General features: G+C 34.4%; 11 protein-coding genes, 2 non-coding genes and 2 pseudogenes across 20 annotated transcripts; 9 read left to right on the forward strand and 6 right to left on the reverse strand.

Moving 5' to 3' along the window:
- Nucleotides 1-5696: 5696 nt before the first annotated feature.
- LOC107638024 (uncharacterized) lies at nucleotides 5697-8543 on the forward strand. 7 transcript variants are annotated; one of them, XM_088483241.1, is made up of 5 exons: nucleotides 5697-6407; nucleotides 6487-6600; nucleotides 6682-6799; nucleotides 7747-7844; nucleotides 8306-8543. In XM_088483241.1, the coding sequence occupies exon 1, from the start codon at nucleotides 5936-5938 to the stop codon at nucleotides 6395-6397; it is 462 nt and encodes a 153-aa protein (XP_088339367.1). In that variant the 5' UTR covers nucleotides 5697-5935; the 3' UTR covers nucleotides 6398-6407; nucleotides 6487-6600; nucleotides 6682-6799; nucleotides 7747-7844; nucleotides 8306-8543. The 7 variants fall into 7 exon arrangements, with proteins under 7 accessions (XP_088339367.1, XP_088339369.1, XP_088339366.1 ...); XM_088483243.1 differs by lacking the exon at nucleotides 7747-7844 and having other exon boundaries at nucleotides 6487-6604; XM_088483240.1 differs by having other exon boundaries at nucleotides 7747-8543.
- Nucleotides 8544-16185: 7642 nt separating this feature from the next.
- On the forward strand, nucleotides 16186-19037 carry LOC110271584 (double-stranded RNA-binding protein 4-like). The gene is made up of 4 exons (XM_021122572.2): nucleotides 16186-16198; nucleotides 16469-16722; nucleotides 18264-18467; nucleotides 18759-19037. The coding sequence occupies exons 1-4, from the start codon at nucleotides 16186-16188 to the stop codon at nucleotides 19035-19037; spliced, it is 750 nt and encodes a 249-aa protein (XP_020978231.2).
- A 396-nt stretch (nucleotides 19038-19433) lies between these two features.
- LOC148569214 (double-stranded RNA-binding protein 4-like) lies at nucleotides 19434-25807 on the reverse strand. The gene is given in 5 exon segments (XM_088484939.1): nucleotides 19434-19474; nucleotides 19521-19988; nucleotides 20078-20288; nucleotides 21834-22087; nucleotides 25798-25807. Coding segments are annotated over 5 exon segments (984 nt in total).
- A 7494-nt stretch (nucleotides 25808-33301) lies between these two features.
- On the forward strand, nucleotides 33302-36220 carry LOC107637050 (ABC transporter G family member 9-like). Its single transcript, XM_016340503.3, has 4 exons — nucleotides 33302-33391; nucleotides 34045-34837; nucleotides 35045-35373; nucleotides 35546-36220. The coding sequence occupies exons 1-4, from the start codon at nucleotides 33302-33304 to the stop codon at nucleotides 36218-36220; spliced, it is 1887 nt and encodes a 628-aa protein (XP_016195989.2).
- Nucleotides 36221-41620: 5400 nt separating this feature from the next.
- On the forward strand, nucleotides 41621-41691 carry TRNAG-GCC (transfer RNA glycine (anticodon GCC)). The gene has a single exon. It is a non-coding gene; the product is annotated as a tRNA-Gly (tRNA).
- A 7-nt stretch (nucleotides 41692-41698) lies between these two features.
- On the forward strand, nucleotides 41699-41785 carry LOC148569215 (small nucleolar RNA snoR114). The gene has a single exon (XR_015882749.1). It is a non-coding gene; the product is annotated as a small nucleolar RNA snoR114 (small nucleolar RNA).
- Nucleotides 41786-47498: 5713 nt separating this feature from the next.
- Nucleotides 47499-48483, forward strand: LOC107638026 (BON1-associated protein 2-like). The gene has a single exon (XM_016341227.3). It carries the CDS (start codon nucleotides 47717-47719, stop codon nucleotides 48305-48307), a length of 591 nt encoding a protein of 196 aa, XP_016196713.1. The 5' UTR covers nucleotides 47499-47716; the 3' UTR covers nucleotides 48308-48483.
- Nucleotides 48484-49245: 762 nt separating this feature from the next.
- Nucleotides 49246-49914, reverse strand: LOC148569216 (secreted RxLR effector protein 161 pseudogene; annotated as a pseudogene).
- A 16341-nt stretch (nucleotides 49915-66255) lies between these two features.
- Nucleotides 66256-67393, forward strand: LOC107637051 (BON1-associated protein 2-like). Of its 2 annotated transcripts, none has more exons than XM_088485611.1 (2): nucleotides 66256-66719; nucleotides 66798-67393. In XM_088485611.1, exons 1-2 carry the CDS (start codon nucleotides 66282-66284, stop codon nucleotides 66918-66920), a joined length of 561 nt encoding a protein of 186 aa, XP_088341737.1. In that variant the 5' UTR covers nucleotides 66256-66281; the 3' UTR covers nucleotides 66921-67393. The 2 variants fall into 2 exon arrangements, with proteins under 2 accessions (XP_088341737.1, XP_088341738.1); XM_088485612.1 differs by having other exon boundaries at nucleotides 66256-66713.
- Nucleotides 67394-70083: 2690 nt separating this feature from the next.
- On the reverse strand, nucleotides 70084-70539 carry LOC107637052 (U-box domain-containing protein 8-like). The gene has a single exon (XM_016340505.3). The coding sequence runs from the start codon at nucleotides 70537-70539 to the stop codon at nucleotides 70084-70086; it is 456 nt and encodes a 151-aa protein (XP_016195991.3).
- Nucleotides 70540-88640: 18101 nt separating this feature from the next.
- On the reverse strand, nucleotides 88641-92841 carry LOC107637053 (putative ubiquitin-conjugating enzyme E2 24; annotated as a pseudogene).
- A 1138-nt stretch (nucleotides 92842-93979) lies between these two features.
- Nucleotides 93980-94886, forward strand: LOC107638029 (BON1-associated protein 2-like). Its single transcript, XM_016341230.3, has one exon. It carries the CDS (start codon nucleotides 94088-94090, stop codon nucleotides 94703-94705), a length of 618 nt encoding a protein of 205 aa, XP_016196716.1. The 5' UTR covers nucleotides 93980-94087; the 3' UTR covers nucleotides 94706-94886.
- Nucleotides 94887-98226: 3340 nt separating this feature from the next.
- On the forward strand, nucleotides 98227-101675 carry LOC148569217 (uncharacterized). Its single transcript, XM_088484941.1, has 3 exons — nucleotides 98227-98993; nucleotides 99329-99953; nucleotides 101139-101675. Exons 1-3 carry the CDS (start codon nucleotides 98227-98229, stop codon nucleotides 101673-101675), a joined length of 1929 nt encoding a protein of 642 aa, XP_088341067.1.
- Nucleotides 101676-105954: 4279 nt separating this feature from the next.
- On the reverse strand, nucleotides 105955-125599 carry LOC107637054 (cuscuta receptor 1-like). Its single transcript, XM_088484942.1, has 9 exons — nucleotides 125167-125599; nucleotides 124409-124570; nucleotides 124070-124231; nucleotides 115250-115402; nucleotides 115079-115165; nucleotides 114537-114683; nucleotides 114280-114426; nucleotides 112990-113906; nucleotides 105955-107400 (listed from the first exon to the last, which is right to left on the reverse strand). The coding sequence occupies exons 1-9, from the start codon at nucleotides 125555-125557 to the stop codon at nucleotides 106021-106023; spliced, it is 3546 nt and encodes a 1181-aa protein (XP_088341068.1). The 5' UTR covers nucleotides 125558-125599; the 3' UTR covers nucleotides 105955-106020.
- A 10395-nt stretch (nucleotides 125600-135994) lies between these two features.
- On the reverse strand, nucleotides 135995-139691 carry LOC107639825 (E3 ubiquitin-protein ligase At1g63170). Its single transcript, XM_016343439.3, has 5 exons — nucleotides 138875-139691; nucleotides 137844-137963; nucleotides 137597-137729; nucleotides 136920-137081; nucleotides 135995-136422 (listed from the first exon to the last, which is right to left on the reverse strand). The coding sequence occupies exons 1-5, from the start codon at nucleotides 139411-139413 to the stop codon at nucleotides 136252-136254; spliced, it is 1125 nt and encodes a 374-aa protein (XP_016198925.1). The 5' UTR covers nucleotides 139414-139691; the 3' UTR covers nucleotides 135995-136251.
- Nucleotides 139692-144179: the final 4488 nt, after the last annotated feature.

Raw genomic sequence — 144179 nt, forward strand, 5'->3', positions numbered from 1 at the left:
CCTCGTCTATCCCTCGTCCTTCCTCTTTCCCTTTCTTCGTCTTCTCCTCTGTCCTTTCCCCTTCTTCTTCTTTTCTTTTGTTCTTCTTTTCTCGTGTTCTCTTTTTTTTTTTTTTTTTTTATTTTATAATTTTGTTTGGTAAAAAATAATTTAGTAAAAAATTTTAAAATTTAGGTCAAAAGGATAATTTTAAAACTAAGTTAAATTTTAAGGACGGATTTATATGTAAAAAGAAATTGGTCTGGGAATAAAAAAAAATTTTATCCATATCTTATCTTAGAGACCAAAATCGTACTTAACATTTTTATAAATTATTTTCTGAAAGGTATAATTATCTTTTCCAAAAAAATTAAAGTAGTACTATCATTTAACTCTGTTGAATTGCTTTCTAGATTTTAAATTCTTTTACTTCCAATTTGACACCTCGCAAATTACTTCGCTCAGGTTCACTCGTTTACAAAATGACTCTGACAATATAAAACAATTTTGATATAATGTTTTTTCAATAATATGATAACATATTAAGAAGAGAAATAATATTAAAACGATAATATATATTTCTGCTCTTTATGAATTTTCTTAATAAAATAAATGTGAAAACGCTCGATTTAAGTCTAAATTAATTTATAAATTTTACTCAAGGAATAAAATCTAGATTTTATCCTCCATATAAGCATGGATTGTTAATAAACTAATATTTTAACAATCAAATGATAAGGTAATTTGCCAATGGGTTATAACTCAAATGATATAGTCTCTCCATATTCATCTAAGAGGTTACGGGTTCGAGTCTCCTATCTTTGGTAAAAAAAAAATGATAAGGTAATTTACAGAAATTGAATTCATGTGGTCCTTGCTTTCCTTTACTTGACAAATTTGCTTATGAGTTATTATATTGAGTTTCAACAAATAAAATTTCAGCATGCATTTCTTTATTTCATGTGATAACTTGTCAAAATTTGATACTTCATGGAATTTTTGTAATAATATTTTGATTAAATTTTATTTTCTTTTCATGAAACTCTCACTATTTATCAATATTTATATCAATTTGAATAAATAACTTTATAATTTATACAGCTTCTAATTGTTATAATTCAATTTAAATTCTTCAACTTAGTTGTAAGTTATTAATAAGTTTAGGTTAATTATCAACGTGAAAATGATATATTTTCTTTGTCAACTATTAGAAAGCGTTTGTTTTCTAAAGACTGAAATTGAGATTGAAGAATGAGATTTAATATTGTGTTTGATAACTAAAAATTTAAACTAAAATTTTAATTTTAAAATACAAAATTTCAATTTATTCAGATAATTTAGAAAATAGAGTTAAAAGAGACTAAAATTCTTGAAAATAATAATTGATACTTTTATAAAATTTATTTTTAAAAGTATTTTCATTTAACTTTTTAAATTTTTATTCTGCTACTTCTATTATCTATCCTCATTTTTCTAATCTCACCTCTATTCTATTTTTAATCCCTCATTTCACTATTTTACCTACTCTCACTAAATACGATATTAAAGTATAATTCAGTGTTATATATTTTATAATGTTCGGTATGTCGGGTACCGGACGGTTCGGATAGGTATCCTGGTTGGAGTTGGGGACCTCGTCTGGTCGTGGGCTGCCAGTCAGGTGTAGGCGGGATCTCGAGCACTTCGTGTGGACGAGAGGGGGGTGTCACCTACAAGGACACTCCGACGCTCTAGTCAGTAAGTGTGCAGGCGAAAAGGGGGCAGGGTGATGTGTGACATAACATGGGGGAAGGGTAAAACCTTCCCCTTATATACTGTGTCAGAGGTGGGCCCTGCAAGGACAGGCCCACTTTCTTCGAGGCGTCCTTCTCACAGCAGTAGATGAGCTGTCAGAGACGCATGTCCGGGTCGTCTGCGAGGCCCCCTGCCCGACCGTTTGGGTCGGGTGGTGCTCGGGTCGGGCCAACCCGTAGAGGGTCTGGGCCAGGCCGTAACAGTGCCCCCACGTGCCAGTAATAGTCGTGAGAGCTATCAATGGCGTGTTATTTCTCGTTCCATGCGTCGTCGTCAGGTCGGCCGCCCGTGGGGAGGACGTGCCCCCCTGCGCGCGTGTCTCTTGATTGCTGAGGCAACCGTTCGTCGCTTCGTTCTTCGCGCTGAGCATTAAATGCTCATAATGGGTTGCAAAATTTCGCGCGCAAAGACCATTTTGCCCCTGGCCCTTTCGCGCTTCGTTTAGCGATTTTTAAACAATTTCTTCTTTCTCTCTCTCCCATCCTTGTTACTCTCATTTTCTTCTCTCCCTGATATCCAAAACTTCGTTCGAGCGTTCCTGCACTTCTCCCTTCTCTCCTAAGTTCCTGCAACCAATTCAGGTAACTCTCGATCCCTGCTTTCTTGTGCTTTATTGTTGTATGTTTGTTGCTTGTATTTGTTCTGCATTTTTGCTGTTGTTGGTCTTTGATTTTCTTTGGAAGATGGTGTTCCAGTGCCAAATAGATGCGTTAGGGGAGGGGTACCATTTCAGGGTAGGCTTTTAGGTAGCTTGCATGATAGATATATGTAGCCATGCTTGATCTTTAACTGTTGAATAGGATGGACGTAGTTTCTGGGTTTTTCCCGGACTCCCGACCTTATAGACTAACGGAGTGGTACCCCCACTGTAGGTATGCCTCGCGTCGTTTCCTGGGCTTCTCCTTCCACCGCAAACTACGACCCCTACGCCTGGGTGACCTCCGATGTGAAAGACTCGCCAAATCAGATGGAGATGGAGGAGCTGACGGAGTTCCGTCAAGCCGAGTATCTCTGTGGCGGGACAGACGAGGAGGCCAATTATGACGTTTTCGTTCCTGCCCCCCACGAGCGGCTGTACGAGATCAATTTTCACTCCCCCCGGGTTGCCGACTGGTGTTGGTTTTACAAAGCCATGTTCACCCAGGTGGGCGTTCGCATACCATTTTCCGACTTCCAGATGTCGCTTCTTAATTGGATATCCATGTCGCCGTCACAGCTTCATCCGAACAGCTGGGCTTCTATCCGTTGTTTCGAGATGATTTGTGAATATCTCGAGCTGCCGGTGTCGGTGGATGTCTTTCTCTTTTTCTTCAATCTTACTAACCCTTTCAAAGAGGGAAAAGCGAGGAAAGGGTTCCTGTCTTTCCGATCTGCCCAAGGTCGGAGGATATTTGGCTTGTTCGAGGACTCCTATCATGGGTTCAAGGACAAGTATTTCAAGGTCCGTCCCGTCAAAGGTCGTCATCCCTTTTGGTTGTCGCTAGAGGGAGAACGTCTCATCCCGATGTACTGGAGCTTCGGGGCGGGGTCTAATACTTTCATCAAGGTGACCTACAAGGGGATGTCCCCTGAGAATAAGAGGATTGCCGACGTGCTATTCGCGATTTTCGGAAAAAATCACGTGAATCCCCACCTTCTTATAGGTGACCGGGAGGTCTCCTGAAGTTATATTTGTGAGCTGTTTTGCCTTTGTGCTTTTGTGTTGGTTGTCTTTTAATTTGTTTTTACCGGCTTCACGACTGACGCATTTGTTTCTTTGTGTGGACGAGAGGGGGGGTGTCACTTGCAAGGACACTCCGACGCTCTAGTCAGTAAGTGTGCAGGCGAAAAGGGGGCAGGGTGACCTTCCCCTTATATACTGTGTCAGAGGTGGGCCCTGCAAAGACAGACCCACTTTCTTCGAGGCGTCCTTCTCACAGCAGTAAATGAGCTGTCAGAGACGCGTGTCTGGATCGTCTGCGAGGCCTCCTGCCCGACCGTTTGGGTCGAGTAATGCTCGGATCGGGCCAACCCGTAGAGGGTTTGGGCCAGACCGTAACATATATTAATTAAATACAATATAAAAATTTAAATTAATTTTTATTTTTTAATTTTTATCTTTTAATTTTTGTCTTTTGATTTTGATCTCTCTTCTAAATACCTCCTAATATATCTATAAATAGCGTAGAGATCAACTCGTGTGCAGGAATATGAAATTCTTCTAGTTTTCGGTTTCTTCAAAAAGTTGTTTGGAGATCACGTTTTTATAATTAAACACCTTTTTAATGAATAAAAAGTGTAGATAAATAAGTATTGTGATTTTTTTTTCCGTGCCAGGTATATCTGATGAGTTTAATAATATGATCTTCATATATTACGGAGTTTAAAAAGTATCTTGTTAATTTTTGAATCTACACAATTATTTTACGATGGAAACAGTCGACTTTACATAAAATTGCTTCTAGATTATTAATACGTATTACTATATGTATTATTATATGGTTTAAAAAAACGATTTATTTTATACAAATGATTTTTTTTAAAAAATCGGTTCGAGTAGATCAAATAACTATTTTTAAAATAATTTCAATTTTTTCTGCATGTTATTTCTAAATTCTTAATAGATGAAATTGGTACGTTCTTCTTATTTTTATTGACCAATTTTTCTTTAAATTTATCTTAAACTTTTATTTATTTAATTTTTGTCAAATATATGTATACAAATTGTTTGAAAAAGTAACAAAATTTACGTTTTTTTTTATAAGAATGGCATAAATGATACCATCAGTCTTTTTTTTTTTCTTTATCTTTTTGATGAACTTTTTGTTTCCCATAACTTACATTTTTAGTTGCTAAATTTTTTTTAACACAGAATTTAAATTAAGCTGTAAACAAAATTTTAAATTAAGCTGTAAAAATATACTCAATTACAAATTTACCGTTAAATTAAATTTCATGGTAATCAATCAATTAACTTATATTTTACTAATAAATTATTTTCATGCAAATTATTGTTGATTTTTCAATATTATTCTATAAATAAATTATTTTTTAAAGATAATAAGCCCATAATTTGCTTGTCTAAGAATTATGATTTCACTATCATATACGCTTTTGTGAGTCACCAAAAAAATATACGCTTTTGTGTTTTTACTAACCAACTAGAATTTATTTTTAATGAAACTAGAATTTATTTTCAATGAAACAAAAGTATCTAATCAAAATAGTAATTTGGTCACCTTAAATAATTGAACATAATATTATTAATTTTGTCTACAACAAAAAATTTTTTAATAAAATTTTTCAAAATAAAATCGACCCATGTAAGACCCAAGACTTTTGAAAAGTCCTATTTTAAACTAATCTCAAATTATATATATTTATTTATAGTTTTAATTTTAAAAATTATTTTTATTGAAAAATAATTAAAGGCAATTAATTGGATTTAAAATAAAAATTAAGGTTTTTATCCAAACTCTATACTTATGGATTATTTTCCTATTTATGATTTAAAGTTCTAAGAAATTCGAAAATAATGAGATTTGACTATTTAAATTAGAATTTTGTCTAATTTTATAATTATTGAATTATTTTTTTTATGTTTAAATTATAAAGTTGGAAGTTATGAAATAATAAGAATTTTATATGATTTAATTTTAGATAATTTATATTTATATCATTTAATACCTTAAGTTTAAAGATAAAGAAATTTAATTATATTACCATGTATTTTCAATTAGAATAATTCATTGAGAATCAATTAGTATTTTTATACCACAAATATTTTAAAGTAACTTTAGAGATTAAATTAGTTTTTTTTTTTAAATTAGTACTCTATGCTCTAATTTTATTAAAATTATTTTATTCAAATTAAACCCAAAATCCCCAATTTTATACACAAACCCTAATTCTATTAACACACTTTTTCCCCTATTCCTAAATGAAACCTTAGCCGCTACTTTTCTTTTTCCTTCAGCAAACCTACACAAAATACAACACCACACAACTCCTTCAGAAAAGAAAATGAAACAAAAAGGGAAGGAGGAGAGGGATCCACGGAGAGAAAAGAGAAGAGGGGAAGGAGGAGTATCGCCGCCGCGCCATCACGCCTCGCCGTCGAGCTCATCCCGCCGCCGCCCAGCTGCGCCCAGCTCACCGCTAGTCACTGCTGTTGTCGCCAACAATGGAGGAGAGAGAAAGAGGCGAATGCGAGGAGAGAGGGAAGGAGCTCGTGAAGGAGCTGTCGCCGTCGAAGCTGGGTTTGTCGTCGTCTTCGCGGGTTCTGGTCGTCATCGTCGTCTCTGCCGTGAAGCCCGTCGCCGCCGTCCTTCTCGCCATGAAGCCAGCGCCGCCATCGTCATCATCATGGATTGCTGCTGCACGTGACGCCGCCGTCGCCGCCTCGGAGTCCATCGCCGTCAAGCAGAACGACGGGCAGAGAGAGGATCCCCAGGTGAGAGAGAGAGAAACCAGGGAAGGCCGCGACCTGTCTAGCCGCCGTGCCCAGTCGCCGCTCGCGTTGCCGGCGCCGTCTCTGTCTGAACCGTCGCCAGATCCGCCGCTGCTGAAGCTTCTGGCCGCGCCTCTGTGTCGCCGGAGCTCCACGCCGCCGCCACTGCCACCAAAAACCACCACTGAGGCCTAAGTCTGTTTGGGTAAGCGATACGTTCTGAAATCTTTAAATTAATATTTCTGTTTTAAATTGTTTGAGGATCTGAGGTCTTGGTGTCATAGGATCGAGTTACGGGTCTTGATTGCTGAGTTCTATGGCTGCTTCATACAGCATCAAGGTGTTGCGTCGTCATCGGGGCTGCTGTTGCTCCGTTTTCTCGATCATTCGTAAGCCCAGTAAGTCGTTCCTTGTTCCAAACTCTTTTAGCTGATGTTCTGTTATAGATTATTGAGTTTTACGCGACATTAATGTTTTAGGATTGAGCTAAGGCTGTGTTTAGAGGCTGTGGTTGCTGCTGGAACGGTCGGTATTGATGCTGTTGTTGTGGGATAAGAATAGAAATGCAGTTTGTCGCGTAGTTGAATCACGAATGAGGTAGGAATTTTTCTTAAAATCTAATTTATATTACAGAGTTGTGATAAATAGATATTAATGTGAGAAAACATATGCCTGTGATTATAATTATCTTCTAAATGTGGTTGTTTGCTGGACTGAATGACTGATTGCTTGACTGCTTGAGTAGTTTGTGATTGCTGAAAAGAAATTAGTTTGAAAGGTTATTTAGTTGATTATTATGAAAAATGGCTTTTCTTGGTTTTGAAGCTATTTTTGATGATGTAAAGGAATTGGCTTTGGAAATGGTTTAATTTTGAGTTAGTGAATTTATAAATGATTTAGTATTTGAGCTAGTTTGATTTTAAAAAGAGATTTATTATGGGCACTGATTCACTTTGAAAATTATTTGATATTGGAACTAGCCGAATCTTGGAAAATGATTGAGGTTTTGGAAAGGTTTGAGAAATGTTTGGATGGGACCCGAAAAGGGTGGCAGAATCCGAGTTTTAGAGGAGATGTTGCCGAAATTTTATAAAATTAGAAGTTTCATTTGAAGTAGTTATTTTAAAAGGTTTAATTTTAAGCATTATATGATTTAAGAATACTTCATTTATCAAAGAAAAAGTTATGTTTTGGATTGAGAATTGTTAGTGAACGAAACAGAAAGAAGGATGATGATGATTGATTTGAAATATGATTTTTGAATGAATTTGGAAATGGATATGGATTGACGAATGATGATGATATTGAGAATGGCTTAGATATTGATGAATGATGAATGAATTATTTATATGGCTTATGAATTTGAAATATCTGAGATACGAGGTTCCCTGGATTAAGTGCCGTGGCTTGCCACCACGTGTACCAGGTTGAAAACTCGATACTCTGTTGACCCTACGACGTAAGTGTGACCGGGCACTATATAAATTCCCGGGTATGTTACCCCTCATTGAGCAATATTGATTATTTGAGAAAAAGCTATGCAGACTCTTGGGGATGCACGTCGGGGGACAGTCTAAGGACAATTCAGACTTGTCGGGTTGGCTGGATAACCGACAGATGAGCCTCATCAGCCATAGGACAGGCATGCATCATATGCATTTGTATGCTTTGCTTGGGTTTGAACTTGTTTTGCTTTGCCTAATTGCTAAACTGTTCTCAACTGCTACTTGAACTATTTGCTGTAACTGCTACCTACTTGTGCTTTCCTTGTCTGTCTTGCCTGTGTTTGTCCTGGCGTGCTACATTTGAGAATGAACCTTGGTGCTGAATTAATGACTGTGTTGTTTGATTGTGTGGTTGGTTTCTGATTGAGATTTGCTTATGAGAAAGGAAAGACTTTGAATTTCTGAAAATGTTAAACACTGCTTCTTTGAAAAGGTTTTAAACGATTAGCTATTGGATTTTAGAAGTATTCATAAGACAATGATAATCACAGAATCTGAAAACAGTTTTCTTATTGAATATCTTCTTATGACAACTTTGAAACTTCGTGGTGAGACCGTGTGGTTAGGTTCTCACCCCCCTACATTTTTACCTTTTCAGGAACCGGATGAAGAAGCGTTAAGAAGAGTTATATTGCGTTTGGTTGATATGTTGTTGTATTAATTAGATTATTTTCTTCCCTCGTCTTTGTTATTACAAGTTTGTAAGAGGGATAGGAATTGTATGTTTTATATGTATATTATATTATGAGTTATTATGTAAGGAGTCTTGTATATGAATCTATGCCTGCTTGTTTTTTTTCTTAAGATAAAGTGTTTATTTCCGGTTTTCAAGGAAATCAGCGATACAGTGTCGAGTCACAGGCTCCTATTTTAGTATTTAGTATGTAAAGTAGTCGTAATACTCTTGCTATCAGAGTAGCGCAGCCGGAAGCGTGACTTCTGATAGTGAGGGTTTACAACCCAAAAATAGAAAGAAAAAAAACAACTAATGAAAATATTTATTTTGGCATTACCATCAAGAATAGGATAGCCACATAAAAAATCCCACAAAATAAAAAGGACCTAACTCATACAATTAAACTACCATCATATCATTACAATAAACTATAACACCACTAACTAGAGAGACATGTAACAAATATGAAAGAGATCATGCCAAAATTTTAACTATGTTCATGCTATCAACCAGTCCACATTATATATATATATATATATATATATATATATATATATATATATATATATATATATATATCCTAATTACATTTTTGTCTTCCATCACATGAAATTGCGATGAATTATCTTGGCATTTATGATATCTTCCTTAGACTTGTAAAGAATCTCTATTTTTGTTTTTTTTGTCTTCATGTTAGGCAGAAACTTATCTACAGTCGACTTCACATAAAGTTGTTTTTGGATGGATGACATGTGTTATTATTTGGTTTAAAAAAAATCGATTTATTTTATACAAATGATTTAATTAAAAAACTAATTGATATAGTTATGAAGTTAGATTTTTCACCGTATTTTATTTTAAAAACAAATTGACTAATTTAAATTGAGAAATTGTAGTTAATTGTTTACTATATAATTTTTTTAACCAAAATTATAATTAAAAATCATTAAAAAAACAAAATTATCTAGTATATTAGACCAACTCAATGTTAATAAGGTTTATTTTTTATTATAAAATATAAAAAAATTTAATTCTAAAAAAAATCATGTTATTTTTTAGGATTTCATTTTTTTTATTGTGTTTTCATATAATTTTGCACAAAATTCACCTATCACATTGACTAAACTTATTTTATTTACATAAAGTTTGTTTATGGACTCAGCAAACTTGTTTACGTTTTAATACGATTTGAATTGTATTAGTATATTTTTATTTTTTTAATCAATTTGATTTTATTCAAATAATTAGAATTTTAAAAATAATATGAGTACATTTATTTAAATTTAAAAAATTTTAAAATAATAAGAGTATGTTTATTTAAAATATTAAGATTTAAAATTTTAAATAAACCTACTTATATTAATTTTAAATTTTATTTAAAATAATACAAATATGTTTATTTAAACTAAAAAATAAAATAATAAGAGTACATTTATTTAAAAATTTTTAATTTAAAAAGAATATAAGTGTATTTATTTGCTAGCTAAAAATCAACGACCGTTATTTTCTTTAAATCGAATAAATATAATTAATCATATGAGTACAATAATATGAATATATACAATTTTATAATTTAAAATTCTAATTATTTAAATAAAATTAAATTGATTAAAAAATAAAAATATACTAATACAATTCAAATCGTATTAAAACGTAAACAAGTTTGCTGAGTCCATAAACAAACTTTACGTAAATAAATAAGTTTAGTCAACGTGATAGATAAATTTTGTACAAGCTTTATGAAAATACAATAAAAAAATTAAATCCTACAAAATAACATGATTTTTTTTAGAATTAATTTTTTTATATTTTATAATAGAAAAAAAAAATTGATTACCATTGAGCTGGTCTAATATACTAGATAATTTTATTTTTTTAATGATTTTTAATTATAATTTTAGTTTAAAAAAATTATACAGTAAATAATTAATTATAATTTTTCAATTTAAATTAGTCAATTTGTTTTTAAAATAAAATACGGTGAAAAAATCTAACATCATAGCTATATCAATTGGTTTTTTAATTAAATTATTTGTATAAAATAAATCGATTTTTTTAAACCACATAGTAACACGTGTTATCCATCCAAAAATAACTTCATGTGAAGTCGACCGCAGGTGAGTTTCTACCATAATACTAAATAAATACTACAGCTATTCTTGGTGCAAATTTGATCACTTATTTTTTTTATTTATCTGAAAAGTTTTATTTTATTAATTAATATCAAATAATTTCATTCTTGCCTATTTTTTTTTAGAGTATACATGTGCTAAAGCAAAAGAAAGTTTTAACATTGGGCATAATGGACATTTTCAATACCTGGTCACTTCTCAAAGACTGAACTGGTCATAAGTGCACCAATAAATCAACATGACTTTGTTTTCACATTAGACTTCAAATATTTATCATTAAGTCTCAATGATTTAAAACCATGGAAGACTGAACTTCCAGAAAAGTACAGAGTCATGCTAGAAACGCCTCTAAAAAATGAGCCATAATATGTGAAATCTTATCATTTCCCAAGACACACATTCTTTCTCTCTGCTTGTTGTGTGATTCGAGCTTCAGATGGAGCTTCCGACCTAGATTCAACACCCCAAACACATGGCGGCTTTTTCATCTTCGCCTCAACCATCACCACAACCACCCACCTCTGAAAGAGCCTAGCAGAGAAAACGTCACAAATGTCCAACACAAGAACAATATGGAAGCATTCACAATACAATATGGCAGCAATTATGAACAAGAAAATATAGCAAGTAAAGCAATAACAAGAACACACCGAGATTTTAACGTGAAAAACCCCCTCAATGTAAGAGGTAAAAACCACGGGTCGTCCAGACTAATGAAATAGTTCCGCTATAATCAAATGAGATACAAGAGAGTCTCAATCAAAGCACAAAAACGTGCATATAGCCAGCCAAAACATCAAAGCACCAAAGCTCATAAATGAAAAGCAAGAAGATGAAAAGTACCCAAAAAACAGAGCTTCTGTCGAAGCCAATTTCTCCCTCTGCAGACTTCTAATTAAAATCTCCACCGTTCAGAATGAAGAAAAAGATGTGAAAAATCTACCGTCCATATTTCACGTTGATCCAACGATGAAAAAATGAGAAACTGCCGTTCAAAGGTTGCTGCTCTGTGTAAAAATGGGAAACCTATTTTCTCTCTTGCGAAGCCAATTTCTCTCACTACAAACCTCCAATCAACATCTCCACCAACCAGAATGAAAAAACAAGATGAAAGGAATCTCACAAAAGAGAGAGAAAACCCAACAAATCTCCCTCTTCTCGACTAGGTGGAGGCCCTCGCCATTCCGGCGATCAAACATGTTTCAAACTTATCTCTTGACAATGGTTTTGTCATCATATCAGTACCATTGTCATCAGTGTGAACTTTCTCAAGTTCCAACAACTTGGAATCTAACACATCCCGTATCCAGTGATACCTAACATCAATATGTTTAGATCTTGCATGAAAAGTATAATTCTTGGCAAGAGAATAGCACTTTGACTATCACACAACAACACATAACGGTCTTGTTTGAAACCAAGTGCTGCAAGAAACTTCTTCATCCACAACAACTCTTTACATGCTTCAGTTGCTGCAATAAACTCTGTCTCTGTGGTAGAAAGTGCAACACACTTCTGTAACCTTGACTGCCATGAAATAGCCTCCCTGCAAACTTGACCAAATAACCTGAAGTAAACTTTCGAGAATCAATATCTCCTGCCATCTCTGCATTTGTAGAACCAACTAGCAAAGGTTTCTCACCACCAAAACTCAAACTCAGGTTAGTTTTACCTTTGAGATATCTCATAATCCATTTAACAGCATTCTGATGTTCTTTACCTGGATTAGAGAAAAAATAACTCACAGTACCAACCGCATGAGCAATGTCTGGTCTAGAAAATACCATAACATACATCAAGCTTCCAACAGTTGAGGCATAAGGAATTTCATCCATTGTTTGTTTCTCCTCATCAGTGGTTGGACACTGCTTGGTGCTCAACTTAAAATGAGGAGCAAAAGAACTAGCAACACATTTGGCATCATTCATGCCAAACCTTTGAAGCACCTTCTTTATGTACTTCTCCTGTGACAAATAAAGCTTCTTGGAATCTCTATAACGAGTAATAGTCATGCCCAAAATCTGTTTGGCAGGACCCAAGTCCTTCATAGCAAAGAACTTGCTCAATTATTTCTTCAACTCATTAATCCTCAAAGCATTCTTGCCCACAATCAAAATATCATCCACATAAAGCAAAAGAATGATAAAATTATCATCAGACAATTTTTGCATAAATACACAATGATTTAAAGTTGTCTTATGGTAACCATGCTTCTCCATAGCAGATTCAAACTTCTTGTACCACTGTCTTGGAGCTTGCTTCAACCCATAAAGACTCTTCTTAAGCTTGCACACAAAATCTTCCTTTCCATACTGTGACAATAAGCACCTAACTTTTTCAACCAATGTTCTGTTCATCCTTTCAGCCAATCCATTCAACTGAGGAGTCTTCGGAGGAGTCTTCTGATGTCTTATACCATGCTCTTTACAATAAACATCAAATGGACCTGAATACTCACCACCATTGTTAGTACGAATGCATTTCAACTTCTTCCCAGTTTCTCTTTCAACAGAAGCTTGAAATTTCTTGAACACATTCAAAACATGATCTTTGGTCTTCAAAGTGTAAACCCATAATTTTATAGAATAATCATCAATAAAGGTTACAAAATAGATAGACCCTCCAAGTGTTCTTGTCTTTATTGGCCCACATACATCAGAATGTACCAAGTCAAGTATCTCCAGCTTCCTTGAAGGTGGATGGCTTTTGAAAGAAACCCTGTTTTATTTTCCAGCAAAGCAATGGTTGCACTTTTGCAAAGTAACCTTAGAACCAGATAAAAGATTCCTCTTGGATAACATATTGATGCCTTTCTCACTCATATGACATAATCTCTTATGCCATAAATAAGTTTTATCAACAAACTCAGTAGCATTAACAACATCTTTCACAATCTTTGTTTGAGTTAAATAAAGAGTAGAGTGTCGTATACCACTAGCAACAACTATGGAACCCTTGGTGAGCTTCCAACTTTTTTTTTTGGTTTCCCACGGTATCCCCCAACCCGACAGGTCAAGGACTAATCCGTCGCGGTACTGAGCTCCATTTAAGGGTTTGCCGCTGGCCAATGGGTTGCTGCATGCACAAGGCGGGATTCGAACCCCCGACACTTGCTTAAGCGGACTAGTGAGCTAACCACTAGACCAACCCAACTGGTGAGCTTCCAACTATCACGAGAGAATGAGCTATCCAAGTCTTCATTACACAACTTACCAATAGAAAGTAAGTTCAACTGAATATCTGGAACAGGCTTCACACGCTTCAAAGTCAACTTGGTACCGTTGGAGGTTTCTAAGCAAACCCATCCAACACCAGCACATTTTGTAATACCTTGATGAGCCATTTTCACATCACCAAAGTCACCAAGAGTATAAGATGTAAACAAATCCTTCCTAGATGTAACATGAATAGAAGCACCGCTATCAATCACCCAACTAGTGCTATTATCAACAAGGTTAACATATTCAAACTCCTCAACAACAATAAAATCATCATGAGTTACATTAACATTGTCTTCGTTGCTACCATCATCTTTATTTTTGCTCTTGTCTTTACTTGCCTTGGCTTTCTCCTTCTTTAGCTGCCAACAAAATTTCTTTACATGTCCCGTTTGACCACAATGATGACACTCAATATTCTTATACTTTTCTCAAGACTTGCTTTTGCTTTGATCTCTACTTTTAGGACCTCGACTTTTGTTTCTCCCCTAGACTCAGAAACAAGAACATCTGAATGTGTAGTCGATGTACCTTGTGACTTTCTTCTCATTTCTTCATTCAAATTACTGCTCTTGGCAAGTTCCATAGAGATTACACCATCAGGAGTAGAATTGGACAATGACATTCTGAGAATTCCCCACGAGTCTGGTAAGGAGCCAAGAAGTAACAATCTTTGAACCTCTTCATCAAACTTGATACCTATGGACGATAACTGATTCATTATTCTTTGGAAGTTATTCAAGTGATCTGTCATTGATGTCCCATCTGTATATTTCAAAGCCAACAACTACTTGATCAAAAACATCTTGTTATTCCCAGTTTTCTGAGCATACAACTGTTCAAGTTTAATCCAAAGGGTCCGAGCATGTGTGTCTCCAATAATATGGTTCAACACATTATCGTCAACCCACTGCCTAATATATCCACAAACTTGTCTATGCAACAAAGTCCAATCATCATCAGATTTATTATTAGGCTTCTCTGTACCAAAAACTGGTTGATGAAAATTCTTGACATAAAGCAAATCTTCCATCTTTGACTTCCACAAATCATAATTAGGACCATTAAGAGTGATCATTCTACTAGTATTAGTATTAGCTTCCATTGTTCACAGAATCACAAGTCCAGAAAAATACCAACAAGCTCTGATACTAGTATGAAAGAGTCTAGTAGCAGAAATGACACAAATGTCCAATACAAGAACAATATGGAAGCACTCACAATACAATATGGCAGCAACTATGAACAAGCAAATATAGCAAGTAAAGCAATAAAAAGAACACACCGAGATTTTAACGTGGAAAACCCCCTCAATGTGAGAGGTAAAAACCACGGGACGTCTAGACCAATGAAATAGCTCCACTATGATCAAATAAGGTACAAGAGAGTCTCAAACAAAGCACAAAAATGTGCATATAGCCAGCCAAAACATCAAAGCACCAAAGCTCATAAATGAAAAGCAAGATGAAAAGTACCCAAACAGAGCTGCTGTCGAAGCCAATTTCTCCCTCAGCAGACCTCTTAATAAAATCTCCACCGTTCAGAATAATAAAAAGATGTGAAAAATTTACATTTCAAATTTTACGTTGATCCAACGGGGAATAAATGAGAAACTACCGTTCAAAGGTTGCTGCTCTGTGTAAAAATAGGAAACCTATTTTCTCTCTTGCGAAGCCAATTTCTCTCATTACAAACTTCCAATCAACATCTCCACCAACCAGAATGAAGAACAAGATGAAAGAAACATGCAGTTCAAATTTCAAGCCGATCCAACGGTGAACAAATGAGAAACTGCCATTTAAAATTTATTGCTTCGCATAAAAATGGGAATTCTATTTTTTCCTCTTCTCTCTCACTTTGGTGGCTACACTCTCTCTCAAAAGACCTCAAAAATCTGATTAGGATTGAAAAACTAGGGTGCAAGAATACACCCCCAAAAAGTTGGGCTTGGACCTCACAAAGGAGAGAGAAAATCCAACAATCTCTTCCTCTCTCGTTCAACATGTGTCTCCATCTTCCTCTCCTCTTCCTCGTAAGTCCTCGTTATACCCTATTTCTCATAATTTTTCGTGGTTTCTGACATCTAAGACTAAAGAGTTATAAGCTTATAATTTTTCTCTTTGAAAAGTTTAAAAATCCTTTTCTTAAGAAAAAAAATTACCAATTATGTTTCACCTAGTGGGCTTTTGAGAAATTTGTGATTTTTAGTTGTAATTTTAAATAAACTTAAATATTTTTTTATGAAAAATGAACAAATTATTTCCATATCCGGGTGCTATGACATCTGTCTTAGGATCATATGGTGTGTGTTTTGAGGTTGGAAGAATATGAATATTACATGTGAATTTGATGTACGAAAGATAGATTCCCAACTAGCTCATTTTGCAGTTTCTATTATATTAATTTCCGTTAAAATTTTTCTTTGAATTTGTGTTTTTTAAGATTTATGAAAATGGGCAATGAAGGTATGTACTTTGTAACTTTTAACATTTCTACCCTTGAAACTGGTAGATAAGATATTACTTACATACCATGGTTATGAAATTTGTGAGTGGTGGTATTTTATTTGACCATTTGGTTCAAGTTAACTGAATTAGATTTAGATTGGAGTGTCAGATCATGAATTGTTCTTGGCAACATCCACTAACTTAAAAATTTAAAATATTCAATAGTCTCTTGTAATGCTTACTATAGTTGCACCAATTTTTGTTGTTGACTTTTGTTTGATTCTCTAGAGCATTTAATGTACAAAAATCGCTTACAAGAGTTTGCTCAGAGATCAAATATACCCTTTCCTGGGTATCTAACGACTAATGAAGGGAGTCAACATGCACCAAAATTTAGGACAACTATGTGGCTGGATGGGACAAGCTATACCTCTCAAATGACTTTCTTTCAGAAAAAGGCTGCTAAACAAGATGCTGCAAGAATAGCATTGGAGAGCCTGAAGGAAAAGATTAAAGATGATAGATGCCCTCTTGTTGTCGAGGTTTGATGTAACAATCTTTAATCTTTAATATCAATTTTGTGAATTATTAACTAATTTCAAACCAAAATAGTTCACTTAATAATGTTATGTTGTTACTTAACTTCCTTTTTTTTTACCATATTTTCTCTTAAGTATTTGTTAGTGTTACTTGATTCAACTTAAATTTTGTGTATTATGAATTTTGAAGGATTGTATTTTCTTATAATATTTGGAATTGAAGCTTATTGGTTCAACTTATTGCTTTTTATTCATTAGTATTACTTTCTTGCACAATGCACATTACTTTCTTTAATATTTAGTTTTCGGAACTTAGTGGTTCAACTTATTGCAGTGATTGATGAATTGTTTTACTTTCTTTTCTTGAATATTACATGTTTGATAGATTGCTTTGTATTATAAATCCATTAAATTTTGGTTTATTATTACTTCCTTGTACGTTACATATTTGATGAATTGCATTGTATTATGAAATATGAATTATTATGTTTTTCTTTAGTATTTAGTATTTGAGCTTATTGGTTCAACTTATTATAGTGATTGATTATTTGTTTTGCATTATTTCCTTTCATATTACATATTTGATGAATTGCTTCGTATTATGAATTCATAATGCTTTTCTTTAGCATTATTTCCTTGCATGTTACGTGTTTGATGAATTACTTTATATTATGAATTATTGTGTTTTCCTTTAATATTTGGTATTGGGGCTTATTGGTTCAACTCATTATAATTTTTGTACAGTTATTATTAGAAGGAAAAGAATGAGTTCTATTAAAGTTGAGTATAAAAAAGCTAGATTAAGAAGATAATACTAAAGAAAGGACAACAGAAAAGTAGTATGTCTAATGGCTTTCAAATTGATGAAAGGAATATGAAAAACTTTTGGAAAAAGGAAAGTACTAGCTAATATGACTAATAGAGACTCAAAAGAAAAAGTATTTTATTTATATTGGTGAAAACTCAAGAAAAAATTGCAAGAGAAGGAAGTTTGTTGTAAGTACTTCATACCTACACGTAAGTTCAACAATATTGTATTTAAAATTTTTTTCTCAAACTCAGAATAGCAATTTTTTTCTGTTGTTACTATTATTTGTTGTTTTTTCATTTATGACTTTTGACTCTATATTGCAATTAAGTATTTAAAATATTTTTTTATATTCCAGCATAGTTAATTTTGGTAAAAATATACCCGTGATATTTCAAGGGCAAAAATACTAGTCATATACAAATTTAGAGACGGTATCATATTTTATATTCTTTTCATGTTTTCCATCACTTTAGACATAGTCGAGTAGTAATATCAGTTATGCTATTTGCTTTCCATTTGTGTGGCTTGGTTGAAAAATTAACATTGTACAAGTATTGATTTTTTTATTTTTGACTTAGTGATATATGATATCACAAATAACTATTACCTAGAGAAAAATAAGATGCTAGGGGAATAACATCATTAATAGTTCTCCCTTTATCATAAATGCTCATTAAATATATAGTATGTTTCTTTGTGAATCCTTTATACAATATTTTGATTTTCGTTCCAGGACATTTTGATTTCCAAGTCTATCATGAATGAATGTGCCACAAAGCTAAATGTAGAAGGGCCTACTTATAATACTGTTCTGCTAGAAGGGTTGCTTCCTCGTTTTATGTTTTTTGTGATCTTCAATGGTACAAAGTACGCTAGTGTTATCAGAAAAAATAAACAAGAGGCCGAGCCGTTAGCAGCACGTGCTGCTATTCTTTCAGTTCTTGGTATCATTTTCTTTGTGTCTTGAACATATTTTTAATGTTCTTATTTTGGATTTGCAATGACAAATTAAAGTAAATGATTTTGTGAAGCAAGTGATTCTAGCTTAACAACACTTTATGAGATAATAAGATCAAAATCTAGTTTTTATGGAGTAGCGAAACCAAATGAATCCCAATTTACCGATGGAAGCATTGTCTTACCCATAGGAACTACATGATATGATTTTTATTTGCAACACCATAATGTTCTACCGGTAGCAACTATAGAATATGCTTCTAACTTGTAGGATCATAAAGATAAAGAGGTTCCTATGGCCACTAATAACGGTGAGAAAAGAATTGATGTTGTTTTTGCATCGTCCAATACGCTTTCATCATCTCAAGAGCTTCAGATTCCTACACATGTACCATGTGCTGAGGGCCCTTTTCCTCCAAAAAATTTCTCTCTTCAGCCAGGAGGTTCAGAATTGGGTCAGCTGGCTACTGGTGATACTTCCAGTTCCAGTTCAAAGAGGCAAAAGAACAAGAAGAAGTCAAATAACAGGGCTCGGTTGGAATCCATGTAAGTATCTTTGTATCTCATTTTTACCTTTTGCTTCATTTGCTAGATTTTTCTTCATTCAGTTTATACTTCTCCATGTGCATGTAGCTGCAACTTTTATTTATCTTTATGACGTGATTTTGCCTATTTCTAATTTTCGCTGTTAACATTCTATAGTAACAGTGTCTAGTTAGATCTTAATGCTTTATCAAATATAACACTGAATCTGAGTATAATCAAACTCAGTAAACACGTATTTACTGAGTTTGATTATACGTGTTTACTGAATTTGATTATACTCAGGTTCAGTGTTATATTTGAAAAAGAATTAAGATCTAACTAGACACTGTTACTATAGAATGTTAACAGTGATAATTAGAAATAGGCAAAATCACGTCATAAAGATAAATAAAAGTTGCAGCTACATGCACATGGAGAAGTATAAACTGGTTGAAGAAAAATCTAGCAAATGAAGCAAAATGTAAAAATGAGATACAAAGATACTTACATGGATTCCAATCGAGCCCTGTTATTTGACTTCTTCTTGTTCTTTCGCCTCTTTGAACCGGAACTGGAAGTATCACCGGTAGCCAGCTAACCCAATTTTGAACCCCTGGTTGAAGAGAAAAACTTTTTGGAGGAAAAGGGCCCTCAGCACATGGTACATGTGTAGGCATCTGAAGCTCTTGAGATGATGAAAGCGTATTGGACAATGTAGGAACAAAATCAATTCTTTTCTCACCGTTATTAGTGGTCATAGGAATCTCTTTATTTTTATGATCCTGCAAGTTAGAAGCATATTCTGTAGTTGCTACCGGTAGAACATTATGGTGTTGCAAATAAAAATCATATCCTGTAGTTCCTATGGGTAAGACAATGCTTCCATCGGTAAATTGGGATTCATTTGGTTTCGCTACTCCATAAAAACTAGATTTTGATCTTATTATCTCACAAAGTGTTGTTAAGCTAGAATCACCTGCTTCACAAAATCATTTACTTTAATTAGTCTTTGCAAATCCAAAATAAGAACATTAAAATATGTCCAAGACACAAAGAAAATGATACCAAGAACTGAAAGAATAGCAGCACGTGCTGCTAACTGCTCGACCTCTTATTTGTTTTATCCGATAACACTAGTGTACTTTGTACCATTGAAGATCACAAAAGACATAAAGCGAGGAAGCAACCCTTCTAGATGAACAGTATTGTAAGTAGGCCCTTCTACATTTAGCTTTGTGGCATATTCATTCATGATAGACTTAGAAATCAAAATGTCCTAGAACGAAAATCAAAATATTGTATAAGGGATTCGCAAAAAACATATTATATATTTAATGAGCATTTATGATAAAGAGAGAACTATTAATGATGTTATTACCCTAGCATCTTATTTTCCTCTATGTAATAGTTATTTATGATATCATATATCACTAAGTCAAAAATAAAAAAATCAATACTTGTATAATGTTATTTTTCAACCAAGTCACATAAATGGAAAGCAAATAGCATAACTAAATTTACTATTCAACTATGTCTAAAGTGATGGAAAACATGAAAAGAATATAAAATATGATACCGTCTCTAAATTTGTATATGACTAGTATTTTTGTCCTTCAAATATCACGGGTATATTTTCACCAAAATTAACTATGATGGAATATAAAAAAATATTTTAAATACTTAATTGCAATATAGAGTCAAAAGTCATAAATGAAAAAACAACAAATAATAGTAACAACAGAAAAAAAATTGCTATTCTGAGTTTGAGAAAAAAAATTTTAAATACAATATTGTTGAACTTATGTGTAGGTATGAAGTACTTGCAACAAACTTCCTTCTCTTGCAATTTTTTCTTGAGTTTTCACCAATATAAATAAAATACTTTTTCTTTTGAGTCTCTATTAGTCATATTAGCTAGTACTTTTCTTTTTCCAAAAGTTTTTCATATTCCTTTCATCAATTTGAAAGCCATTAGACATACTACTTTTCTGTTGTCCTTTCTTTAGTATTATCTTCTTAATCTAGCTTTTTTATACTCAACTTTAATAGAACTCATTCTTTTCCTTCTAATAATAACTGTACAAAAATTATAATGAGTTGAACCAATAAGCTCCAATACCAAATATTAAAGGAAAATACAATAATTTATAATACAAAGTAATTCATCAAACACGTAACATGCGAGGAAATAATGCTAAAGAAAAGCATTATGAATTCATAATACGAAGCAATTCATCAAACATGTAACATGCAAGAAAATAATGCAAAACAAATAATCAATCACTATAATAAGTTGAACCAATAAGCTCCAATACCAAATACTAAAGGAAAACATAATAATTCATATTTCATAATACAATGCAATTCATCAAATATGTAATGTACAAGGAAGTAATAGTAAACCAAAATATAATGGATTTATAATACAAAGCAATCCATCAAACATGTAATATTCAAGAAAAGAAAGTAAAGCAATTCATCAATCCCTGCAATAAGTTGAACCACTAAGTTCCGAAAATCAAATATTAAAGAAAGTAATGTTCATTGTGCAAGAAAGTAATACTAACGAATAAAAAGCAATAAGTTGAACCAATAAGCTTCAATTCCAAATATTATAAGAAAACACAATCCTTCAAAATTCATAACACAGGAAATTTAAGTTGAATTAAGTAACACTAACAAATACTCAAGAGAAAACATGGTAAAAAAAAAAAGAAGTTAAGTAACAACATAACATTATTAAGTGAACTATTTTTTTGGCTTGAAATTAGTTAATAGTTCACAAAATTGATATTAAAGATTAAAGATTGTTACATCAAACTTCGACAACAAGAGGGCATCTATCATCTTTAATCTTTTCCTTCAGGCTCTCCAATGCTATTCTTGCAGCATCTTGTTCAGCAGCCTTTTTCTGAGAGAAAGTCATTTGAGAGGTATAGCTTGTCCCATCCAGCCACACAGTTATCCTAAATTTTGGTGCATGTTGACTCCCTTCATTAGTCGTTAGATACCCAGGAAAAGGTATATTTGATCTCTGAGCAAACTCTTGTAAGCGATTTTTGTACATTAAATGCTCTAGAGAACCAAACAAAAGTCAATCAACAAAAATTGGTGCAACCAAAGTAAGCATTACAAGAGACTTTTGAACCTTTTAAATTTTTAAGTTGGAGGATGTTGTCCATGTTTAAGACAATAAAGCCAACAAAACTTAACCATTAGAAGTTAAATGTTGAAGACACCATTGAAAAAAAAAGCCAAATCCCAGCTTATACAACAGCTGCATTGGGGTCACCAGAAGAGAGCACTTACAAGTAAATCTATAATTTTGATTGAATGACCCACAAGTTTGAAGCTTAGACAAATCTTTTAGGGGAAACCAATCATAATAAAGCTCACGAATTGGACAGCATTTTGCTAACACAGATATTACCGAGAATAATTCATGATCTGACACTCCAATCTAAATCTAATTCAGTTAACTTGAACCAAATGGTCAAATAAAATACCACCGCTCACAAATTTCATAACCATGGTATGTAAGTAATATCTTATTTACTAGTTTCAAGGACAGAAATGTTAAAAGCTACAAAGTACAAACCTTCATTGCCCATTTTCATAAATCTCAAACAACACAAATTCAAAGAAAAATTTCAACAGAAATTAATATAGTAGAAACTGCAAAATGGGCTAGTTGGGAATCCATCTTTTGTACATCAAATTCACATGTAATATTCATATTCTCTCAACCTCAAAGCACACACCATATGATCCTAAGACAGATGTCATAGCACCCAGATATAAAAACAACTTGTTCATTTTTCATAAAAAAATATATAAGTTTATTTAAAATTACAACTAAAAAAAATCACAAATTCCTCAAAAGCTCACTAGGTGAAATATAATTGGTAATTTTTTTTCTTAAGAAAATGATTCTTAAACTTTTCAAAGAGAAAAATTATAAGCTTATAACTCTTTAGTCTTGGATGTCAGAAATCACAAAAAATTATGAGAAATGGGGAATAACGAGGGACTTACAAGGAAGAGGAGAGGAAGAAGTTATTGGGTTTTTTCTCTCTTTTGTGAGGCCCAAGCCCAACTTTTTGGGGGTGTATTCTTGCACCCTAGTTTTTCAACCCTAATCAGATTTTTTGAGAGAGAGAGTGTAGCCACCAAAGTGAGAGAGAAGAGGAAAAAATAGAATTCCCATTTTTATGCGAAGCAGTAAATTTCAAATGGCAGTTTCTCATTTGTTCACCGTTGGATCGACTTAAAATTTGAACTGCATATTCCTTTCATCTTGTTCTTTATTCTGGTCGATGGAGATGTTGATTGAAGGTTTGTAATGAGAGAAATTGGCTTCACAAGAGAGAAAATAGGTTTCCCATTTTTACACAGAGCAGCAACCTTTGAACGGCAGTTTCTCATTTATTCACCGTTGGATCGACGTGAAATTTGAACTGTAGATTTTTCACATATTTTTCTTCATTCTGAACAGTGGAGATTTTATTTGGAGGTCTGTTGTGGAAAAATTGGCTTCGACAGCAGCTTTGTTTTTTGGGTACTTTTCATCTTCTTGCTTTTCATTTATGTGCTTTGGTTCTTTGATGTTTTGGCTGGCTATATGCACATTTTTGTGCTTTGTTTGAGACTCTCTTGTGCCTCATTTGATTATAGTGGAGCTATTTCATTGGTCTGGACGACCCGTGATTTTTACCTCTCACATTGAGGGGGTTTTCCACGTTAAAATCTCTGTGTGTTCTTTTTATTGCTTTACTTGCTATATTTTCTTGTTCATAGTTGCTGCCATATTATATTGTGAATGCTTCCATATTTTTATTGTATTGGACATTTGTGTCGTTTCTACTGCTAGGCTCTTTCATACTGGTATCAGAGCTTGTTGGTATTTTTCTGGGCTTGTGATTCTGTGAACAATGGAAGCTAATACTAATACTAGTAGGATGATCACTCTTAATGGTCCTAATTATGATTTGTGAAAGTCAAAGATGGAAGATTTGCTTTATGTCAAGAATTTTTATCAACCAGCTTTTGGTACAGAGAAGCCTAATGATAAATCTGATGATGATTGGACTTTGTTGTATAGACAAGTTTGTGGATATATTAGGCAGTGGGTTCATGATAATTTGTTGAACCATATTATTAGAGACACACATGCTCGGACCATTTGGATTAAACTTGAACAGTTGAATACTCAAAAAACTGGGAATAACAAGATGTTTTTGATCAAGTTGTTGTTGGCTTTAAAATATACAGATGGGACATCAATGACAGATCAATTGAATAACTTCCAAGGAATAATGAATCAGTTATCTTTCATGGGTATCAAGTTTGATGAAGAGGTTCAAGGATTATTACTTCTTGGCTCCTTACCAGACTCGTGGGAAATTCTCAGAATGTCATTGTCCAATTCTTCTCCTGATGGTGTAATCTCTATGGATCTTGCCAAGAGCAGTATTTTCAATGAAGAAATGAGAAGAAAGTCACAAGGTACATCAATTACACATTCAGATGTTCTTGTTTCTGAGTCTAGAGGGAGAAACAAAAGTCAAGGTCCTAAAAGTAGAGATCAAAGCAGAAGCAAGTCTCGAGAAAAGTATAAGAATATTGAGTGTCATCATTGTGGTCAAGTGGGACATGTGAAGAAATTTTGTTGGCAGCTAAAGAAGGAGAAAGCCAAGGCAAGTAAAGACAAGAGCAAAAATAAAGATGATGGTAGCAACGAAGACAAGGTTAATGTAACTCATGATGATTTTCTTGTTGTTGAGGAGTTTGAATATGTTAACCTTGTTGATAATAGCACTAGTTGGGTGATTGATAGCGGTGCTTCTATTCATGTTACATCTAGGAGGGATTTGTTTACATCTTATACTCCTGGTAATTTTGGTGATGTGAAAATGGCTCATCAAGGTGTTGCAAATGTGCTGCTGTTGGACGAGTTTGCTTAGAAACTTCCAACGGTACCAAGTTGACTTTGAAGCGTGTGAAGCATGTTCCAGATATTCGGTTGAACTTATTTTCTGTTGGTAAGTTGTGTGATGAAGACTTGGATAGCTCATTCTCTCGTAATAGTTGGAAGCTCACCAAGAGTTCCATGGTTGTTGCTAGAGGTACACGATACTCTACTCTTTTATTAACTCAAGCAAAGATTGTGAAAGATGTTGTTAATGCTGCTGATTTTGTTGATGAAACTGATTTATGGCATAAGAGATTATGTCATATGAGTGAGAAAGGCATGAATATGTTATCCAAGAGGAATCTTTTATCTGGTTGTAAGGTTGCTTTGCAAAAGTGCAACCATTGCTTTGCTGGGAAACAAAACAGGGTTTCTTTCAAAAGCCATCCACCTTCAAGGAAGCCAGAGATACTTGACTTGGTATATTCTGATGTATGTGGGCCAATGAAGATAAGAACACTTGGAGGGTCTATCTATTTTGTAACATTTATTGATGATTATTCTAGAAAATTATGGGTTTACACTTTGAAGACCAAAGATTAAGTTTTGAATGTGTTCAAGAAATTTCAAGCTTCTGTTGAAAGAGAAACTGGGAAGAAGTTGAAATGCATTCGTACTGATAATGATGGTGAGTATTCAGGTCCATTTGATGTTTATTGTAAAGAGCATGGTATAAGACATCAGAAGACTCCTCCGAAGACTCCACAGTTGAATGGGTTGGCTAAAAGGATGAACAGAACATTAGTTGAAAGAGTTAGGTGCTTATGTCACAATCTGAATTGGCAAAATCCTTTTGGGGTGAAGCTTTGAGCACTGTTGTTCATGTCTTGAACCGGACACCATGTGTTCCTTTGCAATTTGAAGTGCCAAAGAAGGTATGGTCTGGTAAAGATGTTTCTTATGATCATTTAAGAGTCTTTGGATGTAAAGCTTTTGTTCATATTCCCAAAGATAAGAGATCTAAGCTTGATATAAAGACTAGGCAGTGTATTTTTATTGACTATGGTATGGATGAGTTTGGTTACAGGTTTTATGATCCTGTTAGCAAGAAGATGATTCGGAGTAGAGATGTTGATAATGTGAAAAAGCCAATGGTTCAGTCTAGTGATGATTTTTCTGACTTGGATATTACTCCCTTTATACCTATGGTGGAAGATGGTAGAGTTGAGGCTCAAAATAATGAGCATGATACAAGTGCAGGTGAAGATGGAACAGTTGATCCGATACTTGAGGAAGTTGGTGATGATGATCAAGATGAAGAACCAGCTTTGAAAATTCCTGCAAATGCACTCAGAAGGTCTACAAGAGAGAGGAAGCCTTCGTCAAGGTATTCTCCACATGAGTTTGTTTTGTTGACTGATGGGGGAGAACCTGAATGCTTTGGAGAGACTGTTGACGATGAAAGCAAAGCTCAATGGCTTGAAGCTATGCAAGAAGAAATGAAGTCCTTGCTTGAGAATGATACCTATGAGTTGGTGAAGCTACTGAAGGGTATGCGAGTTTTGAAGAACAAATGGGTATTCAGAATCAAGAATGAAGAACACAATTCTAAGCCTCGGTATAAGGCTAGATTGGTTGTTAGAGGCTTTAGCCAGAGAAAAGGTGTTGATTATGAGGAGATTTTCTCTCCTGTTGCGAGGATGTCATCCATTCGTGCTGTACTTAGATTAGCAGCTTCTCTTGATTTGGAGATTGAGCAAATGGATGTGAAGACAGCTTTTCTTTATGGTGACTTAGACAATGAGATCTACATGGAGCAATCAGAGGGCTTTGTTGTTAAAGGAAAGGAAGATTTTGTGTGCAAGCTTAAGAAGAGTCTTTATGGGTTGAAGCAAACTCCAAGACAGTGGTACAAGAAGTTTGAATCTGCTATGGGGAAGCATGGTTACCGTAAGACAACTTTAGATTATTGTGTATTTGTGCAAAAATTTTATAATGATGATTTTATCATTCTTTTGCTTTATGTGGATGATATTTTAATTGTGGGCAAGAATACTTTGAGGATTAATGAGTTGAAGAAACAGTTGAACAAGTTCTTTGCTATGAAGGACTTGGGTCCTGCCAAACAGATTTTGGGCATGACTATTACTCGTTATAGAGATTCCAAGAAGCTTTATTTGTCACAGGAGAAGTACATAAAGAAGGTGCTTCAAAGGTTTGGCATGAATGATGCCAAATGTGTTGCTAGTTCTTTTGCTCCTTATTTTAAGTTGAGCACCAAGCAGTGTCCAACCACTGATGAGGAGAAACAAGCAATGGATGAAATTCCTTATGCCTCAGCTGTTGGAAGCTTGATGTCTGCTATGGTATTTTCTAGACCAGACATTGCTCATGCGGTTGGTACTGTGAGTCGTTTTCTCTCTAATCCAAGTAAAGAACATTGGAATGATGTTAAATGAATTATGAGATATCTCAAAGGTACAACTAACTTGAGTTTGAGTTTTGGTGGTGAGAAACCTTTGCTAGTTGGCTTTACTAATGCAGACATGGCAGGAGATATTGATTCTCGAAAGTCTACTTCAGGTTATTTAGTCAAGTTTGCAGGGGGAGCTATTTCATGGCAGTCAATGTTACAGAAGTGTGTTGCACTTTCTACCACAGAGGCAGAGTTTATTGCAGCAACTGAAGCATGTAAAGAGTTGTTGTGGATGAAGAAGTTTCTTGTAGCACTTGGTTTCAAACAAGACCGTTATGTGTTGTTGTGTGATAGTCAAAGTGCTATTCATCTTGCCAAGAATTCTACTTTTCATGCAAGATCTAAACATATTGATGTTAGGTATCACTGGATACGGGATGTGTTAGATTCCAAGTTGTTGGAAATTGAGAAAGTTCACACTGATGACAATGGTACTGATATGATGACAAAACCATTGTCAAGAGATAAGTTTGAAACATGTTTGATCGCCGGAATGGCGAGGGCCTCCACCTAGTCGAGAAGGGGGAGATTTGTTGGGTTTTCTCTCTCTTTTGTGAGGCTCAAGCCCAACTTTTTAGGGGTGTATTCTTACATCCTATTTTTTCAACTCAAATCAGATTTTGTGAGGTATTTTGAGAGAGAGAGTGTGTAGCCACTAAAGTGAGAGAGAAGAGGAAAAAACAGAATTCCCGTTTTTATGCGAAACAGTAAATTTCAAATGGCAGTTTCTCATTTGTTCACCGTTGGATCGGCTTGAAATTTGAACTTCATATTTTTTTTTTATCTTTTTCTTCATTCTGATCGGTGAAGATGTTGATTGGAGGTTTGTAGTGAGAGAAATTGGCTTCGCAAGAGAGAAAATAGATTTCCCATTTTTACACAGAGCAATAATTTTTGAATGGCAGTTTCTCATTTTTTTTACCGTTGGATCGACGTGAAATTTAGAATGTAGATTATTCACATCTTTTCCTTCATTTTGAACGGTACAGATTTTAATTGAAGGTCTTCAGAGGAAGAAATTGGCTTCGACAGCAACTCTATTTTTTGGGTACTTTTCATTTATGAGCTTTAGTGCTTTGATATTTTGGCTGGCTATATGCACATTTTTGTGTTTTGATTGAGACTCTCTTGTACCTCATTTGATTATAGTAGAGTTATTTCATTGGTTTGGATGACCCGTGGTTTTTACCTCTTATATTGAGGGGTTTTTTCATGTTAAAATCTCGGTGTATTCTTGTTATTGCTTTACTTGCTATATTTGCTTGTTCATAGTTAATGTCATATTGTATTGTTAGTGCTTCCATATTATTCTTGTGTTGAACATTTGTATCGTTTCCGCTGCTAGGCTCCTTCAGAGGTGGGTGGTTGTGGTGGTGGTTGAGGCGAAGATGAAGAAGCCGCCATGTATTTGGGGAGTTGAATCTGGGTCAGAAGCTCCATCTGAAATTCGAATCACACAGCAAGCAGAGAGAAAGAATGTGTGTCTTGGGAAATGATAGGATTTCACATATTATGGCTCATTTTTTTGGAGGCGTTTCAGGCATGACTCTGTACGTTTCAGGAAGTTCAGTCTTCCATGGTTTTAAATCATTGAGACTTAATGATAAATATTTGAAGTCTAATGTGAAAACAAAGTCATGTGGATTTATTGGTGCACTTATGACCAGTTCAGTCTTTGAGAAGTGACTAGGCATTGAAAATGTCCATTATGCCCAATGTTAAAACTTTCTTTTGCTTTAGCACATGTATACTCTAAAAAAAAATAGGCAAGAATGAAATTATTTAATATTAATTAATAAAATAAAACTTTTCAGATAAATAAAAAAAATAAGTGATCAAATTTGCACCAAGAATAGCTGTAGTATTTATTTAGTATTATGGTAGAAACTCACCTGCGGTCGACTTCACATGAAGTTATTTTTGGATGGATAACACGTGTTACTATGTGGTTTAAAAAAATCGATTTATTTTATACAAATAATTTAATTAAAAAACCAATTGATATAGCTATGATGTTAGATTTTTTCACCGTATTTTATTTTAAAAATAAATTGACTAATTTAAATTGAGAAATTATAATTAATTATTTACTGTATAATTTTTTTAAACTAAAATTATAATTAAAAATTATTAAAAAATAAAATTATCTAGTATATTGAACCAACTCAATGTTAATCAGTTTTTTTTTCTATTATAAAATATAAAAAAATTAATTCTAAAAAAAATCATGTTATTTTGTAGGATTTAATTTTTTTATTGTATTTTCATAAAGTTTGTACAAAATTTACCTATCACGTTGACTAAACTTATTTATTTACGTAAAGTTTGTTTATGGACTCAGCAAACTTGTTTACGTTTTAATACGATTTGAATTGTATTAGTATATTTTTATTTTTTAATCAATTTAATTTTATTTAAATAATTAAAATTTTAAATTATAAAATTTGTATTAGTTTATAATTTAAAATTTAAATAAATATAATTTAAATTAATAATTTATAAAATTGTATGTATTCATATTATTGTACTCATATGATTAATTATATTTATTCGATTTAAAGAAAATAACGGTCGTTGATTTTTAGCTAGCAAATAAATACACTTATATTATTTTTAAATTAAAAATTTTTAAATAAATGTACTCTTATTATTTTATTTTTTAGTTTAAATAAACATATTTGTATTATTTTAAATAAAATTTAAAATTAATATAAGTAGGTTTATTTAAAATTTTAAATCTTAATATTTTAAATAAACATACTTTTATTATTTTAAAATTTTTTAAATTTAAATAAATGTACTCATATTATTTTTAAAATTCTAATTATTTGAATAAAATTAAATTGACTAACAAATAAAAATATACTAATACAATTCAAATCATATTAAAACATAAACAAGTTTGCTGAGTCAATAAACAAACTTTACGTAAATAAATAAGTTTAATCAATGTGATAGGTGAATTTTGCACAAACTTATATGAAAACACAATAAAAAAATTAAATCCTAAGAAATAAAATGATTTTTTTAGAATTAATTTTTTATATAATAGAAAATAAATCTTAATAACATTGAGTTGGTCCAATATACTAGATAATTTTATTTTTTTAATGATTTTTAATTATAATTATAATTTTGATTAAAAAAATTATATAGTAAACAATTAACTACAATTTCTCAATTTAAATTAGTCAATTTATTTTTAAAATAAAATACGGTAAAAAATCTAACTTCGTAGCTATATCAGTTAGTTTTTTAATTAAATCATTTGTATAAAATAAACCAATTTTTTTTAAACCAAATAATAACACATGTCATCCATTCAAAAACAACTTCATGTGAAGTCGATTGTAGATAAGTTTCTGCCTAATATAAAGACAGAAAAAACAAAAATAGAGATTCTTTACAAGTCTAAGAAAGATATCATAAATGCTAAAATAATTCATCGGGACTTCATGTGATAAAAGACAAAAATGTAATTATGATATAATGTGGACTGGTTGATAGCATGAGCATAGTTGAAATTTTGGCATGATCTTTTTCATATTTGTTGCATGTCTCTTTAGTTGGTAGTGTTATAGTTTATTGTAATGATATGATAATAATTTAATTGTATGAGTTAGATCATTTTTATTTGGTAAAATTTTTTCTGTGACTATCCTATTCTTGATGGCAATGCCAAAATAAATATTTTCATTAATTATTTTTTTTCTATTTTTGGGTCGATTTTATTTTAAAAATTTTTATTAAAAAAATTTTGTTGTAGACAAAATTAATAATATTATGTTCAATTATTTAAGGATACCAAATTAATATTTTAATTAGATACTTTTGTTTGATTAAAAATAAATTCTAGTTTCATTAAAAATAAATTCTAGTTAGTTAGTAAAAACACAAAAGTGTACATAATAGTGAAATCATAATTCTTAGACAAGTAAATTATGGTCTTATTATCTTAAAAAAATAATTTATTTATAGAATAATATTGAAAAATCAACAATAATTTGCATGAAAATAGTTTATTAGTAAAACATAAGTTAATTGATTGATTACTATGAAATTTAATTTAACGATAAATTTGTAATTGAACATATTTTTACAGCTTAATTTAAAATTCTGTTTACAGCTTAATTTAAATTGTGTTAGAAAAAAATTTAGCAATTGAAAATGTAAGTCATGGGAAACAAAAAGTTCATCAAGAAGATAGAAACCGAGAAAAAAAAAAAGACAGATGGTATCATTTATGTCATTCCTAAAAAAAAGAAATGTGAACTTTATTTCTTTTTTAGAATACTAAGTTTTACTCTTTTAAACAATTTGTATACATATATTTGACGAAAATTAAATAAATAAAAGTTTAAGATAAATTTAAAGAAAAATTGGTCAATAAAAATGAAGAAGGAGAACGTACCAAATTCTTCTGTTAGGAATTTAGGAATAACACGCAGAAAGAATTGAAATTATTTTAAAGATAGTTATTTGATCTACTCGAATCGATTTTTTTTAAAAATTCATTTGTATAAAATAGATCGTTTTTTTTAAACCATATAATAACACATACACGTGTCAATTATCCAGAAACAATTTCATGCGAAGTCAACTGTAGGTAAGTTTCCACCTTATTTTATAAAAGAACGATGTGGCTCTTGAGTAGTATTGAATTAACTATGTTTTTTAACCCATGCATAAGAGCACTATGTAAGTCAAATTAATATTAGAATAAAATAATAAATAAATTTCTGAAAATTTATATTTTAGATAGATTACTTTTTAAAAAAAAATATTAATAAAATTTTATACAATAATAAATGTGAATAAATTAGTTTAAATTAAGATTTTATATTCTAATTATAGAGATTAATTTAAAAATAATGTATCTATATCTATTATTTTAAAAAATTTGACTAATATTCTTTTAAAAATTAATCTGTTTAAAGTATAAATATTTAAAAGTTTTTTATTATTATTATTTTTTAAAAAGTTTATATTTTTTATTAACATAGTTTATTAACTATGTTCATTCTTCTTTTTATATTTTCACGCTTTACTAAGGAAAAATAATAAAATTTAAAAATCAGTAATTAATTTTGAAATGAGAATTAAAGTAGTGTAATGCATGAAAATGATAGCATAATGGGACCATTTACCATGTTATAGTCACAAAAAATCTGTCACCCATATATATATTAAAATATTGTTAAAAGTGTAATAATTTGAGCAGTTGATCAATTTATTGAAAGCATATGTAAAATAACATGAATTTAATACTATATACAATCTGACAAGTTAAAATTAATCTGTTGTGAATTTAAATTCTATTTAAGATTTTACTGTTGACCAATAAATTGTTACATGTATAAGACAAAATTTATCCGACATTCATTTAAATAAATTAATGAGCTAACCACTAAACTAACTTAACTTAGTTTATGAAATATTTTTTATTATTTTAAAGTACATTACTACGCTAAATTATAATATTATTAATTATTACTTATTCAAATATTAATAAATAAAAATAAAATATTTAAATAATTTTAAAATATATATTAAATATGATTTAAAAATTGATAATACTAAAAAGATAAAAAAATTTAAATTTATTTTATTTAATATTTATTAATTTAAATAATAATTAATAAATATTAAATAAAATAAATATGTGCTGCTTTTGGCTAGTATTAGTATTACAGGTAATTTGCTTGTTATGGCATCTGGGTCCGTTTATAATTTATTACTTTAATTACTTTATAATTTGTTTAGCACAAATAGGTACATTGTATCATTCCAGACACAGCTAATTAATACACACAAAACCCATTCTTCATTTTATCTCTTGGTTCTTTTTTTTTTTAATCACAGTGCATGATTCTTATATGTGGGGAAATTCAATGTTAAGTCAATGACTCTGAGGGTTGCTAAGAGCATGGATCTCCAGTTAGATATAGAGACTGAAGCTACTCACCATGCAAATCTCCCTGTACTTCTCAAGGTATTGTGATTAAGTCAAATTAAACATAATATTTTATTAATTAATCCTGTTTTTTTAATCCCTGAAACCAACTTTCTTTCCACCCTGCTTTTATTTTTCTCTGTTTCTCTTCTGGAAAATCATCAGTTTTCTCTTTCATGCATGTTCTATGTCTCCACAAATTCCTACCAAATATCATCATCACCATCTCCTTTTTATGGTGAAATGATGAAATTTTTTAGTTTGCAGTTTTTCTCTTTTCCTTTGGTTGTTCAGCAATTTTTAATTATGTAAAATAAGTGAATGTTGTAGTATATAAAATTTTTTCTGCTTCTGTTATTTATGTAGAATATTCTGATAAAATGGAACAAAATAAGTGAATGTTATTAAAATAAGTGAATACTGTATGCTTTCTTTTATATATTCTTTTCTCTTTTTGGTGTGTTTAATTTTGATGATTTATCTAGTAGCCTAACAACTTGTAAACTATACAAATCAAAGAGTTACACTTTACAAGATGGTTAAGGAATATGCATTATATCTGCTTAATTTCCTGATTGTGTGAATTATGCATATCTATACTCATCAAAGGACAAGAAAACGAGAGAGTAGTGATGGAAACTATGGACGGATTAAATGGAGTGATGCTGAATTTTGTTTTATTGTTATTGTAGTTCTATGATGTTGTTTATAAAACTAAGCCAGAGAAAGAGAGATTCATAGAGAACACAAAGGTGGAAGGAAAAACAATACTGAAAGGTGTTTCAGGCATTGTTCAACCAGGTGAAATTCTAGCCATGTTAGGCCCATCCGGGAGCGGCAAAACAACTCTCCTAACAGCATTAGGAGGCAGACTTGGAGGAAAACTCTCCGGAAACATAACTTACAATGGCAAAACTTTCTCGAATGCAATGAAGCGTCTTACCGGCTTTGTTACTCAAGATGATGTTCTGTATCCTCATCTCACTGTCACTGAGACTCTAATCTTCACCGCGCTTCTTAGATTGCCAAGTAGTAGGTTCACCAAAGAAGAAAAAATAATGCAAGCAAAAATTGTGATAGATCAACTAGGCTTAACTGAGTGCAAAGATAGCATGATTGGAGGGCCATGTTTGAGAGGGGTTTCTGGGGGGGAGAGGAAAAGGGTTAGTATTGGGCAAGAAATGTTAATAAATCCAAGCTTGTTGCTTTTGGATGAACCAACCTCTGGCTTAGATTCGACGACGGCGCAAAAAATTGTATCAACTTTGTCTGAGCTAGCAAGTGATGGAGAGAAAACTATTGTGATGACAATACACCAACCTTCTAGTAGGATATACTACTTGTTTCACAAGGTCTTACTCTTATCAGAAGGGAACCTTATGTATTTTGGAATGGGTTCAGAAGCTGTTAAATACTTCTCAAGCATTGACTATGCTCCTTCTATGGACATGAATCCTTCTGACTTCCTACTTGATCTTGCAAACGGTATGCTACATGATCTTTTGTTAATTTTGATTATTTCTATAAACAGCATTTTAAACTTGACTAGTATGTTTTGCCACAAATTATGATCATCATAGTCAACAAGTATATTTTGGGGTTAAAAAGAACTTTCTGGATTTCACTTTTTATCTTTTGTTAACCCATTGATAAGCTTGAGACTTTCATTATAAGAGGAGCAAATATTTGCAGGTATTTACACCGGTCAACCGAATGAGGACCATACCTTAAACAAGAAGAAACTGATTTCTTCCTACAAGGAACACTTTAGTGACACAATAGAACCAATGTTTCATGAAAAGTGTGACTTTGATAAAAATGAAGGTAGATTTGAAGATGAAAAAAGCTTTGGGAGTTGGCCTACCAGCTGGTGGCAGCAATTCTTTCTGCTGCTAAGAAGAGATGTCAAAGAGAGAAGACATCAATCATTCTCTTGCATTCTAATTTTTGAAGTTATTGCGGCTGCCATTATTACGGGGCTAGTTTGGTACAAGTCTGATATTTCCCACTTGCAGGATCAGGTAATAATACTAATAATTTTATCAGTGTTTTAAAATTTTTCAAGCTACACACCAATTTGTAGTAATGATAATTTGATTAGCACTCCAAATTGCAAGATGATGTGTTGCTTAATTAGACTTGCAATTGGAAAATGTTAGAAATATAATTCAACTCTTCTAAATAAACTTGCAGCTTGGACTTTTATACAACATGATTAACTTCTGGTTCGCCTTCCCTCTCTACCGAGCAATATTCACCTTTCCCCAAGAAAGACCAATGTTGGAGAAAGAAAGATCCTCTGCTATGTACAGACTCTCCTCATACTTAATGGCAAAGTCGGTGGCGGATCTTCCAATTGAGCTTGTCCTTCCAACTGCATACCTCATCATAACCTATTGGATGACAGGTCTGAAAGTGAATGCAGTTAACTTCTTGTGCACGCTATCTACCGTCTTACTCCACGTGTTAGTCGCACAAGGGGTCGGCCTTGCCATCGGCGCCATTGTGATGGATATGAAATCTGTGACCACATTGGCTGCAATAATCATGCTAATTTTCATGCTTTCAGCTGGATACTTTGTTCAACATTTACCAAAATTTATAGCATGGTTGAAGTATATTTCCCCAAGTTACTACACATACCTGCTATTGATAGGATCTCAGTATAAATCTAGTGAGACATACCCATGCTCTAACAATAATGGTGAGTGTTCAGTTGCAGAATTTCCTATGATAAGGACACAAATGGTGCTTGATATGAAAGAGCAAGCCATGGCTGCATTGGCTCTAGTTATAATGCTTATAGGTTATAGAATTGTGGCTTATATTGCGCTATTGAGGATTGGAGTGACAAAGAGCAAGGCTTAACTAGTGATTTTCTATCTAATTACATTTTTTATTTTAATTTCTTATAAAATTTTACATATATTTCTTTTCAAATTTAAAGATTATGCTAGCTGGCATTATATTAGTCACATATTCTCTTCTAAAAATGATTAGAATCAGAGTTTTGATTTTTTTTACTTTTTCTTATTTTGATATAATTTAATATTATTTAATTACATAATTATATTTGTAACCTTTTTCATCCCGTTCATGGATATAGAGGCACAAAAGAAGAAAGGTATAATATAACTTCTATACTAAACATTCAAATGGATAACAAACACTTCTAAGTAATAAAGAAATGGCGCTGGATTTGATGGTCCTAGAACGTTTGGACTATTAAATGGTCTCATAACAAAACATATTTTTTAAATTTTTTAATAACTACTAAATAGTTCTTATTTAATTATAAAATTTATTTTTTATTTTATAAATTATTATTTTATCATTCATCTATCATGTTTATTAATAATAAAAAACTAAAACAGCCAATGAGTAATAGCTCAAATGGCATAGTCTCCTCATACTCAATTAAGAGGTTGCGGGTTCGAGTCTCTTATCTTTGGTAAAAATAAAATAAAAAATAAAAAATAAAAAATTAAAACAATAATAAATTAGATCACGGCATGTGGGGTTTCTTTATTCAAAGCAACTTGAGAAATACATAGATACAAGGGAATAAACCGTATTTCACAAGAATTTTTTTCATTATAAATAAAAAAACATTATTTTTCCAATAAAAATAAGACTTATTCATGTGTACTCTTGTGTACTCCTATAATGGTTGCCATTGTCTATTCTAAAGATTAATAATTTGAGTTAGCTATTTTTTTAGAATTTGAAGTGAAGTTTGCTTGTTCTACATAAAAAAATTTGTATTTGAAAAATTAAAGTTGAAAAATTGGGTTTTGAAAAATAATAATTTTTTTATTTTATTTCAGAAAAAAATCCATTACTAAAAGATAAAAAAAATATTTTTTCATTATACAATCAATTGCATGAATAAAGAATCAAAACAAAGAATTACAAAATTAAAGACTAATCTTGATTTTGTAATCAAAACAATGGATTGTTTTCTAAACACTACCGTAAAAAAATCGATTGGATCTCTTTTGCCAACCGTAATTATCAATTAATGATGAACAAATATTGGATATTAAAGAGATGGATAAATAATAAACAAAAACAATGAAAAAATTGATAAACAATGAAAAAATTGATAAACGATTCTAATGGTAGGATTGAGTAATTGTTGATAGATTATTCACCAATTTATAATCTTAATATTAAAGAAAAGATAAGATTAGAGTATCTAAATCAAAATAAAAACTTAAAAATTGAAGATAGAATTTTAAAGATAAGATAGATAAATAATAAATAATAATTTATAATCACGAGCAGAAAAAATTAGAGAGGCTTAACATATAACGCATTGCACAATTTAATCGATTGAGTAACACAACCAATCGATTGAATTGTGAAGATCTATGTTGCTTTGAAGACTTAAATCGATTGGGTAATATGACCAATCTATTGAATAAGAAAAATTCCACATGCCTTGCAAAATTCAATCAATTGTGTATCAATTCCAATTGATTGAATCGATTGATTTGTGCAATTGAATTTCTAACAAACACGATTTTTCCAATCCAATAGGTATGTAACGGATCAATGATAAAATTATAATCGATTAAAATTGCAAAATATTTATTACGATTAATAAAAGATCTAATTTGTTATTGTTTTAATTTTTTATTATTAATAAACAGATAGATGAATAATAAAATAATAATTTATAAAATAAAAAATAATTTTTATGATTAAATAAAATATATGGGGTTAATTTGTAATTAAAATTAAAAATGGACTATTTAACAGTTATTGAAAAACTTAAAAAACATGTTGGACTGCGTGTTTGGATTTACGTTGGGCAAACTGGAGTTTGAATAGAAGTGATTTTGTAAAATTAATTTTGGGTAGAAGTGAGTTTGTGTTAACATGATTTATGTTTGGTAATTTTTACTAAAATTGATTTTAATAAAATAAATATTGTTTGGATAATATTAGTTAAAATTACTTCTAGATAAATAATTAATTAATTACTAAAAAAATATAATATTAAATTATAATATTATTTTTTTAAGTATATTTAATCTTTTTTTATATTTTTAGTATTTTTTATATAGTATTTTTTTATAGTACTCTATTTTAGTATATTATAATTTTTTTATTATAATAAAAATTAATATTTATTTATGAAATTAAAAATAACATAAAAATTGACAACTTTTTAAATATTTTTTATAGTAAAAATTAATATTTATTTATTAAATTAAAAAATATTTAAAATAACATATTTTAGTACTCTTTCTAAGTACTCTTAATAATTTTATTTTTATTATTATTTTAGGTTCTAATTTTTTACAAGTTATATTTTTATTATTATTTATAATTAATTTTTTATTTAATTTATCATTTCTAATTGGAACAATAATACATATTATAAAAAATTAAAATAGTAAACACTAAACAGTGCACAAAAATTATAATAATTGTTTTAATATTCTCAGTATTTATTTAAAAAAAATTATGGAAAAACCAATAATAACTAGCAACAAACCTAAACGTACGTTGAGTAAAGTCACCAAAAAAAACGTACGTTGAATAAACGCAGAAGCTATAATTTCTTACTTCTAGTGAACGAGCTTTTGGGATGCAGAATCACGTTGGCGTTCAGAAGAAAAGTTGCCAAACATCAAAGAACAGCGTTCAAAGCATTGAAACTACTTTTATCCTCTCCAATTTCACAAACACACCCTTAATGGTCCAAACGGTTCTGGGACCATCGAATCCGGTGTCCAAATAATTGGATTCTCTTCAAATATATACTTCCTCTCATAGTTATCAGAACCGAACCGGTAATTAACCCGGTCATACGACTGGGTCACTGAGTCATTGGTTCAACCGATAGGTCACTAATTTATCCGGTTGACCCGGTCATAATTAAATAAAAATATAAAATTATAAAAATAAAATTAAAATTAAAAGTTAAATACATGTTTTCAAAAAATATATTAATGACAATCAAATATCAATTCTTAGATATAATTTATGGTATAAAAACAGATAATAAATTAGTCACTAGTACAAAATACTTTCTCAATTTAAATGAACAAGAGAAAATAAAAGAGAACACAATCAATATCAATATGTTTGTATATTATGTGTTATTACTTGTTTTAGTATCTATGTCAATTGTTGGGAATAAGGAGTATGACCACAATCCAATCAATCATGTGTCAAATAATTTGTTATTGTTATTATATTAAAATGTTAATATAATAAGATCCTTGATTAAATTTAGAGATTTATCATTGTGATAGTGATCAAAATATTGAGAGATAAATATTTTATAATTTAATCTAAATTATTCTTGGTCATAGGATTATTAAAAAGGACATTAATAATTCGGAAAGATCAATATATATATAATGGTTTTCATTTGATGAAGATTAATAGATCTCATTTATTAAATTATATATATAGATGGTGCATATAGAGATATGACCATTGAACTGACTCACTTTGAGAATTTCTAATGGTTATAATTACCGTATATTTGTCAATAGGATATTCTCAAGATGAACATAGTAATAGAGTTTCCTTTGACCTGCGACTGTCATAGTAATTAACAATGTATTTATTATACTTTGATTCCAGACATCTAATACCCTAAGGTGCTAGTTGAATGGATATTGGGTATAATTTAAATACTTGTAGAATTAATGATTAGTCAATAAGGAATCCGTCAACTCTCAGTAAAGAGTTTGAGCTCTATGATTATAATGACTGAGATGAATAAAACCTTGGCCAAGGAGATTGAATGAATAAAGAAATGAGTTTCTTAGGTCATTCACAGTTCATTATAATAATGGTAACAAGTTAGAGTTTGACAATTAAACTATACTCTAAGAGTTAACCAAGAGTTGGAAAGATGAAAGGAATTATACTTTGTTCTTCTAAAGTTCTTAGTAAAAATATATTACTTCATACTATCGGGTCGTTGAGGAGTGTTGCTAGACGCCAACCTTGATTAGTAAATCTAGTATGACTAATTTACTACTCGCTTAGTATTGAACCTATGGGGTCACACACTAACGAGTGTTCTAATCTTTACTATAGAATTATTTAATTATTATTTTGATTTGATCAAATAAATAATTATATTAATTCAAATGGAATATTATTATATTCTTTGCTAGCACCAAGAATATAATAATAGTATGATAATTGAGAATATTAAATGAGATTTGAGAATAATTAGTTATTCTATTTCTAAATTTGGATGAGATCCTAACTGATTCTGTTTTTAAATTGAGTTATGATATGATTCATAAATTTAAAAGTTTCAGATTTAGAATTTCAAGATATAATTTAAATTTGAATTGAGATTCAAATTTAAAATCAATAACAAATCTCATACTATATATATGTACACCAAGAGTAGAGGAAAAATAAGAATGAAACGAGAATAAAGTATTTTATTCCTTTACCTCTACACACATAAACGTATGTGAGCCTGATTCTTGGAGAAGAATTTTATGGCGTGCAAAGAGTTGTAAGAGGTTTCTCAATTTAGATCAGATGTCCATTAGTCAAGGAGTTGACAGCAAAGGTTGGTCTCGATGTGGATACGCATAGCGCCTTCGTACCATCGAAGGAGAAAAAGATTTTTACTAGCGTACTTAGGTATTTGGATCTGATCTACTATACATTTATTATTGGAATAAAGTTTAAGCACAAAATAGATCTTTAAGGATTACTTTCTTTTCTTTCGCTGCGTGTTATAAAGACATGGTAATCCTTCATCAATCTATATTTAAAAGAATAAAAATAAATAAATAAAAATTCATTCAAAGTTTATTATATATTTAATTTTTGTCACATAAATTAGTAAGAATCAAGGTGGCACAGTGGTAAGAGGAGGCGCTATATCCTTACCCATCCAAGTTTGAATCTTTCTCGCTGCATTTTTGGAGTTGTGAACAGAATGCTCCTACGATGGTTCAGCAGCATGCAGGTGCACCATGGACCCGCGCGGATTTAATGCAGTCTGAGTGCGAACCGGCCAATTTTCAACGAATTTAACCACTGTTGACCAATTCAAATACAAATCCAGTCCAATACGCTAACCGAACCAATCAGATTATCGATTCACCGATTTTTCGATCGAACCGACCGGTCCGGTTCTATTATGATAACTATGCTTCCTCTATCTGAAATGATTGACAAATGAAATGAAGCCGTTTTAACTAAAATTATCCTTTTTCATTTTTATTAAGGTTAGCCATCAAATATATATGTGAATAGAAGAAACATGTGGCACCAGTGGTCTAGTGGTAGAATAGTACCCTGCCACGGTACAGACCCGGGTTCGATTCCCGGCTGGTGCATTCACAAGAGCAGTGATGATAACGCTGCACACTTGTGGTTGTTGGTCAATCACGCTTCATCTACTACTCGGTGAAATCAGGTGCATCTGAGCTCTTTTTTCCAATAAAAAATGTTTATTCTTTTATGTGAAAAGTATTATATATGATACTGAAATATGAAATGCTAATGAATCCCCAATGTATAATGGTGTATCTCTTCTTCGGTAAGCAGCTTATGTAATTGGGATGACGGCACCATGATATATATGAGTGAGTGTATTAATTAATTAAGCTAAGGAAATTCATGGACACATGATACATATGGTGAGGTGAGGTACGTTGGTAATTTCATCGTAGACACCATCAACATAACATTCGTGGTCATCGTTATATTAGTGACTCTATCTAATATTTTCCACACCAAACTAAAATAAAAACTATAAGAAGCTAGCGATGACCTTCACCTTCCAACACAAAATCCACTAACTGAATTTGGGCCAATAAATTTGGTTGGTTGGCAGAAAACAACAGGGATAAGCAGACAAGATCGAATGTCAACCGATCGATTAACTAATCGCAAAATATTCACATGCAAAGTAACGAGACGAAGTTTTGTACGTACTAATAATTATTTCTCTCATTTCTCATTAAAAAAAATAAAAAATAAAAAGCAGCTTCTAGTTATGCAACAATGTTGCGATAACTGAAACAAAGGTGTAACTAACATATCAATTGAGTAATTAATTTATTGATCTGCTTAAAAAATAAGTGTTGGAGATACCAATTTAATTTTCTAACAATTCTTTGGACAGAAATAAATTTTTAAATAGAATTTTAATCCACGCTAATTTCTTATCATTTATGTTTATTATTATTGATGTTATGTAAGATATGCTTAAAAAGTTTTGTTCATGAAATTACTTTAAAAAACAAAAACACTTATAATTTTTTTTTTGGTTTTTACATTATCTTTTTGTTGGTTAATAAATTATTACATACATAAGGCGAGATTTAAATTCCCAACACTTATTTAAGTGGATTAACCACTAGACCAACCCAATTTGATTAAGAGACTTATAATTTTTAACGAGTAATTTTAAGATTTTAGAGCTTACTTACCCCTTCCTACAATAAATATATTTTTCTACTGGTTTAATTTATTGACGAACTCCGCCTATGTTACACTTGCGGTACATAGCCAGTCCCAAGTCCGGATAAAGAAGGAGGGTTGTGTTAGGTTTTCGGCAACCAACATAAAAATATAGTCGAACCCCCATGACATGAATCAAAGACATTATTGCGCTAAAGCTAGGTCGTTGCCCGGAAGCAACGCGCCGTATGACTCGAGTACGGTGTCAAAGCAAGAGCCGCTGCATCGGTGCCCGGATGTAGTGTTAAATGAGCAAGGGTTCTTGCGTTTTCGTGAACGGACGAGGGTAAATAAGCTAGTTCACAAAGTAAAAGGTAAAGGTCGAAGTGACAGAAGGTTGAGATTTGGGACATGGAACATAGGCACTCTAACAGGAAAGTCCATGGAGGTGGTGGACACCATGACAAGGAGGAAGATTAACATTATGTGCCTACAAGAAACTAAATGGGTTGGTGCAAAGGCTAGGGAGTTGGATACTTCTGGTTTCAAACTGTGGTATACAGGAAAGGTGAAGAATAGGAATGGGGTTGGAATAATTGTGGATAAGCAGTGAAAGAAGGACGTAGTGGATGTCAAGAGGGTGGGAGATCGGATCATCTCTATCAAACTTGTGGTGGAGGGAGGTGCTTTCCATGTGATTAGCGCCTATGCACCGCAAGTGGGTTCGGACGAACAACACAAGATAAGGTTTTGGGAGGATCTAGAGAGTTTGGTTCAAGGCATACCTTTGGGAGATAAGATTTTCTTATGAGGAGATTTAAATGGCCATGTTGGGAGAGAAGTGACTGGATATGGGAGTATTCACGGAGGCCATGGTTTCGGGGTGATCAATGCCGAAGGTAAAACTATTTTGGACTTTTCCTCAACCTTTGATCTTCTCATCGCAAATACATGTTTTAAAAAGAGAGACGAACATCTTATAACCTATAAGAGTGGCATGACAAGCTCTCAAATCGACTTCTTTTTGTTGAGGAGAGTCGACCGAAAATTTTGCATTAACTGTAAAATTATCCCGGGAGAGAGTTTGACAACACAACATAGGGTGCTCGTCATAGATTTTCGCGTTGAGCAAAAGTTGAGGAAAAGATATCATACGAAGAACCCAAGGACGAGGTGGTGGCGGATGAAAGGTGAGGAACAAAGAATCTTCCTAAGATGGGTAGAAAAAGAGGCAAAGTGTGATGGGAATGGAAGCGCGGAAGAGATGTGGAGGGAGATGGCAGAAGTTATTAGAAGAACAGCAAAAGAAAGTTTTGGTGAATCTAAAGGAATAGGACCAAGAGACAAGGAGTCCTGGTGGTAGAATGCGAGTATACAAGAAAAGATAAAGATAAAAAGGGAATGCTTTAAAGAGTGGTCTTTATGCCGCAATGTAGATAATTGGGAAAAATATAAGGCGGCTAAGAAAGAGACAAAAGTGGCTATAAGTGAAGCAAGAACAAGAGCATATGAGGGTCTTTACCAGTCTTTGGGCACGAAAGAAGGAGAAAAAGGCATATATAGAATCGCAAAGAGCCGGGAAAGAAGAACGAGAGATTTGGATCAGGTTAAGTGCATAAAGGATAAGGATGGAGAGGTATTGGCTCAAGAGGAGAAGATTAATGAAAGGTGGAAGAGCTACTTCTATGAGTTATTTAATGAGGGACAGAAGACTCTTCCAAGCCTTGATCGATTATGCACAAGGGAAGAAAAGATGGTGTGAAGACTCAATATGGTGTGACAGAGGAATTTTCTATTGGTATAGGATTACACCAGGGATCATCCTTAAGTCCATACCTTTTCACATTAGTCTTGGAAGTACTCACAGAGCACATCCAAGAGCCTGTGCCATGGTGCATGCTTTTTGCCGATGATATCGTCCTTATGGGAGAGTCAAGGGAAGACTTAAATAAGAAGTTGGAGTTATGGAGAGAAGCTCTAGAAGTGTATGGTCTGCGCATAAGCCATAGCAAGACGGAATATATGGAATGTAAGTTCAGTCTGAGAAGGGAAAACCCCAATATAGAGGTGAAGATTGGAGAAAACATCCTACGAAAAATTAAAAGTTTTAAGTATCTTGGTGCATCATACAGGATAATGGAGAGATTGAACAGGATGTAAATCATAGGATCCAAGCAGGTTGGTCAAAATGGCGGAGTGCATCTGATTTTATATGTGACAAAAAAGTGCCTTTAAAACTTAAAGGTAAATTCTATCGCACCGCTATAAGATTGGCTATGCTGTATGGTACAGAGTGTTGGCGGCTAAAGGGGAGCACGAACATAAGTTGAGTGTGGCAGAGATGAAGATGTTGAGATGGATGAGTGGTCATACGCGATTGGATAAAATAAGGAATGAAGATATAAGGGAGAGAGTTGGAGTAGCACCCATTGTGGAAAAGATGGTTGAATCGCGTCTCAGGTGGTTTGGACATGTGAGAAGAAGACCGATAGAACATCCAGTCAGGAGGGTGGATGAGATGGAAGATGGACAAAGGGCGAAAGGCAGAGGAAGACCTAAGAAGACCATCCATGAGGTGGTCAAACGAGATATACATGTAAACAGTCTCTCTGTAGACATGATACATAACAGAGCACAATGGCGTTGTTTGATTCATGTAACCAATCCCATTTAGTAGGACAAGATTTTGTTGTTGTTTAATTTATTGACGATTTAATTTACTTAAGGAATAAGAAGAGATTAGTTATTATAAAATAAATAAAGAACAATAATACATACTTAGTAAATATTATTTTATTTATCAGTACTTAATTAGTAATAATTTATATTTATAAAAATTTTATATATAAAAATATATAATTTATATTTATATTTTTTAAAATTTATATACATAAATTAATAAAATTTATTTATTAAAATAATTTAATATTTATATTAATTAAATAATAATAAAAAATACTAAAAATTACTGACTTATAAGAATTTTTCATAAATAAAATGGAGGGAACCGTTACTCACCTGAGAAATTCCTACTTCATCTGCTCAATGTAAAGTTGTAATGAGAAAATGGCAGGGGACCACGTAGGGTCCCGTTTCGTGGAAGCATCCTAATAAAATTCATCTTCTTGAATTTTCTGAACCCTCAACTCTATCTAACGTGCTTAAACCATGTGGAAATTGACACATCCAAGTCAACCACATTTCTACCAAACACGCACATATTCTAAATTGGCTGTATTTAAAATATAAAGAACTAATTTATTCTCCATTTTCGGTAAAAATTGGTTTTTTTTATTATGTTGATTTTTAGAGGAAATAATAAATAGATCCTTCAATTTTTATTTTAAAGACAAATAAATTCTCGAATTATAAAAATATAAAAATATTTTTAATTTTTTAAAATGCGAGACATTTAAATTTTTTAAAAGATCAATTTGTTCTTATATTTTTTGAATGAAAAAATTTAAATATCTCATATTTTAAAATATCAAAAATATTTTTATATTCTCAATTAATCAGTAATTTATGTGTTTTCGAATTAAAAAATTAAAAATTTATACCAAAATTTTAATAGATTTTTACCGTTCAAAATTTGTAACTGAATTTTTATACTAAATAAAATATTTTAATTTAATTAGATACTGAGTAAGTGTTGCCTTTTAAAAAAATACTATAGTTCAAGAATATTTTATAATTAATCTCACATTAACTACAAAAACAAATATTTCAATAATATTTCATATTTGCTAACAAAAAAACAGTTAGTAATGACTTAATTGAAAATTTTTATTTAATATAAAATTTTGATTAAAGTATATATATAAAACAATTAAAACTAAAAAAATATTATGATATAAAAAAATAAATAGATAAAAATTTAAAGATTAAAAGGATTAATTTACACTTTTTTATTACAAATTAATTTACCTAATGTTCTAAAACAAAATTTAAAAATCAATTTATCAATTCTTTAAAACTATTTTAAGATATTATTTAAAAAAAATTACGACAAAAGCCACTGTCAAACAAATTTTGGAGGGAGTCATTCAGATAAAAACGCTTGAAATATTTTTTTAATATATTTTTTAATAATTAAAATTCAATCTATATAATCGATCAAAATTGTGTTATTTTTATTAAAATTAGACCAGACAAATCAGTTTAACCAAAAAATTAGTAAATTAAATTTTGAATCGATCTAAATTAATATTTTTTTATAGAAAATAATTATAATATTTTTATTATAAAAAATGAATAAAATATTTTTATTACATATATTCATTTTGAAAACTCTAAATTCTAATCCTATCACGATATAGAAAAAAGAGAAGAGTTAGGATTTAGAGTTTTCAATAAATATATATATATATATATATATATATATATAAATAATAGAAGTATTTTAAATTATTTTCTATAATAGAAGTATTGTAGTTATTTTTAAAAAATATATTAATTTAAATTAATTTAAAATTTGATTTACCAATTTTTAGTCAAATTAATTTATTTAATCTAATTTTAACAAAAATATCAATTTATCTAATCTAATTTTAATAATCGATTATACGTATCAATTTCAGTTGTTAAAAACTATCTTTAACAAAAAATATTTTAGATGTTTGTACGTGAATGGTCCCAATTTAGGAAGCTCAAAAGGAAGCAACGCCTTTGTTTCTTTCTACCTTCTCTCTCTCTTACGTTTTCCACATGAACTCTTCCTATATTTATGAACAACATCCACCCGCTTTTCCTTCCCACACACACTTCTTCCACATCTTCTAAATACTCTCCTTTCTTCTACTAACTTCATTGATACAACTCTTTTACTATTCAATTCTTCTAGCTAGTTCTGGTTTTGTTGGTCACAAAATTTTTAAATTTTAATTCTTAATTATATAAGATAACATAACATACATAAATAAGTTCCAGATTTTATTTTCTTGTATTTATCACAACATGGATGCAAGGTGCCCAGTAAGAACACTGGAACTCACAGTCCAATCAGTAGAAGGACTCCAATTGGACCGCAAGCCCGCCACCACCAAAAATAATCTCTTCGTGGTGGTTAGGGCAGAGTCCATAAACAGCTACACCACATGCATGGCGAAAGAAGATGCTACAAACAACAACCTTACGTGGAATCACAAATTGGATGTCGATGTTCCGTTGCATGCAAGTTCCATAACGTTGGAGGTGAAGTCCAAGACTTTGAAGGGTGTCAAAGACGTTGGAATTGCAAGGGTTGCGGTTTCGGAATTCATGGGTGGTTTTGGTAGTGTTCCACAACATTGCTTGCAGTTTTTGAGCTATAGGTTGAGGGATTGGGAAGGAAGGCGCAATGGTGTGCTTAATTTCTCCGTTAGGGTGGTGAATTCACCGGAATATGTGACGGCGGCAGCAGGGAAAGCAGTGAGTCCTTGTGGGTTTAAATTGAGAGGGACTACTATGGGGGCAACAACTTCTTCTTCTTCTTGTGGTGGTGGTGTTGTTGTTGGAGTTCCTATTGGGTGGAACAGCTATGGTAGCAGCACCTATAATAATGTTTGAAATTTTGCAAACTTAGCTTCTTTTTTTCCTTTTCGGATTCGCATAATTGTTGGTGCCAAACAATTTGGATATATGTATAATTTAACGAGGAGTTCATCAATTGGCCATCAATAGCTTTTTTAATGGTGTGAGATTACATCGAATGGTGAGAGATCACTCACTTCTCTTTTGATGATTAAGTGCTGGCTACAAAATGTTAGATTTCTTTATAAAACCAGTAATTTACGTATCTCCTGCCATTGCCAATAAATTCTTTGATTTAATTTGGAACTTCCAATTCTTGAATCACAGAGAGCCAGATGGAATCAAGGTGTATTTTTTTTTTTTTGTTCTTATGAGCAGAATTGGGAACCCAAATTTTATAAAGTTTATAATGAATAGTCGTGTTCTTTCCATCAAAGAACAGACCAACTATCAATATAATAATGAATAATTACAATACCGCCCAAACTAATTTTTATATTAACAAATTGGACCACAATTAGAATAAAAATTCTAACATTCTCCCACTTGGTCCAACATTTGTTACGTATAGTTTGTAATTACATACTATGCTTAAACAATTAAGATAAATTATACGAATCATAGCGGTAGTTTTTCATTAATCGAGTATTACCTTCTATGTATTACAATGTAATATCTCCTAACTGAATAAACTCTTCATGTGGTATTTCTATAGAAATAAGCCCAATGCTTATTCTAGGTCCTTCACTAAATTTTATTTGTCATTCTCAATCATGTATGCGCATATATACTGACCAAATGAGAAACAAACAATAACAAGAATTTCATATCCAAATATGTCATATAATATAACATAAGTCATATAAGTGACGTTACAAAACATAAACCCATACTAGTAACATGATCCTTAAACAATCCTAGTGGCATGCCTTTTGTCAAAGGATCAGCTATCATCTGTTTAGTACTAATATGCTCTATTGTACCTCATTAGACCTAACTCGGTCTTTAATGGCTAAGTACTTAATATCGATGTGCTTACTTCGACTACTACTTCTATTATTTTTAGCCATAAATATAGCAGCTGAATTGTCACAATATATTCTTAATGGCCTAGAGATATAATCCATAATCTTAAGCCCAGAGATGAAATTCTTTAACCAAACACCTTGTGATGTAGCCTCAAAACAAGCAATAAACTCGGCTTCCATGGTAGAAGTGGCTACAAGTGATTGTTTTGCACTCTTCCAAGATACTGCTCCATCAGCAAGCATAAAGATGTATCCTGACGTTGACTTTCTAGAATCAACACATCCCGCCAAGTCTAAATCTGAGTATCCAACAATTTTTAAACTGTCGGTTTGTCTATATGTAAGCATGAAGTCCTTGGTCCCTTGAAGGTACCTTAAGACCTTTGTAGCTCTCCAATGGATAATTCTTGGATTGCTTTGATATCTTCCTAACATGCTAACAGCAAAAGCAATGTCAGGTCTTGTACATACCTGAGCATACATTAGGCTTCCAACGGCTGAAGCATAAGGAGTATTTTGCATCTGTTTCTTTTCAAGTTCATTTTTGGGACATTGATCTAAGCAGAATTTATCACCTTTCACAATAGGTGCAACACTTGGTGAACAATTTTGCATTTTAAACCTCTCAAGAAATTTATTAATATAGGCTTCTTGAGATAAACCTAAAATTCTTTATGTTTATCTCTATAAATCTTTATGCCAATGACATAAGATGCATCACCCATATCTTTCATATCAAAATATCTAGAGAGAAATTGTTTCACTTCATGTAACAACCCTAAATCATTTGTTGCAAGCAAAATATCATCTACATATAAGATGAGAAATATGATCTTGCTCCCACTAACCTTGTGATATATACATTGATCAGAAATATTTTCAATGAACTCAAATGAAGAAATCACATTGTGAAACTTCAAATACCACTGTCGGGAAGCCTGCTTAAGACCATACATTGCTCTCTTAAGCTTGCAAACTAACTCCTTACCAGCACTTGAGATGAACCATTCGGGTTGTCTCATATAGACCTCTTCTTCCAGATCTCCATTAAGGAATGCCGTTTTCACATCCATTTGATGCAATTCCATGTCAAAGTGTGCTACCAATGCCATAATGATACGGAAAGAGTCTTTCTTTGAAACAGGAGAAAAGGTTTTTCTGTAGTCAACTCCTTCCCTTTGAGTGAATCCTTTGGCAACAAGTCGAGCCTTGTAGCGCTCAATATTGCCTGATGAATCCTTCTTGATTTTAAAGACCCATTTACAGCCAATGGCCTTTTTCCCATCAGGCAATTCTACAAGATCCCAAACTTGGTTATCTGCCATAGAATTCATTTCATCCTTCATAGCATCTAGCCATAAATTGGAATTACGACTTTTCATTGCTTGTGAAAATGTCGTTGGGTCATTTTCATCACAAACATCATAGTCAGACTCAACAAGATATACTACATAGTTACTAGAAATTGCAGGCTTTCTAATTCTTGTTGATCTTCTTAATGTTGCATCATCAACCTCTTGTAAAGGTAGTGGCATAACAGGTTCTCCCTCTTCTTGAAGTTGCTCTTGAGCAATATGTTCTTGAACAACATTTTCATTATAAAGAGTTTGATCCTCCACCATATGATCTACTTGAACATTATCTTCATGATGTGGAACATTAGTAATAGGTTGTTCTATATTGAGCCTATCTATATGGGCATTGTATTGAACAATCACTCTTGTACATAGAGAGGTTTGACAAATATTATCATTCTCAACAACTTTAGGAGGATGATTTCTCCCACTTTTCACATCATGCTCTAAAAATCTTGCATTTCTAGATTCAACTATTTTACTTGAATGGGAGGGACAATAAAATCTGTAACCCTTAGACTTTTCTGCATAGCCGATAAAATAGGCACTTATCGTCCTTGGGTCTAACTTCCTTTCTTGTGGATTATAAACCCGAACTTCAGCAGGATAACCCCAAATGCATATATGATTCAAACTAGGTTTTCAACCTTTTCATAGCTCAAATGGCGTTTTAGAAACTGCCTTTGTTGGAACTCTATTTAATATATACGCAGCTGTCTTAAGGACTTCACTCCACAAGGATAAAGTAAGATTGGAGTTGCTAAGCATACTCCTCACCATATCCAGCAAAGTCCTATTTCTTCTTTCAGCTACACCATTTTGATCTGGTGTGCCAGGCATGTGGTGTATTGTGCCACAATACCATGCTCTTAAAGATACTTTGCAAATGGACCAGGTGCTTTCCCACTTCCAGTATATCTCCCATAGAATTCTCCACCTCTATCTGATCTCACGATCTTAATTTTCTTTCCGCATTGTTTCTCTACTTCAGCTTTATAAACTTTAAAAGCGTCCAATGCCTCATATTTATGATGAAGCATATAGAGATACATATATCGTGAATAATCATCAATAAAGGAGATGAAGTATTTCTGACCACTTAAGGACATATCAGGACAACATATGTCAATGTGAATTATTTCTAATATGTCAGAACTCCTCTTAGCACCTTTTTGAGACTTTTTGGTTTGCTTTCCCTTAATGCAATCCACACAAGTATCAAAATCAATAAAGTCTAGAGTTTCAAGAATTCCATCACTTACTAATTTCTTTATTCTCTCAATGGAGATGTGTCCCAACCTTCGGTGTCATAACATGGAGGATTTTTCAGTCATACTATTACCATGCATAACCATAAGATTAGATGGAACATTATTAGTTAAATGGACTTTAAATAAATCACCAATTAAAGTACCACGTCCAATAATATTAGAATTTTTAATAATGTCAACAAAATTATCATAAAAATTTATACATAATCATTGTTTTACAAGTTTAGATAAAGACATCAAATTTTTAGAAAAATCTGAAATATAAAAGGTTCTTTCTAAATCTAAAATACAACCAGTACTTAATACAAGCCTAAATATTCCAACAGCTTCCACACGTGAACGCATCCGATTGCCCATATAGATGCTTAGTTCACTTCCTATCGATTTCCTTTTTCTTATGAAACCCTGCATGGTATTTGAAATATGAATTTCAGCACCAGAATCAATCCACCAAGTGTCATGACATATTTCAACAAAATTAGATTCAAAACACACTGAAGGAATAAGATCACAAAGGTTAGTACCTTTCTTTTCAAGCCAAACTTTAAATTTTGGCACTCCTTCTTCATGTGTCCTTTCTTTTTACAAAAGAAACACCATGCACTTTCTTTCTTCATAGGATGGGATACAATACCCTTTACTTTCTTCTTATGAGCTTGCTTTTTATTATCCTCATTTGTCACTAATAGTGCACTTTCACCAAATTCCTGAATTAGCCTTCCTTCCTCTTGCACACACATCACCAGTAATTTGTTAATGGACCATTTTTCCTTATGTGTGTTATAAGAAATCTTAAATGGTCCGTATTGGGAAGGAAGAGAATTCAGAATAAGATGCACCATAAATGAGTCAGAGATCTCAACCTCTAAAGCTTTCAGTTGTGCTACAATGTCTCTCAACCTCATGATGTGTTCACGCACACCTCTTACGCCGGTAAGCCTCATAGATGACAATTGTGCCATTAGGATGCTTGCAAGTGCCTTACTAGAAGACTCAAACTGTTCATCAACAGCCTTCATATAATCCTTGACATTTCTACAATCAGGAATTGAACCTCGGATACTAGCTGAAATATGAGACTTAATGAACATCATACTTAAACGGTTGGATTTCTCCCACCGTTCGTATAATGCTACCTCAGCTTGAGAACTAGCATCAGTAGGTGTCGGAGGCTCTTCCCTACGAAGAGCATAGTCAAGGTCTGCACACCCCAAGTGAAAGAGAATCTTATCTTTCCATTCCTTATAGTTGTCACCACTTAACAAATGAACTTCAGATACAGTTTCAGATATCATTACTGCTGCAAATAATAAATCATGCTAACATTATTCAACTTTAAATAGGCACATCAAAATCCATCCATAACATATGATAATACGTGCCAATGTAAGTCATATCAAAATAAATATGAATCATAGTGTCATTAAAATCTACCTGTGGGCAAAGATTTTAACACACATAATATTCACTATACTAACTAAAGTATTGAAATTAGAAAATAAAATACTGCTTCTTAATACCTGTAGGCTAATTAAGAAGTAAGAAATATTTTCTATTTCAATCTAATTATATGTGAATAACATAATAAATTCCTGTGGGCAAGTTTATTATATAATTCACAACAATTACAAATATATCATATTAATATTTATGTGATCTCTTTAAATATAATTATTATCAAGGATGCTGTGGCTACTCCTCAATAAATCATATATTAATCACAATATGATATGCAGCGGAAGAATTTATATTGCATGCAAATATAATCATCAAATAAATAAATTGAGTAACATGAATAAAATTAAAGTGGAGATGATCTAGTGGATAAATATTTTAGCAATATTTAGAAGATCCAAGTTCAAACCTCACTCCAACCAAAATTCTTCTCTCTTCCACCATCTTCCTTTTCTTCTTCTCTCTTTCTTTCCTTTTTTTTTTTATGAGAATCATGAAAAATTATACTATTATAAAGAACAACTACCACACAAATTTAGAACATTCCTTCTGGGAATATTATTTATTATTCCCTCTTCTTATGGTACGTCAACTTTAATTTCAATAGTTTTTCTTACTTATTTGAAAATTCATACTATACATTCTTCTTTTGAAAATAATTTATCAAAATAATGCACAGTAATTAAATTTTGAAATGGCAAGGCAGAGACAATTTTTCTCTGATACCACATGTTAGATTTTTTTATAAAACCAGTAATTTACGTACCTCCAGCCATTGCCAATAAATTCTTTGATTTAATTTGGAACTTCCAATTCTTGAATCACAGAGAGCCAGATGGAATTAATGTGTATTTTTTTTTCTTATGATCAGAATTGGGGACCCAAATTTTATAAAGTTTATGATGAACAGTCGTGTTCTTTCCATCAAAGAACAGACCAACTATCAATATAATAATAAATAATTACAATACCACCCAAACTAATTTCTATATTAACAAATTAGACCACAATTAGAATAAAAATTCTAACACAAAACACAAAAGTTGATGACCTCCTAGACTTTTTCTAATTTAATTTTGATGCATGTAAATAGTTTTACATAACTAACTTGAGTGGAACTAATGGTGACCTCACTAATTCGCTTAAGTAAGAGTTTCACGATAAATTAGTTTTTGACATACTGAGTTGGAATATATATATATATTAAAAAATTATTTTTTTTTTCAAATGATAAATTTTGTGGTATTGTTTTTCTATGTTTTAATCAATGAAGTTTTAATATCAAAATATTTTATTCTCGTGAAATAAAAATGTATGTGGATATCTTATTTGTATTTTGTAGTGATATATATGAAATATTCAAAAATTGAGGAACAGAATGAGTTCTCCAAGAGTTCAGCTCAAATTGACTTGGTGGATAATATAAGAGAATTGAGATCTAATTTGTGACTATTAGTTTTTGATTTATGGGAAGAGAATACCATAAAAAAATATAGGGTTAAGTACTTTTTTCATTTTTAAGATTGTGGGTCAAAATCAAAATCGTTTTTGATTTTTTTTTTCTTATTAAAATCATCTTTAACGTTTAAAAACGCTTTAAAATCATCTTTTTTTTTTAATTTTTAGACTAAAATACTCTTCATCATCATCTCTCCTCTTCACCCTCTTCACTCCATTGTTCCTCAACCTCCCTTCTTCATTCTCTTCACCTAAATCTTCAACAACAACAATACCAATTTTTTTTTAATTTAAAAAAAAAACAAACAAAATAACACAGAATCAACAATAACAATATATTCAGATTCAAAAATTCATCAATAACAACACCACCACATTCAAATTCAAAAATCCATCAACAACAACACCACCACATTCAAATTCAAGGAAAAAAATTTCAAAAATCCAATCTTTCAAACTCAAAGAGAGAGAACGCAGATTTTAGGAACAAATCGAGGGCTTTCTGCTTCTCCCCTCTCTCCCAATACATGAGCCCCGCGTCCACCATGGCAAGTGCAGACCCATGCGCCGCCGCCTTCTCGAACGACTCCGTACCTTTTTTATATTCTGCTTCACCCGTGGGTTTCCGTGCTTGAACTTCTTCCCCATCGGAGCAGCATCATCGCCTCCCTCAGCGGCCGCAACACTTCCCACCACGATCGGCACACCACCGACGCCACCTTAAGCAAAATTAACAAAAATTTCATATCAAACAACAATTCAATAATCATCAACTATGATTTCAGATCCAAAATTGACAACAGAAATTATAGAATTGTAAATTAGTAAATGAAGTAGCAACACAAATTCAGCAACACTATAACCATATGTAACAACTAAAAACTTCATGCCAAAATTAAAAACTAAACCAAAAATTTTTCAAATAATTAATAACACAAATTTAGTCACGGAAGAGAGGAAGAGATAGCTACATGAATAGATCTGGAAAGAGATGAGCTTCAGGAAACAGAATAGAGAAACATAGAAGCAGAATAGATTTGGAAGGAGGTGCGACGCGGCAAGGAGGCAGAACGGAGGTGCAACACTGCAGGAGGCAGAACGGAGGCGCAACACTACAGGAGGCAGAATGGAGGCGGGGCGCTGTGAGAGAGGAAGAACGCAGGTCTGCGCTGTGCGAGAAAGAGCGCAACGGAGAAGAAGTCGGCACCGAAAGAGAATGGAATTGAGTCGGTACCGAAGGAGAACGTCAGCAACGACGTCCTTTCTCGCCGGCGGCGCCTTCTTCTTCCTCTTCTCTTCTTTTTCCTCTTCGTTCTCCACCCTCCCCTTTGTTCTTTTCTTTGTGGCTTGCTCTCCCTCCTCTCTGTTTGTGTTGTTGAAGGAAAAAGAACAAATAAGGGTAAATGATGGATGAAGGGTATTTTTGTCCAAAAATTAGAGAAAGGACAATTTTTTAACGTTTTATAAGGTTGAGGATGATTTTAATAATAAAAAAAAAGTCGGTGACAATTTTAATTTTGACTCAAGACCTTAGAGACAGAAAAAGTACTTAACTCAAAAATATATTATATTTATATTATTAGATAAAGAAATGCTATTGTTAAAAATAGAATGATGTAATTAAAAAAACATTGATTATCATTACTATTGATGTAATTTGTTCTTTCCTATAATAAAAATATTATATTATAAATATTGCTGCTATTATTATTATTATTAAAGATGTAATTTGTTCTTTCCTTTTGGGCTTCATTATTATTACTATTGATGCCACACAATTTGGCTTTATATATCATTTATGAAGGAAGAAAGAAGAGAATCTTAAAGAAATCAGAATGAATAATGCTCTCAATTGAGTGTATTCTACTTATTGTAGAGAAAAATAGATACAAAGTGTTGGAAAACTCAACAAAGGTTTAAAATAAGAATTTGTCTAACAACGAAAGCACCAAAAATAATTTTTTCACAACCTGTGTGATTAAATAGGCAATATCAAAGATATTTCAAGCAACAAATATAATGGCAGAAATTAAATAACCAGACACCAGAATTTTAACATGGAAAAACCCCCAAAAGAGGGACAAAAAAACCCACGGGATCTAGTCCAGAAAAATCTCCCACTATCAGAATAATGGGTACACAAACAGTATTCCTAGTAACACTATGGCATCTCAACAATCAACAAAATACATCATCAAAACTGATGGAATCAACATAAACCCTCCACAAAGTGGGTATCTCAAATCAGGCAAAAGATAAGGCAATAAAACTATCAAGTTATATCCTAATGTTCATCTCTACACTAGGAATAACATACTAAAATTTCATAAAAAATTAAGTGAATTTACCAGATCAATTAGATCAAGATAGCTTATCATTTTCTCCCAAATTTTCTCATCTACCTCGACGCCGTTTTTCTTTTCATTCAAAAATGAAGCTTCGTGCTTCCTCTCTCTTTCTCTCTCTGTTCCTCGTGGCTTAAAGCCTTTCTTTCCTTTTTTTTTGTTTTTAAAAAACTGTGGGCCCCACTTAGTTGGGGACCCACCAACAAATCTCTCCTTCACCAACTCAAGTGGGGATAGGCTGCTCCACCAAGCTCGCATTCTCTTTACAGGAATCAAACTTCATTGCAAGTAAACTCTTAGTCATCATATCTGAACAATTATCATCAGTATGGATCTTTTCAAGTGCATATGACTTCATCTCAAGCGCTTGACGTATCCAATAATATCTCACCTCTATGTGCTTCGATCTGGAATGAAACGTCGGATTCTTGTTGAGATGGATAGCACTCTGACTGTCACAAAATAACACAAACTTCTCTTGATTGATGCCTAACTCTTGTAGAAATTTCTTCATCCACAAGAGTTTCTTAGAAGCTTCAACAACAACAATGTATTTTGTCTCTGTAGTAGACAAAGCAACACATTTCTGAAGTCGAGATTGCCACGACACAGCTCCCCCTGCAAAAGTCATCATATAACCAAAAATAGACTTCCTTGAATCAAGATCCCAGCCATATCTGCATCTGTGTAACCATCCAACACAGGTTGGCCACTCCCAAAGCATAAACAAACTCTGAAAGTACCATTAAGGTATCTGAGAATCTACTTCACTGCTTGCCAGTGTTCCTTGCCAGGATTAGAGAGAAACCGACTAACAACTCCAACAGCATGAGCAATATCTGGCCTGGTGTAAACCATAGCATACATCAAACTGCCAACTGCAGATGCATATGAAATCTTCTTCATTTCTTCTTTCTCTTTCTCATTCGTAGGACATTACTGCGAACTCAGCTTGAAATGACTAGCAAGTGGAGTACTAACAAGTTTGGAATTACTCATGCTAAACCTCTCTAAAACCTTCTCAATATACTTCTGCTGTGACAACCACAGTTTCCCATTCTTCTTGTCACGAGTGATACTCATGCCAAGGATTTTCTTTGCAGGACCCAAATCCTTCATAGCAAAGGATCTGTTCAAGTCTTTCTTAAGACTTTCAATCTTCTTAGTGTCATGACCAACAATCAACATGTCATCAACATAAAGCAAGAGAATTATAAAATCACAATCAGAGAATTTCTTAACATATACACAATGATCAGAAGAAGTCTTACTATACCCATAACCTTCCATGAAGGAATCAAACTTTGTGTACCACTGTCTTGGCGCTTGCTTCAGCCCATATAAGCTCTTCTTCAACATGCATACAAGATGCTCATTTCCTTTAATCTCGAAACCCTCTGGTTGCTCCATATAAATTTCTTTATCTATATCACCGTGAAGGAATGCAGTCTTCACATCAAGCTGCTCAACCTCTAAATTCAAGCTAGCCGCCAACCCAAGCACAACTCGAATAGAGGACATCTTCACAACTTGAGAGAAAATCTCCTCAAAATCAATACTTTTCTTTTGCTCAAAGCCTTTCACAACCAATCGAGTTTTGTACCTTGGTTGTGAGACATTTTCATCCGCTTTTAATTTGAACACCCATTTATTCTTGAATGTTCTCTTACTATTCGGTAACTTCACCAATTCAAAAGTATGATTCTCATGCAAGGATTTCATTTCTTCTTGCATGGCTTTCAACCAATCTTCCTTATGCTCATCAGACATAGCTTCCTGGTAGCTCTCTGGCTCCCCAGTCTCAATGTTCATCACATACTCATGAGGAGAATATTTCTGAAAAGGATGAAGCTCTCTTGTAGATCTTCTCAATTCAGGCTCAACTGGTGGTTCAGGTGAAACTTCAACATCTGGTGGAACTTCTGCATCTGGCACCTCAGGTTGAGGTGTAGGTTCATCATGCAAATCATCACCAACATTATCAACTTGTACATCTCCCCCATCAACAGGAGGTTTAGTGGAAGGACCAGGTTCATCATTAGCAGAACGTTTAACAGTTATTGGCTTATCTGTCTTCTTAAAATCTTCGATAGTTTGGTCTTCAAGAAAAATCACATCTCGGCTTCTAATTATCTTCTTGCTCACCGAATCCCATAATCTATAACCAAAGTTTTCGTGACCATAACCCATGAAGATACACTACTTTGACTTTCCATCAAGTTTAGACCTTTCATCTCTTGGAATGTGAACAAAAGCCCTGCAGCTGAACACTCGCAAGTGACTATAGGAGACATCTTTCCCTCTCCAAAATTTCTCTGAAACATCACCATTTAGTGGAACTTAAGGAGAAAGGTTGATCAGATCTACTGCAGTCCTCATCGCTTCACCCCTAAAGGATTTATGCAACTTTGCATGAGAGAGCATACACCTGACTCTATCATTGATAGTGCGATTCATTCTCTCTGCAACTCCATTATGTTGAGGAGTCTTAGGAACCGTCTTCTCAAGCTTGATCCCATGTCCTTTACAATACTCTTCAAACGGACCCCTGTATTCACCACCATTATCTGCTCGAACACATTTCAATTTCCTTCCTGTTTCTCTTTCAACACTTGCATGAAAGTGTTTGAAGATACCGAGCACCTGGTCTTTAGATTTCAAAACAAAGGCCCACACTTTTCGAGAATAATCATTAATAAAAGTAACAAAATATGATGCACCACCTAGTGTCTTAGCATCCATAGTGCAAACATCAGTGTGAACTAAATCTAGAACATGTGATCTCCTATGAGGTCCAAAATTATGAAATGATACTCTAGCATGCTTTCCAACAAAACAATAAGTACAAGTATTTAAAGTTGTACCTTTTACTGGAAGTGAGTGCTTCTTGGCCAAGACGCTTAGTCCTTTCTTGCTCAAGTGACCAAGACGTATATGCGACAAATCAGAAGATGAATAATCAGCTACATTCATCTCTTCTTTGCACAACTTTGCTTGCAACCGGTAGAGAGTAGTGAGACTATTGTCTTCCTTGGAAACAATGAGAGCCCCTTTGGTAATTTTGTATTTTCCACTACCAAAGTAAGTACAATACCCCTCTTGATCCAATGCCTTCACTGAAATGAGATTGAACCGCATATCTGGCGCATGTCTAACATTCTTCAACTGCAACTTGCATCCCATGTTGGTTTCAAGCCACATATCACCCATACCAATGATATCACACACTCTTTTATCTCCCAATTTGATCTTGCCAAAATTTCCAGCAGTATAGAAAGTGAAAAATTCACATTTCAGAGTGACATGACATGAGGCACCAGAATCCATAATCCAAGTGGAATCATCACAGACAAGATTCACATAATTTTCATCATATGTGATAAGAACATCTTCATAAACAATAGCAGCAGTTTCTTTATCACTATCTTTACCTTTGTCTTCGTTTCTTCCCCTTGATTGTTCTCTTTTCAAGAAGCTACAATACCTCTTAATATGCTCCGGCTTGCCACAATGGTGACAAATGAACTCCTTTCTTAGCTTGTACTTTCCTCTTGACTTGCTTCGACTCTCTGACTTGTCAAAACTGTGAGATTTTCTACTTTGACTTCTCCCTGTGACTCTGAAACAAGTGCTTTTGACTGAGAGGAGGCATTAGTCAAACCTCGCTCTTTTCTTCTGGCTTCTTCATTCAACATGCTCTCTTTAACCATTGCTAACGTCAACTTCCCATTCGGAGCTGAGTTAGTCAGTGTCACAACCAGAACTTCCCAACTATCAGGCAAAGAGCTCAACAACAACAAGGCTTACAACTCATCATTCAAAGTAATTTCATTATTTTTCAGTTGGTTCACCGTCTCTTGAAAAATGCTCAAGTGCTCCAGCATTGATTTACCTTCAATATACTTCATATTGACAAGCTTTCTGATCAAGAATGCTTTGTTTTGCACATTCTTCCTCTCATATAACTCCTTCAATTTGTTTTACATCTTCTCGGCATTTGTTTCGGTGTCAACATATGGATACACGCTAAGATCAAGCCATTGTCTAATCAAAGCAACTGCCTTCTGATTCAGCTTCTTTCATTCAGCATCGGATTTAGTACCTTTGAATTTATCCCCCTCCACAGGATCATAAAAGTCCTTGCTATACAGCATATCCTCCATGAGGGTCTTCCAAATCGAGTAATTTTGGGAATTCAATTTGACCATATTCAGTCCATGAATATTTTCCTCCATTTAATCAGCACAGAGATAAACAACCAGAGCTCTAGATACCACTTTGTTGAGAAAACTCAACAAAGGTTTAAAACAAGAACCTGTCTAACAGCGGAAGCACCAAAAAAATTTTTCCACAACCTGTGCGATTAAATAGGCAATACCAAAAATACTGCAAACAGCAAATATAATGGCAAAAATTAAATAACTAGACACCAGAATTTTAACGTGAGAAAATCTCCAAAATAGAGACAAAAAAACCCATGGGACCTAGTCCAGAAGATCTTCCACTATCAGAATAATGGGTACACAAACAGTCTTCCTAGTAACACTAGAGCATCTCAACAATCAACAAAATACATCATCAAAACTGATGAAATCAACATAAACCCTCCACAAAGTGGGTATCTCAAATCAAACAAAAATAAAGCAATATAACTAGCAAGTTATATCCTAATGTTCATCTCTATACTAGAAATAACATACTAAAATTTCAAAATGGAACGAATTTACCAGATCAATCGAATCAAGATAACTTGTCCTTTTCTCCCAAATTTTCTCTTCTCCCTCAACGCCGTTATTCTTTCATTCAAAAATGAAGTTTGGTGCTTCCTCTCTCTCTTCTCCGTGGCTTAAAGCCTTTCTTTCTTTTTTTTTTTTTTTGTTTTTAAAAAACTGTGGACCCACTAACACAAAGTTATTTATAGATAGCTAAACTGATAACTAATAACTAACTAACTTTTTCTCGAATTTTAACTAGCACTAACAACCAAAATCAGACTTAACTAAGCTTTAGCTCATCACTATAATCTTTGTTTGTTTAATTTTATTATTATCCTTAATAACACCCCTCAAACTTAAATGGGGTTGTGATACCAAGCTAAGTTTGTTAGAAAAACCATCAAAGAATGAAAAAGATCTTGGTAAAGATGTCTGTAATTTGATCATAGGATATTAGTCACAAAAACTTTGCCTTGAAGCACTTGTCTCTCACAAAGTAGATATCCAATTCGAAATGTTTGGATTGTGCAGTATATGAAAAATAGGATTGGCTGTCAGAAGACAAACACTCCTATTATTATCACAATAAATTGTAGAAGCTTGGCTTTAAAGGTACACTTAACTCTCAAAGAAGATTTTTATCCAAATAATCTCTATCTGATAGATGAATGCTTATTGCGATTTCGTGCTATTAAATTGGTGCCAAAGAAAATGCAGTATTCAGTAATAGATTTTCTATCATCGAAGTTTACTCCCCAATCTGCATGAAAGGAAACATAAATTAAAAAGTGCAAAGTTTAAATAGCAATCAATGTTAAATTGTGCATAAATTCACAAACTTTAGTTACAGTAAATATAAGGTCTGATCTAGTTAGAGTAAGATACTGCAATGCCCCTATTGTGGATCTATAGAGTCTAAGATTGTCAAAAGTTTCTGAATCATTAGCATGTAATTTCAAATTAACAACTATAGGTTTAGGTACTGATTTAGAGTTTTGCATATTAGTTTTATGGAGGAGTTCAGATGTATATTTCTAGTGTGAAAGCATGACGTTACCATCAAAGAGATTTCCAAAAAGAAATTAAACTGGCTAAGATCTTTAAATGAAAATATAGTATATAATTACTAAATTAATTTTTTTTTGTCCACGATATTTTCTAACTCGATAAGTCAAGGACTAATTCGTTACGGATTAGAACTCTATTTAAAGTCTGCCGTTGGTTAATAGATTGCTGTATGTACAAGATAGAATTCAAATTCCGAACTATTTATTATCATCGTCATTAGAATCATCACCAGTTATTAGAATGTCATCCACATATGCAACTAAATAAATCATTGAATTATTATTAGTGCATCTAATAAATAAAGAAGGGTCTAACTTAGATTTATAGAAGGCAAACTATTTGAGAGTGTTGCTCAGCGTAGTAAAGTAAAAAATAACCTTATTCAAGTAACACATACAAAATAGAATTTGAAGCTACAAAGCTTTCAGGCTATTCTATATATATAAACATTCTCTTTAAGCATTCCATTGAGGAATGCATTGTGAAAATTAAATCGTCATAGCTTTCATCCTTTAGAGAGAGCAATACTAAAGATGAGCCAAATTGTTCGAGGCTTGACAATTAAACTGAATGCCTAATCAAAATCAATCCCCCCACGTTGGTGAAAACCATTGCCAAGTATTATTTTTGAAGAGAAATTTATTATTAGTTCAAATCTCATAGGCTTAAGTTATCCATCCATTCTTTTCTGTCTTTTTAAGAAAATAATTCACGGCGGTTTGATTAATGGTGCAATGTTTAATTTTATAACTATATGACACAAATAAACAAAAGTGGAGTTTACTTATTTTCCTCTTATCTTTTAGGCAATGAATGAATCTTAGCAGTTACAGAAAAACGAAACAAATGTGAAAAACTTAATTTACTATTGATGAGAATGATTATATTGTGTTAATTATATTTGGCTAAGAGAAGTCTATTTATAACAGTGTGGTAACTAAGACTCAAGTCATCAAGATTTACAACTAACTGCGCTCTATAACAGTAAAACTAACTCTTACTAACTTCAGTAAGTGTAAAATAGCTTTATGAACTAACTAACTATATTAATTCAAACCAACTACTTTCTTAATAGATAAATTAGACATAAATTTATTAAGCACCATAAAATTTTGAGAAAAGAATAAATAGAGATCCTTGACTTTTTAAATCGCAGATATTTAAGTTTTCGAGAATTTAAAAATACATTTAAGTTCTTGCTCTTTTCAAAATCTGGACATATCGATCCCTCATGTTCATTTGGGTCAGTCAGATTTAACGAAAAAATCAAACGTGACTCCAGTTGTACTACTTGATTGATATGAATAAGAGAGTTTTTAAAATTGGACAAATTAGACTTACAAATCGATATATTTAAATTTTAAAAATATCAAGGACTTAAATGTATTTTTAAATACTCAAGAACTTAAATATCTATGCACCAAAAAATCAGTATCGATTTATCATTTTTTATAATATTTTTCTTGAAAAATATCAAGTATTAAAAGGGAAAAAAAAGAATATGATAAATTATGTCATGGGATGGGAGAGAAACGAATGGCCAAGCAAAAGAGAGAAACGATAATTCTCCTATGTCCAGCCACCAAATAAACATTTGTTATTCGAAAATACTTTTTGTATATTAAAATTAATTATCAGAACTAATTATATGTATTATTTAATTTAATTTTAATAGATATTTTATATTTTAATATATATTTTATATTTATAATTAATTTTAGTATATATTTATAGTTGTTATTTATTTATTTTTTTTTTTTCAGTATATCTGACGTTAGTGCCTTATTAGTTGGATTCGTGACTTAATGCCATAATCATCTAAATGTTCACTGCATATTGACGCAGTCAATAATGAATTAATGACAAGAAATTTTTGTTTTGTTTTGTTGTTTTTTTTCTGGTTCGAAGTCAATGTCAACATTAATAATTAATAATTTGTATGAAATTAGATATGGAAATTCGTTTCTCAACTCCGGCGTTATCTCATTTTATGTAGAGCAGTGTTACTGATGAGTGATGACAGCGGAACATAAGCACTTGAGGGCGGAGGCCTTAGAGTTTGGGTAAAAATTTAAAAATAATAAGGTAAATGGTGAATTGGTATATAAAAATTGAGAAAGTATGGAGAGCCAATAGAATAGTTGTAAAATGTGTACAATAGAAGTTTAGAGTATTATTAGAGATATAACTATTAGTGTTATCTTTTTCCATCAGCTTAAGCTTTTGGGATGAATGATTTCATGATATGATTTCATTTTTTAACTCATATTGGACCATTGTACACATTGTATAAATATTTCATTGGCTCCCTAGCAGGTTCATAAAAATTATCTTTCTATAGCTAAACAATTGATAAAACTAATTATGAATTTACAAGTAAAAAATATTTAGGAGATAATATGAAATTAATCTAAAATAATTTAAAGTTATTTTACATTCACTTCTTTTATTCTATATTTTTTAATTATTACTAAAATAGTCATATAATATTAAAATTAATAAATAATATATCATAATAAATATTAATATAAATAAAATAAAATAAAATAACTTTAAATTATTTTTTTTAGTATTACCGATCTAGTATATATCATATGACAAAAGGAACCACTTAATCATAATCATGATTAGATATGTGATTATGACAATAATAGCCATGAAGTAATTAAATTTAGCTAAATGAAATAATCATATTTTTTTTTAACTTATCCTATCTTTAATTTTCAATATATATATATATATATATATATTATTTACACACTAAAATTAACTACTAAAATTAGTCACTATATATTTAAATATAAATATATGTATATTTAACTTATTTTTAATATATATTTTATTTAATAATTGATTGTAGTATATTTTAATTTTTTTATTGTATACCTAACATATATAGTTGATTTTAATTTTGTATTTTTTTTATAAATTTTTTAATTAATAAATTTTAACGTGTGATATGTTAGCTAAATTCATATTATTTATGTATTATTTTTTGGGAACTACTCAAATGAAGATGTCAAAAATATCTTTTTATGAAGATATTTTGTATAAAAATGTGATTTATTTATTTAGTCACATTTTTAAATAAAAACAACACTTTTATAATATATCAAAATTTAACTCTATAATTTATCATCTAAAAATTAAAAAAAAAATTATATAAAAACAATTATAAAGTCTTCGTTGACTATATACCTTATTTTTTATAGTAACTGAGGAGGCCTTATATATAAGTAGAAAGATAGAGTATGATGGACTATAAGGAATTTCAATCCGGGCACGTCTCTTTACTCCTTTTCTACCTTTAATTTGATGCAAACTTTCCAATCCATAAAATCTCCCTCACAATCCAAACATCATTTTAATTATTATTCTCTGCATATGGAATCAAGAACAAGCTCTCTCATCCCCATTGAATTAACCATCTTGAACGCAGAGAATCTGAGCGTGAAAGGGAAACCATTACGAAGAAACAACAACAACGACGCTGCTTACGTAGTTGTTCACGCACAGTGTTCTTCCACAAAACACTACCCTTCATGGAACGAGAAGTTCTCAATGGAGGTTGAACCCGCCACCTGCAGGTTCATTAGCATTGAGGTTCGGCGCAAGAAATGGTTGGGTTACAGTTCTGGAAGCGTGGCAATGGCTCACGTTCCGGTGTCTGAGTTATTTGGAGCACAGTTTTTGAGTTATAGGCTTTGGGATAAGAAGGGTGACAGAAACGGGATCATTGATTTCTCGGTGAGGGTGAGACCATCTCAATCTGCTTCTTCTTCTTCTTCATCATCTTCATCTTATTCATGCTCTTCGATGATGACGATGCAGTTGGAAGCAGCAAAGAGAACGGAACAAGTGCCAATGCGTGAAAATGAAGAGCCTGTAACTGGGGTTCCACTTTTCTGGAGTAATCATCGCTACCCTACAAATATTAGATTGAACAACATATAATCATATAATGTAATTTAATTTAGTTTTTCATGTAACTGGTACTAGGGGTGGGCATGGTTTGGATTTTTAAAAATCCAAACTGGATCCACTCCAGAACCAGTTTTATGGTTTAGGAAATCAAACCAGAACTGGATTGAAGAGCAAAATCGGTTCTAAACCGGTTTGAAAAAACAAAAACCGATTCTAAACCGGTTTTAAAATTTAAATCCGGTTTTATTTATAAACCGGTTTTAAATCCGATTTTACTTGCAAAACCGGTGTTAAATCCGGTTTTTTTAAATCCAAATCTAAAATCCGGTTTTTTTTATAAAATCCAGTTTTAAAACCAGATTTTTGGTAACCAAAAATCCAGTTTTAAAACCAGTTTTATATCTAGTTTTGCTCATGAATCTCAGCCATCCCCTTTTTTTTAACCTATTAATTTTAGAGTGCAATAGCTTCCATCTTCTGTTACACATTCAGAAAGGGGTTTAAAGAAAATGGAAGCTAGCAAGTTAAGTCTTCATTTGCTATCCTATATTTAAGTCTTCATTTGCTATCATATTCCACACCTCAGCTTAAAAGTTCAGAATTGCATTTAATAAAAATATATCTAAAAGCTAATCCTAAAACTATAAAGTACCTAATAAAATAATGTTGAAAGGCATACATAAAATGTAAAATTTACACCACTATAACGATTATATCAACATGCTACAAGGTTTCATTACCAGATACAACAACAGATAAGGTTAAAATAGAAAACTTAATGGGGTTCAATTAACCTATCATGATAGGAAGCCCTGCAAGCACATGCTCTATGAACAATGAATAATTCAAGTGGCAAATACAAATATCTCAAATGTCAACAAGCAGAATAATGAAATACATACTACTAAAGAGCAAACTGAATTGATAAGTTAACAATTTGTTTACATGTTAAATCTCATATTAATGTTTGATATTCTGTGTACACATGATAATGCAATCAAGGAAATATTGAATAAAGATAAAGCATTTAATATAACAGATTGGATTCAACTAGAGGAAGCTATATTTGGACTTTCAAATGTTCTAGTTTTTCATAACTCTCCCCAATCCCCATCCCCAAATTAAAACAAATACTAGTACTATGCATGCCACCTCCATCTATCTCTATAACAATACTAGCTATTACTGCATGAACTAAATAATTTAGTTAAGTGTTGCGAGTAAAAATATTGGTCAAGCCCAATTAGGATAGTTTCAATGACTATAAATACAGATAGTTTCAAAATTAGACCTTTTAGTGTGGCAGCTGCTAAACAATTAGGAGCAGAACAAGACAGCAGCAGAACAAGATAGCAGCAGAACAAGACAGCAGCAGTGTTTCATATCAACAAAATTAAGGTGGGGACTAGTGAAAGCAAGCACTCCTAAGTCCTAAGATCTTGAGTTGTTTCCATTGCCTATATTATAGTTGCTACTTGCTAGAGCGAGATATTCAAGGCAGTAAATAATGATAAGAAAAAGAAGGCCAAGGCAGAACACAGTTAATGATTTTTCAGAACAAAATTCTATTTACAACAAAAATCAGAACAACAAAGCCGGAAACATGTATAAGATAAGTTAGTTTTCTTCAACTAAATAATGATTTTTCATATGATTGCTAATTGAACCACAGTTAATACACTTCTTACTAAAGTTCTTGAATCAATGTCACCATTTGAAGTGTTCTTACTATCCCTCTTATGCAGCATTGTTCAAATTCATCATTCATCCCTGCAACTTCAACTACTATCTAATTCTAATTCCTATAAGAGATTAGGAGATTGGTTGTTGGTTATATATATATATATATATATAACTAAGTAGCACAATACATATAGAACACTTACGTATTGGCTTAAATCAGCAAGTAGATTTTTTATGAAATCAAGTTTTAGGGGGGTTCAATTTGAAAATTCATACACCGTATATAAACAACTAGCGCTACATATATACTATATATATTATGGTACATGCATGAACCAAAAAAATAATAAATGAGCATGGCAATCAGTTCATCAAGGATTCAACAAAACAGAACAAATCAGTATAGTCATGAAGGAACAAAACAGAACAAATCAACAAAATAGAAAAAACCCAAATAAAACTCAGAACTCAGAACCAAGGGCAAGGAGGAGGCTTACCTCAATTGATGAGCATGAGCTCCGGCGAGCCACCAACGAAAGAAGAAGAGAACCGAAAAAGAGAGAAGACAGAGTCGCGAATGGGAGGTTGAGGCAGAGAGACAGAGTCTCGAATCAAAGTGAAGACTATAGACTCGAAGAGGTAGAGGCCGACGAACCACCGGCGAGCTCCGACGAGAGGCAGAGAGGAAGAAATGTTGACGGTGGCGAAGAGTGGATTTGGTTTTTTTGAATGGATTTGTCGAAGAGGAGAAGACTCAATTAGGGTTTTTTTAGATCCGGATCTTAATTTGGATCTGGATTTGGATCCGGATTTAAAACCATTTAAATGGATTGGATCAAAAACCAAATTATAAAATAAATGTAATTTGGTTTGGATTTTTTTTGGTTTAAAACTGGTTTTTTTAAAATGGTTTGGTTTGGATTTGGTTTAAAATCCAAAATATGGATTTTTTTGCCCACCCCTAACTGGTACTATATTAGATATTTTGAAGTTAAACCAACTTGGTAAAGTTTGTCGTAATCTGTTTGCTAGTCTACCCAAACAAATATTAAAAGTTTAAATATCATATTATATGTACATTCACTTATTATCCGCGATAAATTAGTTATTGATCAATTTGTTTTTCGTTAGTTTAGCTTTCGCATCTAGTTCTAGAGGTAAATACTAAATATATTAAAAAAATTTTGACACTGACAAAATGATATCTGATATTTATTATTAATAAAATGATCTTTAAAAAATTTTAAAATTTAACAAAAACGAACACCCAAACATAAAAACATGGCGTCACATTATACGAAAAGCACTAATCTGGCACTTGAAAGAGCTTCAATGATGGTGGTAGAAAACTCCGATGGTGTTTCTAGCGAAGAGAGGAGTTTGCAGCTGCAACAATGACATTTCTACATCTCGTCCATTCTTCAGAACCCAACTAAGAATCTAAGCGCATCCATAGAATCTCTCCATCTGCTCTCTCCCTTCCTTCCACTTTGCAAAAACTCCAACAACCTCAACAACTAGCAGAGAGCATAAACGGTCGTTGCAGCTTCCTTACAAGGGCGCGACAATCTGAGAATGGATTTTTAACAGCGGTCCCGGAGACGATGACAACAAGACGAGTAACGACTCTCTTAGCAACGAGTCCAATCTTGTTGTGATCGTCGAGGCTAAGATTGAGAAGCAAAGAAAGAGTACGAAGGGAATCGTGGTCGTGGGACTCAACCCAGGAGAGTAACACGGCAAGACAATTTTTGAGTCGGTGATGGCCACGAAAGAGTGAGTCGTGCTTGACGAGTCTAGTGAGTTGGTGGAGTAAATCAAGCTTGTGGAAAGAAGAGGATGCGAAGGAGGTAAGGGAAGAGATTAGGGTTTCGGGTTGGGGGTGAGGAGGTAATGGATTGAGAATTGGAGATAGAGTGAGAGGGGTAAAGTTGGTTATCATCGCAGCTGCAAGCTCTCTCCTCATCGGAAATGCCAGTGGAGTTCTTTGCCACTATCACTGAAACTCTTCCGATTGTCAGATCAGCGTTTTTTGTTCGATGTGACATCATGTTTTCACGTTTAGGTATTTTTGTCAAATTTTAAAATTTTTTGGGAATCATTTTATCAATAACAAAAGTCAGGTATCATTTTGTCAACAGTAGAATCTTTTGGGTACTAATTTTATATTTGCCTCCTAATTCTATAATGTTAACAATTTTACTAGATAACCAATTAAGGTACCAGCTAACTATAACTAACTATAACATGGACCACAACAAAAAATCTAATAACACAAAAAAAATCACAACCTTACCTCTAACTCTATTTTCATTTTTCACTATTACGCATAGTAAATTTGAAAAATAACAACAGTACACATTTTAAAAATTCATTTTAAAACTTTTAAAATTCATTTTAAAACTTCTAAAATCATTTTAAGATTTTCTAATAAAAAGAAACTTACGAAATGTAACAAAAGAATCCAAAGTCTAAAAAAAAAAATAAGATATCCATTTTTTTTAATTTCTAATAAAAAGAACATTCGAAAACTAAAAAAAACATCTAAAATTATTAAAAAATCATTCAAAACTTAAAAAAGAAGAAACTTCCAAAACACAAAGAAAAAAACATATGAAACTTAAGGAAAAAAAAATCTAAAACTAAAAAAAAGAATCATCCAAAATGACAAAGAAGATCCAAAATTTAAGAAAGAAAGATTTAAAATTAGAAAAAGGAATCATTCAAAAAGAAGAGCTCCATAACGACGACGACATAGGAGGAGCTCTACGGGGAGGGACCGATCGTGCGCGCACAAGGATACGTTGCACGGAGAGCTGTACGTCACAGCAATGAGAAATCAACATAAGAAGAAAGACGCACTTTGCGGCGATCTCAAACAGTGGGGACTCTCGCCAAGAAGAGCTCGACGTCAAAGATCTAAACGCCCCACTCTCGGCAATGAGAATTCGAAGCAGGTCGGCTCGGCATAACACACACAAAAAATTTGGTGGAGAACGCAACATTAGTACGACGAGCGATTGTTCTCGACAAACCGACAACATGAGAGAGCGTTACATGCTCACAAAATTATATGTGTTCACGTTCACAAAGGAGGATCCTAATTTTATAGAACTAATCCTAATTATTCATAATCTTATTTTTCAAAAATTCAAAATTCTATATTTTAAAAAATTGTTTAAATTAGTTAATGGTATAATTGACTCCTTATGCTTTCTTAATGTCATCTAATTACCGCCAATAAATAATAGCTTAAATGACATAGTTTCTATATACTCAATTAAGAAGTTGCGGATTCGAGTCTTATATCTTTTGGTAAAAAAAAGAAAAAAATGTCGTCTAATTACCTTTATCCAGCCTATCCTTATTTTATTTAGCTTTATATGATAGAGTTAGGATAGTAGATACACGGTCAAAGTCGTCCTTTTTTTTTTCTTTTCTTTCTTATGAAATTAAACAAAACTTTGTCTTAATTAGAATGAAAAATATAATCATTTATATATCTCTTTTTATCAATTTCAATTTTTAGAAGAAATAGTATTATGATATGATTCAAAATTTTTATAACAAAAAAAATTTAAAATTCAATCTTTGTTAGACCTAAAAAAATTTAGCATAAGACAAAAGTATGTAATAATTGCTGTTACAGTATCTAAAAATGTTTACAACCTATTAAAAAGGGTTAAAAATTAATATTTTAAAATATAAAAATAAATAATGATTAAATATTTAAAATTTATTATAAAAATAAATTAAACAAAAGTTAAATATCAAATTATAAACATCATAAAATTTATTTAAGATAAATTAAAAAGAAAAAAATTTATGTAAAAATTTAAATAAATATAAAAAAATTCTTATTAAAAAAAAACTATTAAAAATATAATTTATTCATATATTTTTTTATTAATTTAAGTTTTCGAAAGAAATTAAATTTAGTGAAAGCTATTATATATTGCCACAGCAACTAAGCTAGCCACCTCACATATATAGCCTGTTTGGATTAATTATCACTGCAGTGGTAAGAAGCTTCCTTATTATATACAATTGGCTTCGTACGTCGTACCTACTATTTAAATGATTTATGCATATAAAGGATATAATAATTCTTTTTGTTTATATTATTAATGCATCACTATCAAACTCGTGGACTAAGATCTATAATAATCTATAAAAAAGGATTTAGGCGATTTAATTATTTGGTTTCCCTTCCATGAAAAAATAATATTGCAATGCAAGGCTGACATTTCCAATTCATCGTTGATAGGATGAATGATAAAGAAAAGATATATACATATATATAACCAAAATTGAGCAATATACTTGCTAATGAAAGCTTTATTTTGTCAAATAAAAAAAGGAGGATATATGTAACATTCTTTTTGTAAAGCATGTCTATCTCCTCCTTGAATTAATATATACACTTTTTGACACTTGAACTTTTGATTCAGCCAACGTTTTTTTTCATGTAATTATTTTGGGTTCTTCCAATGGTGGGACAGACAAGAACATCTAACAAATTGAAGTGTGCTCAATTTTTCCACAAGGACAGCACACACAAGATACATGACGTGAATCTTTATCCGTCAGCTATGTGATGAGCACAAACACCAAAGTGTTCTTAATTAATTCATGTGGTGTGTGGAATAATAATAAATCCATGCAATCATGAATCACAATCCCTACCTAGCTAATACAAACACCTGCCCTAGCTTTCATGGAAGTTTCCACCTTTTGAAATAATTTGGAAAAAAAATAGAATTCGAAAAGTTGTTAAAATTTACTTGTTAAAATAATCGGATAATATTGACTAATTCCAGGGTAATAATATATAAAGCACGGAGATTTTTTTTATTTGTTATATTAAAGGATAAATATTGTTTTGGTCCCTTACATTGAGGGAGAATCGAAATTGTCTCCAACGTAATTTTTTATTTAGAATCGTCCTTAACATTTTATTTCGTATTAAAATTATCCTTTTAACCTTTTTCGAGCAAAAATATCGTCCACCACTACCAGCACTTTTACCTCCACCACCACCAACACATTTACCTCCACCACCAAGAATAACAACATCAATGAAATCAACACAAATTCACAATCAAATCAACACACAATAACAATAAAATCAGAAAACAACAAATCAAAATTAGAATTAAAAGTAAAAACAGAAACAGTCACAAAAGCAGAAGCAGAAACTCAAGTAGAAGCAGAAAGCAGAGGCCAAAGCAAAGAGCAGAAGCTGAAGCAAGACGCGAAGCAAGAAGCAGAAGCCGAAGCAAGCAGACAAATCAAAATTAGAATTAAAAGTAAAAACAGAAGCAGTCACAAAAGCAGAAACAGAAACTCAAATAGAAGCAGAAAGCAGAGGCCAAAGCAAAGAGCAGAAGCCGAAGCAAGACGCGAAGCAAGAAGCAGAAGCCGAAGCAAGCAGCAGCAGAAGCAGAAGCAGAAACGGGGAGGAACAGCGGCGAGGCGACAAGGAGAAGCAGCGAGAACGCGGCGGTGCAAAAGCAGAAGCTCTCTCCCTACCTCGCGTCGATGACGGCGACAGCAGCTCCAATCTTTGCCGGCGCTGTCCCCCCATTCCCCTTCCCCCCTTGCCCCTCTCCCTTTCCCCTTTTCTTCCCCCTCCCTCGAGTCCTTTCCCCTTTTCCCTTATCCCCGACCCCCTCGCGTTGTTTTCTTTTCTTTTTTTAATTTTATAATTTTTTTATTAATAGGGGTAATTTAGTTATAAAATAAAAAAATTTATTAAAAAGACGATTCTAAATAAAAAATTACATCAGGGATGATTTCGATTATGACTCTCAACGTTAGGGACCAAAACAATACTTATCCTTATATTAACGTGTTGAATATATTTCAAATACGACACTCATTAGTACTCGTCTGACATGTGTCTTCTATGTCTAGCTATGTTTTAATAAAACAAAAAATTCTTCTCTGGATATGGTTGAACGCACCTAAATACCATCACTTATCAGTATGTATGTCTAACCTTATTCTTAATATGTATTTTTGAAATGAGTTAAGAAATAGTATATATTATTAATTATTAAAACAAAAAATATTTTAAATATTTTATATAATTAGAAAAAAGGACACTAAAAATTATTAAAAATTAATTTATATTTTAATATTAATAAAATACTAAAATATCATTATAATTTATCTAAAAAATATTTTATATAATATGTCTCCGTATCTTATAAAAATTTTAAATTTGTATATTCGCATATCCTGTATCATGTTGTATTTCCGTATCTATATCAGTGTCCGTGCATCATAGGTAATAATTAAGTGGAATGCTTTCTTTGTTTCAAAATATACATGTTACAAAAATAAATTTGATGTAAAATAAATGTCAAATATTTTTTTGACTAAATAAATGTCAAATTTTAATATTATTTTCAAGGATTTAGAAATCGAATTACAAACGGTTTAAAGATTCAATTGAATTACTGAATTAGATGTAATAACATATATATTTGTGTATACAATATATATTTTTTAAAATTTACTTTTTATTTTATTATTTTAAATCAACTAACTACTAATAAAAAATCAAACGATTTTTTTACCCATTTATTGATTACCAAATTTTATCTTAAACCAAATCAATTTAATAACTGAATTTCAATTACCCAATCAAATCGGCTGATTTGGTCTAGCTCTCAAAACCATTTTTAATTGATTTTGTTCTCTAGTGTGTAGGGTTGCATTGGTCGTATTACTGCGCTCTTGAGACTGGGTTTGGCTATGTATTGTTGTTTTCGGATCGGAGAGCTTTCAGACACTGTCCCAAAAAAAAAAATAAATAAATAAAACTAATTCCAAATCAATATCATATTGAAAGAGTTTTAGACATTCTAATAATATCAATGTTCTAGTACGTAGTTTTAACTGTTGATATCAATTTTAAAATTTATTATAATTAAATCAACAGTTAAAATTAATAAAACATTAACATTCTTGGAATAACCGAAAATTTTTCTATCATATTATTTTTTTCTTATGATCATGTTATTGTTGCCTCTGCAAGCTTCAATGTAGTAGGAAGCTTCATTTTTCTTTTAGCTTTTGACAATAATAATAAACTTTTCAATAATACCATCCGCCTGTGGTTGTTTGAAGTGCCCACGTATTTATATTAGCTAATGGATTTTGATTTATGAAACCTAACCCTGATGTGATCATTAATTTGAGATTTCATATATTGACAAGTCTTATTACAATTCGATGCAGCTGCTATCACAATCCATTGATCACATAAATTCAATTAGACTATCACATAATGGTAGAAACATGGGACGAAAGAAAATATAGTAAACAGAAAAAACGTCTATCATATTTTGTTTTTTATTTAAAGATTTTTTTAGTGTAGAACTTTGTGGAAAAATATAGAAAAACAATAAAACTCTATTGTCTAATTTTACTTTTCTCGTTTTTTTTTTCTTCACAAATTCTAAAAGCAGAAAAATTTTTGAAAATATAAACAAATGCAAACCAAAAAGAAAAAATCTAGGCCTGATTGGTTTCTGTTCCTTTTATTTTTATTATTTTCCATTGTCAACTTTTTTATTTTTACTATTTCCGGTTTTTATTTCCAAAAATTAAAAAAAAATTGAAATAAGTGAAAGAAGTCCTTATAGTTTTTCGGTTTGCTCTACACTAAAATCATATAAAAAAAAAAAAAAAAGCCTTTTAGGCTGAAAAAATGAATTTCAAAATTGAATAAGACATTTGTTTTTGTTGGCTTGAAGCAGACCTGGTCTTTAGGCGTTATACATGTGTTGACCCAAACCCATATTCACCTTTTCTTTTTGGTGACATATTCACGTTCGTTTCATTGGATTTACCCAGAAAAATCAATGTAAATTAATAAATATGTTATATTAAATATAAATAAAATAATTAAATTATTTATTTAAAAAAATTCTTGCTTCATTTTTTTTTTGTTTTCCATGATATGCCCCAACCCTGCGGATGAGTGAGCTGATCACTCGACCAACCAAGTTGATTTTCTTGTTTCATTTTTATTTGTGCTATTAAACCAATTGGGTCCAAGACAAAAAAACAATTGGGTCCAAGACCATGAAAGAAACCAATTGAGTCCAATCCATCGCAGTCCAAAAACAACCGTGCACCACCTATATATTAAATCTACAATCTACGACCAAAAACTATCTATAATTTTATTTTGTATTTTAATAATATTATTGTACTGGATGCTTCGGGTACGGGTTGAGAGATGGATCGGAAACTTGCGGGTCGACGTGGATGCCGGATTATTTGACTGGAGCAATGGGGGTAGTATCTGCAAAGACACTCCGACACTCAAGTCAGAACAGATTTAAGAGGTAGAAGGTGTGTGGAATGAATGAATACTTGGGGGGACCTGAGTCCTTTATTTATAGGTGATGGTGAATATCTTATCTTATCTTGTTTGGCTAAGATAAGGAAGATATTTGAATTCGAAAGTTGGTTAGGAGTTCTTATCGGGCCGGTTTCGGGCCTTTTGAGTGGCGGAGCGGGTTTGAACCCGGGCAACCGGGTTCAGGGTCCATTCCGGGTGTAGGATCCGTGAGCTGGATCCGTAACAGTTGCCCTCGCAGCGAGAGGACGAGCGAGGTCGGTCTCTGTCGCTGAGAAGTGTGGTTTTGGTCGCTTGGTCATTTTATCGGAGCGTTCGGTAGATATCGTTTTTCGTGCGGGTCGGTGCCCCAGTAATAGGTTTCATGTTTTGGCTCGGTTCGTCTTCTGTGCCATTCGTTTGGTGCGAACCTTCCGTTTCCTGCACCTGTTTAATTCTTCAAGGCGTGCTTTTTGGTCCCCCAAAGGAGCATTTATTGCAAGGGGAAACTTTCCGTTTTTACCCTTTTGCGTTCTGTTTATTCCTTGGGGGTACTTTTGTGTTTTTCCTTTGGGTTTAAAAACCGTTTTGGTTTCTATTTCTCTTTCCCTCGTTGCATTTCCTTGTTCTAAACTGCGAGAGTATTTTCCCTTTATCCTAGTGCTGTTATGTTTTTCTCTGGTTGCATTTCTGCTCTTCTGTTTCGTCATTCTTCAGACTTTTGCTTTGCATTATCAGGTTGGCTTCCTTTTGTCTTTGTTTATTTTTCCGTTATTCTATTCTTGTCTGCCTGTGCATTTCCGTGTTTTTAGTGTGGATTGGGGTTGTGCTTTTGTGTATGGTGTTTCTTTTCCTTTGGGTGGTGGGTTTCATAGGGGGATGAGCATCACTGTGTAGTTGGTAGTGGGTAGTGGTATCTGTTTTAGTTTTTCCCTGCCATTTTCTGCCGTGTGGTTTGGGCTGACGGTAGTGCTCATCGCTGTTTTAGGTATGGCACGTCGGAGGACCGAGGGTGTGAGGGCTAACTTCTCTAGGCGCGAGTAGCGAGTTTCTGTGTCTTGTAGGACTTTGCTTATGAAATAGATGGGTTTTTGTTCTTTATTCTCGTTTTCGCGGATGAGTGCTGCTGCGAGTGCTTCTTCCGTTATGGAAAGGTATAGGTAAAAGGTCTCCCCTATTTCGGGTTTGGCAAGAACCGGTGGTTCTGCTAGGACCTTTTTGAAATGTTGGAATGCTTTTTTGCATTTTGCTTCCCATTTGAAGGGGGCTCCTTTCTTCATTAGCTTGAAGAAAGGGATTGCTTTCTGTGCCGATGCCCCGAGGAAACGGGATAGCGCGGTGAGCTGGCCGGTGAGCTTTTGGATGTCGTTAAGGCTTTTTGGGCTTGTCATTTCGAGGACGGCGCGGCATTTCTCTGGGTTAGCCTCCACCCCGCGTTGTGTGATCATAAAGCCAAGGAATTTTTCTGCCTCCATTTCGAAGGCGCATTTTGCCGGGTTAAGGCGCATTTGGTATTTTCGTAGGGTGTTCATTATGAGTTTGAGGTCACTGATGAGTTGTTCGCCAGATTCGATCTTGGCGAGCATGTCGTCTATGTAGACTTCTAACTTGGTCCCAGATAGGTTCTGGAATATCTTGTTGACGAGCCTTTGCTAGGTGGCTCCAGCGTTCTTCAGGCCGAAGGGCATGACTGTGTAGCAGTACGTTCTGTTGGGGGTGATGAATGCCTTTTTTTCCTCGTCAGGTCGGTGCATAGGTATCTGATTATAGCCGGAGTATGCGTCCATGAAGCTAAGGTATCGGTGGCCGGATGCGGCGTCTACCAATCCGTCGATGTTTGGTAGGGGGAAGGCGTCCTTTGGCGTCCTTTGGACAGGCTTTGTTTAGGTCCGTGTAGTCGACGCTCATTCGCCACTTCTCGTTAGACTTCTTTACAAGCACGACATTTGCCAACCACGTCGTGTAGGGTAGTTCCCTGATGAAGTTTGCTTCGAGTAGGGCTTTGACTTGATTTTTTACCTCGGCTGCTCGGTCTAGGGATATTTTTCGTCTTCTCTGTGCCACGGGTTTGGCTTTGGGATCTATGGCTAGCCGGTGGAACATTAGGTCGGGGTCTATTCCTGGCATGTCGGCCGGTGTGAATGCGAACAGGTCTCTGTTTTGTTTTAGGAGTTGGGAGAGATCCTCTTTAAGGTCGTATGGGAGGTTCCTGTTGATAAATGTGTACTCGTCTTTAGTTTGCCCTACTTGCAGTTTTTCCATGTCGCCTTCTGGTTCTGGCCTAGGCTGGCCGTCTTGTCGGGCATCCAAGTCGGCTAAGAATATGCCGGCCGCATCGCGAGATTTCTTCCGTAGAGCTAGGCTGGTGTTGTCGCATTCTACTGCGATTTCCCGGTCTCCGTGGATGGTACCGATGGAGCCATCTTCCGTTGTGAACTTCATGAAGAGGTATTTGGTAAAGATGACGGCAGAGAAGTCGTTGATTGTTTTTCTTCCGAGGATGACGTTGTAGGCGGTGGAGTCTTTGAGGACCACAAATTCGGATATGATTGTCTTCCTTTGGTTTCCCGTCCCTATGGTGAGGGGGAGGGTGATGGAACCGTCCGGTTTGAGGAAGTTGTCTCCGATTCCCGTGACGCCGTTGCGGTGTGTTTGGAGATTGTCGTTGCAGAGCCCGAGCTTGTCGAAGGCTCCTCTGAAGAGGATGTTGGAGTCTGCTCCGGTGTCCACCAGTATCCTTCGTACTAGTCTTGTACCGATTCTTGCCGAGATGACGAAAGGGGCGTCTTCGGCCGAGGTGTCGTGCTGGCAGTCCTCGAGTAGGAATGTTACCGTGTTGTCGGCAATGGTGATTGGTGTTTGGTTTCAGACTGCCAGGACTTTGAGGTCCTTTTTTAGTGTTGGTTTTGATTTGCCCAACACGTCTTTGCCTGTGATGATGTTTACTATTATAGTTGGGTCGGCCTCTGGGCTTTCCCTAGGGGGTTGTCTTTGTGTTCTTGGGTTGCGTCCTTCTCTTTCCGGCGACCTGTCTTTTTCTACGCGTTTTGGTTCTCTGATGATTTTGGCGAACTCGGGAAGCTTGCCGTCTCTTATGGCTTGTTCGATGGCGTCTTTTAGGTCAAAACAGTCTTGTGTCCTGTGTCCGTAACCTCGGTGATAGTCGCAGTATAGGGTTTTGTTGCCACCGGTTCTTTCTTTGAGTTGTCGGGCTTTTGGGATGATACCTCGATCTGCTATTTGGTGGTATATCTCGGTAATTGGGGCCGTCAGGGGTGTGTAGTTAGAGAATTTGCCGACTCTGGGTGGTCAGTTTATGTTTGTTGGCTTGGGATGGTCCTTCTGACTTTCTCTAGGTGGGGGGTTATGCCGAGGCACCGGGTTGCCGTGTTGGGTGTTGTTGTGCTGCCGTTTGTTGGCAGCTACGACCTAGCTAACTTCCTCGTCATTTATGTAATCCCTGGTGACGTTCTGGATCTCGTGCATGGTCTATACTGGTTTGGTAGTAAGGTTCTTACGGAAGTCTTCGTTCATGAGCCAGTTGGTTAGGTAGAGGCTTGCGATGGAATCTGTGAGTCCGTCTACCATTAGGCATTCATCGTTGAAGCAGTCGAGGTATTTTCTCATGGACTCGTCTTGTTTCTGTGTGACCCCTAATAGGCTGATACTATCAGCCTGATAGGGTGTTTAGCTTTAGTGATTCTGCTTGTAAATTGGGCCATGAACTTCCGGGAAATGTCATGAAAACCGGTTATGGATCCGTTGGGGAGGGCGTTGAACCATTTGATTGCTAGCCCGACTAGGGTTACTGGAAAAGCTCTGCATCGGACTGCGTCGGCGGCGCCTTCTAGGTTCATCCTGGCCTCGAAGGCCGTTAGGTGTTCCTGGGGATCTTTGGTTCTGTCGTACTTCATGTCCGTGGGTTTATCAAAACCTTTAGGGAGTTTTGCTTTTAAGATTCTTCCGGTGAAAGGAGTAGCTCCCATTATTGTGTGGTCGTTTCTTGTGCGCTTGGTTTCTCGGTGTCGTCGGTCTTCATCTGATTCATGTTGATGACCTAGATCTCAGAAAACGCTGCGGTTGTACCTTTTACTGTGTCGCCGTTCTGGCAATTTTTCGTGCCTGGGGTCGCGCGAGATGCTTTGATTGTTTCTCCCGTCGTGTTGCTGGTTTGGCGACCTGCCGCGGTGAGATCTTGATCTGGAGGTTGCGTGACTTCCATTTTTGGCGTTGTATTTTTCCTTGGTGGCAACTCTACCCTCGAGTTCCTGAACTCGGAGGCAGAGGTCTTGGATTATTTGGGCTGCTTTGTCCCCCGTATTTTCGGGGTGCCGTGGTTTCGCGATGACGGGTCCGTTTTCTTTGTTTTGCGCTGGGGTAGCATGGTGGATGGTGTTTGCTATCCTTCCGTGGGGGTGTGACCTCCTGGTGTTCGGGGGTTGGATTTCTTGTTCGGGAGTTATCTTGGTGGCTTAAGGAAGGTTCTTCCAGTTCGTCCCCCATTCCGACTCAATCGGCGCAAGTTCCCCACAGATGGCGCTAATGTACTGGATGCTTCCGGTACGGGTTGAGAGATAGATTGGGAACTTGCGGGTCGAGGTGGATGCCGGATTATTTAACTGGAGCAATAGGGGGTGGTACCTACAAAGACACTCCGACGCTCAAGTTAGAACGGATCTAAGAGGTAGAAGGTGTGTGGAATGAATGAATACATGGGGAGACCTGAGTCCTTTATTTATAGGTGATGGTGAATATCTTATCTTATCTTGTTTGACTAAGATAAGGGAGATATTTGAATTCGAAAGTTGGTTAGGAGTTCTTATCGGGCCGGTTTCGGGCCCTTTGAGTGGCGGAGCAGGTTTGAACCCGGGCAATCGGGTTCGGGTCCATTCCGAGTGTAGGATCCGTGAGCTAGATCCGTAACAATTATTTATCTACTAAATACTCTTAATGTTAGTATAATATTTAAGGTGAATTCTACTCTACCCTTCCTATAATAACATGTATATTACCCTCTGTGACATGTTATCCTTTAATTGGTTGCTATGTTAACTATGGTTAAATTATTGATAATTAAATTATAGCCCAAAGTGGGTAATTATATAATTTACTAAAATATTAAAAATTTATTCTTTGATTCTTCAGCAAATCATGCTCCCACACAATGAACCCTAATCTTCTGTATTTCCTCCCCCGTTCCGGCACTGTCGCCGCCATCCGAGCATAACCGCCTCATTGGGTGCCCTATTCTCTCCGTCTGTCGTGCCATCTCCGTGCTCGAAAGCATCGCCGCCGTCGTCGTCACAAGCAGCGCCGCCTTCCTCGCGGTATCCTTCCCTCTCATGAAATTGCGTTGCAGAATCCCTTATCCACTCTGCAATAACCACCAAGTGTGATAAACATGAATCAAATGGCTTCTTTAACTTGTTCATCGTCTTCATCCTTCTCAACAAAGCTTCATCTTCATTCCTCAACACCTCTAAAAAGAATAAGAAGAAGAAGCAACCACGATTTTCTAAGAATGGTGACTCGTTCCTGTCTCGATGATAGTTTCGCACTTCTCCGAGCAGCTCAATACACTGTATGCCTATGAAACTTGAATTCCCAATTCTGCAGCTTTCAAAGTTTGCAACTTTGTAATTTACTATGTGTGATCAATGTATGATTTTTCATGCATGCTAATTCAGAATTCACTAGCTTTGTTATCATAATTCCTAGTTTCATGTTTTACTTAGCAATGTTTGTCAAAAATTCTTTCTCTTTTTGTTGGGTTGCTTTCTGTGAATTAGTTGATACAGTATTGCATTCTTGTTGTTGATGCCTAGTGTTGTAATGTATGCAGCTTTTTGTTTTCCATATTTTAGGGTTACTAGGCTTATGTTGGGATTAAAACTCCTTTTTTATTTTAATGGCACCCCAATAATCACATCCTTGTAAGTATGCATATATAGATTTAGTTTGTTAAAAATAATGAACCGTTTATAATGTATTTGGAAATTCATGCAGGAATTTATCTTCAAGAGGACTCACTGGACACATAGTAATTTATATCTCCAAGCTTACTGAGTTAGAGTCCTTGTGAGTGACTCGAATGCAAATTCGTTGAATTTTTGTATGTTTTTTCCTATCCTCCACTTGGATTGTAGTGATTTGAGTTTGTTGTGTCAAGGATTTATCAAATAACAGCTTAATTGGGGAGATACCTGTTTTTCTGGTAGAAAACCTGCCATCGCTTAGAGTCCTGTAAGTTTATTTCATACTCTCTGCATTAATATAAATTATTGATTTTGTTGTTACAAAAAAAATAAAGAAGCATTTTCTTTTGTAGAAACTTGCAGAATAACAACCTCATAGGTCTAATTCCAAATGCACTTCTCCAAAAGTCAAGTGAAGGTGTACTATCACTTAGGTATATATCTTACTCTTATTTAATTTGATACCTTGAATCAGTAATACCTGTTATTTACATAATTACATGAATTTTTACAATTATGTAGTATCACATATCAATTTCAGCATACTAGAACGTCACGGGTATACTTTTCACGTAAAATATTTTACATGTAGCGAATGTACTAAAATGTATTACCTTCCATGTAACTATTATTTTCTTGATTTCATTATTTCTCTTTTATCTTATACACATACATACAACTTTAAATCATGACACATGGAAACTTGAAAGTAAGAACCTCCATAGAGATTTTAAACTAAATGTAGTTTTTCACTTTAACTTGATTCTTGTTACTGAATGATGCTAGGTTGGGGCAAAATTCAAATCTATGTGAATCTGGTCCTTGTGACCAACAGACAAAAGATAAAAAGCAAGGAAAACAATCCAGTTATTTATATACTGGCATCTGTTTCTGCATTTTTGATGCTCCTACTGGTAGTTCTTGCAGTAGTTAACATCATTTACATTAAAAAGAGAAAGCTAAAAGGTAAAAGAAATAATACTTCAAACTACAATTTACAGTCCTCTAATACAATTAACCATGACACACATTTTGACCTTAAAATTAGATGATGTCTACATTCATATGGAATCTGGTGATCCTTTGGAATCCAAGCGCCGATAATATTCATTCGATGAAGTTGTTAACATGACCAATAACTTTGAGAGAGTCCTCGGTAGAGGTGGATTTGGAACAGTTTACTAGGCATTATTGATGATATTCCAGTAGCTGTCAAGATGCTTTTGCAATCATCAGCACAAGGATATCAGAAATTTCTCGCAGAGGTAAATTTGATAATAAAAATGTTGGTTATCTAATATTTCTTGAATCTCAATACAAAATATTCAATAAGTATAAAAACAAAGGTAAATTCTACTCTACCCTTCCTATAATAACATGTATATTATCCTCTGTGATATGTCATCTTTTAATTGGTTGCTATGTTAACTATGGTTAAACTATTAGTAATTGAATTATAGCCCAAAGTGGGTAATTATACAATTTATTAAAATAGTAAAAATTCAATCTTTGATTTTTTCCCAAATCATGCTCCTACAATGAACCCTAATCTTCTGTATCTCCTCCCCCGTTCCGGCACCGTTGTCGCCACCCGAGCATAACCGCGTTATTGGCCTCCCCCGTTCTGGCACTGTCGTTGCCATCCGAGCATAACCGCCTCATTGGGTGCCCCATTCTCTCCGTCTGTCATGCCATCTCCATGCTCGAAAGCATCGCTGCCGCCGTCGTCACAAGCAGCGCCGCCTTCCTCAAGGTATCCTTCCCTCTCACCCAATATTATTATTATCAAGATCGGTACATGGAAGGATAGACTATAAGCATAATTTCTTTGTATTTTTGGGGTACAAATTCTTTTATAGATTTCAATTCAGATGACATAAATGCTTTGATCTCATTGGTTTTTTTGAAGGACTTGCAAGTTGTCTACCAGCAAGTACGAGATTCTGGATATGGAGATTTATTGCCGATGAATCTTTAGCTATTGCTGCTTCAAGTATCCTTCCTCGTTGGAAATACTTTTGTTTTCTCATATTCTACTCTACCCTTCCTATAATAACATGTATATTATCCTCTGTGACATGTCATCCTTTAATTGGTTGCTATGTTAACTATGGTTAAACTATTGGTAATTGAATTATACCCCAAAGTGGGTAATTATATAATTTACTAAGATAGTAAAAATTCAATCTTTGATTCTTCCCCAAATCATGCTCCCACAATGAACCCTAATCTTCTGTATTCGCCACCTGAGCATAACCGCATCATTGGCCTCCCCTGTTCCGGCACCGTCGTCGCCACTAGAGCATAACCGCATCATTGGCCTCCCCCGTTCCGGCACCGTCGTCGCCATCCGAGCATAACCGCCTCATTGGGTGCCCGTTTCTCTCCGTCTGTCGTGCCATCTCCGTGCTCGAAAGCATCGCCACCGCCGTCATCACAAGCAGCGCCGCCTTCCTTAAGGTATCCTTCCCTCTCACCCAATATTATTATTATCAAGATCGGTACATGGAAGGATAGACTATAAGCATAATTCCTTTGTATTTTTGGGGTACAAATTCTTTTATAGATTTCAATTCAGATGACGTAAATGCTTTGATTTCATTGTTTTTTTTTGAAGGACTTGCAAGTTGTCCACCAGCAAGTTCGAGATTCTGGATATGGAGATTTATTGCCGATGAATCTTTAGCTATTGCTGCTTCAAGTATCCTTCCTCGTTGGAAATACTTTCGTTTTCTCAGATTCTTAGGTCCCCCCCCCCCAAAAAAACACCAAAGAAAAAGAAAAAAATCATATATATTTTGTTAACTATGTTATTCTTTGTAAGCAAGAGTAAGAAACAGAGGTTGGTTCCTTGACTAGTCTTACTTGTTCATTCTTTTATCTTATTAGTTCAGGCAATCACTCTATCAACCTGTATAGTTGCTCAAAATAATGCATTGTTCGCTTTGCTGGTGTCAAATAATTTTGCTCAGATAAAAAGCAATGTGTTTAAGCGATACAGCAGAGACAATGTATACAGTTTGGTTTACTTTGGTAAGTTATTGTGCCTACTAGAGTTTATTTTCCTTTGATTTCTGCTTATTTGGTATATTGATGATTAGTTCCTATGCTAAATAGAAAATTATGCAAACCTTTTTAGAATATGATGAATAGAAGTCACTTTTTAAGTAAAATGAAAGTTAGATATGGTGTTGAAGTCCATGATTAGTGCATTCCTTTGATTTAAATTCCAATTTTGTTAGGACTTAATGGGTTGCATTGGTTAAACACTAATAAATATTTTATGTATGCGTTTTGATCTTTTAAGGAAATATGATATGAATATGATAAGGGTATTATGGACAATTAGGAGGTACATTGTTAGTGAGTGAGAATTATGGAAACATATATGCGAAATGATAATTGATATCATCAAGCATTCATTCATTACTAAATTCAATGACATGAAACCCATTACATACTCTGAGTTCCTTGAAGACCTCTGTAAACAGGTATTTTCATCTGATTTTATGTGCATTTCATCCATGCACTATTATTGGTTGTTTATTCTGATTAAAAAGGCATTAAACAGCAGGTTGTGCATGATTAATTTGCATATGTTTCAAATCTCTCATAGGGTATCTTGAATTTGAGTGGCTTTATAAGCAATAATACATTGAAAATACCACAGCCTTCCATAATTCAATTTCTAAATTTCTTTTGTGATTATTTGTTGTAAACTTGTAATATGTTTTTCTTTACTGCAATATCGAATCCAATATGGTTTTATATGCCTTTTGTATTCCTTTATAGCAATATGGTTCAATCTCTCTAAATAACTTGGTCATTTTTCTTCTCAATTGATTGTGTCCCTTTGATTTCTTTCATTATTGTTTCTTTGATTTATAGTTTAATTCCAGTGAATTCAATTTATAAGTGAATACTTTTACCATATTTCACCAAAAAGCAAGAAAAGAAGAAGAGAACAAGAATACTTTTACCATATGGAAGGAGTTTTTTTTAATATAAATAGGCATTTGCACATGGTGTATCCTGTTGGAAAGCAAGAATATACTATTTAGTTGACACTTGAAAAAGCCAACTATTACTGCATAAAGAATGATGTATAATTATGCAACTTTAAATAAAATTTTAAATAAAATTCCAAGAACTGCTGAAATTAGGAGAATTGTAATGTTTTAGTGACTTTCCAAGAAATGAATATGCAAAACTAGTTCTTTTTTTTTCCTTAAGAGAGATATATTAGAGCTATGGGGTGCTGTAAGGCATGGCAATTTAAGGTTTCTGCATATTTCAGTGGCAAAATTAAATTATTGAAGGACAAGTCATGTGTGTCTGATCGAGCATGCTATTGGCTAGGTTTTCTTTCTTATTCAGAAAAATGTCAAAACCAAGCACCCTCAGTTGCTGTATGAATCAAAACCAAGCACCCTGTGTAGGTGTATATCATTGATTTTGGTATTGCTAAGAAATACAGGGACATTTCTACACATCTGCACATTCCTTACAGGTCTCTTTTTTTTACAATCATTCTTACTTTTTATTTATTTTATTTGATTTTATGTACCATGGTTAGAATGTTCAACATAAAATTATTTTAGATTTTTGGAATTCTAGAATGATCTTTTACTATGGAAAAACCGATATCTGAAATGTTAAGATATTGCTGCTCGTGATAGACTGACTATTTAATTGTTGAGATTTATGGTAAAAGAGTAGCACATAAATCTATAAATAAATTTGTGGCTGTTTGCTGTCAACATTCTTGTGTGGTTTCTATGAATTTGACTTGCTTGTTTGCTCTGCAGAGAGAATAAGAATTTGACAAGAACGGCTAGGTATGCTACAATGGTCAATGGTGCCTTTCATGGCTGGTTCTTTGGATGCTGCAATCAACACCTTCGAGCATGAAGGCCAAGTTGGTATGGTATTCAAAATGTATAAAAACTCTGCTGGCTTCTTCTAGCAGTTAGAAACCTCCATTGAATCAACTTTGGAAGAAAGTGATATGGAGAAAAGAGAAAACGGGGAGCTGCTTGAAATGAAGGTGGCAATGAAATTGGAAAGAAGCGTATCACAGCTTCTGCTTCCTATCGAATGGAAGGAATCACGGTTGATGAATTTTGCCAGCAAGTTATGAGAGGCTAACATCACTAATTCATTCTTCTAGTAGTTTAACCATTTTAAAAGTGATGTATATGCAAGTTATGAGCTATGTTTGAGCTTGAAGTTGAGCTCTATATTTTGTATTATATACACATCTATACATATATAATTATTTTAATATAAGACAAGTTCGAGCCAACTTTTGAGCTTTTAGTAAGTCGAAGTTGAATTTGATTTGATGCGATCAAGATCTAGAATACAAGCAAATACAATTTGTGAGGAATTACTTAGTTTTGGTGAATGTCATTATAACTTTCCAGTTACTTATGTTTGAACTTGCATCTACCAATACAAGAAACTCCGAAAAATACTTAGTAACTATGATTCAGAATATACAAAGTACAAACCATTCAAATCCCTGATAATTGACTTCTAATTCTACTCAACTTGCATAGTAGAATTTGCTTCCTCTAAAATGCTCTTATGCACTTTAGTTCCTTTAACATTTTGCTGGAGAAGGACAATTGAATAAAAAAATATTTATAATGGTGAAAACTTAGTACATCATTTAAAATACTCAAAATTGTTGTGCGTATGTTAATATTTGACAAGCTTTCATCGAGAAGTGGCTCAAGCTAATTCTTCAACAAAGTTAGTACTCCATGGTCCAAAAACTCTAATTGGAGCTGTTTCCTGCAAAATAGACAAATAGTTGGTGAAGATTACCAAAGAAAATATGCACAAGTAAGATAGAGTATTAAGGAAACACCAGAGCACACTTAATATGACAGAAAATCAACAGACTTCGAGAGGATTTCTCTTGTTAGCATACTCATACAAACGGCCAAGGCTGGAGAAGACAACAAGAGCGACTTCAGCATCACAAAGCACAGACAGTTCATATTAGAATTATCTTTATAATTTTTTATTTTATCTAAATTTAATTTTTTACACTTTTAGATTTAATTTAAAAAATTTGTGTTAATGTTAGAATAGAAATGGAAAGCAACAAGAAATGGTGTTGGAAAGTCCAAGTAAAAGCAGAGGCTCAACAAAATCAGACAGCAGAATAGAAACAGAAGTGAAACATATTCAAGGAAGGAAGAAGAAAAAACCGAAATAGTGATGAGCAAGAGCAACAATGAATCAACAAACAAGAATACCAACAATAAAGTAAACAATACCAACAAACAGCAACAATGAATCAATGATTTTAGAACAAAAACTAGTGAAATTACATAGTAACTCATCAGTATTACTAACAAAATTTCAAAACAAGCAAAATAAGTGCAGCAAACCAAAAATCAATTCAGAATCACATAATCACAGAATCAGAATCAGAAAATCAGAGAATCATATAATTTGAACTAAGCAAAACAAGCAAATTTGAACCCAGCAACTCAGAAGCACAAAATCAAAGTTATTAATAAGAAAGTAACAAAACCCTAAACAAATCCAGCAACTCAGAATCACGGAAATTATAATTAACAAAATCAAGCCCAAACTATTTCATAATTATAAACCCAAGTTATCAACAATAAACTGAGGTGGAGGTGGCGACCTGCTGTGTTGATCGTGGGTGGCCAAAACCCAGAAACGCTGCTGGGTGGAGGTGGTGAGGTGCTGTGTTGATCGTGGCCTCGTGGGTGCTGTCTGCTGTGCTGCCCTATTGGGTCAGTCGGTGGCAAAAGAAATATAACGCATATTAGTAAATGTAAATGGATCTTAGTACCTTTGGACATTACGGCCCTTCATTGACATTACTTGATAAAGGTCTTCTAATATAGTCCACATACTTTTTTACTGCCTAATAAAGGTTGCTAGAATCACATAAAAGAAATTTATCAAAACTGTGATCCACAGCAACACAGGCAAATGGCTTATTGTTAACAGAAAACGATCTCAAATCCGTCAATTGACCAGGCTTTAGCTTGGGATAAGCTGAGTACAGGTATGAAGTAATAAAAAAATCTAGCACAACATCTCTAGGAAACTCCAGTCGCTGCAAAAAAGAAATGTCAGGTTACAACAGATAAATAATCAATGTCTTATCGGAGTTCTCAGGTTTATAGAGTACAGAAATATTTCCTATCATAACTGAGACATTGGTGTCAACAGTAAAGAAGCCTTGCCTGGTAGAAACCTCCTCCATGCTTATTGTTAGAAGGATGCACAAATGGCTGACGAAGCAGATCCTTATGGATGAAGTGATATCCCAACTTATCTTCGAGGGAAAGAATGTTTATACATCAGCAGAGAGAGGAATATAGCCAACACTTCCTCGGTAAACATTAATCAATTATGAGGCTTCAAAACCAACTTGTATGCCAAGCCACGTAAGAAATATAATTGCAATTTTAAAGCCACTATCAACTATAAATGCTCCGACCAAAGCTTCAACTGCATCATCAATTGTTTTTCTATATAGCCAGTGGTGATTTTTATTGCACTTGATTTCATTTGAGCTTCCTTGCTCTTTAATAGAATTTAAGCATGAGTAAAAGTGGAAGAAAATTAAGAGTTTATATTTACTTATAAGTGGAAGAAAATTTGGGCATCATATCAAAGTGGAACTGAATTTATTTAATTAAGAGTTTGTATTTACTTATAACTCCAAAACACATATCAAAAAGGGTAGAAGCCTCTTGTTCTACCTCTAGATTACCGTTTCTATTGCATTCAAATTGCTATAATTGAAGAAAATTATGAATAAATGCAGTTGAACATTGAAGTAATGCCATGATAGTGACTTCAGCAAAATTTTATAGAGTGATCTGAAAATTGTATAGTCAAAGAAAGTTTAAAATAAAAATTTCTCAAATCCAAGGGACACACTGCCATATAAATGAAAAGGGAAATGTTCATTAAATACCAAGAAGGATCACTCTAAATCAACATGTAAACTAAATGAGGCATATATATATAGAACTGCAAACTAAATTCAAAAGCTTACAGGTGGTTCATTGGGATACTCAGGAGGGAAACATATATCAAAGAAGAATATCCCGTCATGATACGGGATTCCGGATGCACCAACAATCACTGCACGCATGAGATCTATTCTTTCTTCAAACACACGAACATAAATAGTTTCTGTTTAGACCATTAAAGAGATGGCAAGTGTATTTTCTCAATATTTCTTTTTACTCAAGTAATTAATAGAAGATTTTATTCAAATTTTCAAAACAAACAAGTACAAACCAGGAAGCTTTTTCTCGAGGATGTTCCATTCTTGCTGAACCTTTTTTGCCCAGCCTCTTTTCACCTACTAAGGGCCCAAAGAAGATGAAACAATTAGCCTAAAAGTTTTAATGTAATTATGTCAATTTCAATGATCACATGTTAATTTCTAACATGAGATAATGTCAATGCACTACCATCACCAAAGAAGTGATGGTCAGAGCAATTTTTTAGTATATCAAATTGCTGAAACTGATTTGAATTATTGTTGTGGAAAGGGAATGGAGAATTATTATGTTCATGAGTCTTGACAACTTCTGGATTTGGAGTTATTTCTTCAATAAATTGCAACTTATCCACTTGATGTGAGTGAGTGCATTGGTTACAAGTTTCCAAATCTTTATTATCAAGAAAATCAGATCCATTCTCCTCTTCATATGTGGGTACTGAGGAAACTGCTCCTGAAAAGGGGTGTTGTACCAAGTGTCTGGAATATGCTGGCTTTAATGCTAGAGAAAAGTTCAAAGGCAGCTCGAGGAAGGAAAAAGGAACTACACTCCCTGAATTGCTTTTCACAATTCTCTCTAACACCATCACTATTTAACAAGTCCTGTTCATCAAACATGACATTCAGTTTGGAATTAGACAGTTGCATACTTGCATTTGGTAATGAATCTTAACAACACAACAGCAACAACTAGAACTAGATGTTTTCAATTATAGTTTCCATGGTGAGACCTGTGTCTTAGTGTCACCTAAATAATTCAGTCAACAGCAGCTACTAATATTCAAGAAAATGCCTACTACACACATTTTCCTTCTTGTCAAAGGGTAGACTTCTGTGTTCAATCATCTCTTGAGGTAACTCATCAACATTAGTTTCATGAGGAATGGAGATAACAGATGAACCTTCATGTTTTTCAATTCGAAAAACTTCATAAGGTGCAACCTGTTGAGAAAATAAATAAATAATAACTTGTTAGCTTACTCATTTAACTAAAGCATATGAATACAGATAATTGTAGGACATATCTTGGTTGTGAAACCATTAGCCCAATTTACCTCCATGTTACCATCTTCGAAACCAGTAACATTCCCAACACAACACAGGAAAGGATTATCAGGGAACTCATCTACACAATGAACTTGGTTCCCATCTTCAAGAGAAGCCTCCGCCTTCAAGTCAGTTACTGACTTGCCATTATCTTTACCAGCTTGGTCCCCAAGCTATTTTTGAGCCACAAACACAATATCACCAAAACAAAAGGAGTAGTCTGGGTGCTCTACAAGTTCGTAGGCGCTCACAGTTTCCTCCGTTTTGTCTCCAGCAAAATTATCTTCATTGGAAATGGAAACAGCTTTCCATTGTAACTTAACAGTATGCTCCAATGCATCGACACATCGGACAACACCCCATCTTTGATCATTAGGCTTAAGAGGATCATAAGAAGCACCTTTTTCAAGCACGAACTGATGAGGCCAAACGAACAGAGATGTCAGGCGGCGAGGGAAGCACGAATAAGTTCTTGACAGTGACGGTTACGGTGACGGTGACGGGGCACGGTAAAGATAGAGAAAGTGCTCTCGAACAGAGGAGACGACTTCAAGCTCCTGCGACGGCACCAAGCTTCCACACGCGATGCCTGTACATGCGACGGGGCTGCGGGCGGCGAGGCTGGGTCAATGGGTGAGTAGAGTTGAGTTGATTTTTTCTTTCAATTTCAGAGAGGAATGGGGCTGAGGTGAATTGAGTTTCTGCACAATGATAAAAATATAACTTTACTTTTTAATGTTTATAGAAATTATATATTTATCCCTCCTATAAAATTATTTAATTACAAAATTACCCTACTTTAGTTAAGATATTAACTCTTATTGAGTTAAATTAATTCAAACTAAAACTAAACATCCAATTAAAACATGCCACGTCACAAAGGGTAATTTACATGTTGATTTAGAAGGGGTTGGATAGAACTCACCAATATTTAAATATTTTTTAATTAATAAAAAAATACATGCTAATTGTTAAGAAAATACTGATATTAAAAAAATAGAGACATAGTGAATTTTTTTTGTTTTTATGTTTGTAACTTGTAACGAATATTCAAACACTAAAATAACACAATAAAATATATATATGTGGGTACAATTATATTTTCATATATATTGATTCAAGGAAAATTAATTTTAGCACAGAGAAAACACTTCCAAATAAAAAACGTATCTTTCCCCTTTTTAATAAATGAATAGACAAATACATAGCCATCCAAATGTTTTTGTTCAAAATAATTTTTAAACTTAAGAAAACTTAAACCAGCAGCAAATTAAAGAAGTCAATAGAGCTAAAAGAGAAGTCAACTGTGATGAATGAAAAACAGAATTTACTGACAATATAATTTGGTTGCCGCGGTCTTTGGTAAACTCTCTCCTTTCTATTTTCAATTGAATTGGTCCAAAACAACTTCGTAGATATCACCAGCCACTCTACCAGGAAAATTCATACAAACGCGCACACGAAATTTTAAATAATTTTCCGAAAGAAATTTCCGATATAATTTCCAATAAAACTACACTCAATTTACCTAACTGTGACACTTTGTATATAGTCTTTCATAAATAATCAAATTGTAAATTATCATCTAAAACACCAACATTATTCTATACGTCAGGCAACAACTCTACGCGAAATCAAACAGCGTTTTTCACTTTTTTTTTTGTTTTTAATTAAATTTCCGTTCCTTATATAAACCACACTCTACTCCTGCCCTTTCATATCAAACACACTTTCATAATCACATATATCAAAGTACTATACTCTATATAGTAGTGTTTGAATTTGATTATTTTTAGAACAAGTAAAAGTTTACTTATAAGTTATAAGCCTTTTAATTTTATATATGGAATCTATTAGGCCAAGCACACTAGAGATTATGGTTATATCTGGCGAGAATCTATGCATGAATCAGAATCCAGTGAAGGAAGCTTATGTTGTGATTCGAGCTGAGTCCCTCAAATGTTGCACGACAAAGATGGCGAAATACGGTGGCGAAAACACTTCGAGCTTGCTCTCATGGAATGAGAAATTCTTGATGGACATACCCCTGCATGCAAGGTCCATAACCTTTGAGGTGCAATGCAAGAACTCAAACGGCGCCGTTAGAAGCGTTGGTGTGGCAAGGATAGCCATTTCCCATTTTCTTGGAGAGAAGAATAATGTTAATGGTAGCAAGGGAATTTATGAATGCACCATGCAGAAGATGATGAGTTATAGGTTGAGGGATTGGGATGGACGGCGAAATGGGGTTATCAATTTCTCGGTGAGGGTGGCAAAGCTGCCGGAGGAGGATCCTTTATTGGAAGCAAAAGCGGTGGTGCCGGCGCCGGCGAAGGGAATTCCAGTGAGGAGTTGTGGATTTGAGGGAAGGGTTTTGGGGTTTAAGGTGGATGAGAGTAATAATTCAAATGGGGTAGCTGTTGGCATTCCACTTTGGTGGAGTTACCCTAGCAATATTTAAAGCTTTTTTTAGTTATTTTCTTAATTCTTTTGTGATGGAGAGGAAATTAATAATTATTATTACAAAAACGTTATTTGTACACATAATCAACTACTAAATTCAGTTACAATGTATTTATATATAAATATATATGTATTTTAATTTATTTTAATGTGTATTTTGTATTTTAAAATATATTCTATTTTAATGACTAATTTTAGTATATATCTAATATGATTGTTATTATTATATAATAGTTGTTGATTTTGAGTCTGTTACACATATAAAGAATAGTATTTAATTTATTTTAATCACTTTGGGTTGGTCGAGTGATCAGTTCACTCATCCACTTAAATAAAATTTAGATCTACATCAAATTAATTCTTAACTTATTAGGTTGGAGAGCAATACATATTAGGATTTGGTTCTGGTTTTATGATTTAAATGCGGGGAGATTATATGTATTCAAGCTAGTTAATTATTGTATTTATATTCATACAAGAACTTTTCATTGTTTATAATTTAAAATGATTGAAAAGAGTTTAATTAAGGAGTGCTAGGAGGCAGTAGAATTTGTGATGTTTAGTCATCAATTAGCCATTATCAATATTTTTAATAGTATGAGATGAGATCTAATGATATAGGATTAATTATTTTTTCTTTGATGATTAAGTGCTAACCAAATTTTAACAAAAGTGGTGGCCCTAAACTTTCTCTAACATTTAAACCGCTATATATAGACGAAGCCCATAGAATGTTGTACAATAATAATAACAATATTGGAGTAGTATTAGTAGAATTATTAGATAATTAGAGGTTAGTAACATTTTAATTTCATTTTTATATGTGTGTATTCTTTAATTTTTTTTTAATCAAAATATTCTGTCATCATTTTATTCTTTAAGGCAACTGAATATGAGCGAAAGGGGCTTGACTGGTGAAGAAACTTAAGATGCTATCAGCCTCTAACCTTTTTATCCGAAAATATTGATATCATCTTTGATGCATGTACCTAAAAGGAAACTTGAATACTATGTGTGGCTGTGTGACTGTGTGAGTTGCGTATGAGAAGCTTGATTATCACAAAAATTTTATCAATGACATGTTTTTCTTGAAGATGATATCATAGAAGGCAGTGTAATTATTGGATGAACAAAGATATACTTGGAAAATTTATCTACTTGTTCAATAAACAAGGATCTTCTAATTTCTAAACGATTTGTGTTACGGCCTGGCCCAATTTCACGCGGGTCAACCCGACCCGAGTTCCCTCCGGTCCAGCAACGCGCCCTCCACCCGACCCGGACACGCGTCCCGTACGGCTTGCACACAGCTGTGGGACAGCGTCCTTGAGGGTATGGGCCTGTCCACTTCTGACATGTATATAAGGAGGAGACTGGCTCTCCCCCCGAGGTACGTGACATTCTTACACCACCCCCTTTCCGCCTGCACATATTCTGACAAGAGCGTCGGAGTGTCTTTGCAGGTGGCACCCCCCCTCTCCATGCGAAGTGCTCGGGACCTCGCACACCCGGGACCAGGAGACCACGACCAGACGAGCCTTTCCACCATCCCAAGCGTTGACCTCAGGGTCTTAACCCGAACCGTCCGGTATCCGACTTGCCGAACATTGGCGCCGTCTGTGGGGAGACTTCATCCATGGATTTCGTACTGGTCCAAACTGGGACAGGCTCCGAGGTAGCGCCTCCCGTGCTCGCGGGAGGCGCCGTTGCGACGGAAACACGGCAACAACAGAGGTCGCCCCCAAGGGATGCGACGCAAACTCACGAGAGACGCCCCTTCGGGGGGACAGGTGACAACCACGCCAGGATAATGCAAGAACTACGCCATAGAATGCATGACTTAGAGCGCAGGCTAGCAGAGAGAGAGCGCGACCAACGCTCCCCAGAGCGGAGCCCCACCCGTTCCCGTTCAAGGAGCCGCTCGAGGCGCACGCCCAGCCCCCAATACGAGTCGGAGAGCACTGGGGGGCGGGTACGCCCCAGAAGAAGAAGTCGGGACCCCATCATCTACGCCCGACACGAAAGGCGGCATGCGTCGAACAGGGGCGACGAGGAGGCGCGCCGCGAGAACGACGAGTCGAGAAAAACTGCCCGAGGACCCGTCATAATAGGAGCGACTCCTTTCCACCATTCCGTACTCGAGGTCCGACTACCGAAGCACTTCGACAAGCCGACAGACATGAAGTATGACGGAACGCAAGACCCCCTGGAACACTTGACGGCCTTCGAGGCCAGGATGAACCTGGAAGGAGTGGGAGACGAAGTCAGATGTCGCGCTTTCCCGGTCACCTTAGCGGGCCCGGAAATACGGTGGTTCAACAACCTCCCGCAAGGCTCGGTGACCCAATTCTCCGACATTAGCCACGCCTTCTTGGCTCAGTTCACGACTAGGATTGTCAAAGCCAAACACCCAATCAATTTGCTAGGGGTGACACAGAGACCCGGAGAGCCGACCAGGAAGTACCTGGACCGTTTTAATGACGAGTGCTTGGAAATTGACGGTCTGACGGACTCGGTGGCAAGTTTGTGCTTAACGAACGGGCTCTCGAATGAGGACTTCAGGAAACACCTCACCACAAAGCCCGTCTGGACGATGCAAGAAATCAGTGCGTGGCCAAAGAATATATCAATGACGAGGAAGTCAGCCGGGTTGTGGCTGCCAATAAACGGCAGCCCGCCTACAACCAAGCCCGGCACTTTGAAGCCAGAGAAAGACCAAAAAAACACGCCAAGGACGGTGGTCCGAGTAAACCACCCAAACCGTTCCCCCGAGTTGGGAAGTTCACCAACTACACCCCCCTCACGGCATCGATCACTGAAATTTACCAACAGATAGCAGAAAAGGGGATACTATCGAAACCCCGACCACTGAAGGACAGGACGGGAGGAAACAAGAACCTCTACTGCGAGTATCACAAGGGTTACGGGCACAAGACCCAAGACTGTTTTGACCTAAAGGACGCCCTCGAGCAAGCTATCAGGGACGGCAAACTCGCCGACTTCTCCCACCTTATAAGGGAACCAAGGAGACGCAACCGGGACCACGACAACGAAGACAGATCCCGACCAACGAGGCGACGACAAGAACCAGAGGCTGACGACCACGGTCTCACGGTGGTAAACGTGGTGACGGCCAGGAATACCGCCCCGAGGTCGAAATCGGCGCAGAAGAAAGATGCCAAGGTCCTAGCGGTCTCCACCTCACCCGTTAGAAATCTTAAGGGTCTCCCACCTATCTCTTTCGACCCGGAGGACCAATGGTTCGACGAGGTGCCGGAAAGTCCGCCCATGGTCATCACGGCTAGGGTTGGAACTGGCCTCGTCAAACGAATCCTGGTAGACACGGGGGCAGACTCAAATATCATGTTCCGAAACGTTTTCGATGCCCTGGGATTGAAAGACTCCGACCTGACAACCCACCAGCACGGTGTGGTGGGGTTAGGAGACCACTTCATCAAGCCGGACGGAATCATCACACTCCCGACCTCTGTGGGACAAGGGCAAAGACGGAGAACAGTCATGGCAGACTTTGTAATATTAAGAGATTCGACGGCTTATAATATCATCCTGGGGAGAAAGACCATTAACGACCTGGGGGCAGATATCAGTACGAAACTACTGGTAATGAAGTTCATCACCGATGACGGATCCGTGGGATCCCTCAGGGGCAACTTGGAAATGGCGATCGCTTGCGACCACGCCAGCCTTTCTCTCAGAAAAAAATCCAAAGAAGCGTCAGGGGTCTTCCTGGCCGACCTGGATGCCAGAGTAGACGACAAACCCAGACCGGAGCCAGAAGGAGACTTGGAAAAGTTCAGAGTCGGCGAGGAGGATGATAAATTCACATTCATAAACAGAAACCTCCCCCACGAGATAAAGGAGCCCTTGATGAAAATGATCAGGGCCAATGCCGACCTCTTTGCCTGGACACCTGCTGACATGCCCGGGATAGATCCCCAGCTCATGTCGCATCACCTGGCCGTAAAGGCACGAGCCAAACCAGTGGCCCAGAGAAGGAGAAAAATGTCGCAGGAAAGGGCGGAAGAGGTGGCCAAGCAAACGGCCGGCCTCCTAGAAGCGGGGTTCATCCGGGAACTGGACTACTCGACTTGGTTGTCGAATGTAGTTCTGGTTAAAAAATACAATGGAAGATGGAGAATGTGTGTGGACTACTCTGACCTCAACAAGGCTTGTCCCAAGGACTGCTACCCCCTGCCTAATATTGATGCACTCGTCGACGCAGCGGCGGGGTACAGATATCTAAGCTTCATGGATGCCTACTCAAGGTACAATCAGATACCGATGCACCGACCCGACGAGGAAAAAACGGCGTTCATAACGCCAGGGGCATCTATTGTTACAAGGTAATGCCCTTTGGTTTAAAAAATGCTGGAGCCACATACCAAAGGTTGATGAATAAGATATTCAGCGAACTCATGGGCAAAACAGTAGAAGTCTATGTGGATGACATACTCGCAAAGACCGCACGACCCGACGATCTCCTGAGCGACCTTAACGGCGTTTTCTCGTCCCTCCGGCAACACGGCATGAGGCTTAATCCGCTCAAATGCGCATTCGCCATGGAGGCCGGAAAGTTCCTGGGTTTCATGATCACTCAAAGAGGAGTGGAAGCCAATCCCGAGAAGTGCCAGGCGGTCCTTCAGATGAAGAGTCCGGGTTGCATCAAAGACGTCCAGAGACTTGCCGGAAGATTGACGGCTTTATCCCGTTTCCTCGGCGCATCGGCAGCAAAAGCCCTACCCTTCTTCAATCTAATGAGAAAGGGAATGACGTTCGAATGGACCCCAGCATGCGAAGAGTCATTCAACCACTTCAAGGAGATCTTGGCAGCACCACCAGTTCTCGGGAAACCCAGGGCCGGAGAACCGCTCTATCTCTACCTGTCAGTAACCGAGGAAGCGCTTGCCGCAGTCCTCGTTACAGAAGAAGCGAAGACCCAACGGCCCGTTTACTTCGTGAGCAGGGCACTCCAGGGATCAGAGCTGAGGTACAGCAAGCTGGAAAGACTGGCGCTAGCGCTCCTAGCGTCCTCCCGAAGGTTAAGACAATACTTCCAGAGCCATCGTATAGTCGTGAGGACGGATCAGGCGATTCGACAAGTACTGCAAAAACCTGACTTGGCTGGTAGGATGATGACCTGGGCCATCGAGCTCTCACAATATGACCTACAGTATGAGCCCCGACATGCAATCAAAGCCCAGGCAATGGCAGACTTTTTGGTTGAGGTAACAGGGGACCCTCCCGAAGAAACGGGCACGCGGTGGAGGCTTCATGTGGACGGGGCCTCCAACCAAACGTCCGGAGGAGCAGGGGTCATCCTAGAAAGCCCAGCAGGGGTCATCTATGAGCAATCAACCAAGTTCGAGTTCCCAGTGTCGAACAACCAAGCAGAATATGAGGCTCTCTTGGGTGGACTAATGCTAGCTCGGGAAGTCGGGGCGACGAAGGTCGAAGTATGCAGCGACTCCCAAGTCGTCACCTCGCAGGTAAATGGAAGCTACCAAGCCCGGGATCCCCTCCTCCAAAAATACTTGGAAAAGGTTAAGAAAATGACAAGCCAGTTCCAGGAGGTCATCGTCCAGCACGTTCCAAGAGAAAGGAACACACGGGCAGACCTCCTGTCGAAGCTGGCGAGCACAAAGCCAGGATCGGGTAACCGGTCGCTCATCCAAAGCATGGTGAAAGAACCAACGGTCGCCCTCCACTTGACAAAGTCGAGCCCCTCATGGCTGGACCCCATCACCAACTTCCTAGAACTCGGCAAGTTGCCCGAAGATGAGAAAGCAGCCAAAGCTTTAAGAAGGGAGGCGGCCAGATATGCAATCATACAGGGACAACTATTCAAAAAGGGACTCAGCCAGCCCCTATTGAAGTGTTTGCACCCCAACCAAATGGACTACGTGCTTAGAGAAGTCCATGAGGGGTGTTGCGGACACCACATCGGGGGCAAAGCCCTAGCAAGGAAGCTCATCCGAGCAGGATATTACTGGCCGACAATGATGAAGGACTCAAAGGAATTTGTCAGAAAATGCACAAAGTGTCAACAAAACGCCAACTTCCACAGGGCTCCAGCCTCCGAACTAAATTCTCTGACGACTACTCGACCTTTCGCACAATGGGGAGTCGACCTCCTGGGGCCTTTCCCGGTCGGCCCAGGACAAGTCAAATACCTCATTGTCGCCATCGACTACTACACCAAATGGGTGGAGGCTGAACCGCTGGCTACGATATCGTCCTCCAACTGTCGGAAGTTCATGTGGAAGCAGGTGATAACCCGCTTCGGTATCCCGGAAGTCGTTATCTCGAACAACGGGACCCAGTTCACAGACAAGAAGTTCATGGAGTTCCTCTCTGGCCTAGGAATAAAGCAAAAGTTCTCCTCGGTAGAACATCCCCAAACAAACGGGCAGGTAGAGGCCGCAAACAAAGTCGTCCTTCTTGGTCTAAAGAAGCGCCTAGACAATAAGAAAGGAAGCTGGGCTGACGAACTCTCCTCTGTCTTATGGTCTTACCGGACAACCGAGCAAAGCGCTACGGGAGAAACTCCCTTTCGCCTAACATACGGGGTCGATGCGGTGATACCAGTCGAAATCGGCGAACCGAGCCCCCGACTACTGCTCGCGGGCATGAGCGAAGCGGTCGAGAAAGACCTGATTGAGGAAACGAGGGAGATAGCTCACCTAACAGAAACGGCGCTGAAACAAAGAATAGCCCTGCGTTACAACGCAAAAGTCCTCAAACGAGATTTCGAGGAAAGGGACCTCGTCCTGCGACGCAACGACATCGGCGTCCCGACCCCTGGGGAAGGCAAGCTGGCGGTAAACTGGGAAGGACCCTACAGGGTAAGGGAGGTACTCGGCAAAGGTGCTTACAAGCTCGAAAGACTCGACGGCAAGGAAGTACCCAGAACATGGAATGCGGGTAGCCTAAGAAGGTTCTACCCATGACCAGACGATTCGCCGAACTGAGAACTTAAAGAAATAAGTAAATACCCGCTTTGTTCACATGACAATCTACCTTTTTATCTTGTCAAATATTCACCATATTGGTTAAATTGCTTGGCTAACGATTAACTCGTACTTGGTTAATTTGCTTTTTACTCATGCTTGTCTACTTGTCTACTTTTTTACTTCTTCCCTACGTGCGACGCACACGAGCGCGTCTTAAAACGGCAGACCGGGACTGATCACCCCGGGGGCCATCTTAATTACGGCCAAAGCTAACTGCGACGACAACACGACCACGGCAATCCAAGCCATAACCATCACAAAACGGGAAAACGGGCGCGAGCCCCCCAAGAGAAATAACAACAAATACAGTAAACGACAACCCGGCCAAACGACCAAATAAGTATAACTTATAAAGAGTCAAAATAAAGAACGAACAACAAGTTGTTCAGCAAATGCATTACAAAATATCCTAAGTTACAAGACTTCACTTCCTCGGCATGTCAACAATCTTTCCGTCCTGGATAGTCTTGAAAACGCCAATTGACGACGTGTCAAAATCAGGAGCTGCGATCCTCAGCTGAGCCTTCAGGGCATCTTCGGTCATCGAGATAGCATTCTTCCCTTGCTCCTTGGTCACCTTAAGCTTCTTCTTAAGCTCAGCGGCCTCGGCTTTAGCGGCCTCGGCTTTAGCGGCCTTCGCCTCCGAGATGGCCTGCTCCCGCTCTTTTTCCAAGGCGACAACCCGACCCTGAGCGGCGTTCAGCTGACCCTCCAATGTCATCTCGCGCTCAAGAAGCCGGGCCACGGTCTCATCGGACGCCTTCAACCTCTCCGCAACAAACGACGACTTCTCCTCAGCAGCGCTAAGCTTTCCCCCCATCTCGGACAGCTGACCCTGGAGGAGTTCAACTTGAGCCTTAAAGTCATTGTTCGCCTTAACAGAGGACCCAAGCTTCCTCCGAAGCGCCTCCATACCGGATAACTCGAATTCGGCCTTCCGAGCTATCACGGCCCCACGAAGCAAGGTGCGATACATCCACCTCGCCTGCCCGGACAGTTCGGTCTCGTGAAAATGCTCCTCTGTCCTGGGTATCAGTTGGGAGTCAATGAATTTGGTAGCATCAAAGTTCCTCTCCATTATGGTAAGGGCCCCTTCCGGGATGGAAGACATCTTTCGCTTCTTGGGAGTATGGATAAGCTCCACGTCACTATCCGGATGAGGGGTGAGAGTCACGTGCCCATCAGCGGACCCTTCCTCGCGGGTAGGGGAAGCCTGACCCCCTACGGCCTGTTTTCCCGACGTTTCGGTATCCCGGGAAGAAGGCGCAGCCTGATTCTCCTTCTCCCCTGAAGGACCCCCCGACTTACCGACGTCCTTCTCTTCGGCATTCTCGTCGTCACTTGCCTCAAAAAAGGTCTTCATCAGATTCTCAAGACCGGTCACGGTGGCAGACATTTCCATTGCAACAAACAACAGGCACGTTAATCGTTAGATCGGAAAAAGAAAAACAACGACAAAGAAACATAGGCAAACAAAGAAGACAACTCACGAATATAGCTCCTGGCGGCCTCCCGTTCACCCATAAGAAGATGTGGGTTCACGGGGTTCTTTTCAAAGATAGCAAATAGGACGTCGGCTATCTGCTTATCTACAGCCGACAACCTTTTGTACGTCACTTTGATGAAAGGATTCGACCCCGCGCCAAAACTCCAGTAAGTCTGGATAAGGCGCTCCCCCTCTAACGACAACCAGAAGGGATGACGACCCTTGACGGGACGAACCTTGAAGTACTTATCTTTAAAACCATGGTAGGAGTCCTCAAAAAGGCCAAAAATCCTCCTACCCTGGGCAGAACGGAAAGAAAGAAACCCTTTTCTCGCCTTCCCCTGTTTGGAGGGGTTGGTAAGGCTGAAATAAAAGAGAAAAACGTCCACCGACACCGGCAGCTCCAAGTACTCGCAGACCATTTCGAAGCAGCGGATCGAAGCCCAGCTGTTCGGATGAAGCTGAGACGAGGGGACGGATATCCGGTTCAGCAGCGCCATTTGAAACTCGGAGAACGGTATCCGAACGCCAACTTGCGTGAACATGGACTTATAAAACCAGATCCAATCGGGGACACGCGGGGAGTGAAAATTGAGCTCATAAATACGCTCATGGGGGGCAGGAACAATGGCCTCGTAGTTGGCCTCTTCGTCAGTCCCCCCACACAAGTAGCCGGCTTGCCGGAACTCGGTCAACTCCTCCAAGTCCATCTGGTTGGGTGAGCTCCTTATATCGTCGGTCACCCAAGCATACGGGTCGTAAGCCGCACCAGATCCAGAAGACCGAGAGACAACGCGAGGCATACCTACAGCGGGGTACCACTCCGTTAGTCTATGAGGTCGGGAGCCCGAAAAAACTCAGAAACTACGCCTTTTCAACTCAATCGTGACCAAACACGGCTAAAAACTACGCCTACCACATAAACCACCCAAAAACCTATCCTAGAATGGTACCCCTCCCCTAACTCACCTACCCCAACATTGAAAAACCTTTCGGCAAAAATAAACTAGCCATGCAACAAACGCAAGCAGCAATCGCACAGCAGCAAGACATAACACAGATACCAAAGGAAAGAGACCAAAAAATTACCTGGAATGATGAAAGAAACTTGGACCGAAAGTTGAAGCAGGAGGGAGTTCGCACTGGAAGCTTTGGATGTTATGGAAAGAAGGAGTTGGAAATAGTAAGAGTGGGAGATGGATAGGGAGAAAACTGTTTAAAAACCACCGCCAGAAGCGCGAAAGAAAGCAGGGGCAAAATAGTCTTTGCGCGCGGGTTTTTTCGAATCATTATGAGCATTAAATGCCCAGCGCGGAGAACGAAACGGCAAATGGATGCCACAGCAGACCAAGAGACACGCGCACAAGAGACGCGTCTCTCCCACGATCAGCCGACACGACGACAACGTACGAACGAAGACATCACGCGCCGCCAATGGCCCTCACGGCCATCGCTGACGCGTCGGGGGCACTGTTACGGCCTGGCCCAATTTCACGCGGGTCAACCCGACCCGAGTTCCCTCCGGCCCAGCAACGCGCCCTCCACCCGACCCGGACACGCGTCCCGTACGGCTTGCACACAGCTGTGGGACAGCGTCCTTGAGGGTATGGGCCTATCCACTTGAGGGGCCCACTTCTGACATGTATATAAGGGGGAGACTGGCTCTCCCCCCGAGGTACGTGACATTCTTACATCACCCCCTTTCCGCCTGCACATATTCTGACAAGAGCGTCGGAGTGTCTTTGCAGGTGGCACCCCCCCTCTCCATGCGAAGTGCTCGGAACCTCGCACACCCGGGACCAGGAGACCACGACCAGACGAGCCTTTCCACCATCCCAAGCGTTGACCTCAGGGTCCTAACCCGAACCGTCCGGTATCCAACTTGCCGAACAAGTTGGTATGTTTTTTTTGACGACTTAAATAAATTAAATAGCAATTTGATTCGCTTTACGGCTTGAGCTGATAAATTAAATAAATTAATTTGCATTAAAAATAAATAAACAATAATTTTTAGACATTTATATTTTATAAAAGATATCTTTTACGGTATCTAAATTTCACTCATACAATTTAAACATTAAAAAATGGGTCTCACCTTATTCTATTTCTACTTTTAGGTAAATTAGACACAATTTTCATAAATACTAAATAATTCCGCTTTATAAAAGTCAAACAAATTACTTTTCAATGAAAACTTTCACCAATTGTTGATTACTGGCGGTGTCATGTTGGATGAATTGCTACCACAAGAGTAAAGTTTGGTTCAATGGAAGAACCATATGAGAGCATATAAGATAAAAAGATACTACGTATAATCCAAAATCTTCAGACATTATATTTATGAGTTTATTCTCATAATTCTTCATTTCTTATTTTGTTCAACGTAGAACTATCTCTAAATTATTGGACTATATAATTGTGTCCTGTCAATCTTACAAAAATCACTAAATATTTTCATTTGTCATATGACTTATATCAATCGTTTTTAATTTTATTAGTAGAAATGACAATTCTTCACAATTGATACTTTTACCCTGTTTTAAAATATTTTGAGAATGTAGTTAACAAAAATTTAATTATTTTTGTCCACAAATTAGTATTTCGGGAACATTTTTATGGTTAACTCTTAATTTGTTTTACCATTCCAATGAAGTGCACCTTAAATTCCTTTCTTAATAGATAGCAGCAAATGGTACTTACTAACTGAAAAGTGCAAATATTGAAATATAACATGGAAGTTCTAATTACATTGAAGTTTGAGAAGACATACATTTAGCAAACTAATTTACAGGCCCATCATAAATACAACCTTGGAAAATAATCAATGACAAAATAGTAGCAGGTGTCAATGACAACTTGAATGAAATAAAACCAAATCCGTCGCCAATAAGGATTTATATAGAAAACCGCCACCATCACCAACACCACCATTGTCCAAGACACTGCCATGCTAATATAGAAAACATACATGTCCATGAAACCATTGTCTCTGTCTCCCTCCACACTTGGTGAAGGCAAAGTTGGTTGTCCACTATGATCAGCACAAGGATTTCTCAAAGGTGGTCCACAAAGATAAGGGTTGCCTTCATAACTGCTCTCATCAAAGGTTATGAATTGTCCATTCCTATCCGGAGTTGCACCTGAAAGGTTGTTGTATGCCACACTGAACACTTCTAAGGAGGTTAACTCTGTGAACTGTGAAGGAATATTGCCACTCAATTTGTTGAAAGAAAGATCCAAACTCTCTATGTCTTTCAATTTGGAAAGTGTAGATGGGATATGTCCTGTTAAGTCATTGTAAGACAAGTTTATTGCTCTGATCCCTGTCATGTTTCCTAGTTCGGCCGGAATGTTTCCTTCGAATTTGTTGTTCGACAAGTCCACGCCACTCATATAAGCAAAGATTGTCCCTTGGTAATTGTATGTTCTGCTTTTCGTCGTGAAGTTTACTCGACGAAGCACAATCGACGGCGGATATATGACTTGATCCAATACATTAGGCCACTTCAGCAGGAAAAAATTTGGACTATCAAAACTTATATTTCCAAGACATTTAGGTATTGGACCAGAAAGACTATTATGAGAGAAATCTATAATTGATAACACACTAGTAACATTGCACAATTCATTGGGTATGTTTCCTACAAGTTTGTTACCTTTCAAGATAAGAATATTTAGAACACCAATGATGCTTATGATGTCTTCAATGGTTCCAGATATTTCATTATTGCTAAGATCCAATATTACCACATCATTGTTATCACCGAACATTCTTCTTGGCAAAGTGGTTAATCTATTGTCACTCAGAAAGATTACTGACAAAACAGAATGCTTGAAAGATGGAACCGGCCCAGTGAAGTTGTTTCCTGAGAGATCTAAAGCATATAGTTCCCGTCCAAATTCATTTGGAATGTTTCCTTCAAGATGATTATTGTACATAGAAACTTCATTCAACATTGAGGAATTAAAAGCTAGCCTTGGAAGCTTTCCAACAAAGTTGTTATTGCTTAGATCCACATAGGAAAGTAGTGGTGTATCAGAGAATAAAGAACTTGGAATTTCACCAGAAAAGAAGTTTCTATCCAAACACAAGTATGCCAAGTTTTTGAAAGAGCCTAGCAGCGGAAACGACACAAATGTCCAACACAAAAACAATATGGAAGCACTCACAACACAATATGGCAGCAACTATAACAAGCAAATATAGCAAGTAAAGCAATAATAAGAACACACCGAGATTTTAACGTGGAAAACCCCCTCAAGGTAAGAGGTAAAAACCACGAGTCGTCCAGACCAATGAAATAGCTCCACTATAATCAAATGAGGTACAAGAGAGTCTCAAACAAAGCACAAAAATGTGCATATAACCAGCCAAAACATCAAAGCACCAAAGCTCACAAATGAAAAGCAAGAAGATGAAATATACCCAAAAAACAGAGCTGCTGTCGAAGCCAATTTCTCCCTCTGTAGACCTCCAATTAAAATCTCCACCGTCCAGAATGAAGAACAAGATGTGAAGAATCTACAGTTCAAATTTCACGTCGATCCAACGGTGAAAGAATGAGAAACTGCCGTTCCAAAATTGCTGCTCTGTGTAAAAACGGGAAACCTAATTTCTCTCTTGCGAAGCCAATTTCTCTCACTGCAAATCTCCAATCAACATCTCCACCGACCAGAATAAAGAACAAGATGATAAGAACATGCAGTTTAAATTTCAAGCCGATCCAACGGTGAACAACTGAGAAACTGATATTTGAAATTTACTGCTTTGGGCAAAAACGGGAATTTTGTTTTTCCCCTTCTCTCTCACTTGGTGGCTACTCTCACTCACTCTCAATGACCCCAAAAATCTGAACTAGGGTTGTGGCACAATGGGTGCAAGAGACACCCTCAAAATGTTGGGCTTGGGCCTCACAAAGGAGAGAAAAACCCAACAAATCTCCCCCTTCTCGACTAGGTGGAGGCTCTCGCCATTCCGGCGATCAAACAACATGTTTCAAACTTTTCTCTTGACAATGCTTTTGTCATCATATCAGCACCATTGTCATCAGTGTGAACTTTCTCAAGTTCCAACAACTTTGAATCTAACACATCCCGTATCCAGTGATACCTAACATCAATGTGTTTAGATCTTGGATGAAAAGTAGAATTCTTGGCAAGATGAATAGCACTTTGGCTATCACACAACAACACATAACGGTCTTGCTTGAAACCAAGTGCTGCAAGAAACTTCTTCATCCACAACAACTCTTTACATGCTTCAGTTGCTGCAATAAACTCTGCCTCTGTGGTAGAAAGTGCAACACACTTTTGTAGCCTTGACTGCCATGAAATAGCTCCCCCTGCAAACTTGACCAAATAACCTGAAGTAGACTTTCGAGAATCAATATCTCCTGCCATGTCTGCATCAGTAAAGCCAACTAGCAAAGGTTTCTCACCACCAAAACTCAAACTCAAGTTAGTTGTACCTTTGAGATATCTCATAATCCATTTAACAGCATTCCAATGTTCTTTACCTGGATTAGAGAGAAAACGACTCACAGTACCAACTGCATGAGCAATGTCTGGTCTAGTACACACCATAGCATACATCAAGCTTCCAACAGCTGAGGCATAAGGAATTTCATCCATTGCTTGTTTCTCCTCATCAGTGGTTGGACACTGCTTGGTACTTAACTTAAAATGAGGAGCAAAAGAACTAGCAACACATTTGGCATCATTCATGCCAAACCTTTGAAGCACCTTCTTTATGTACTTCTCCTGTGACAAATAAAGCTTCTTGGAATCTCTATAACGAGTAATAGTCATGCCCAAAATTTGTTTGGCAGGACCCAAGTCCTTCATAGCAAAGAACTTACTCAACTGTTTCTTCAACTCATTAATCCTCAAAGCATTCTTGCCCACAATCAAAATATCATCCACATAAAGCAAAAGAATGATAAAATCATCATCAGAAAATTTTTGCACAAATACACAATGATCTGAAGTTGTCTTACGGTAACCATGCTTCCCCATAACAGATTCAAACTTCTTGTACCACTGTCTTGGAGCTTGCTTCAACCCATAAAGACTCTTCTTAAGCTTGCACACAAAATCTTCCTTTCCTTTAACAACAAAGCCCTCCGGTTGCTCCATGTAGATCTCCTTGTCTAAATCACCATGAAGAAAAGCTGTCTTCACATCCATTTGCTCAATCTCCAAATCAAGAGACGCTGCTAATCCAAGCACAGCACGAATGGATGACATCCTCACAACAGGAGAAAAGATCTCCTCATAATCAACACCTTTTCTCTGGCTAAAGCCTCTAACAACCAATCTAGCCTTATACCGAGGCTTAGAATTGTGTTCTTCATTCTTGATTCTGAATACCCATTTGTTCTTCAAAACTCGCATACCCTTCGATAGCTTCACCAACTCATAGGTATCATTCTCAAGCAAGGACTTCATTTCTTCTTGCATAGCTTCAAGCCATTGAGCTTTGCTTTCATCTTCAACAGCCTCTCCAAAGCATTCAGGTTCTCCCCCATCAGTCAACAAAACAAACTCATGTGGAGAATACCTTGACGAAGGCTTTCTCTCTCTTGTAGACCTTCTAAGTGCATTTGCAGGAATTTCTAAAGCTGGTTCTTCATCTTGATCATCATCACCAACTTCATCAAGTATTGGATCAACTGTTCCATCTTCACCTGCACTTGTATCATGCTCATTATTTTGAGCTTCAACTCTACCATCTTCTACCATAGGCATAGAGGGAGTAATATCCAAGTCAGAAAAATCATCACTAGGCTGAACCATTGGCTTTTCCGCATTATCAACATCCTTCAATGTTTGGTCTTCAACAAAGACAACATCTCTACTCCGAATCACCTTCTTGTTAACAGGATCATAAAACCTGTAACCAAACTCATCCATGCCATAGCCAATAAAAATACATTGCCTAGTCTTTACATCAAGCTTAGATCTCTCATCTTTAGGAATATGAACAAAAGCTTTACATCCAAAGACTCTTAAATGATCATAAAAAACATCTTTACCTGACCATACCTTCTCTGGCACTTCAAATTGCAAGGGAACACATGGTGTTCGGTTCAAGACATGAACAACAGTGCTCAAAGCTTCACCCCAAAAGGATTTTGCCAATCCAGACTGTGACAATAAGCACCTAACTCTTTCAACCAATGTTCTGTTCATCCTTTCAGCCAAGCCATTCAACTGAGGAGTCTTCGGAGGAGTCTTCTGATGTCTTATACCATGCTCTTTACAATAAGCATCAAATGGACCTGAGTACTCACCACCATTGTCAGTACGAATGCATTTCAACTTCTTCCCAGTTTCTCTTTCAACAGAAGCTTGAAATTGCTTGAACACATTCAAAACTTGATCTTTGGTCTTCAAAGTGTAAACCCATAATTTCCTAGAATGATCATCAATAAAGGTTACAAAATAGATAGACCCTCCAAGTGTTCTTGTCTTCATCGGCCCACATACATCAGAATGCACCAAGTCAAGTATCTCTGACTTCCTTGAAGGTGGGTGGCTCTTGAAAGAAACCCTGTTCTGTTTCCCAGCAAAGCAATGGTTGCACTTTTGCAAAGCAACCTTACAACCAGATAAAAGATTCCTCTTGGATAACATATTCATGCCCTTCTCACTCATATGACATAATCTCTTATGCCATAAATCAGTTTCATCAACAAACTCAGCAGCATTAACAACATCTTTCACAATCTTTGCTTGAGTTAAATAAAGAGTAGAGTGTCGAGTACCTCTAGCAACAACCATGGAACCCTTGGTGAGCTTCCAACTATCACGAGAGAATGAGCTATCCAAGTCTTCATCACACAACTTACCAACAGAAAGTAAGTTCAACCGAATATCTGGAACATGCTTCACACGCTTCAAAGTCAACTTGGTACCGTTGGAGGTTTCCAAGCAAACCTGTCCAACACCGACACATTTTGCAACACCTTGATGAGCCATTTTTACATCACCAAAATCACCAGGAGTATAGGACGTAAACAAATCCCTCCTAGATGTAACATGAATAGAAGCACCGCTATCAATCACCCAACTAGTGCTATTATCAACAAGGTTAACAGATTCAAACTCTTCAACAACAAGAAAATCATCATGAGTTACATTAACCTTGTCTTCCTTGCTACCATCATCTTTATTTGTGCTCTTATCTTTACTTGCCTTGGCTTTCTCCTTCTTTAGCTGCCAACAAAATTTCTTCACATGTCCCTTTTGACCACAATGATGACACTCAATATTCTTATACTTTCCTCGAGACTTGCTTCTACTTTGATCTCTACCTTTAGGACCTCGACTTTTGCTTCTCCCCCTAGACTCAGAAACAAGAACATCTGAATGTGTAGTCGATGTACCTTGTGACTTTCTTCTCATCTCTTCATTCAAAACACTGCTCTTGGCAAGATCCATAGAGATTACACCATCAGGAGCAGAATTGGACAATGACATTCTGAGAATTTCCCACGAGTCTGGTAAGGAGCCAAGAAGTAACAATCCTTGAACCTCTTCATCAAACTTGATACCCATGGAAGATAACTGATTCATAATTCCTTGGAAATTATTCAAGTGATCTGTCATTGATGTCCCATCTGTATACTTCAAAGCCAACAACTGCTTAATCAAAAACATCTTGTTATTCCCAGTTTTTCGAGCATACAACTGTTCAAGCTTAATCCAAAGAGTCCGAGCATGTGTCTCTCCAATAATATGGTTCAACACATTATCGTCAACCCACTGCCTAATATATCCACAGACTTGTCTATGCAACAAAGTCCAATCATCATCAGATTTATCATTAGGCTTCTCTGTACCAAAAACTGGTTGATAAAAATTCTTGACATAAAGCAAATCTTCCATTTTTGACTTCCACAAATCATAATTAGGACCATTAAGAGTGATCATCCTACTAGTATTAGTATTAGCTTCCATTGTTCACAAACTCACAAGCCCAGAAAAATACCAACAAGCTCTGATACCAGTATGAAAGAGCCTAGCAGCGGAAACGACACAAATGTCCAACACAAAAACAATATGGAAGCACTCACAACACAATATGGCAGCAACTATAACAAGCAAATATAGCAAGTAAAGCAATAATAAGAACACACCGAGATTTTAACGTGGAAAACCCCCTCAAGGTAAGAGGTAAAAACCACGAGTCGTCCAGACCAATGAAATAGCTCCACTATAATCAAATGAGGTACAAGAGAGTCTCAAACAAAGCACAAAAATGTGCATATAACCAGCCAAAACATCAAAGCACCAAAGCTCACAAATGAAAAGCAAGAAGATGAAATATACCCAAAAAACAGAGCTGCTGTCGAAGCCAATTTCTCCCTCTGTAGACCTCCAATTAAAATCTCCACCGTCCAGAATGAAGAACAAGATGTGAAGAATCTACAGTTCAAATTTCACGTCGATCCAACGGTGAAAGAATGAGAAACTGCCGTTCCAAAATTGCTGCTCTGTGTAAAAACGGGAAACCTAATTTCTCTCTTGCGAAGCCAATTTCTCTCACTGCAAATCTCCAATCAACATCTCCACCGACCAGAATAAAGAACAAGATGATAAGAACATGCAGTTTAAATTTCAAGCCGATCCAACGGTGAACAACTGAGAAACTGATATTTGAAATTTACTGCTTTGGGCAAAAACGGGAATTTTGTTTTTCCCCTTCTCTCTCACTTGGTGGCTACTCTCACTCACTCTCAATGACCCCAAAAATCTGAACTAGGGTTGTGGCACAATGGGTGCAAGAGACACCCTCAAAATGTTGGGCTTGGGCCTCACAAAGGAGAGAAAAACCCAACAGTTTTTGAGTGCTAACAAAGAAGTAACCTTTCCAGTGAATTTGTTCTTTGATAGCTTCAACAATCTAATCAAAGAACTTGTTGGTATATTTGATGAAATTTCACCTGACAAATCATTATCAGATAGATCCAAGCCAACCAGAGACTTCATTAGAACAAACTCATAAGGAAGTGAACCACTGATTGTATTGCCTGACATGTTCAGAATATTTAACTTTGGGAAGATTGAACTGACATTGTTACCTAGGATCTGACCTGATATCACATTTTCAGACACATCAATTCTCTGAATGTTGGGAATAGCATGTGATGGAAACTTCACATGACTTGTGAAGAAATTGTTCCCTAAAGAAAAGTCAATCATTTTTGTGTTGTTTACCAACAACCAGTTTGGGAATTCCCCTGTCAATTTCCATCCAGTAATATCAACAATGGTTAATTCAGTTTGGCTTAGAAGAAAGTTAGGAAAAGGAATGATGCTTTTCTGGGTTGTTGCTGGCAAAACGAGTTCTTGTAATTGGAACCTTGGGACCCAAGTTTGAGAAGAAGGGTGTGGTTCAGGTATGATGTTACTACCATTGCCATAAACAAATTTTAGGTAAGAATGATTGGCAAAGAAAGAAAAGGATGCTGGGATTTGAAATAGATTTCCTGTGAAATCAAGATATTCAAGTGATGTAAGGCTTGCAAGGTTGTAAGCTGGATTCCCACTGAATTGATTGCCTCCAGAAAAATCTAACTTCTGAAGTGATGTCATGTTCACAAAAGATGAGGGAAGTGGTCCTTCAAACTCATTATAACTTATATTTAACTCCTGCAGTTCCTTGAGATTAGACCAATCTGAAACATGAAATTATTTGGTGGGAAAAAATATGTTATAAACAAAAGGAAAGGATAACAAGGAGACTTGTGGATAATATAAACACCTAAATCGGGTACTCGTATTGGATACTTTAATCCTCGACACATTTTCATTATTCTAGAACTTTTCGAAAATTACTCCATCAGATGAATTGGTCCTTTAACCCCCTCTCAAACTTACAAAAAGATCACATTATCTAATGAGTATAATTCTCGAGAATTTCTAAAACATTAAAATGTGTCGGAGAATAAAGTGTTTTGCCTAAAAGTTTTTAAACATCTTGGGTGTTTAATTAGATATTACATACTTTAAAAGTTGGAAATTTTGTAATGCTTAAAATTGTATTTTTACCTGCTTCTGGTAGGAAGCCTTGTATATCAGAGTTCACAGATAAAGTTTTTAGAGAAGTCAAGGCTCCAATGCTTTTGAAAAACTCATTTTGCAGATTGAAACAGGCGTCCAAGACCAAGTGCTCTAGGTTCCTTAGCTCAGCAAAATCTATATATATAAGAATAGATTAATTTGATCATGGTAAGATCCTATATCTTTAATATAATAACTAATTAATGATAGCATTAAACTTCAACAAGTAGCTAACGTATACTTGCCTCCAGCTGTAACATTTTCGTCGAAGTTGCTCTCACTAATTTCAAGCATTGTAAGAGATGGGAAAGCTTTTAATGAACGTAAGATATTTGCATCTACGTTCTTGGGATTGAAATAAAGGGTCTTCAAGCTGCTTGAAAATTTTGTGCCTGAAAAGACATCACGATGATGATATAGACAAAACATTACCATTTGAGTAAAAGTCTTTTTCGGTTCTTAACCACTTATTCAATGAATAATACTTACTCTATTAATTATAAAAACACAATTCAGTCTCCAACTATTTTTTTATTTGTTCAATTCGGAATCGTTAACCGTATGTCATATACTGATGTGTCAAGTAACATGTTTACGTGAGTTTGTTTGGACATGTTACTTGATACGTTGCTATGTGACCTGATTGAACAAATAAAAAAAATAATTAAAAATATATTTATATTTTTATAATTGATAAAAAACACATTGTCCATTAAATAAATAATTAAGAACGGAAAAAAAAAATTTACTCTTACAATTTTGATTATTCCTTTCGGTGCATACAAACCTTGGGGTGATATGGTGGGAAAACTTATGTTCAAACCGAGAGGAGATAATACATCAAGGAACTTTAAGGAGTGTAACTGTGACAAACCTACAAATAATTCAGTATAAAAAGAAGTTACCTATTAAAAAGAAAAAAAAAAGATATAAATGACGTCATTATTATTATTATTACTAGTATATGATATGGAAGTTAGTTCGCAGCCTCGCAAAGTTAATGACTTGAGAGATGATAGAACACTGAGAGAGGAGAATATCTCTTCTGTCTCATTGAAATGGTTGAAACCTAAGTCAAGTACCTCCAGATTGGTGAACTTCGAAGCTAAATCTGAAAAATAAATAGACAAATTATACATATTGTTTTTCTAGTATTAGTTGACAAACACATTGAATTGAAGTCCCTTCTTTATATTATTTCCACAAAGGGGTCTTCTAATTTGAGATTATGCAAAATTGCTCTCCACCACCTGTCCAAAATAATAAACTACCTAACTAGTACATATTATTTATTTTAAATTTTAAAATCACTTACGTTTTTCGTTTTTTTTCTTTTTTATTTTTATTACAACTATGAATAAAAATTTAATTTTAAATTTACACTAAAAAATGTGAATTTATAAGCACCAAAATGCCTATTAAGTATTAACCAATCATCCACTAATAATATTAAAAAAAATTTAAGTGATTGAATAAATTGTTTTGTTAACTTTTTACTAAATCTTTTAGTACTTTTCTTCTACTCATTTTCTTTAACCTTTTTAAATAGACACCCACTAATTTTAGTTTAAGAAATTGTCGGCCTCTCATCTCTCTTCTTTTCTTCTGATCTCTATTATGTGGGTTTCTACCTTTTTGGTTATGCAGTTTTTTATTATTTTGGCAATCTAATTACAATAAGATTTTATAAAACGTAATAAATATATCGGTTCCGCTACGTTACCAACAACATATCTGCCAACTTCTGCCAACTCTTATTTATAATTGTGTTTTATGAAAGTGTGTTCGTGGATGTGTCTAATAAAAATGTCTTTTTTATAGCTGTATTTAATAGAAGTGTCTTTATAGATATATTTTCTGGATGTGTCTCTTTATATATGTATTTAAAATATATTAATTATTAAACACATCCACGAACACACTTCCATGAAATATAATTATAAATAAGAGTTGGCAGAAGTTGGCAAATAATATGTTGGTACCCTATACTTTTCCTAAATATATAGAATGTTATAGTTTTAAAAAAAAATTCAATTTCCAAATTCAAATTGTAAAAGAAAATTTATTTCATACATTAATTGTATGGATAATTAACTTATTATATAGTATATACAATATATAACACATCACAACAATAAAAATCCATCTAATCTCGATAGCGTCTCGTATATGAAATTAATATTTACGAGTGGTGATGTGTTTTCTTAAATTAGTATATATTTTGTTTATTATTGTGAATTTTTATAATATAAATTCTATTAGAAAGATATAATTAAATACAGAAAGAATATTAAAAAGGAGTATTAAAAAATTAAAACTAAAAGAATACTAAATTTTAGGATTTTTTTTGAAATAAAAAAAATATTATTTCCTAAAACAAATTATTTTAACTTTAAATACCACGATACGTTAATTATTTTTTTTTTGTAGTTTTAGACAATTTCCGTCGAATTTCATAATTTATTGAAGTTTGTCGCACCCCAGCAAACTTTACCCTGAGTTCGTCACACTATATAAACTCGTGGGACCTTTATTTTGTCGTTTTCAGATTTTCTCTCCCAAATCTTCTTTTTTCCATAGTCATTTGTCATTCTTTTATTATCTTCTCTGTTAAATTTTTTGTCTTCCAATACATGTAAAATTTTTTGTCTACTCTATCGTCAGTTCTAGGTTAGTATGCGCTTTTTTTGTAATTTAGATGTAAATTAGTTAAATATGTAGTTAGATTGAAATATGTATAAGTAGCTAGTTTGATTAAATTATCAGTGGATTGATAAATTAGTATGTTTACATAGTTAGTTATGATCATGCAGTTAGTTATAGTACATATTAATTAGTAAATTTATGAAATGATTAAGATGTAAAATAGACAATTAGTTTAAATATATCTGATAAAAATTTAGTTAATGTGAAAGAAACTAAATTCAATTTATTTTATTTTATTAGAGTGTAGTGATAGAGCAGTAGTTATTGGAGTACGAGCATACTCTATATAGACTAAATCAGGCTGAGCATATAGCAGGCAGACTTGATCGAGTGGTACACTTTTATCACTCTTATTTATTATATTATAATAAAAGGTGAATTTCTAATTTTATTTGTTGACCTTATTTTTTTGAACTTGTTTATTTTGTTCGGTAGGCGCCTCTGATCTTACGCACGAGATGAAACTCTATGAGACACTCGCCTGAGCAGATTAGGCCATATCTCAGACGAGCTAAATTTGAGTATGTGGCGTACATGGTGGAGTTCGAGTATGATTGGCCATTGGCGTCAGCGTTGATTGAGAGTTGGAGACCTGAGTCTCATACGTTTCATCTGCCATGCGGGGAGATGACTATCACCTTACAAGATGTGGTGTACCAATTGGGACTTATGGTCGATGGTGATCATGTAAGTGGATGCATCGGTGGGTGGGAGCATGCAACACCATGATGGTTGGTTCATTGAGGACTTCTGCCAGCAGCTACTGGGTGTTGTTCTGGACCCAGAGGATAGAGAGTCACAGACCAAGTGGATTGTCAAACTTAACTGGTTTTAGAACACCGTTTGCGGAGATCTGGAGGAGGATGCGATCGAGGACCGCCTGTTGTGCTACACTAGAGGGTATATCATGCAGGTAATCGGGCCTATTTTCAAACGCATCTGACTCTCAGGTACACATTAGGTGGGTGCCCTTGGTAGGGGATCTTGACAGATGTGGCAGGTTATCATGGGACTCGGCTATGTTGGCATGGCTGTACCTCCAGATGTGTCATGCCACGGAGCATAGTCAGCGCAATTTGGGTGGTTGCGTTAGTTTACTACTCTCTTGGGCCTATCACCGTATTCCACTGCTCTCCTAAGGTTAGGCCGAATACGAGCCCGTCATAGGATGGCCAGTCATCCTCGTGACCAATCGGTCGAAATTATGATCTGTAAACATTAAAGACCGACTCCATGTGATACACGGGATGTACGTACCACTTCTAATCAAGTCGTGCATGAGAGCAAGCTGCAAGAACGTGACGGCAAGGAACATGAAGAGCCTGAAAATACCCACAATCACACTTCCTAGCAAAGAGTTCACCTAAATGAAAATAACTTGACTTAACAAGAGCACTGATGGACAAATTATGAGAACCCTTCATGACAGCATTAATGCACTCCGAGATGTTTATCGTCATGTGACCAAACCGACGACGCTCATCCCCATACTGCGCCCAATGTGAACGAAGCATTTCTTCAAGGCAGTTCGTAATTGCAACATTCTCGCCCCTCAGACGACCAAAATAATGAGTGAACTCCCGCTGCAACTTCAAATATGTTGCGTTAACCAGAATCGTCTTCAAGTCCTTGTTTTTGAAGTGACTCATGAAGTTGGCAGCAATGTGTCTTGTACAAAATGTTTGAAGGCATGCGGTAGTTTCCATAAACTTCCATCGGTGTTCAATGCAGCATCAATTGATTTGTGCCTGTCTGAAATCACTAAGACGCCGGGTTGTGGTGTCATATGCTGCCTCAAATACGAAAGAAAAAATAACCAAGCCTCCTTCGCCTCACCCTCAATAACGGAAAATGCAATAGGCAATATGTTGTCATCTTGAGAAATAGCCATGAGTAACGTGCATCCGTATTTACCATATAAGTAGGTGCTATCGATGGAAATAAGTGGCTTGCAATGCTTGAAAGTCTCAACGCATAGTAAAAACGTCCAAAATACCCGATGAAACATGACAGTGTCGATTGCACCAGGCCAAGGCTGTGTCACAAGTTGCACCAAAGTACCTGAATATCAATCAACAGTTAGCATATGTAGATGGAGATTTTATACATAACTAAGCAGAATGTATTGCATCTTACCGGCTAAGTACATCTGCATAGCGAATAACCAACGAGCAAGCTCGTTGTATGACTCCTCCCAATTGCCATATATCCTAGCAATGACTCTCTGCTTTGCAAGTTAAACCTTTTTGTACGACACCTTGTAACCGAAGTGATTCTCCATACCTCCCTGCAGAACTCTTATGCTAATTGTTGGATCTGCTTTGACCATGGTGAATATGTGTTGAGCAATCACCTTCGAATCCAAGTTACGATAGTCTTGACCCATGGATATTTGCATGCAAGTATGAGGATCATTGTATCTCCTAACCTTCCATTTTCTTGTTTTCGGCGATATGATATGTGTATGTTCCAAGAGCAATCGAGCTCAAACCAGATACACTTTACATCATACTTCAATTGGTCATTCTCCAGTATTTTATACCCCACAGTCCTCCTGATGTTGTACCTCTTAACTGCCAGCATGTTTTCTTCCTTGTTTTAAATTGTTGTCCAACCTCGAACTCATTGGTTGGATCCTCTTCGGGGCCTCCATGGGTAAATGACTAATCCAAAGTCTGCATCTAGATTCAACCTGGAGAAGTGATCCGGCCAGTCATATGGTCGAAAAATGGCAGGCTGTGTCAGAGTGATTTATGTATCACCGTAGTAATTTATCTCTTCTTCCTTGTCACCCTCGTCAGGAATTTTCGTTGGTTCATCACCAGCATCGTCTCCGTCATCGGGGTTCACTTCATAGGGATCCATCATCGGATCCCTAATAGCAGAACCCTCATGACTTTTAACATTATCTTGCATCATGTCAGCATTAGGAAGTTCAGCGTTTGACCCCTCTTGACTACCTTCAGCTGGCATATTTAGACCAACCATCGTCGTTCTAATATTTCTTCTAACAATTCCACTTAATGAACTATCATCAATCGTATCCGCAGATGATCCTCGTTCACCCAACTCAACTAAAAACACGAATAATTCCAACAGATGAACATTTGTCCATCGATTGTGCCATGACCTTATAAGATGTACGTCCTCGTCGTCACGCAACCGATACCTAATTCAAAACAAAAGAACCGTGATCTAATAACCATAACAACAACATAACAAAGATAACTATAATATACCTTTTATAAAATAAATTGTCATATGCTTCGATCGGATATCTGTAATAAATTTTTTCTCCCTTTTCATGTGTTGCTATCCAACGGAACGCAATATCAAATTCTTCAACTCTGTTAGACTGTTGACTTTCGGTATCATGTATGTAATTATTGGTTGTCCGGACTTAAAAACGATAAAACATTCTTTAGCATACACTATTTCACCATCATAATGAATGGATAATAACGCATTGATTGACATTGTAGAGAAAAATATCAAGATGAGAACCAAGAAAAAGAATGAAATAATGGTATTGAGCTCGCTTCTCCACCAACCATGCTCTCGGGATAAAGTTCACCGGGGTGCAGCGAACTCTATGAAAATAATAGAGTTTGTTGAGGGTGCGACGAATTTGCCTAAAACTAAAAAAAAAAAAAAACAAAACGTATCGTCGTATTTAAAGTTGGAATAATTTGTTTTAAGAAATAATTTTTTTTATTTATTTCGGAAAAAAATCCCTAAATTTCAACATATAAATTTAAATTCTTTTAAAAAAGAGTGTTAAAATAATAAAGTTTTGAATGATATAAATTTATGGGTTTTTTTATTAATGTAGCGACCCTCAATTTTAAAAATATAAATATAAATAAGTTATAATTTATTTTATAAAATTAGAATTCCTAACTTTTAGAAAATTATTTTATTATCAGTAATTGAACTAATTTTATAATAATTTGAATTCAATCAAATTCATATATACATATATATTATGATAAAATATTTTACATAATTAAAGCTATAATTCTAATAATTTATAAGTAATGAAACTTATATGTATATTTTAATTTGAGTAATTGATATTTTAATTTAAAATAGAGTTTAGATAATAATATTATTATCGAGTTCGATATCCAAAGATATGAGTAAATATCGGTATTTTTTGGAGAGCTCAGCTTTACTAATACTTCACCAAATATTTTTCATCTTTAAATTACTAATATCATTTATATTAGTAACTCATATACATTCAATCATATATATTATTGCTATAATTATATTATTATTATTATTATCATTATTATTATCATTACTATTGCTAGTATTATTATGATTACTAATCATAAAGAACGGAAACAAAAGGTGGCTTCAATTATGCATTAAGTTACATATATATTATTATTACTATCATTATGCATTGTGTTGCATATATATATATATACAATAAAGAAGCCAAGGCGGCTTACTAATTAATCGTGTGTATATAATATATATATATGATTAGCGTATGCGAGAGAAAAAAAAAAGGAAAGAAAACGGCGAGAGAGAAGAGCGTAACCGAGAGAGAATCTAAATTCCCACAAATTTTCGGCTTTAATTTTTTTGCAATTCGTAACTCTAATAAAAAAGTTAATCCGGTAAAAGTATCTGTATCTTCCTTCTCTACACATTGGCATCACTTTTGATCGGTGGAAGTTGACGGTGACGTAGCTCTTCTATCCCTTGAGTTCTGCTAACGGGAGTTCTAGGAGCACAGACGATTCTAGACATTTTCTTCTTCGATAGCTTGGTCAGAAAGTTTCTCCGGAGCTTCGAATATTTTGATTCCGTACGAAGGTATGGTTTTAGTTTCTCATAATTAATGTTTAATGTCACGTAAAAACTTAGGCTAGAAAATCTTAAGATAGGAATGAACTGAATGTATAATTGACGAATTGTGTATATGGAATAAAATGTGTGGTTTAGCTGTTGTTAATAATTTGCTGTTAAAGTTGGTTGGTTTTGGAAAAAGATTTAATATTGGTATTTGTTTGATTTTGAAATAATTTGTTATTGGAAATGATTTGAATGACTGAGAGGTGTTTGGTTTGGTAGTTGGGACCCTTGAAGGGTGGTAGAAATTCAAGTTTTAAAGGAGATACTGCCAAAATTTCTATAAGAATTGGAGTTTTGATTTGAAGTGTTATTTTAAAAAGGAAAGAGATTATTATGTGGCTTGTGTATTTGAGACTGTTTGTTGACCCTCTGTCGCAAGATGTGACCAGGCACTTTAACTCCCCGGATTCCCCCATGGGCATGCATATATATATATTAATATTGAATATTATATTTGAGCTTGGAATTTGACTCCATGGAATATTATTGAGCTTGGAGTTTGACTCCATGGAATATTATGTTATTGAGTTTGGAGTTTGACTCTATGGAATTCTATATTATTGAGCTTGGGGATGCATGCACAGAGGGATTGTCCAATGGTTAACTATCAGAACATGTCGGGTTGGCTGTATAACCGACAGATGAGACTCATCATCCATAGGACAGACATACATCATATGCATTTATTTGCTTTGTTTGAGTGTGCATTCTTTTAGTTTGCTTAACTGTTTAATTCTGCTTATCTGCTACTTGTTCTACTTGCTGTAAATGCTTCTCTATCTGTGTTTTCCTTGCTTGAATTGTATGTGTATGTTTTTTGAGAAATCCCTCTTGACGGAGGTGTGAGGGGGGTTGTTCCACCGGTGTCTCGGAGGATTGGAGGAGTTAGAAAGTGAAGTGTTAAGTTAAAGTTAGATTTAGAACTTTAATACCTTAGATAACTTACCTAATTTCTGGTTTAGTTGAATTCTTAAGCTGAAATCTGAGAGTCGAAGTTCTAAGAATGCCTCTGGCTCTCCCGAGACCTTTTATATTAACTATGTGGACACCTTTACCATGCTGAGAACCTCTGGTTCTCACCTCATACTATGTTGTTGTTTTTCAAATGCAGGTCGAGAGGCACCTCGTTGAGCGTTTGGAGACCCTCCTTACAAGTGAAGAACTATCTTTTGGACTGTCATATTTTGTTTTAGGCTATGTATATATGTTTATAGAATCTCCGCACGTATATTTTATGTTTTGTCCCTCCTAGAGGTTGACTTGGAGATACAGGAGTTTATTTTGTGGTTTGAGTTTTATTTTTGGTTGTATATAAATATATAATTATATACTCTGGCCGGCAGGTCGAGTCTGGAGCTTGCTATCTGTGTTTTGGAACTCTGATATATATATATATATATATATATATATATGTTTTCAGCTCTCTTTTGATCTTACCTATCCGTTTTATGAATATCCATGCGAGTGTGACTCGATTTTCTGTTTATCGTTTTTATTTTGTTTAGCTAATTCTTCAAGGCTCCTAGATTTGATTTCTTTCAACTATATTTATGTACCTAAAATTTCTTTTAGAGGTCGTAATACCTTGCCACCTTTACTTTACGACTTAAGCGTAAGGTTCTGTGTGGTAGGGTGTTACAATTAATTTTTGTCTAAACGTAATTTTGAATAATGTAATCCAAACAACGTTCATTTTATTATAATCAATTTTTATACAAAATTATCAAACATAAATCACGTTAACACTAACTCACTTTTTATCAAAATCAAGTTTGTAAGATCAATTTTATACAAATTTTTGTTTGCAAACTTTAATTCAAACACACACTACACCGGTCAATTCAAACTGGATTAATAAAAAATTGATCATCAAATTAGTTTAAACTAAGTAAAAATTGGTTAATTAGTTAAACTGGTGCAGCTAGTTTAAAATAATAAACATAAAAAATTTACTTTTTTTTAAATATATATAATATATATAAATATATTTTATTATATTTAAGTTGAACTCTAGTTAAATTTTTAAATCTTTGAGCCTCTAACTCTATTAATTTAACGATCGATTCAGTTTTTAAAATTTTAGTTTTTCTTCTTTTGAATTTTTTTTTTAAATTGCACTTTGTGTACCTAAATGATAAATTAGTAATTTACTTTGAATAATTATTGCAAACACAAATAAGCTAAGAATGAAAATAGTACGTACCTGAAAAGTTAAATTTATTGTCTAACCCATTTCCAGCCAAATTGAGAGTTCTCAAAGAGGTAAGTTTCTTCATAGATGGCAGAATCTCATTAGGTAAGTATGGTAAGGATAGGTAAAGATGCTCCAGATTCCTCAACTTGGAAGAAATCTTTTTCCAACTAGCTGATAGTAAAGAAGAATAATATGACTAAAGTAAATAATGTGTGCAAAGTAAACAACTACAAAACTAATTGGAACCCTGGCCTAATGTTTAATTTCATTCTATTAATTGAAACAAAATATGAATAGAAACTATTGAGTGTGTATATTCAAGTAATTTTGTGTATGGATAGGTTTCACCTTGGAATGATTTACCAGTCAAGGTAGCCTTAGTAGCAACATTTAAGCGTAGAGACTTGAGAGATGAGATAGCGCTAAAACAATGCTCAATTTTACAGGCACCATTGGATTCAAAGTCAAGCTCAAGGACTTCTAAATTTCTTAACTTCCTTCTTTGTATTCCTGCCAAATGAAAATTAATTAGGATAATGATGACTAAAATTTAAAAACTATCTATTTCATTTTTCATTGTAAAGACTCTTCCTTAAATTATGATGTGCCAAGATATATCAAGTCAACATTAATCTACAGTATCATCAGTATTTCATAGAGTCAAATAATAAAAACAAAAATACCAAATCAAAATTAAAAAAAATATTTGTAAAGACCATAAAAAAAGTGTATTTTATTACAAGAATAAAAAATTTACTCAAACTAATTAAAATATTATTAGTATTTTTAAAATTAAAAAAAATAGAAAACAAGAAATACGAAAATATAAACTAAGTATAGACTATAGACTCTAAAAGTTGATACCACCTAATAATAATCGGTGAAAATTCAAGTACAAGCAACCTCACGTAAAGTTGATAACTGAAAGTCGTTAATTAGATGATTTGACTGATTTGATTAAATTTTTATCTAATGACTTTCAGCTATCAATTTCACGTGAAGTCGATTGCACTTGAGTTTCCACCACAATAATAATAATATAGAATAATATTATAGGGAGTTACCAAAATATTCTCTAATAAGATGAATGCAAATTGAATATATACCTGCATCTTCAACACAACAATCGATTCCATCAATGTAGAGTGCTTTCAGATCTTCGAAAACAAGAAAATCCGAGAAATTGAAGTGACTGGGTTGATCATAAATATAATTTTGATCAAGAAGAGTGAGTGTAGCGACTCGGCCAGTAATGGCGTTACACCGAACCCCTTTCCATTGACAGCAATCAGTGCCGTCCACCCAATTAATGTACGGCTCCCATTTTTGCAAACGCGATAGATCTGGATACGCGTATGGTTCCATGTCGCTGAAACGGCCTTTCATATATAAAAGAACATCTTTTTCTTGCTTCAAGCACCCTTCGCTCAAACTGCTTTCAATTATTAGAACCCAGAAGAAAAACACAGAAGCAAACCATGTTGTTGGTGTACCCATTTCAGAGTATCACTAAACAAGCAACTAGTGTATGTTGAACTCAATGGCTAAAATGTCACTTCCGGATTTAAATAAAGAATAGAGGGATGCTAGAGGCAGCAATTTTAGTGTTTTGTAACCATTAATTGGTCATTAATAGTATTTTTGATGGTGTGAGATTACATTTAATAGTGGGAGATTACTCACTTTTGTTTTGATGGTTAAGTACTGGACAGAAAACACAAAAGTTGCTGGCTCATAGACTTTTCCAAAAAGTTATTTGGAGTGGTACTAAAATTTATAAGTAATATCCTAAGTAGTCTCCAAATTTTTATTTTATTAAATAAATTAATTCTCAAATTAAATTATTTATTTATATGAAAAAATTGATCATTAGAATTTTAAAAATTTTTAGAGATCAATATGTCTTTAATTAAATAAACGAAAATGACTAATTTTTCTAAATTTTTTTTATCAAAATTCAACGTGAATATCTATATATCTAACAAAATAAAAGATTGAAAATTGATTAGGTAATTAAAATTTATTAAAGGTTAAACTGTCTAACTAAAAAACAGTTGGAGATTAATTGGGTATATCACTCAAAATTTATTTGTGTCGCAAAAGTTTGGTCTAGGTTATTTATGGCAGTGAAAATGATATTGCCATTTTTAATTTAATAATATTATATTTTTATAAATTCATGCAAATATACAATAAAAAAATTATGTATAGAGTATATTATAAAAAATTAACAGTGATAATATTGTTTTCTTTTATTTGTGTGGCTGTCGAATTATTAAAAGTTCAGACCGTTCAGTCTAAGTTAATAATAATAATTCTGGTTGATTAATTTTAAGATTATTCATGCAAATTTTAGACTGGAAATCTATTTATACAATGTGTAAATTTTGTCTTATAATCATTGAACTAGATAAATAATTTTAGAATTTAGGAGTAAATTAATACTTTAGAATGTCAATTTATTTTGGGAGAATATATAATCTTTTTTTTGTGGGTGTGTCTTCTGATAATATAATTTATTATTATTAAAATTAAATATGTGTTGGAGTATGCTAACAAATCACTACTACTATGTACTCCATTAAGATTAAAACAGATGCATAACAAAATCAACTTTTATTTTTCAAAATTCCATGGATTAAACTCCTTTAAAACGGACTGTTGTAAAATAAAAAATAATGTTCAAATTATTTTTCAATTAAGATTATATAACTCACTGATATTAATAGATGTAAATTTAATAATAATTAAACTCTTACCTTATCATTTTATTATCAATTTTTTTCAGTTTAGATGATCTTTTTCCAATTTTCACATGTACGAATAAATTAGTTGTTGTAGAAAAAATATAAATTTAACAAAAATAATTGATAACATTTTCATGTATAAATAGTACCATAAAATACTGATACAATATTTGTTCATTATATATATATTTATTCGTTTGATTTATTTCATATAATATTAACTAAGAAGAAGGCTTTAAAAATAAGTAATTAAACATGATTCGATAGAGTTACTCGGTTTTTATTTAAAATACAATTATTATTTACAAGCTTTACCAAAGTTTATGTTATTATAGTAAAAAAATAACAACTAACATTGTTATATATATGAACACTAAACAAGTAAACATTGTTTACTTATCAATCACTTATATAATAACTAAAATAACTTTATATGTTAGATTTCTTTATAAAATAAATAATTTACGTATCTCCAGCCATTGCCAATAAATTTTTTAATTTAATTTGGAATTTTCAATTCTTGAATTATAGAGAGTCAGATAAAATCAAGGTGTATTTTTTTTTTTGTTGTTCTTATGATCAGAATTGGGAACCCAAATTTTATAAAGTTTATGATGAACAGTCGTGTTCTTTCCATAAAAAAACAGACCAACTGTCAATATAATAATGAATAATTACAACACCACCCAAACTAATTTCTATATTAACAAATTGGACCACAATTAGAATAAAAATTCTAACATTCTCCCACTTGGTCCAATATTTGTTACGTATAGTTTATAATTACATACTATACTTAAACAATTAAGACAAATTACACGAATCATAGCGGTAGTTTCTCATTAATCGAGTATTACCTTCTATGTATTACAATGTAATATCTCCTAACTGAATAAACTCTTCATGTGGTATTTCTGTAGGAATAAGCCCAATGCTTATTCTAGGTCCTTCACTGAATTTTATTTGTCATTCTCAATCATGTATGCGCATATATACTGACCAAATGAAAAACAAACAATAATAGGAATTTCACATCCAAATATGTCATATAATATAACATAAGTCATATAAGTGACGTTACAGAATATAAACCCATACTAGTAACATGATCCTTAAACAATCCTGGTGGCATGCCTTTTGTCAAAGGATCAGCTATCATCTGTTTAGTACTAATATGCTCTATCTGTACCTCATTAGACCTAACTCGGTCTTTAATGGCTAAGTACTTAATATCGATGTGCTTACTTCGACTACTACTTCTATTATTCTTAGCCATAAATACAGCAGCTGAATTGTCACAATATATTCTTAATGGCCTAGAGATACAATCCATAATCTTAAGCCCAAAGATAAAATTCTTTAACCAAACACCTTGTGATGTAGCCTCAAAACAAGCAATAAACTCGGCTTCCATGGTAGAAGTGGCTACAAGTGATTGTTTTGCACTCTTCCAAGATACTGCTCCATCAGCAAGCATAAAGATGTATCCTGACGTTGACTTTCTAGAATCAACACATCTCGCCAAGTCTGAATCTGAGTATCCAACAATTTTCAAATTGTCGGTTCGTCTATATGTAAGCATGAAGTCCTTGGTCCCTTGAAGGTACCTTAAGACCTTCTTTGTATCTCTCCAATGGATAATTCCTGGATTGCTTTGATATCTTCCTAACATGCTAACAGCAAAAGCAATGTCAGGTCTTGTATAGACCTGAGCATACATTAGGCTTCCAGCAGTTGAAGCATAAGAAATATTTTGCATCTGTTTCTTTTCAAGTTCATTTTTGGGACATTGATCTAAGCAGAATTTGTCACCTTTCACAATAGGTGCAACACTTGGTGAACAATTTTGCATTTTAAACTTCTCAAGAACTTTATTAATATAGGCTTCTTGAGATAAACCTAAAATTCCTTTATGTTTATCTCTATGAATCTTTATGCCAATGACATAAGATGCATCACCCATATATTTCATATCAAAATGTCTAGAGAGAAATTGTTTCACTTCATGTAACAACCCTAAATCATTTGTTGCAAGCAAAATATCATCTACATATAAGATGAGAAATATGATCTTACTCCCACTAACCTTGTGATATATACATTGATCAGAAATATTTTCAATGAATCCAAATGAAGAAATCATATTGTGAAATTTCAAATACTACTGTCGGGAAGCCTCCTTAAAACCATACATTGCTCTCTTAAGCTTGCAAACTAACTCCTTACCAGCACTTGAGATAAACCCTTCGGGTTGTCTCATATAGACCTCTTCTTCCAAATCTCCATTAAGGAAGGCCGTTTTCACATCCATTTGATGCAATTCCATGTTAAAGTGTGCTACCAATGCCATAATGATGCAGAAAGAGTCTTTCTTTGAAACAGGAAAAAAGGTTTTCCTATAGTCAACTCCTTCCCTTTGAGTAAATCCTTTGGCAACAAGTCGAGCCTTGTAGCGCTCAATATTACCTGATGAATCCTTCTTGGTTTTAAATACCCATTTACAGCCAATGGCCTTTTCCCCATAAGGCAATTCTACAAGATCCCAAACTTGGTTATCTGCCATAGAATTTATTTCATCCATCATAGCATCTAGCCAGAAATTGGAATTACGACTTTCCATTGCTTGTGAAAACGTCGTTGGGTCATTTTCATCACAAACATCATAGTCAGACTCAGCAAGATACACTACATAGTCACTAGAAATTGCAAGCTTTCTTATTCTTGTTGATCTTCTTAATGTTACATCATCAACCTCTTGTAAAGGTAGTGGCATAACAGGTTCTCCCTCTTCTTGAAGTTGCTCTTGAGCAATATGTTCTTGAACAACATTTTCATTATGAAGAGTTTGATCCTGCACCATATAATCTACTTGAACATTATCTTCATGATGTGGAACATTAGTAATAGGTTGTTCTACATTGACCCTATTTGTATGGGCATTGTATTGAACAAAAATTCTTGTACATGGAGAGATTTGATAAACATTATCATTCTCAACAACTTTAAGAGGATGATTTCTCCCACTTTCCACATCATGCTCTAAAAACCTTGCATTTCTAGATTCAACTATTTTACTTGAATGGGAGGGACAATAAAATCTGTAACCCTTAGACTTTTCTGCATAGCCGATAAAATAGGCACTTATCGTCCTTGGGTCCAACTTCCTTTCTTGTTGGATTATAAACCCGAACTTCAGCAGGACAACCCCAAATACGTATATGATTCAAACTAGGTTTCCAACATTTCCATAGCTCAAATGGCGTTTTAGAAACTGCCTTTGTTGAAACTCTATTTAATATATACGCAGCTGTCTTAGGGGCTTCACTCCACAAGGATAAAGGAAGATTGGAGTTGTTAAGCATACTCCTCACCATATCCAGCAAAGTCCTATTTCTTCTTTCAGCTACACCATTTTGATCTAGTGTGTCAGGCATGGTGTATTGTGCCACAATACCATGCTCTTGAAGATACTTTGCAAATGGACCAGGTGCTTGTCCACTTTCAGTATATCTCCCATAGAATTCTCCACCTCTATCTGATCTCACGATCTTAAGTTTCTTTCCGCATTGTTTCTCTACTTCATCTTTATAAACTTTAAAAGCGTCCAATGCCTCATATTTATTATGAAGCATATAAAGATACATATATCGTGAATAATCATCAATAAAGGAGATGAAGTATTTCTGACCACTTAAGGACATATTAGGACAACATATGTCAGTGTGAATTATTTCTAATATGTCAGAACTCCTCTTAGCACCTTTTTGAGACTTTTTGGTTTGCTTTCCCTTAATGCAATCCACACAAGTATCAAAATCAGTAAAGTCTAGAGTTTCAAGAACTCCATCACTTACTAATTTCTTTATTCTCTCAATGGAGATGTGTCCCAACCTTCGGTGCCACAACATGGAGGATTTTTCATTCATACCATTACCATGCATAACCATAAGACTAGATGGAACATTATTAGCTAAATGGACTTTAAATAAATCACCAATTAAAGTACCACGTCCAATAATATTAGAATTTTTAATAATGTCAACAGAATCATCATAAAAATTTATACATAATCCTTGTTACAAGCTTAGATAAAGAAATCAAATTTTTAGAAAAATCTGGAATATAAAAGGTTCTTTCTAAATCTAAAATACAACCAGTACTTAATACAATCCTAAATATTCCAACAGCTTCCACATGTGAACGCATCCGATTATCCATATAGATGCTCAGTTCACTTCCTATCAATTTTCTTTTCTTTATGAAACCTTGTATGGTATTTGAAATATGAATTTCAGCACCAGAATCAATCCACCAAGTGTCATGACATATTTCAACAAAATTAGATTCAAAACACACTAAAGGAATAAGATCACAAAGGTTAGTACCTTTCTTTTCAAGCCAAACTTTAAATTTTGGGCACTCCTTCTTTATGTGTCCTTTCTTTTTACAAAAGAAACACCGTGCACCTTCTTTCTTCATAGGATGGGATACAATACCCTTTCCTTTCTTCTTATGAGCTTGCTTTTTACTACCCTCATTTGTCACTAATAGTGCACTTTCACCAAGTTCCTAAATTAGCCTTCCTTCCTCTTGCACACACATCACCAGTAATTCATTAATGGACCATTTTTCCTTATGTGTGTTATAAGAAATCTTAAATGGTCCGTACTGGGCAGGAAGAGAATTTAGAATAAGATGCACCAGAAATGAGTCAGAGATCTCAACCTCTAAATCTTTCAGTTGTGCTGCAATGTCTCTCAACCTCATGATGTGTTCCCGCAGACCTCTTACGCTGGTAAGCCTCATAGATGACAATTGTGCCATTAGGGTGCTTGCAAGTGCCTTACTAAAAGACTCAAACTGTTCATCAATAGCCTTCATATAATCCTTGACATTCCTACAATCAGGAATTGAACCTCGGATACTAGCTGAAATACGAGACTTAATGAACATCATACTTAAACGGTTGGATTTCTCCCACCGTTCGTATAATGCTACCTCGGCTTGAGAACTAGCATCAGTAGGTGTCGGAGGCTCTTCCCTACGAAGAGCATAGTCAAGGTCTGCACACCCTAAGTGAAAGAGAATCTTATCTTTCCATTCTTTATAGTTGTTACCACTTAACAAATGAACTTCAGATACAGTTTCAGATATCATTACTGCTGCAAATAATAAATCATGCTAACATTACTCAACTTTAAATAGGCACATCAAAATCCATAATATATGATAATACATGCCAATGCAAGTCATATCAAAATAAATATAAATCATAGTGTCATTAAAATCTACCTGTGGGCAAAGATTTTAACACACATAATATTCACTATATGAACTAAAGTATTGAAACTAGAAAATAAAATACTACTTCTTAATACCTGTAGGCTAATTAAGAAGTAAAAAATATTTTCTATTTCAATCTAATTATATGTGAATAACATAATAAATTCCTGTGGGTAAGTTTATTATATAGTTCACAACAATTACAAATATATCATATTAATATTTATGTGATTTCTTTAAATATAATTATTATTATTATTAAGGATGCTGTGGTTACTCCTCAATAAATCATATATTAATCACAATATAATATGCAGCGGAAGAATTTATATTGCATGCAAATATAATCATTAAATAAATAAATTCAATAACATGAATTATATCAAAAGTGAAGATAATCTAGTGGATAAATATTTTGCCAAAATTTAGAAGATTCAAGTTCAAACCTCACTCCAACCAAAATTTGAATTTTATAATAAAATTTAAATTTTGAAACACAACAACTTTAAACCTAAAAGTAGAAAACATTTAATATTATATAACAAACAAAATTCATCCATTGTTTATAAAATTTAAATTTTGAAACACAACAACTTTAAACCTAAAAGTAGAAAGCATTTAATATTATATAACAAACAAAATTCATCCATTGAAACAAGTTTGCCAATATTTAAAAGATTCAAGTTCAAACCTCACTCCAACCAAAATTTGAATTTTATAATAAAATTTAAATTTTGAAACACAACAACTTTAAACCTAAAAGTAGAAAGCATTTAATATTATATAACAAACAAAATTTATCCATTGAAACAAGTTTATTCTGTCTTCTTTCTTCCACCGTCTTCCCTTTCTTCTTCTCTCTTTTTTTTTTTTAATTCAAGAATAAGAAAACTTATGGGAATCATGGAAAATTATACTATTATGAAGAACAACTACGACACAAATTTAGAAGATTCTTTCTGAGAATATTATTTATTATTCTCTCTTCTCATGTTACGTCAACTTTAATTTTCAATGATTTTTTTTACTTATTTCAAAATTCATACTATATATTTTTCTTTTGAAAATAATTTATCAAAATAATGCACAGTAATTAAATTTTTAAATGGCAAGGCAGAGACAATTTTGCTCTGATATCACATGTTAGATTTCTTTATAAAACCAGTAATTTACGTACCTCCAGCCATTGCCAATAAATTCTTTGATTTAATTTGGAACTTTCAATTCTTGAATCACAGAGAGCCAGATGGAATCAAGGTGTATTTTTTTTTTTTTTTGTTCTTGTAATCAGAATTGGGGACCCAAATTTTATAAAGTTTATGATGAACAGTCGTGTTCTTTCTATCAAAGAACAGACCAACTGTCAATATAATAATGAATAATTACAACACTACCCAAACTAATTTCTATATTAACAAATTGAACCACAATTAAAATAAAAATTCTAACATTATATTCATATTTGTAATAAAATATCATAAAAAAATATAATACAAATTAGATTTATATATTTATAACTAAACTTGATACAGTCAAACTACATTTATATTTATAATTAAAATGCAAATAATAAAAAAAAAAACTTTTCCTACATATACAGTTATATATACTACCTTCTTCCATCCGATTACTTTGTCACCTCAACGCGTTTTCTGATATGGTTTTAACCATACATTTCGAGATTAAATTATAAGAAGAAAAAAGAAATTGCTAACCAATTGGTAATTTACATTCAACTAACCATCTTGAAAAGTTTTCAATTTGGTTGACTTTAGGGGCAATTATGCTTACAATTCAAAGAAGCACAGACATGGATTGACGTTGAGCAATTTCTGCGGAAACCTATAAACACGATAGGAGACTACTTAATAGAGGACTTGAACACAATCATATAATAAAATAATAAGTAGTGTTAGCCTTTAAAAATAGGCCTATTTTATGATCAAAGCCCTTTGGGTGCAGAAAAGAGAAACCAAGAGAAATATTTAAGTTAATAAAAATAAAATGACACATCTTATGTAATAATTATTCAATTATTTATAAAAAGTAATTTTTATTATTTTTTCTCTATCATAATATGTACTTGACATACGGATTAGAATAAGTATAAATAATTTATTTTAAATGAGTTAATATTAATTAATTTTTTAATTTTTATTTTTTGAAAAATTTAAAATTATAATTTAAAATTTATTAATTTTCTAGTTAGCATTTTTTTTTCTAAGCAACTCTATCAAAGGCTTGGTGTTTTTTTTGTTGGAACGCATTTTGTTGCACTAAAAAAATTACTTTTAACAGCCATTTATTTTGCTTATAAACTAAGTATTTTTTTTTATTTTAAAAAATGTACGCAGATTTTTTTTATAATAAATTAAAAATTTTTGTACTTTATTAGTTTATTCACATCATTACATTTTATTATTGTCCACTCACCATTGTTACTTTTGGAAATTAGACTATTGCTTGCTACCATCTTCCTAGTTGGATATTTTTATTGTATTTTTAAATAGTTTGATAATATTTTATTGTTAACAAAAAACAAGATTATTGCATCTACAATCTTTTTAGTAGGATATTTTTATCGTATTTTTAAATAGTTTGATAATATTTTATTATGAGTTATGTTACGTGTACATTAAAATTAGTCATCAAAGTCAGTTACTAGTATAAAATATATATTAAAATATAAATATACATTAAAAATAAATTAAACCACACATATTTATATACAAATACATTGGTAGCTGATTTTAATATACAAATAGTATTTTTGTTTTATTATTAATAGGTGTTATGTTGATTTAAGGAATAAATTAAAATAAAAAATAATTATATATAATAAAAGTAATAATTGGTTCTAAAGTTCAATACGTAAAGATAAATATATATTAAGTATAATAATAAAAAAGAGAACAAATAAAAAGTATATAAAAAATACAGAAAATACATAGAAAAAATTTAAAAAAATAAGAAGAAAAAAAATTTACATTTCACAATACTTTTTTCTTGTGTCTCTTTCTCATTATTTTTACTCTTCTCTACTAAACAGTAGTTATTTACGATCTTTTTTTATTATGACTTCTTTTCTAATTGTTTTACCTTTTCTACCTGAATCATCATCATTTTTATACCTGCAGCTTCCTTTATTTCTTTCTCTTTTCTCAGCTCTAATCTCTATTTTCTTTTTTCTTTTCTGACTCAAAAAGATACGAAGTTTCTCCCATAAAATAAAATAAAATAAAAATTATAAAAACTAAAAAATATAAATATTTCATAAGGACCGAGAATTTATTTGTTTATTTTTTAATAGATGAGCAAGATAAGCTCTCGAGAATGTTCAAAATATGACATAGAGCCCACAAAAATATCTCATTAATAATAAAAAAATTACATTTAATATGAGCAAATAAAATTTCTCATCCAGAAAATCCATTCCCAATTCACAGAGGCGGTTTTGAATTAAAAATTGACTAGCCTTACCGTACCTAAAACATTTTCAATGTCATGTACCAATATACAATGTTTACTCACTTGCTACCTACATGATTGTATGAGGACAAAGGTTATTTTTTCCTCACGGTGTTCACTAAGTCGGTAGATCTAAAACTAATTTGTAGTATATCTAAACTTCGTTTAAAAATTTATCACTGAAATTTATCACTTATCAATAAATTAACCGTATAAAAAACTTATTGTTATTGTAACATCAAACGTACCTCATAATAAACGGGACTATCATATGCTGGTTTGCCACAGTAAAATTGAAAATGGAAGCTTTGATTTAGTAGCAATATTAAAGCCTCAAATACTGTAACCTGCAATTTAGAAGAGATTTCACCAAACCACCAATTATGACTAGAGATTATTTAGAATTGTATGAAGAAAACCTATCACATGAGTATACTTTTGAAAATGGCATATATATTATTATATTTATCAAATGTGAAATTACAGGAGACCAACATTTATACACGGATTTTTTAATATTTCAATTCAAGCTTCATGGCCATATATATTATGAGATAAATAAGGAGAATTCAACTTCTTTATACAAACTCAGAAACAAAGTGTTTCGGAATATGGTTAGCTCTGAAATATACATCACTGAGATGGATGTAACAGATTGGTTTTCTCCTAATGAACTTCATTGAAGGGCTTGGTTCAAACTTCTTGGTGGTGATTACTAGTCCTTAAAATGTTTAACTTGCAGAGAGGACAGGTGGCATTTAGAAGCAGCCATTTGTCGATGCACGTGCAATGGAAATGGTGGTTGCATGGAAGTTCTCTGAGTTCAGCACCATCATCATAGGCAGAAAGGCAGATGCAGCATTCCTGTAATGTTTTACCACAAAAACATCAATGTCCCTATGTCAGAAATGAAGATTTGTTGCTCAAGTTTTTATTTGGAATGCAAAATTGGGAAACTGAAACAAGTAATTTGAAGCCCAATTACACTAACCACTCCTAAAGTTGAGTAATATCACACACAATACCGTCGTTGTCAGTGTCGTATTTATAAGGAAGGTAAGTGTCAATTCGCATAATGCAAACAAGACATGGATAAAATATAAGTATAGCAACATACCAACAGGATAAAAAGGGGAACATACCAACAGAAGCTTAAAATATAAGTAGCAACAGTATAACTGTTTTTAGCAACCCCTTCATGATTAATAAACAAACAAGCGTGGAAAAACCCTTTGTATTCATCATTAAGCTTCAGGACCAAGACATGGATAAATGCAAATACATATAAAAATAGGCAGCCAGTTTCAAGCCATGACCATTTTTATACTAGATTATATTTTGCCAATATGCAGGGGACTTACTGCATCTTCTAAGGCAATAGCATGTTCGGCAGTTGCTTCGCTGTCGCATTGCATCATTATTCCTTTGGAAGATTCTGGAATATCATCTTCTTTCTTAGATTCCTTTATCACTCTGAACTTGTATTTTGGCAACTGCTCAATTTCTTCCTTGGTTGCCCCTTCCTGTCCCCACATTAAGGTCAAAGTAAGTCTGATTAAAGTTGGAAATGGTGAAATATGAAGGATATGCCAGTTCGTGACTAAAATATGAGCTAACAAAAAATATTTGGCGAGAAACCAATTGCAGTGCGTTAAAAGTTAAACTTCCATGAATTGCACTGTCTCTAGAGGCATGGGAAAGATGTAAGATGTGAATCCCTTCTTCAATTTATAAAGGTCATTATTGACCAAAACACAAATATGAAGAAATCACAGGCTAAAATACACTTAAAAAATTGGAGTGCTAGGACTAATTTAGCCTTCAAATTTTCAGAGAACAATACCCAACACAGTTTATTGCAACAGAAAAATTCAAAGAAACACCATTATTGACCACTAGCTAGTTTGTAAATCTCGTTATCATTCGGAAATAAACAGATGCAGATAAAATTATAAAAGACTAAAAGTACTAAATTAATTATATAAGCATCTCAGGAAAATAAAAGCCAGTAAAGAATCAAATACAAGAGCTTAGTTACCTGATCTGCTACAACATACAAGATAGCAAGTATGCATGGCAGGCAACAGCAAACAGCAATACCAATCAGACATGCAACAGCAACACAAAGCAGCACAATCACAACGTCAAAAGCAAGGAATGTAATGCAGATCCTGCAAAATACAACATACACAACCATCACAAAATATGCATGGAAGAATATGGGATGAATTCATAGAAAAAACAAGATTTTAACCAGATATATACAGTTCCAAGACTTGACTAACCAATAAAGCTGAGGTGAGTCCCTCGTCAAATTCTGGCCACCGGCAGTTACCCAATAGAACCCAATGACCCACCATATAAATGAAAGCATGGTATTTGCTGACTCAACATGCTTCGTGATGCTGACATAACAATGGACATTTCAATTAGACAATTACAAATAATGTAAGAAAAAACACATTCACTATGCAACCTCGGATGTAAAATACAGAAAAGCATAAAACTTACTAAAAGAATGATTTGATGTCATTAAACTATGAGGAGAGGAAGAGAGGATGACTAAGAATTATAGAAAAAGAAAAAGAGAGGGTGACTAGGGAATGATAATGAACAGCATATTATGTCACCAACGTGCACATCTCCTTGCATAGACGGTTGGTGAAAGAACCAGATTGTAGGTTAACACAAGAGAAGGTTGGACAATCAATCTTAACCACCTATCAGTCTATCACAAGCTTTCTATAGCCTCATTCCATACCCCAAATACAAACTTCACTTTACCATGAAATTAAACCATCCCCCAAGAGGTTAACAGTTAACACACAATCGGCAAACACTAATTGACCCTCAATATCAGTGACATCTACTACAGTCTTCTCACAATGTCACCTCTAAAGCAAAGAAGCTTCCGCCTATCAGTATCAGTTACTGCACTTGGGAGGACCATGTTCTGGTTCTAAATTTCGGTCTCAATCATAAGTGTGTTGCAATGCAAAAAAATTACAGGAAAACGCATATGAAACTGCAGCAATAGCAATATTGAGGCAGCAATTACAGCTAGGAATTGCAATTCAAAAACCATTATAAGCAAATCCACAATTGCATAATTTATCCATGTCATGAATCCGACTACCTAATACATAAACACAACCTCACAACCTCTTCAATTCAAGCTTAGGACTGGTTTAGGGTTATGCAGAATTTAAATTTCTACACACTAACAATGGACACATATATTGCAACAAAATACAGTTATGCAGAATTTAAATTTCTACACACTAACAATGGATAAAAATAATTCCCCCAAGTATACCTGTTATCATCAGTGTGCAGAAAGCGCTCAACATTATCATAATCCAAATCATCGCTCTCAGAGCTGAAACTCCATTCCCTATCAGCACCACCATTAGAAGAAGTAGAACCGTCTTGGCTCCTCCGCACTCTCCTTCTTTTATTGAACTCCACAACAACACACAGCGAATGAATCAAACCTTGCAACAAGTACCCTACGATCCACACCCTCAAGGGAACACATGGCTCCTCTTTCGTGCTGACGCACAGCACCGCCGCGCCAACAAGAGCAACCGCCAGGTTCCAAAGCACGTCCACCACCACCACCGGTTTCGAGTAGGCCCAGTCGCTCTGCCGCCCCTCAAGCTCCGCCGCCGCCGCCTCCCGGACCCGAACGGATGGTTCCCGGAGCATCATTCTCCGCCCTGAGGCCTGACGGAAGAGACGAGCCGCCGTACGAAGTGGAGGTGGTGTGCGCCGGAGGAAGCGGCGGCTTCGGAGGAGGAACGGCGCCGTGTCCACGGCGGCCGGAGAGGACGGCGAAGCGTTTGTATTTTGCATCAGAGAAAATTCTTTTTTTTTCTGGCAAATTTTTGTGCTTGTAGAAAGATGAAATTGGGGTTTGTGAGAATTTATGGTTTTTGAGAGAAACGGTTAATTGAAATTGAAGCCGAAGATGGAAACTTTTCTGAAGGGAAATTATTAGGGTGAAGTGAAAAATGGATTTTGAATCGCGGAAAGTGAATTCATTTGGAATCAACAGTGTGAGATTTTAACTGTTGAACTGGATTGGAGCTGAATAATTGTGATTTCCTTGAAAAACTGAGGGTTAAAACTGTGATTTCACTTTGTATGTTTTTTAATCTTTGTTGTAACGTGTTTAAATTTCAAATCACTTAATCAAAACCTCACTAAACTGAAGTTTGTGTAAGAAAATTGTTTTATGATATTAACACGTGTTGTAAGAGATAATGCATTACAAGGTAACTACTAACTACCAGTGTAACTCGAATAGCTTTTTACGGAATTTTGTGTCAGACATTTTTGTTTTTAAAAAATTTATTACATTAAAATTTTTTAATTTTATAAAATAAGACATAAATTTTTATTGTAGTCAAATTGGTTTTTATTTGAACAAATAAATTTTTAAAAGTGGAATGAAAAAATTTATATATATTATTTTTATAAAATTCAAAAATTTTGGCATAATAAAATTTTTTTAATAATAAAAATGTTTGACAAAATTTTTTAAAGATATTTATGCATATACTCTGTTAATTATAGTGGCTTTTATTTTACAAGAATTTAAGACAACTTGTAAAATTTATTTATTTTTTTAACTAACTTTATATTTGTTATAATCATAGGGATGAAATTAGGTTGAATTTTAGAGAAAATAAAAATTAATTTTATAATAAAATAAAATAAAATAAAATTTTTAAAAAAGACTAAACTAAAATTTATATGTAATTTATATAAAAATTTTAAAGTTTAGGAAGGGTCATTGCCCTCCTTTTACTACATGAAGCTCCGCCTCTGGTATACATATTAAATAAAAAAAGGTTGAACTATTAAGGGTATTTTTTGGGTCATGAACTATTAAGCTTGTACTTTGAAAATACTAAAGGTAATTTAAAAGAAATAAAAACAGAAGAAAACGATAGAAAGAAATAGAAAGCTTGTTAAAGAAGCTCGACAATTTGGTGATATTCTGCGGATCTTTTCTTTTTAATATTTTTGAAAATAAAATTTAAATAGAAAATCCAATGTATGTTTACATATGTGGCTATACATCAGTTATTGGATCTTATATTTTTTCTTTCACGGACTTTGGAATATACTCCTAGATAACGAGTATAATAAAATTTAATTTGAAAGTCAATGATCAAGTTGAAGAGATGAGACAGAAAACCGAAAAGAACTCATTTCCACTATGCAAAATTACAGTAATGGAAAATCACAAACTAACATCTAGCTATCCGCTACTATATAATATAAAAAAATAAGAAAATATTTGGTAACCAAAGAAAATAAGCTAAAAACAATTATAACTTGTCTTATTTAGTATTTATTAAATGTTGCGACATTTAATTAATGTTAAATAAGGCAAGTTCTGCCTGTTTTTTTTTTCTCCCTAACATTACCCAAAAAAATATATTATTTGTACATTAAAATCAACCACTAAAATTACTCATCAATATATTGATTAAATCTCAAAGTGATCCTTGAAATTAGATGCGTTACCTATTATCGTTCCTGACTTCCAAAATTTCCTAAAAACATCTCTCATATTTTGTTTCGAGACCCATAGTTGTCCTTCTATTCTTTTCGACGCATAATCAACAAACGAAGAGATGATGTGGCACCTCTTATGCCATGCTTGAGTTAAGTGAAATGACGCAGTACCATTTTACGCCCAATAAAAAGAAAAATGACGTCATTTCTTGCATTGAAACTCATGAAAACGGTTTGCCTTCACCATATTTATTTGAACACTCTCAGACTTCATTTTCCCCTTCTCTCATCAATGGTATAATATTCCGTATTTTTTTAAAATCTAAATATGAATAAATTATGTTTTATCTTATTAAGTTTTAAATTTTATATTTTAAAATAATTACATTAATTTTATAATTATTGAAGTTTAAATTAATTATAATTTATTCTATTAGTTTAAACTATTTATTAAAAATTATTTTAAATTACAAAAATTAAATTAATTTTTATAATTATTATCATTTGAATTTGGATTAATTAAGATTATTATATAATTTTGTTATAACAAAATATTATACATCATTGATTTTATGGTAACCAGAGTTTAAATTAATTATAATTTTTATATAATTTTTATTATAATGAGATATTTTGAGAAAAGATATAATAATAATAAAAATAATAATAATAATAATAATTTATTAATAAATTATTATTATTATTATTATTATTATTATTATTATTATTGATATTTTATTTTTATTTGCTTTAATTAAAATAAAAATTTGTTTAATAATATTATTATCGAGTTCAAAATCTGCTGGTATGAGTAGATATATATCGGTATTCTTTAATGAACTTAGCTTTGCTAATATTTTATTATATATCTTCTATCTTTAAGTTACTAATGTCATTTATATTAGTAACTCATATATATATTATTAGTTGTATTTTAATATATCTAGTATTTATCGTTATTCGTTTAAGATATTTATAACTTGAATCGCTGACTCATCAGCTCCAAACCGTGACACATGCCTCCTCCCTTGCTACCATATCATCGTTACTTCATTTTTCTTTCCTCGTTCAGCTTAACACAAGAGGGAAAAGAGAGGGAGAGACCGTGAGAGAGAGAGAGATTGCATTGAACCGTAACTTTTCAAGTTCGATTTCTTGAGTTCCGTAATTCCATTAAAAATCTAATCCGATTAAAATATTTGTATCTTCCTCCTCTTCACATTAACGTCACTTTTGTTTGGGAGAAATCAACGGTGACGTCGCTGATCTTCTATACATGGTTCGGCCAAGTGGGAGTCTCGGAGGTGGAGTAGTCGATTTTGACGTTTTCTTCTTCGATTTCTCGTTCAGAAAGCTTTTTTGGTGTTTCAGTTTGGTGGCTATCATACAAAGGTAGGACCTGGTAATTTTGTAATAATTAAATGTGTTCTTGATGTGTGATTGTTGACTGGATGATTGTGACTTGAAATTGAATGATTTTGTTTTAGAATTTTTTGATGAAATATTGTTGATTTAGTGCTTTATGTTTGGTTTTGTTGAGACTGTCAAAACGGATATGTTGTGGGTGTTTTTGGACTGTTTTTAAGTTTGAAATATTGATATATTTGATGTGATTTGGTAGTTGAAAGATTAAATTAAAAGTTGTGAAAAATCGGTAACCATAAAGCTCGAAAACGGATAAAAAATCAAGCAAATATTTTAAAAAATCACAAAAGAAGATTTTGGTTTTGAAAAGAATGTTTGTCACCAACACAAATATTATTTTCGAATATGAAAATATGATTTGATAAAAGATTAGGGTTAAAAATAATAATTATATAAGTTTTGAGGGTATTTTGAATAAAAAGTAAAAGTTCCAGAGTAAATCAGATATTTTATAAGAGTTTAAGGTTATTTCTAGAAATATGAAATTAAATTAATAATTTTATAAATTGTTGGGTTAAAAAGTAAAATATTTAACAAGCTTGAGAATTAAAACGGAATTTTTAAAAATTAAGAATAAAGCCTTACAAACTAATTTTTTTATATTAAAATAAAATATTAAATATTATTAATCTTTAAATAATATTATTATTTGTATTAATTTAACTAGTATATTTTTATTAGTATATTTATATTAAAGTTGTTATTTTTATCAAATAAGAAAAAAAGATAAAATAATAAAAATTTTTAAAAGCCTTAGAAATACAGAGTTAAATTGAGAATCTGATGATTCTCCTTCTACATGACAATTAGGGAAAGGCGAGAGAAGAGTGTGAAGATAATTTAAAATATTGAAAACAAGAAAGTAAAAGAATAAGAAAAAGATAAGAAAAAGATTAAAGGAATCTCTGCCACATGAGAGCAAAGAGTAAAAACTAAAAGAATTTAACGAACCTCTACCATAGGAGAGCAGAAAATAGAAAAGAAAAGAAAAGAAAAGATGTATTAACTAAAGAAATCTCTATCACAGGAGAGCAGATGGCAAAGATAAAAAGAGTAATTGATGGTGAATAATGAAAAAGATTATGCGAGAATCTGCTACAGAAGGACAATCAGATAGATGGTGGTGCAACCACCGAAATTTGCTTTCTAGAAAACTTTTGGCCTAAGGTCGCAGCCTGTGACGACAGGAGGTGTTCACAGAGGTTTTGTTATACATACTTTCGGCCTGGTGCTGCAGCCTGTGAGGACAAGGGGTGTTCATAGAGGTATATCATGTATATGTCGGCGAGGGAAAGCCACCCTGTATTGACAGTGGGTGTGTACAATGGGTATGCCAATTGAAAAGCCGTATTCGGATGTGATTACCGAATATTGTCGGAAACGGGTATGTAACCGACAAATGAGCTCATTATCTGCACTAGGAATAGACATACATCATACTTGTTTGCGCATATTTCTCTGTGATGTACTTTCTATGTATACGTGTGGGTGCTTTGCATGTGCTTTATGATTGTTTGACTTCTGTGTTCTTTATTTGTTAAGTTGAATGTATTTTGTTGCTTGTTGTTGTTGGCTAATAATAATAAAATGAACATAATTATCCACCCCGACCATACTAAGGACTCCCCAGTTCTTAGTCCCTTTTTCCATCCCTTTCTCTTATAAAT

The sequence above is a fragment of the Arachis ipaensis genome, chromosome B4 (genome assembly GCF_059453495.1).
Source record: "Arachis ipaensis isolate K30076 ecotype BB chromosome B4, ASM5945349v1, whole genome shotgun sequence".
Lineage (NCBI taxonomy): Eukaryota > Viridiplantae > Streptophyta > Magnoliopsida > Fabales > Fabaceae > Arachis > Arachis ipaensis.

Coding starts and splice junctions, on each gene's coding strand:
- LOC107638024 (XM_088483243.1), top strand. CDS start 5,936: ATGGAGGAGAGAGAAAGAGGCGAATGCGAGGAGAGAGGGAAGGAGCTC.
- LOC110271584 (XM_021122572.2), top strand. Junction 16,723..18,263: donor GATGCCCTCTTGTTGTCGAG/GTTTGATGTAAC, acceptor TTTTCGTTCCAG/GACATTTTGATTTCCAAGTC. Junction 18,468..18,758: donor CACGTGCTGCTATTCTTTCA/GTTCTTGGTATC, acceptor TCTAACTTGTAG/GATCATAAAGATAAAGAGGT.
- LOC107637050 (XM_016340503.3), top strand. CDS start 33,302: ATGACTCTGAGGGTTGCTAAGAGCATGGATCTCCAGTTAGATATAGAG. Junction 34,838..35,044: donor CCTACTTGATCTTGCAAACG/GTATGCTACATG, acceptor AAATATTTGCAG/GTATTTACACCGGTCAACCG. Junction 35,374..35,545: donor TTTCCCACTTGCAGGATCAG/GTAATAATACTA, acceptor ATAAACTTGCAG/CTTGGACTTTTATACAACAT.
- LOC107638026 (XM_016341227.3), top strand. CDS start 47,717: ATGGATGCAAGGTGCCCAGTAAGAACACTGGAACTCACAGTCCAATCA.
- LOC107637051 (XM_088485611.1), top strand. CDS start 66,282: ATGCAAACTTTCCAATCCATAAAATCTCCCTCACAATCCAAACATCAT. Junction 66,720..66,797: donor TCATTGATTTCTCGGTGAGG/GTGAGACCATCT, acceptor ATGACGATGCAG/TTGGAAGCAGCAAAGAGAAC.
- LOC107637052 (XM_016340505.3), bottom strand. CDS start 70,539: ATGAGGAGAGAGCTTGCAGCTGCGATGATAACCAACTTTACCCCTCTC.
- LOC107638029 (XM_016341230.3), top strand. CDS start 94,088: ATGGAATCTATTAGGCCAAGCACACTAGAGATTATGGTTATATCTGGC.
- LOC148569217 (XM_088484941.1), top strand. CDS start 98,227: ATGGCAGACTTTGTAATATTAAGAGATTCGACGGCTTATAATATCATC. Junction 98,994..99,328: donor TTCATGGATGCCTACTCAAG/GTACAATCAGAT, acceptor GATCACTCAAAG/AGGAGTGGAAGCCAATCCCG. Junction 99,954..101,138: donor TGGCAGACTTTTTGGTTGAG/GTAACAGGGGAC, acceptor ACAAACGGGCAG/GTAGAGGCCGCAAACAAAGT.
- LOC107637054 (XM_088484942.1), bottom strand. CDS start 125,557: ATGGGTACACCAACAACATGGTTTGCTTCTGTGTTTTTCTTCTGGGTT. Junction 124,232..124,408: donor GACTGGTAAATCATTCCAAG/GTGAAACCTATC, acceptor CTTTACTATCAG/CTAGTTGGAAAAAGATTTCT. Junction 115,166..115,249: donor AACTTCCATATCATATACTA/GTAATAATAATA, acceptor AATTATTTGTAG/GTTTGTCACAGTTACACTCC.
- LOC107639825 (XM_016343439.3), bottom strand. CDS start 139,413: ATGCAAAATACAAACGCTTCGCCGTCCTCTCCGGCCGCCGTGGACACG. Junction 137,730..137,843: donor GACTCACCTCAGCTTTATTG/GTTAGTCAAGTC, acceptor TGTATTTTGCAG/GATCTGCATTACATTCCTTG. Junction 137,082..137,596: donor TGTATGTTGTAGCAGATCAG/GTAACTAAGCTC, acceptor ATGTGGGGACAG/GAAGGGGCAACCAAGGAAGA.